We start from the raw sequence: 144,179 nt of genomic DNA on the forward strand, positions 1-144,179 counted from the left end.
TATTTTTTGTTACAAATTTCAAATGGCGAATGGAATGCTTTGACTCCAGCGGGTCTATTCTATACACAAGGCTGCTTTCGGCCTTTGTGGCAGCTAAATAGGGTAGGAAAGTATCGAATTATTAACACTTATTGTAACAATTACAATAAGTTGGCCGTCTGAACTGTCAAAACTGTCTATCTCGGTCTAAAATTTATCACAACCAAGAGAGGTGCTGTTAAAACATAGCACTTATTGTAACAATTATAACTAAATTATTGTAATTGTTACAATAAGTGTTAATAATTCGATACTTTCCTACCCTATTTAGCTGCCGTAGTGGACCGAAAGCAGCCTTGTGTATAGAATAGACCCGCTGATCATTACTAACACCATTCAATTATTCTATTCTCTTTGAGCTTGGTCATGTTACTTGTTCAACAAGTACATATGGCGGAGGAATACAAGATGCAAACGATATCCTCTGAGAATGTCCTAAAATGTGTAAAAGGAAACGCTGCTCAAGTCGGTTCAACTAGCTGTTGGGCCCATAGGATCGTCCGACCTGGTCGCCACAAAGGCAAATTTTGTTGCATTTAGAAAATTTGTGGCGTCATACCGCCAACATGAAGACCTCTTTACTTAATTAGAACAATTTTTAATATCGCCTCTACGTACTCGTGGATCGTGGACGTTTATAAATGAATATAAATATTATTACTAGTGATAAAAAGTATGTAATCATAAGCTTGTTATAATATGCCAGATATATAATAGTTTATACTACCCTATACTAAATATTACAAGTCATACAATTTGTGATATTACTATAATAATAATTGTATTGTACAGAATAATCTAAAGTTCTAAAGATAAAGGTCACCATTTAATTGTCGCATGTCGCCAGCCAGTGACTGCGAACGGAAAACAGGTTAAGTTTATTAATCAAGCCTGTCCATCGGGTGACTTGTCGCACGCCACTGTACATTGTGAAATGCCTCCACCTACCTGTAGTTAGCGTGACTCTATAGTAAAATGCTTTTCATCCTAGAAACTAGCTTACGTGTTATAAATTAAGTCATATTCACACCTATTTGTATAAATATGAATTATTATAAAAAAAACTATATAACGTAGGTAGTTATAATTTATAAATACACACTGTATTATATTGGTTCGGAACCTTAATGGATATAGTAGAATATATTATAAATGCCACTGGGTCTAACATTTTAAGATGATTAATAAGTATGTTTTTACGGTGTGGAACCTGGCAGATAGACCAGAAAGGCGATAGCTAAGCTTAATATTTTTTACTGGAAGTTTTATAAAATACCTGAACATTTTTGTTTGATTTGTGTTAATTCTCAATTTAGATAACTGCTTCATTAACATAATTATTATTGATATTACGGAGTCAACAAATTGAGCTGCAGATATTATATTATACTTTTTTACTTAGAGCAAATAGCTAACATCCATTTCTCGTAATAAAATTCTTTGTTTTAAAACAACCTTCATTTTTTGAAGCCCATAATGATCCTCTTATCATCATACATATTGATATTATAATATAATTTAAAAGAAAAAAGCACCATGAAAGCAAACAAGTGCTTTTTATTAATTCCGAGGTCAGCATATAACGTATACTATGTACTCGCATTTTCTTATAGTACCATACCCTTACAAAGGTCAGCCATGATCAGGCCAATCTTTCCTTTATCACCTGTTATCCGAAATAGTCTGTTAGAGCTGCACTGCCAATCACAGATATTCTTAAACCATTGCTTAGTTTTCCATTGATCTCTTCTTGGATGCCAAGTGTGCAATACTGTACTTTCATCCTCTTATAATGTAGCCGAAGTAAAGTCTGTAGTTTTCTGGTTTTGATATTACACAGAACTTTTCAGTTTTTTATTATTCATTTAAAAATGTGTACAGTAATAAGAGGGTGTGTATATTTCTCTCATATATCTTGCCTCATTTCGAAAGCTTCAACTCTCCATGGCATCTCCTAGTGTTGTGTCTATACCTCTTATACATACCATACATAGAAAAGGATTCAGATAACAAATCAATAAACCATTCGTAGTCTTATATTTAGGTTACGATATACATTTCTAAAGAGGCTTCTCATAATTATAATATAATATGTACTCCATAATAAGAAAGGAGACATGCCAATAAATCTTCTTCAAATAAAAACTATTATCAACAGTAATTTATTATTGATACTCATATTCGATTTTCAAAAATAATTTATTATATTATTGTTTAAGGAGGGGCATGCTCAGCGTAGGTCAAAATGGAGCTTTTATTGCATTTTCAAAGCATGATCCTGGACATTCCTTAAACGTTCATCACACTTGAATTGTCAAAGACATAGCTTATAATTAGTATCTTTAGAATTATCTTCAAATGTGTTGATCTTGCCCATTTTTTGAATAATAAAATGTCAAATTCTTGTCAAATTTGGGATCACAAAGATTATCAATATAAAATTTTTTATCGTAAATATTTCACTATAATAATATCGACATAAATTATTAATTATTAAATATAATATATAAATTATAGCGAGAGGTTTAAAAGAATACTATTTTATGTAATAAAAATACTTTATGCAGTCATCAAATGTTTAAAATAAATATAAAGGATAATAAGACTTCAAAATTATATAAATAGATGTATCTACAACGTTTAAGGAATGTCCAGGATCACGCTTTGAAAATGCAATAAAAGCTCCATTTTGAACTACGCTGAGCATGTCCGCCCTTAATAATTTTCATTTATATAATAATAATTGTTGTTTTTACTATTGTGAATGACTCTTTGCAATCAGAAAAAACATGACATAGTTTGATAAAAGGCAAACAAAAGCTCAGCTTTAAATTAATATTCTTTATAAGCGCTTTTTATCAACTTGTGTACAAACAACACGTAAATAAACGTTTTAGCTAGTTTTTTTCTTTGATTATAATAGTAATAACTAATTAATTACTGATATTATAATGCGATTCATATTGCACAGTGTGATGGATTATTTTACTTATTCTATAGATTTAATTACATAAATGGTGTTTTTTTAAGCCTGAAAGAACTTGTAATTGTAAAAAATATCACAATAATAAAAATTTTAATCAATTTTATCTGAAAGATTAAATGGAAATAACATTTGAAAATGATTTCGAGAATATAGCCACTGCGGCTGTTCTAAACGAAGCGCATTCTGGGTGTCCAATTTGATGCCACTTTATAACTTTAATAACATTTTTTGTATAATTTCTTAGATATAGTGGACTATTTTACATACAGCCATAATACATAATATGTACTCCTCAATTTATTTAGGTTTATGGTACCTACACACGTGCAATGATTCACTGGAACCAATAGTGTGTAAGTTAAACTATCGCGATAATAACTGTTTACACCCAAAAGTATTGATTGTCTCGCCAATCTCATTCTTTAAGCGAAAGCGAGACGCGTTGTTGTCACTGTATGGTGCCATTTGACAGGTTGTGAAAAATTAGTAAACGTCAATATGCTCTGCGCGGTGTAGTTTGTATTTTCTCCGGTAGTTTGAACACTACCGTCCTACTATCGCGTGAAAATTCAGAAGCCGCTAAACTTTTTTGATCCATGCATGCAATTATGCGACATGCATGATAATACGTGTTTTATTCTATGGTTATAATATCCATAACATGTTTATGAGACTTAGAAACTTTTGGCAATAACCTAAAAATACCCTTTAATTTATTTTAATCTTATAACTACAATATATTAGTAGGTAAAACATTTAAAAAATATATATTTTATACAATTTACTAATATAATGCGAAAATAAATATATGCGTGTGAAACATGGACCCTAAGTAAAAGAGAGATCCAGAAACTTAGAGTAGCACAACGTGGTATGGAGAAGTGCATGCTGGGCATAACACGAAAGGACAAAAAGAGGAATGAGTGGATAAGGAAACAGGCAAGGGTTTGCAATGTAATAGAGTTTATAAAAACCTCAAATGGAGATGGGTTGGACACATAGCTCCAAGAAGAGACAATTGTTGGACAAATCTAGTCATCCAGTGGTATCTAAGTAATACAAAACGTCCGCAAGGTAGACCTAGAGGCCACTGGATCGATGAAATGATAAAGTTCTGTGGAAGTACGTGGCAACGCAATGCACAGGACCGAGAGAAGTAGAAGCAGCTTGAAGAGGCCTTCATCCAGCAACGGATAGATTCAGGCTGATGATGATGATGATGATGACTAATATAATATGACGCATTGTTCATATTGGTGAAAACACTTCACACTAAACACTGACAGTATGCAAGCTTTTTGGTTGCATTGTTTATTTTATTGTCGTAAAAATATTATACAAAATTACAATGTGACTCTACACGATAAATGTTACTCTTGTTGTACAAACATTCCAGTGAAACACTATGAGACATGCAAAGTAATCATCTACATAAGTAGTTACCTCTGGAAAATACTAAGCAGACACATTTACATGCAAGTTGATATAAAAAACAAAACAAAACAAAAACTTGTCATTTAAATTAAGTTACCAAAACAAAGTTTTAGTACAATAATTCTATCTGAAAAACAAATAGTGGTGGTTCCACAAAAATATTTCAAGAGATTTGATTTTTACTAAATTGAGCATACTAGCGTGTGTTTTAAAACTGTTTCTACGTTTAAGATTATCTTTTTTATGATATAAAGTAGATGGTAAAGGCGAAGGGTGGTGGTAGGCTGTTAAGATTCGACATAAATAGTGCACACCAAACATTCTCAGTCTCAGGTATTTCTTTTCATTAAGTACAATAAATTTACAGATGGTGTTGGCTAGTTTTTAAAAATCAATTAAACAGGATAGGAGCAACGAGGAGGTAAGGAAACGCACCAAACAGCCTCTCATTACGCTAAGAGTGAAGAGGTGAAGTTGGACCTGGCTCAGAAACATTCTGTGGATGCCAGAAGAGAACCGCAACCTGGCTTGCCTGTTCTTCAAGCCAACCGGATTTTGGCGTCCTGGAAGGCCGCTAAATATTATCTATAGAGTGTATACGGCAGAGCTACGGAATGTTGTGTTGACCTGGAACGAAGCAAGAAGATTGGCGAGGGACAGGGATTCTTGGAGGCGCCGCGTGGTGTCCTTATACTTCAACTAAGGGCCGGACATGGCCAAAGAAGAAGAAGAAGTTGGGCGATTCGATAAAATAGTACACACGTTTTCATTCACACTTATTTTCGTTGAATTAAGTATACACATTACACAATATGCTATTAGTTAGTTATTGTAAAATTCATTAACTCTCCCTTCTCCAAACCAAAGTAGATAAAAATATGAATATACCTATATATATATATATATAGATATGAAATCTATGTATCCAAGACAAGAGGCACTATGGCCATAGGGATGCCCTATTACAGGGTTGGCGAACCTATTCACGTACGCGTGCCAAAATTTCCCAAATATTATATTTTGACTGTCTGACGTGCCGAGCAGTTTTTCATGGCGAAAAAATAAAACATTATTTTAAAACTTCTATTTAAAAGTTTGAAAATTACAATTGAGTTCTTGAGATTCTTATTCTTTGAAAAAAATCCACGTTCAAAGAGATCGTGGAAGTATTTTAACCACGCTTCCTTCATATATTCTAATTTTCTTCTTCCATTTTTATCGATTTTGTTTGAGGCAAAATAACAATCAGTTGTTTGTATTTCAATGATTCCCGATAAATTCAGGCTTGTTGATTGAATATTTGTATTGTTAACAGCCTAATTCAGGAATGGCGAATCTATGGCACGCGAATGTTTTATTTTGAAAAGAAAAACTTACCTATTAAAAAAATAAACAAAAGAGTTTTACAAATAAATATATAAGTAATATTATTTTTCCGAATAATATTTACCAATCGGTGCACAAACGGAAACGAATGCAATGCATAAATGAAAAAAAAAGCAGACAAATACTAAAAAATTCAAGAATAAGCATTACGTTTGTAAAATTAATGTAAATATATAATATTATAGGTCAGTCATTAGGCTTTGTGCATCTCACATAATATTGTTCCACTATAGTAACACTCGTGCCATAGGTTCGCCATCCCTGCCTTATTACCTGCTTTATAGACAAACTCATAGACAAAGAGTTTAGTGGGTGTACTTGATAGCAAAGAGCTAGAGACCGAGAAGGAGCTAGAGCAGGCCTTCATCCAACAGTATATTGAGCCTGGCAGATGAAGATGATTAATAATAACTTTATTTTCTATTCAAACTTTTTTCGATTCACTAATTACGTACAATATTTTGCAAATAATAACATGGGTTCTCCTTACTGAAAAGATTATAATGTAATCCACTAAAATGCATGCTTGAGTATCCTTTATCTATTCAATAGGAAATATAATGTGATAAACATCAAACTCCAGTTACTGCATTTCTTTGTGTCAGATAACTCCTGAAGAGATGAAAATTCTCGAGTATGATGATCGGATTTCAAATAAACCCCAACTAGTTACGCTGAAAATTGAGATGTTCTATTATGAAAGGAAAGGCTGTCACAATAAACGAACAAGCAGTGCCGTTAACTCAAAGAAAAAATAATATTATTTTTTAATATCTTGATAAAATACTGTTAAAAATTAAGTTTTGTACATTAATAATTTTAATTAATATTCAAGCCAGATTAACAGCTTAATTATTATGAATAAAAATATAAATTATGGGTTATTTAGCTAGGACTGCTGTCGTCTGAAATATTAAAATCTATCAGATCAGTAAGAAATCAGATAAGTAGCTAAATTGAACATGCTTTCTCTGTCTTTTGACATAATTTTTCTTGAAACACTTTTGTTTGTTAGCGCGAGGGATGGTTTCCAATCCTGGTGTCCAAATAAAATTGAATTTACATGCCCCTGCCAATTAACTACGTGGTCGCAGCCATGATTTATTCTGGATCGGAACCGTTTCCTCGTATCAAGCCTATCAGGCACCATTAGCGAGGAGTGCAAGATTAGTAAAAGCGCTACCTAAAGACATAGACGTTTTCAGTGATGTACTTTGCATTTTGTTTTTGAAACTTTATTTTTCTGTGTAAAATTGTATGTTTTTTATAATTATCCACAATGTTTTGCATTCTTAAATAAATAAATAATATTATGTTAGATCCATAAATTATAGTCGAATGTTCTATCTCTCGTTCATGATGAGAGCATCTATAAATAGTAATATGCTAAAATACTGCAGTCTGCAATTTAAAAGAGATATTTATTAAGCTTAGTATTTTTTTCGGCTACGAGACATAAATGAGAACTCTGTCATTATAGGCAGTGTTGACTAACTTGTGTGTCCCTGATAACTATCTTAGAAATAGATAGCATCGGTTGTTTATTCTCCCAAAGTGCAGAACCAACCTGCAACTGGTAATTCTAATTGGGAGGGTGATAAATATGTTCAACCAAATTGCTTCGGGTGTTGATATATTCCACTTGCATGAGGTGAGTTTAGGTGGACGCTAATTTATACATTCTTAAAATAGGGCCTCCTTAGCAAACTCGGTGTACTTCTATGAACTTCTATAGATGTATACTTGTATTGTCACTGCTTTTGTAAGTTTATATTGTGTTATCTTTTTATATTTTCATTTTTACCGCTTTTATATATTTTTTCTTAATTATTATAATATTTTTGTCTTGTTGTGAACGTCTTCAACTTATAATTTGTAATGTCGACAATACGCTAAAAATAAATAAATTGAAATATACTAATTTATTTAAAAAATTTAAATATATTTTGTACGTCTATAAAATGTTATTTCCAACAATCCGTGGGGGAAAAGCAATAAAGACGTTCACATATTTTTATACACTTATATACTGTTTTAATAGTATTTCTTTGTTTTTAAGTGTCATGTTGTGGACGTCTTAAATTAATAATTTGTAAAGTTCACTTGTATTTTGTAAAATTAATAAAATTTGATTTGATATTCGCGAAGTGACAAATTATGTTGCAAGTAGTATTATATTCAAATTTATGAATTCTTCAGATTCGATGTCATTTTTAGAACACAGCAAAAAAACACTACAAATAAAAAATAAAAACGCCACCGATACCAATTTTACATCGTATTCACAAATGTTGATATAAGATACCACGTGGTACTGCGCTAAATTCTATTGAATATAGCGATAGTCAAAGCGAGACAACATATTGTATATTCCAATATTTTTAATTCGGATCGATTATAGTAAATATGTATGCATAGAAAAACAATACCCAATTTTATATAATGGAAATATATAAATTACTCAATATGTCTCCCGATAAAAAATATGTGATGCGCCAATGGATATTAAGATTGAAAATGAGTGAAGAGAATCTGCGGAGAGAAAAATAACGATTGTTGTAAAAAGGATTTACCGTTTAGAGGATTTTCCTTTTATGGGAACCTACATGAAAGGACAATACATCATAGGCCTGAAGAAATATAAATGAGACCCAATTTGTAAAGATGTGAACATTACTTAAAATGAACAACAAAATTTCCGGGTACAGAAGTGGTTTTGGAAATAATAAATTATCTTAATGGTGTGAATATTTTTTATGTAATAAATGTTCTACATTATAAGTAATTTTTCATTTTTTACCATGCACGATCATAAGATCATATGGGTTATATAAACAGATTTTTTTTTACAAGAAATCGATTTTAGTCACTTTTAACATATATGGTCCATAATCTAAAAAATGTGAATATTCCAGAACCGGGATTCAAATCCGGGACACACGGCATTGTAATTTTGGCTATAAAATTGATAATAAGTATTGAATAAAATAGAGGAGAAAATGTGTGAATAAAAATATGAATTGGAGAAATTGCAAGTTAAAGGTAGAGCATGATTAGATTTCAGCGTAAATAGTAAAATCGGATAATTGAATTATTCAGGGCCATGAGATCGCGCTGACAATTGTATGTGATTAACAGAGAACTAGCATCTATAAAATATGAAAAAAAAGGAATTTAAATAGACTGAGAAAACTATGTATAAAAGAGACTTATAAGTGTGTGATAAAATTGAATTGATAAAAAGGGCGCCAAGTGCTGTCTAAGTGTGTACATAATTAAACACCATGCAAATAAAGAAAACACTAGATTTAGAGATAACAATAGTCGTTTATTATAGGAAAAAAAAACATTAAATTTATTTTGACAAGTATTACAATTGAAATTAAGGAGACTCGGTGATCTTTTTTATGCGAAGACATGCTATTCTACAAGAAACATTATAAATAAAAATAATAGGGTACTCATCTGCTCTGCATCCCTTCAAATTGTAGACACTGAATTTTAGAAATTAATGTTAATAAAAGTTCAATAAAAGTGAAAGAAAACTGATTTTTATGTGTGGCCGGCGTCCCGTACCAGCCGTTCACAAAAAGTAAGTTAAGTTGAAAGATCCATCCAGTTGAGAAGTCAGGGTAAAAGTGAACGAGATCGATAAAGGTGCAACCCTCCTGTCCGCCAAAGTACAAGTAGGTATCAGCAACGGCCGCGGGGTGGGGGTTTGTGTGAAAGAGAATCGATCTTGCTTCTTCTTCTATCGGTGAGAATTTACCTACTCTCAAATTACGTATAGGTACGTATCCACAACGTGACAGCATTTTAAGCCGACGCGATAACCGCACTGCCGTCAAGCGCTTTTAAAATTTGATAATATGGGAGTGCGAGGGTTGCACTAAGCAAGACAAGGTGATACAATAGAACATACTTCCTGAATCATAAATTGTATAATCAATAGTTACTAACAAAATAATATAATATGTGAGAATTTAGTGAATATTTAAAATAATAACCTAAATAAGTAGGTACATATTATTTTGATATTAAAAACTCGAAATGGAGTGTAGTACTGATAACAACGACACACTAAAATCGATGATATGTCAATGATCACTGACGGTATAAAATTGGGCAATGAGTTTAAATTATGTATTTTCCTAAACAGCTATAATACATGCCATAGAAATTATCTTATTAATAAATATTTTGGACGAAAATGCAGTCATAGACAGTGATATTATGCGCAATGGTTTTAGGCTTCGCCTTTCGAGCTTAACGCATTGCATACATTTCGGTAGACGGGGCTAAGGTCACGTGATATGATGGTCATAAAGAAGTTAATCTGAATTCCTAACAAAATAATCGTATAAATATAATTGTTGAAAACAGGTGGCGCTGTCGCATTTTTTTTCCTTTGATACAAATTCGAAATTCAATACTTAAAAATTTTGACGACAGGTGGGTCTGTTTATTTTTTAACTTATAAAATCTTTAGTTTATTTTTATAGAATGTAAGCTTTAAATAATCGTCTTCGCCACTGGTGTAGAAGAAGTTTGTAACACAACAAGAAAGAAAAAGAAAATAATATTTTCAATGGTTTCACATATCGCGTTTACTACGGAGTCTGTAGTATTTCGCCGTATCACAATTAACCCTGCTGTTGTATCGGAATCAATTGGCCCTATAGCATTAAGATCAAAGTAATGTCTGAATAAAACACTTACAAAATATATAATAAAACCCACCGGAATTGAAGAGAACGACAGATGAAATTATGTACCTTGGGTTAGCAAAATAGAATTAATACAACCTTATGTTTTAGAATTATGAATGATTCAATAGTAGGTTTAACAAGTTGGTGTTCATGAAATTATCCACAAATAATGCGTCATGTTTTAGTCTCAATGCCCTACGGCCATCTCTTTCCGATAAAATAGCTCAGAGTAAACTATGCTAACATCCACGATGGCCGCTTGGCTTAAGCGCCGGTCTATAGTATCGAGGGTCCCTGGTTCAAATCTTGGGTCTGGCAAGTACACATATTATTTTTCAATTTAAGTATGAGTCAGAGTATGGACAAGTGGCTGACATCAATTTTTCGTAAAAATAATAAAAATCTGTTACCACAACCCTCCACTCTATGGAAGCCCATAAATTATCCTATTAGGATCGGACATGGTCGTAAGAAGGAGAAGAAGAAACTATGCTACGGTAAAATTTAATACATAAACTTGACATGTAACCAGATACCTTATTGTTTAATTTAATTAAATATATATATACCTATTATATGAAGCGTTTTTGGATTACGTACTTTGAATATTTTAAATTAGATATTTTAAAAAAATAAACCAGATAATACTGCGATGCAAACGAATAAATTTATTCTCAAATAGATACCTAATAGCTAAGTAAATTGTGAAGCAACCCATATCGGTTTTCAATCGAAGCATATAAGGAAAGTTGCAAGCGTTGCTTGAAGACCGTCCAAATCCTTTGCAAAGCTATGCAAAGTAAAAACAGAAAAAGGCACACCAAAATAAACATTTTATTGCAAAGGGATGGGAGGGAACCCAATGCGACAAGCAATAAGAAAATCTTCGACAATCCCCGTCAATCGTGGCTCCCGGCTGGGTCATTGTTTTTTTAAAACACAAATAATTCTAGGAATATAAACAAACGAATTTTATTTATCTAGAATTTAAATTAGAGCATTATCAAACAAGAAGATTTTTGAACATACATATTTAAAAAAAAAACTATATTAGTATATATATATAATAACCAATAGAAAAAATCTTTTTGAAAAAAGTAAGACACCCCGCAGGAATCGAGCCTGCATCTCTCGGGTATCGCGCCCACACACATAGTCCACTATGCTAAAGCAGTCATACTTAATTGCGACAAATTTTAAGTATTGGCCTCTTAATACTCACTGAAGCGCTTTCTAAATTGAGCTACTATTGGCGATCGGCTTTTGTATTTTAAATCAAATGAGTTATTACTTTAATAATTACTAAGCGACCTCACGGATCACTCCAAGATTTTTTGTTGTATCTCACTTGAACTTGCTAATAGTTTTTAATTAATATTTAACATTCTAATCTTGTGAATTATTCGTTGAATAAATAAAATGGTTAATTATAATATGTTTGTTAATAAGATAGGTAGTATGTTATAATTGCACCTTTATTTCATTGTACTCACGGTGAGTGGAATATGTCGTGCTGGGATAATTAAGTTGTTTATCCGTTAGTTACTCTATGCTATTGACAACTCAATAATCCCGTCCCAATATATTCCACTCCAGGCGCGTACATAAAAGCTTTGGCATGTCCAACTTCAAGTAAGCTTTGATCTACCAACCAGTATAAAAACTAGCAGTCATCTGTCACACTCTACCATAGTCATTATTCAACTAGAACAATTATATTATTTTATTCGATGGAAAACACTGAAGTGTTTTTACTAATGACTATTTTCTAACTATACAAAGAGCCTTCTACGAGACGGTAAGGAGAGCTACACTTCAGTTTAAAACGCGGGAGTCACATCCTCTCTTTCTCTTACTACAATACTAATTAAATTATATGACTAGGTCAAGCGGACTTCCTTAAGGTTAATTTGAAAACGATTCTCTGGTTACTTATTTAAGAAATAAACATATGTATAATTAATTCTTATTCTCTTCAAAATATGCACGTACACACTTCTATATTTTTATAACCTAATTCCTACGGACTTATGGTGTGATCGATCAAAATTTATCCCACAATTAACCGGTCGATGGTGATCTATATATAAGGTATAGCATTATAATGTATTATATCCAGATTAATTATGTGCCCACCGTGAATAAGTAGGTAACTGCACGAGAAGCAACTTTTCAAAGGAACGATATCTAATAATCTGTTAATTTAAGTATACACACAAACGACATAGTTTTGTATTTTAGCTATTTTTTTAAAATAATTATTAACTTATTTAATTTAGAAGTTATGACTTCTGATAATCTGAAAACAAGACTAACCCTTTTATTCCCGATTGGTGTAGAATTTATATATTACACGCTGAAGTACCCAGGTTCGCACAGGGTCGCTTTGTGGATACATTTCTACAATCTTAGATATTTAAAAAATAATAATAAGTTATTATCTTTTTAATATTAAAATATCTGTGTAATACAATATGGCAATATGAAAATAATTCTAATAGAAATAAAGGTCAAACAAAAGAACACTAAATAAAATCGAATCCAAAATATGCAAACGTTATTAATAGTATTAATATGTAGTAAAAAATTCAAAATTGGATGGAACAAACAGACAACAAACTTTGTATTTTATATAATACTAGGTGTGTGCACAACAACTGACAAAAGTTTCATCGTAATCGGATTAATGGTATAGGAACGCATATGAATAGAAGTAAAAGATTGTTTTCTAATTCAGAAACCTTCGCGGGTGTGCATACAACAACTTACCAAAATTTCATCGCAATCGGATGAATGGTATAGGAACGCATACGGGACAGACATACAGACAGACAGACATTCATTTATATAGATAAGATATAGCCTATACTCTTTGCGCAAGTGCAAGCAATAAGTTGACAGATTACCAACGAAGAAGTTACCAAAATTTCATCGCAATCGGATGAATGGTATAGGAACGCATACGGGACAGACATACAGACAAACAGACATTCATTTATATATATAAGATATAGCCTATACTCTTTGCGCAAGTGCAAGCAATAAGTTGACAAAGTTTTATCGCAATCGGATGAACGGTATGGCAGCGCATAAAATACGAACAAACAAACAAACAAACAAATATTAATTTTTATATATTAGATATAGTATAATTATTAATCAAATTATTGATGAAGATAACTATACAATATTTTAACTTAACACAATATTTAAACAAAAAACAATATGAACTCGTTGAGTGCGCACACCGCGCCTGGCCAAAGGCCATTAGAGGTTATTAGCATGTTATCGAATTGGAGGAAATTAAGGGGTAATTATTAGCTGAGCAGTGAATGTACTAAAGCTATACCTCAGCTGAAGCATGGTCTAAAAAGATCGTGACTAGGCGATGCGCGGATTGCGGGTCGCGGGTGCAAATAACGCGAACCGAATGAAATATAATCTGTCATAAAAATTCAACACGCGTCCTTTTTATGTTATGTTTATTATTATATTCGTAATAATCATAGTATATTCATTGACATGTTTTCTTTTTGAAGTACATGGAACGTTTTTAAGTCATCTTTACACGATTTAAGAATATATTCATCCAACTCCATCACAAAAGAAGTTGACATGCGAACAGGTCGACTATCCCTCTCCGAATGGCAACGCGCCTCAACACGGCCGAAATTTCGTTCCACATAGTGTTGAAAATTATTTGCCGTTCACTTATGTACGCTCTTAATATTAATACTATCGATCAAAGGTACTTGATGGAATTTGAATTTAAATTTTAATGGATTTAAGTTGTGTGTATTTGTGTCGTCAGTGTGTATTTGCCTTTTGGTGAGAGCATATAGCGCCTGAAGATGCCGAAAGATGGCGAAACCCGGCTCGCAAAAAACGACTCAAATGGAATACTACAAAACTTAAATCCATTATAATTTAAATCAATTATTAGTCAAAGCCTGAACTTTAAGAGATATGGTATCAGTTTACCATAAAGATAAACAGGGCTGATCACACCCGCATACTTCATAGTTTCTATAGTAAAATAATGCATTAATATTGAGATGCAGAAACTATGTTATCTACTTATTAGTCGAGTGTACTTAAAACATAGAAGGTTACAACAAACTGCAGCCACTTGCGGTATCGTACAGTATATACTGCAAGTTACTGCAACTTACCGCGAGCTGTCAGTTATTTTGACAACCTGTACATGTATGAGGTGGGCTGAAGATTTCTTATATTTTTATTAGACAAAGTTTTTCAATGAAATGCACTAAAAGTAATAAATAAATGTATACAAAATATTCAAAACGGTATTCATTGAATGGGCACGATATTATGATATTATGGTACAGGTAGCTTAGAACAAAAACAATTTATTTAAACAACACAAAATCTAAAACGAAAAAATGACAGGTGAGCATGATCTCGTGTCACTTCGTAACGTTTTCAATTTTAAAAAGTTGTCAAAAATTTTCAACAGAGAAAGCTTTCAGGCTCTCTCTCTCCAATAAGAAGAAGAAGACGGAGGCCGTGAAGTGAGCAGCGAAATGTAAATCCGAGATGATTTCATCACACTGACAAGCCTGAGCTTTTGTGGAGGCTGGGGGGAGGAATACGAAGGGGCGGAACGAGAGATGGGCGGAAGAAATTACTGGCCTGATTGCCTCGCTCAAGATCTGGAGAAATAAATAGCATTCATCTCGTTCTGCCTACTTTTTATTACGAATGCCTCGCCGTGTATAAAATTCTTTGACTTGAGCGAAAATTCAAATATTTTCTTTGTAAAAGAAATAGTTAAAAAGCTGTTTAAAGTAAAATTCAATATAATAATGTTGTATTTCATAATAATATACAAATGTAAGATTATGTTAATAGGTTTCAAATATTAAAATGAAATAGCATGTTATCGAATTCGAATAATTAAGGTGTAATTAGTACCTCAGCAGTGAATGTATTTATTTATACTATCGACCGAATGTACTTGATGGAATTGGAATTTAAATTGTTATCGATTTAAGTTTTGTACTATTTCATTATGTGCTCTCACTAATGGAAATATGCATACTGACAACGAATACTGTTAATTCTTGCTACAGTATACAATAAATTAGAAAATATTTTTTATTATTATTTAATTATATGTAATGATATAAAACATAAAAACATTAAATATCAAAAATATTAATAAAAAACTTAGCCTGAAAGTATGTGTGTTTAACTAATATCATATTACGTTCTTCAGGCCTGAAGTTATTCTGGTTATGCGAGTATAATAATTATGAGTGTTTTTAAATTATGTTTGTTCAATAAAGAATTTTGCATTCTAATTCTTTTAAATATTATTTTTTTATTGATAAGTATAGTATGTTAAAGTGTAGTATTGTAAGGGTAAGGGTGAATTGGTTAGGGTGATTATGTTATTAGTTTTGTTATCTAAAATATAAAAATAAATTTTCATTAGAAAAGTTGTGTTATATTCTTATTTTAAAATTACATTTTACATAATATTTTAGCCCTTCATCTCTCACGTTAAACATTCTCTTCTAATCGTAGCACTATGGTATGACCATAATATTATAATATAAATTGAGACCTCTTTTCAATGTTCATGTAATGCTTGAAAATTTAAAAAAAAATTGAATTAAACATCGACATCTACACAAAAAACTGAGATTGCGTCTACATAGGAATGACTCACGAAACTTTAAAAGTAATATAATTGAACACATAAATACCTGAAATGCACAAATAGTAACAATCTGTAAGAATTATTGAACCACACACCTTACCGAAAATTTTATTTGTAGATAAACATAAAGTAAGCTTCAAATTTATAATTATGTTTTTGTCATGTATTTGGAGATATAGATATAGAGAGACACCGAGACTTGGAATTTGGTTCATAGATGATACTGCAATGACCAAACATGTATATTATAAATTTTGGGAGTGATCCGATACTTACTTCAAGCATGGGGGTTTCAAAATAATTTTCATTTAAAAATAACCTTTTTGATAATGATTCTAATGATTTAAAACCTGTCTTAATAAATAGACTTCTCGTAAAAAATTTCTAGGCGACTCGGGGTTGAAGCCTCGTAATGTCAGGTTGGACCACCAGAGAACTCCTAGGGGCAAAACCCTACTAATATAATTTAAATTTAAGTATGAAATAATGGTCGTTGAACTTTATAAAATCAACGAAATACGGATTATATTGTATATACCAAGTGATTATTTTCGTTCGTAGTTCGTAGTATAGTTCGTAGCTTTTTACGATTTCTCTGTTCTATAATATCGAATGTAGAAAGGAAAAAGAATGTTATCCAGACAAATCAAATTTTACAGGAGGCACAAAAACGTTTTCGTTATAGTTTTCGGTCAAAGTTAAAATACAAAATAGACATAACCTTGAAATGCATGATAATCAATAATTTAGTTTTTATATTCCTTATTGAGTTAGTTAAAGAAAAACCAACAACAATGATGGTTAAGTCGGTTTTTCCCACTACACTTTCTTATTTTTTTTTTTAATAAATGCCAGCTAAATTTAGATAATAGAACGGTATTTGCAGCTTACATCCTTTGGACTCTGAACACAACATGTATTTATATATTGTATAAAACCTATTTTGAAAAAACTGAGGGTTACGTCCTTTTCCCTTTCTACATTCGATATGTATATAGTAACTTATACACCTTAATTTTATTTACTAAAATACCGCAACTCCTGTTGACGATCCTTGTTTGTTTACAAGTGCGACAACCACGAACGTAGTTTTCTCTACCTGAGTGGGAGTCACATCAGTTTGTGCAAGGATCGCTAGGCTATGTATAAATTGAAACGTATTACATACACTGATAGCAAGCGCCCGACCGGAAAAATGGAGTAGATTCCTTTGGATACGCGCAAGGGATTTGTTTGTAGATGGAAACACTTTCAGATATTTTTCCAAGAGACGATGTAAAGTAAATGCAATATTTGTACTGCATATAATATAGATACACTATAATGTAAAATATTTGATAATTTTAACAATACTTTAATCAAAACGATTCGAGATCTAAAAACAGTGAACTAGTTGGCATATCTGGGATTGGTCATTAGTGGAAAAGGCGGATGTGAATCAGAAATAAGAAGGCGAATTTGACGTCTATACGTCTTTATTGAAAAAAATGTAGTGACATATCTTACCACTATAAGAAAGTTTTTGATGTTCCCATATGGTAAAAACCGTTTCCAGGGGACACCAGCGTAGAGGCTCTTTACACACCCCTCTTTATGAAAGCTTTATGACGACAACCAAACCTCTGACTGGCCTACCCGGAGAAGATGATTGTCTGTATGTGAGGCAAATCTAGCCTCTGAGAGTCTCGAAGATTAAGTAAAGACCTAAACAGACTGAGAACCATGGTAGGGCGCACCCGAGACAACATGGTGAATTGGGGGTTTTCCGATGACCAAACCTGCGAATGCAGTGAAATACAAAGTATGGAACACCTATTTTTATGCAAGGATTGCCCAATTAGCTGCAATTTCAACGAGATCTGACAAGCCGAGGAAAATCGTCTTGCTTCGCCAACTTCTGGAGTGATACATTGTAGCTATTGAAAACCCAACACGACGAAGAAGAAGACTATAAAGAAGGATCAATAAACTTCAATTGCTATAAAAATTATGCTCATGTGAACATTAATGTACTCCATATTTGTGTACAGTGTCGAGTCGTGGAGCCTAAGGTTAGAGGCATCAATAATTATTGATCCCATTAAAATGTTGGATTGACACCAAATATTTTATATTTATTGAACAGAGCACAGGATGAATCAGTTAATAACCCAAAAACTCCAGATAAAGGAATGGCTATCGACAATAATATATCTGCAGCTATTTTTTGATATTTCATTCTGACAAGTCCAGATACGCTAGAGATACGGGTGTTTTTTTACAAGTGTTTTTTGAAGAAGCTTACCTGGGGTAACCTTAGAAAGAATCACCAGGTTACGGAAGTTGCTCTTAGTCGCTCAGATGACCGTAGCTCAGGACACTCATGATTTTCATCCATGAGGGAATGACTGAAAAGGGAGAGAATCTAAACAAAACATTCGTATATTTCACTGAATGCAGGTGGAATTTAAATTAAATAAAAGGTGTATACCTTCTATTCCATTTGAATATTTTTTAACGGCTTAGGTTTTACATTTACTCCACTTATGGTAAATAGACAATTTGACATCAATAGCGAAGGGTGGAGGTGGGCTGTTAAGATCCGTCATAAAAGTGCGCATTAAATTTTGTTAGTCATACGTATTTGTTTTTATTGAATACCACAGATTAGAAATGGTGTTGATAAGTTTTTAAAATAAATTTTATTAATTCCTTCCTAAGCCAAGCCATAATTGTATTGGTATACTTTGGGCGATACGACATAATTGTGCTAACCTTTTCATGCATACTTATTTGTTTTCGTTGGATGAAGAATACATTATTGCAGATATTGTTGGTTTTTTTCTTAAATTCATCAAGCCCTGCCTAAACCCAACTATAATAACTAAAAATATTATTCTATCTATAAAATTTCCTAAGTTATGTATGATTTAATTGCATAATTTTAAATATTTTATAGATAGACGAGTATTTTTTGACTAAATTTTAAAAACTAGTCAACACCATCTGTAAATTGTAGTCTTATTTCAATGAAAACAAGTACGTATGACTGACGAAATATAGTGTGCACTATTTATGGCGGATCTTAACAGCCTACCTCCACCCTTCGCCCCTGATTTAAAATAATGTATTTAGTAATTTTCCAGAAAATTACAAGGATCCATGTTGATATATCAAACATTAAGAAAAATAAAGTTTTTAATAAAATACAGAGACTTATTGACAATTTAATTTTAACGAATTACTAATAAAGCTGCTTGAATTCAATTAATTTTAAATGTTACAATTATTATAAATAGTTTACCATTAAGAGAGTTAAATTATCAAATGTGCAATATTAATCAATGATTAATACCATTATACAAAATCCATATCCAGTCCAATGATAGATTATCAATTACAGCTAGCAGATAATCCACATGTGTAAATTCAGTAAGCGAACAAACTGGAGCATATTCAATTTTAGCAGCAATATGGCGAAGTTTGCATAGCTCCATAAATTTTAATACCACCTCCTCATACGTGCAATCTCAGCTGGAATCGATTGCCTTCAGAACAAGCATACTTCGAATTAATTTTTTTACTAGTTTTTTTATTGTTTTAATTATTTTTTAAGCTTTAAAATACGTATTTTTAACATCTTCGTACTGTCTTCATATAATCCGGAATAAACTAGATTTTTTGCTTTTTTATGAAGATGAATAATTATGTAGATTTAGTTACAATAAAAAATAACTATTGTATAAAAGTATCATGAATTATAACTACTATATTATTATGTAGGTACCTTATTAGGTTATATTTATATTTTTATGACATATTTTTTTTAAATCTTGTCTAATTAACGTGGCGTCCTCTTTAACAGAAAATGCATAATCCTCAGTAATATAGCAAGTTAAAAAAAATCAAGAGGAATTTTAAATACGTCTTTCACCTTCTGGATGAGTACTATAAATAAACTAACTAACACTACTCAGCGCTCGAAATGGAAAAGTTTACGAACCGGAGCGCTCAAAAGTTTTCTAAAGATATTTACATAGTTATCAAATTTTATGCATATTTCATAAAAATAAGTGTGTTTGATTTTCTATTATCTATCTAGCTCAGACGGTAAAATTATTTTCTCCATGAGACGGAGCGATCATTTTATACCGATTTCGTGAAAATAGGAACGGCGCTCCTGTGCGCTCCGGTCCATTTCGAACCCTGACACTACTACTGACCCAACAGTTTTAACTATTTTAATATCTTAAAGATTCACATTTTTGAATTTAAATCAACGTGATAACATTACAAAATTGATGTAAATACGGAATCGATAGCTATAATGGTAAAAGCACTTATTTGAGATGTGAAAGATGTGCGTACGAATCCTGTTTAGTCAAACGTGTTTACTAAAAAAATAAGAGAAATATGATATGCTTTGTTAAGGACAGATAATCCAGTAGTAAGTTTAGGGACGTGGAGACCCAAGGAACTGACTGATTTTGAAGCCCTTACGATAAAAACATAAATGACATCCTTTAACAAATGTTATTATGTTTGAGGATTATAGTGATAAAATTAATGGTATATTTTTATACTTATTATGTTTATATTAAGGGCCCTTTTGATATTAGTTGTAGCGATTTTGGATAATATTTTATACATAATTGGTAAGAACCAATCTTTATAAATCTTTAAATTTTTAGTATAATCTCATAAAATTATAATCGTATGTATTTATAACATATACACATGCTCACATAAAATTATAATTCTTGTATTATTAATTATTATATTGTGGCTTTCGTCACTGTTTTAACGCGTCTTCTTATGAAAGTTGCGTGAAAAGTCTTGCTATACAGGTTTGTTTTTATCATCCCCCAGCGTGCCCTTGGCTAAAAAGCCTTGATATTTTAACCGTGTATTCTCTTCGCTTTCAACTGCGCTTATAACAAGTCAGATCCGCAAAGATCATTCCCGGGGGTCAGCTAATATTAGTACTAGACTCATATTTTCTGAAACTGTTCATATAATAAAGATTTTTCCATTTATTTCTTTGTCTTATTTTTCATGTCGAAGGCTGTAAGGAATTGCACTGAGCTCTAACAAAGTCTGAAAAAAACTAACCATAAGCACGAGTGAGAGAATATTTTTCAATTGTATAATATCCGCAATATGCGTTAGAACAAGACATCAGACATATAAATTCACGAGTTTAATTATTGTTTAATATTGACATATTATACATTAGAAATAAACTGAGTTTTAATGAAGTTTGATTTATTACCCATGTGTTGGCAATTCATTTTATTTTTTCACATACATTAATAAAAATGAGAAAGATTGGAAAACACAATGCTTCGCCATTTTAACAAAGTGATTCCACCATGTTTTTTAATGTATTTGTTATTTTTTTTATTTTAATTGAACTTGTATTTGTTATCTTTTCATAAATAAATACAACTGTTTTACTTTCACATTATTATTTATACATATTACAATATTATTTACTCCATTAAATCTATGTATTTCCAAGATTGAACGTACACACTATTAACAATAAATGTCCTAAATAGTATAGACTATACTAAAATTATTTTTGACCGATTTTATCACCGTTATTTGTATATATAGAAATTTTATATTAACTATTGAAAAAAATGCCAATCCCGGAATCGTCAAATCGTAATCCTGAAATCCCGGGATCAAGATTTTGGCTCGGGATTGGATTCACTAGTCACTACTGATCTGATATACGTATATTCAAGGTCATGTCTTAGTATAGAGAGTATTTAATTACACACAGATGTATGATATAAAACATGTTGATTTATACCATTAAGATTTTAATATTGGTACAATATGAACCCAAAGACATGACAGAGTACCTATGTGGTAAGTCTGAGTCAAAGCAACCGTAGGGCTATTGAAGTTTCAAAATTTGTCGTGTTCTGTGGTTTGTCCACCGTCAACATAGAAAATAATTCGTCCCGATTTACCACAATAATTGTAATATGTTTAAAATATGGCGTGTACCATCTATATATCTTTCTTAACATCAAATTAATTGTAAAATCTTAGAAATTATAATATTTTGTACCTTCAAACGAAATATGCGTCATATTGAATTAATTTAATACCAATTAGTTTTAGAATAAAAATCACACCCAAAATATTCAAACGAGCTTTCAGTGTTTATTAAAATATAGGAAACATAGATTGAGAGTCACACTCCTATCTATAAAACAACGCGTTCAGAGGCTTTTGGCTTAGTGAAAGCTGACTGTAGTAACCGTATGGCTGGGGAATAATATAAGTGAAAGTTTCAATTACTCGGAGCATACGATCCACCATTGCTAGAATTGTATAAATCTAAGTTTGTTTTTGCTAAAAATTCTACTACTAAATTATGCTTTTAATGCGGGTAGAGTGGCAGTACCTACTTCATTAGGCATCGGTATATTTATGTGTAGGGTAGAATGAGGTTAATTGGACCGAGTAAGTTAACTTACATTAAAAATAAAGCTTCAACTTTACAGAAAAAAATATTTTTGATTTTAAATATTTGATAGGGTTTTCATATCGCTAAAATCGCTAGTTATTACTTCATCAAATATCAAAAGTGTTGATTGAAGTATTTTTTGTTCATCTTACTTACTTCATGTTTATGTGTTTATTTAACAAGTTTTGATGATATTTAAGAATATTTTTTGGACTTTATATTATATCAGTCAGCTGTAATTTTTAAAATATTTATTCATTTATTACCTATCAAAAAACGTTGTTAACTGAACATTTTCAAGACTATGTTACTGGACCTAGCCAGGTATATAGATATGTTCACTGATTAATTTTAGCATTAACAAATACATACTTATTAAATATATTTTTTTTTAATATTAGATCATCATACTACCACAATTTAGAACTCGCACCACGGCATTCAAGTCAAAACAAACATAAAACACTTAACGGTATCTGTCTTACAGCATTAATTTAAACTAATAATAAGTCATATTTTAACAGTTAATATTAAGTAAAAATTTACTAAAAGTAATAAGGCATAAGGTAAAAGTAATATCAGTTGACCATGGGTAGTTAATCTGTTATACTTTTATTTTTCGACCATGACCGATCCTAATAGGATCATATGGGCCTACACAGGGTAGAAGTTTGTATTAAAAGATTTTGCTTTTTACGAGAAATGGATGTCAGCCACTTGCTCAACCTATTAGGTCTATACCCTGACTCACACACAAATTGAAAAACAATATGTGTACTTGCCAGACCCAGGATTCAAACCTGAGACTCATGGCGAGATAGTCAAACGCTTAAGCCGCGCGGCCACCGTGGATGTCATATACTTAACTTAAGCTATACTTAACCGGGCACATTTTCCAGTTTTCACTATTTAAGATTTAACTATAACTTCTAAGATATGTGTTAATTTTATCAAATATAGGTAAATAAGTTTACAAAAAAAAATCAGCAATAAACAATTGTAAATTGAATTAAATAAATAAAACCAAAAAGCGAGCCCAGTTAACCTCACTCTACCCTACTTAGTTACTTCATATTGTCAACCTGACAAGGTCACGGTTACATGTAAATTTTACATTAACGCCGTGAACTTTTATACTGGTAACATATGGCAGATGCTTTGTGGAGCATTTAACCGAAACGTAATTGTGTGCAAACTTGTATTTTTTTTAGATACATGGTTTATTATCTTGGGATTTAGTGATGTTCTAATTTAATAAAAAAAAGAAAATTTGACAATAAGTTTATAACAGATGTTTTATAATAATTGAAGTAAAGTATTAATGAATAGAAACCTACTTACTACCTGGATACTTTTAGATCATTTTAGATCGTCACCTGCAGCGGCGAATAGGTAAGGTGACGTATGAGTAAAGGTGTGCGCCGCTACATCTTACTGTTGTCAATCGCGTATGCAACATACACGTTTACGCACTCTACAATTCCGTGCACAATGAATGAAAAATCAATATAAAATGAGGTTGTATACACACCGTACTTTACACTCATCATACTAACCTCAGTAGATTGCTTTAAAATACAAATATTGTTCACACGCTGCCATATCTTAGAAAAATCTTTATGATAATCTTTTAAAAATATATTTTAAAAAAGATTTTATTTTTTCACATAAACTTGCGGCCAGCCGGGTATTGCCATACAAATACCTCCCGTCATTTAAAGAGTTAATCCGCAGTATTTAAATATCTTAACGGCCCAAATGCGCCACGTAGGTCAAAATGGATTTTATGGTATTTTCAGAGCATATGCCTGGACATTCCTTAAACGTTGTAGATAATCTATCTATATAATTTTGAAGCCTTATTATCCTTTATATTTATTTTAAACATTATATTGATGACTGCATAAAGTTTTTTTATTACATAAAATAGTATTCTTTAAACCTCTCGATCTAATGTTTTAGAATATAGTCATATTTCAGTACGTCCATGTGAAGTGGTGTTAAGATTTTTACATTTATTAATTTTTAAACGCATTTATAAAACCATTAGTATAATTTATGTCGACATTATTATAGTAAAATATTTACGATAAAAATTATATTGAAAATCTCTGTGATCCCAAATTTGACAAGAATTAGGCATTTTATTATTCAAAAAATGGGCAAAATTAACACATTTCAAGATAATTCTAAGGATACTAATTATAAGTTATTTATTTAGGTTTATTAATTTTTAAACGCATTTACAAAACCATTAGTAAAATTAATGTTAACATTATATAGTGAAATATTTATGATCAAAAATATATTTATATTCTCTGTGATCCAAAATGTGACAAGAATTAGGCATTTAATTATTCAAAAAATATCCATTTTGACCTACGTGGCGCATGTGGGCCCTTAATGGTAACTGACCACAGCTGAACTTAGTACTTATAGGTTGTAGTAGGTAGAAGTTTTTTTATTAGATAAGGGGCGCTAAAACACCTTGTTATGCCTCTGTTTATACCCATATAATACACGTAGCTCCTTTCTTGGTATCGTGTGATATACTTTATACCCATAATATAATGTACGTAGCTCCTTTCTTGGTATCGTGTGATATACTTTGAATACGTAGACTTGTTTATCTGGCGTGACTTTAGAATATCGTTAAGGATTGAAGGGATTGTTGACAGGGCTTAATATGTTTATTTCGGAGCGCTTTTCGACTGTATTGAACATGATCGTTTGCCGTCTAATGGATGTTTGTCTAAATTAGTAATCAATACACATGCTCACTGTTTAATTTCCACAAACAAAGAATAGTGGAATCTACTTTTTCAAGAACAAACGTACCGTAATCCTAGGCAATTCGTGGCATTAGTATTCCGCCAAATTCCTTTTTATTGAACTTTCGTCTGTAAACTGCTGACGAAAGCATGATAATGGTACGCTATTCGCATATTTTCTCGATACTCAAATGGTTTGTGCCCGAAAAGTGACTTAACATTTTAAACCATTTAAGAGAATATTCTTATTCTTCTAAATTAAAATTAAAAATTGTTTACATTTATTATTATGGTGAAGCGGTAGCCAAAAGTTGGTAAGTCGACATTATTGATATTTTGAATTATGTATTCAAATAAATATATATATGATTAGTGAAGTAGTGATATTATAGCTAAAAGTTTGTAACAGTTGATTAAATATCAATACGTGGTCAGGAAAAAGTTTGTAAGTCGACAATTACCAATATCTTTAGATTCATTTATTGAACCTTTAACGAATATAAATGTAGGTACAGCAAAAGGTTTGTAAGATCAATTACGGTATTCTTATATGAAATTCGGTGTGAAAATATACCTAGCATTCTGATTCAAAAAATGTTTTGCCAAAAGTTTGTAACTATACTTACAAAGGGTTTTTATATTATACATGGTATATTTTCGTAATGAATTTCGCCATTTCTGAAAGATATAAATTACTAGTGCTATTATAATGGATACATTGAATAAATATGATATGGGTGATCTAACTTTAACTAAAAGAAGGCCACAGCGATATGACATTCGATAATATTCAACATTGATTCCAATTGGAATGCACAGTATAATAAAATCTTGTCAGCCAAATGTTGGTAAGTATGACTGTTTCTTAATAAATAACCTATTATCTATAATTCATAGATAATCTGGACTATTTAGCATACTGCTAAGGTTGATTTTGTAAAAGATGCTAAATTTTAAAATGGCCATAGCCGTGACATGTTTTTGAAACTTCAAACTTTTGGTACTAAGCCTTATAATAAACATCACCAATTACAATTTTAAAGCATTCACAACATGGTCTTAACAATATTTAAATATAAATACAGTGTATATGTAATACGAGTAAAATAAACAAAAAAGTATGTAGAAGCTAAAAAAATAATGAAAAACGTCCAACTATACTCACTCTCACGTAAGTGGAATATATCAATATCCAAAGCGATACATTTGAACACAGGCATTGACCTCACAATAATTGGCATTACCAATGGCGGGTTAGTTATGTACCTTGGGAGAATCAACAACTAAGTAGGTACTTACCATATTAGTTTAATTCAATCACTATGGACTAATATTTCATGCATAATTATTAAAAAAATAATATCTTATTCTAGTAAATTTGGAATCCGCATGGAGTTCAAACCTGTATTTTGAAAGCAACAAATGTCGAATGTAGATCTACCATGAAAAAGGTACTGAAGTTGCTCCGAATAGCCGGAAATTGTGATTATTATCAGATACATGATAGGTATGACTTGATACTTTACGAGAATTACTAGAATTTTATATAAATATACTTAAGTAAACTACCAATATTTCTGTCTTTTTCCAATATTCCGCTGGTTTTATTTCATATTTTTATTTAGACACTGATTTGATCTCAATAATATACGGCCATATATTTCAAATACAATAGCCATGGTAAATTTTAATACTACTAACTACATGCGTAAACATTTCTGGCCACGCTATATACTAATATTATGTTGTTTATCATATTAGATATCTTTATTTTATGTATATTTTAAAAATCTCAGTTTATTACTTTGGGAACAAATTGGCAGGGAACATCTTTTGTAAGGGCAACGCAGGGCTAACTCCTTAAACAAGGCTGCGACTCGGGGCGCACAAAACAGCCTCATGACTTGAATTCACAATCGCCTTTCTCATTAAACGAACATCCATTTAGACCAAACTGTTTCTCCTTTGCCTGAGAGATTCATTACCTAACCATGGCGAAATAACACAGCTTTTTACACCATGAAAGACTGACTTTTACACGTCTCTTTAATGGTGTTATTAAATATATAAAATGATATATTTTTTTAAAATATAGAAATAAGAATAGGTAATTGTTTCTTTCTCGTCACTTAGTGACGGCTACGAATGTACTTTGGGGCTAAATTGCAGTACATTCCCCCATCCTGAGTCTTATCACTCGTATCGGTTCACCAAAGTCTTGTACATGAGGCGGCTCTGGTGGTGCAGTGCGTAAGGCGCTGGCTTACCACCCGAGAGCTCTGGGTTCGATCCCGGTGAGGACACAATATTTATTTGTTTTTCTCAAAGCCTGGAAGTTTATGATTGTTAAAAAGTATTAACAACCATCTTGTACGAAAAAGCAATGACATGGTTATTAATAATTAAAAAAAAGTCTTGTACATTGAGCCAATTGGTATATTTCCTTTCATAAGATTCAAGTGCACACTTAATAGGGCTGTTCAGGGATCCGGACCACCCCACTCTAGGAAGAAAAAATAAATAACAACATATTTAAATTAATCGAATATTACCTGGCATGTTAAAATATTTTTTACTAACGGTGTTTTTTATTAATTTTAGCATATTATAACCGAAGATAGACTTATAGCCCGAAACAGCTTTCAACATAAATAAATAACTTAGCTAATATCGTAGAATTAACAAAACTAATTTAAAACCCGTATTCAATCAAGTAAACGCCAATTCAAATATTAACATTTTTACTTTTAATATTGCAATACAGCATGCTTAAAACATGGGAAACTGCGGTGCGGATGACACAAGTAAACCATGCGCACATGAAACTTGTCGATACGGCAAGTTGCAAAAAGACGTAGGCGAGCATCTCACCAGTGTTTATAACTGCAGATTAGGAATCGACGCGTGGAGTGTCTGGGCACAGGTAAACAAACCGGAAATGGGTGAAGCAACGGTAACGGAAAGCCAGTGCCCAATTTTTTTTTCGATTGATCTCATTGCAAGATCATGGTTCTAGAACGATATAAATGTCGAGGCTTTTTTATTTTTTTTAAATTTATTTATTAAGGAAACAAACAGTTTCATATTGATTACAAAAATTTTAAATATAATAATGAAAAGTTATTGCAACCAGTAAAGTTTCCATGTATACATTATAATAGTTAAGCCTAACAAGATAGAGAGTAAGAATAACATAAATATAAAGAAATTACATAAGAAAATTACATGAGAAAAATGAGAAAGAATAATAAATAATTAAATTATATACAAAAAAAAGTAACATAAAAAATATATATATATCTTTTTATACAAAATTTTGGAGATAGCGCGTTTAAATGAAACAGGTGAATTATTAAAAGGATCAACGGTGGAAAAATACATATTATTATAATATAAACAAGAGCGCCGAATAAAAGAGTTTTGTGCATAATTAGAACCGCTACGACTGATATGGTACAAAGTTTGATTTAGCGTAAATCTTGATGGACAATGGAAACCCACCCTTTCGAGTAGGTTTGGCGAGTCAACAAAACCATTGATAATATAAAAAAGAAAATATTGATCAGATATAGAACGTCGACTTTCTAAAGATGGTACCATAAAAGTTGCAGTGGTCGAAATAGAATTAGATAAATCATAAAAGTAAGCTTAAAAATTGACGTGCTTACGAAGTCGCTGTTGTACCGCTTCGAGACGATTTATATACCTATGTAACGTACTGTGAATTCCACACGACAGAAGCAAACTCAACTATGGATCTAATTTCTAATATAACAATCTTTTTACTTGTATTAAACTACAATACTGGAATGTGATAGAGTGAAGTAACAATTAAATAACTTAATTAAATTTCGATGCAAAAATATTGCATGTATAAAATTTACAGTGCAAACATTCTTTGTTTACTACAAAATAAAAATTCTTTAAAAAGCTTACTATTATCCGAGAAAGCAACTCCTTTGAGACAAGATGGAATCTGCTATGAAGAAAATTTCAAAATTTAATGTGACAAGAAATATTCTCCGAGCATAAACTGAGTTTTTTATTCAAAATCGTTCTCATTTATGAATAATGTGGAAATTCTTTTAGCGCGGAAAAAACTTGTGACGTTTTATTAGCATATTTTTTTGCAATGGAGGTTTTACTTAATAATGTGGAGATAATATTAATATTATGCCTTATTAACATTTTTAAAATTTAATATAAAGTATTTTTGTAAGTTTTTGATAAAAAAATCTGTAAAAATTTAGGATGTTTTTTATTCAGAGAGATAGAAGTTTAAAATTTATTGTAGTACTTCGAATTCTTATAATCAGTGACATCATTAAGCTGACTTAAAATGTCGCCTCCCTTCATTTTTAACCGCACATTTTAAGAAAAGTTGATAGGTCATCTCTCTACCTATTTTATTAAGTACATATTTATTTCCTGCAAAAAAAAAATACATACACGTCATCATCCACTGATGATAAGAACATGTTCACGAAACTTACTTTCAAACATCGGGATCTCTAGTACATGAAGGTCTGAGAAACTGACAGGTTTAGAGACCCCCTTCTATTGTTGTTGTCTGTTAAATAAACCGCCATTAGGTATAACAAAAAAAAGTAGGTTATGTTGCTAGGGTTCTTTATGCTTCTTAGAAACACGTCACTGCTCTTAAAGGTTATAATATTCATAGCCTATTCGTTCTTACATTAAAATTTGTTCTAATACTGTGCCGCCCCTAAGCATCGCATGGTCTGTCTACCCCCACGAGACGTCATAGCCTATAATAAAACAATGAATATAATAAATTTATCTAATCGAATGAACATTTGGTTTAGAATCATGGTAGATACTTACATTGTATTAGCACCTTGATTCAAAAATCACAAAAGCTGGTAGCCAATATTAAATAAATATAAGAAGGTCTTCAGTTGTATAATTATTTATTAATTTCGTCATAATTAGAAAGGGTGCAGATGGTTAAATTGATAAATCATATTCGCTGGAATCTGAGTGATGCAGGTTTGCTTCCTGTCCAGCAGTAGTTATATGTATATATATTCCAAATTATGCATGTTCACTAAATAATGTTGCATCCTGACGTCGGCTAGGAGTTAAGGTTGATTCTTATTATTAGTAACTTCACTCACAAACCTTGATGTGAATTTGTGGAATATTTTTTCACACATTTAATTAAATTTTTATAATAATATAATTTCCAAAGCAAGACTGAAAAATCTGTCGTGGCATGAGAAAAAAGTATTCTAACGAATTATTAAGTATATTATAATATCGTCCATTTGACGTCAGTAGATTTAATAGCCGTGGAGTCCAATAATTAAATTAATTACAAAATTGAAGTTTTTAACTGTTCAATTTAAGTCATTTTCGTGACCCAGGTTTCGCCTTTCGGCATCTTCAGGCACTATGCGCAATTACCAATGGCAAAATTTTACACAAAGAAAGAATGTAAAACTCTGATTATTTAAGTAAAGGGACAGGTATAAAAACAAATTTTATTGGTTACCATTGTAAAAACCCATAGTAAACACTATTAAGCATTAATGCATTATGAGAGTGAGTTTAAATAAAACACAATCAACAACTCTCGGTTGATATTATTATTTTTTTAACCTAAGTGATATCAACATTACCTACTCAAATACAATAATTATTTTCAATTTCGAAAATAATAATTATTGTCAAAAAAAAGTTAAGGTTCACTATCGATCGTTTAGTTGACAAAATAGCATGTCACTTAACCCTTCTTGACACTATTAGTCTTATTGTAACCTTCGTCTTTTATTTGCCTGTAGGCATACTTGAGCTTTCTTAAAAATGAGGCGATAATCACCTCACCTTACTGCCGTCGCCTGTTGACAATGAGCAAATATGTGTAGTCATTTTGCGCTAATGGTGCACAATAATAGAGTGAACTATCGTCAGCTTTTGCGGATGTGAACTTAAACGGGGTCAAACAAGAGGCAAACCTGGCAGCTTTCTCTCACTAGCCATTATGGGGTTAAGCATTTCCTTTGTGGTGCGAAATGTTGCCACTTAGTGAAATACTTAGCAGTTTAGTTAGATGCGATGTAAATGTGGTGCTCTAAATCTAACGAACTTGTTACTTTACGAGTGAACTTGCCGAATTTCGTGTTGCTAAGGTAATAAATAAATGTAATTAAGAATATCCGCTTAAATAGCATATGGTATCTACCTATATATTTCAATGACGAACGCTCTATACTAGGCGATAATTTAAAGCCTACAATCTTAAGAAAAAATATTTTTAATTGCCTATTATTGTATTTAAAAATTAAAATTTCATTATTTTATAATATACAAAAATGTCATAATTTTTCAATGATATCTCTCTGTAGGTACGTATTTTTTTTAGAATTATTAATAACCATGTCCTTGTTTTTTTCCGTACATGGTGGATGTAAGTAATTTTGAACAATCACAAACACCCAGGCTTTGAGGAAACACACATAAATATTGTGTCCTGACCGGGAATCGAACCCAGAACTCTCGGGCGGAAGGCAAGCGCACTGCACCACGAGAGCCGCCTTGTAGGTATGTATTATCAATTGACTGCCGGCTTACTTTACTAGAAGGGCCCGTAGTTATTGGTACTAATATGTTTGTAGCTATTAAAATTACGTAGCTAACAAAATACAACAAAGGCTTCGAATAATTGATACATTTCACGCAAACAACACATACATAATATTCTGATTTTATAATATGTTTTGTAAAAAACACACACATAATGTCAAATCTAGTGTCATATAATCACGTGACCTGAGGCTGTAGGTATTTAAGTATTAAGAGCCCTTCAGCCCGCATAACAGTGTAAAAATATACATTATTTCTGGTGCGCCAGGTCGATACCAAACAGTCTCGCGGTCTAAACGCCTGACTGCCATGACAGTATAATTTTCAAGCCCGAAATTGAATCGCGGTTGGGTTTTAGAACGGTAGGTCATTTCTTCATGTAATATCTATTATAAAAAGGTAAAATGTAATATTCTTTGTTGAATTTGAATTTAACTACAGTAAATGTACTACATAGTGATTCATTTTTAATTACTCCTGGATATATAATAATAAGAATATTTAAAAGAATGCAAAAAGCAATAATATTTTTGGTACAAGTCGGTTATGGGGAAGCCAGGCGGGAACCGCGCTAATTATCATAGCCCATTTTGGCAAAATTCATGAATTCAAGAATGAAAACCTAACCTAACCTAACCTAACTTAACCTAACCTAAAATAACCCAACCTAAAAAATAGTCCAGTAGGTATATCGGCTATTTTCAAAATGTGTTTGCCGCTGGCTTCCCCATAACCGACTTGTGCCAATTTTTTTCTATGTCATATAATAATACAAACAGGATATTATCACGCTAAATTTTAGACCTATTTTACTTTGAGAAACGTATAATTTTCATTTCAAACTTTCCAAGTAAAAATGATAAGAAAAAACCACAGTAGAGAAATGACCTAAAACTTCAGTAGGGCGCTCTGGCCCGAAAAACCTTAAATAGATCTGAAATTAATGATTTGGGGAATAACAAATTAGCAGAGTGCGGGGCAAGTTACGAGCACCATAAAGCGGTGACTTGGCTAAATGTTTAACATCTGTAAAGTTGCGAAAGTGCCGTTTATCATCCCCCTACAGGTCCCGTCCAATACAACCCGCGGCGGGCTCAACTTCTTCGGCAGAGGTTACAACTTGGCGTGTCACCGAGCTGCTGGGCTCGTGGTCGGGTGACATCGCCTCATTTATGCTAAATATACTAACACTAAACATGACAATGACGTGCGACGAAAATCTCGATTTAGTAATCCCAAAATTCCAGGAAATGAAGAACTTCTAAATATATATTCCTTAAAAAATCGATCTGATCTAACAGAGTGGGAACAGGAAGGTAACTTGTCAAGTACGTAGTCATATTTTTAATTATTAACTATTTTTTTTATATTCACATCTTGAAGCAACGTTTGATGTAAAGTACAAAAGCCGATAGCCAACGTAGCTCAATTTTGAAAATCGCTTCACAGAGTATTATAAGAGCCATTAGTTAAAATTTGTTGCAATTAGGTATGGCACCTTTAGTATTGTGATCAATGTGCACGGGCCCGAAACCCAAGAGATGCAGGTTCGATTCCTGCGGGGTGTTTTACTTTTTTCAAAAAAAAAATTTATATTGGTTATAATACATTGTTTCAGAAGTGTTTTCAAAATTATGTTCGTTCAATACGTAGTCATATAATTGAGAAAGTTTGTAACTATGGATTTGTTAACGTATGGTTAGGGAAAAGTTTGTAAGTCGACACTAAGTGATACACTGACAACAAGTCTTGTTCACTTTAAAATGTTTAGCTAATATCACTTTTTTATCACGTTTTTTTATATTATAATATATGCTATTTATCATTGTAAATGATAAATAGCATATATTATAATATAAAAATTGTAATCATTGTAAATGATAAAATTGGGTCACTATGCTTCACAAGCATAGTGACCCAAGTCCATTCTGGTTACTTTTGAGTAAGCTAGAATCAACTTCAAACATAATATTTGAGTATTTATTATTCTGTCAGGGTATGATTTTCCTTACATAATAACTTAAATGGACTCAAAATAACACTTCAGAATAAAATTGCAATCATACCCTTACAGAATTAGAAACACTCAAATATTATGTTTGAAGTTGAACCTAGCTTACTCAAAAATAAACAGAATGGACTTGGTTCACTATGCTTGTGAAACACTCATATGATCCTACCCTTATTTTGATATACTCCACTTTTACTTACAATGTATTTGACGCCGCATCCAGAGTCATGTGATGGATTGTTTGGTTCGTTAAATGCAGTTTTTCACCATAAAGACTTGTAGGCGCCGCAAGGTGAAAGTCAGTAATCATGACTAGTCATAAATTAGTGGTGGTCAGGAAAGCGGTTATTTCTGTTAGTTATCTAGTATTTATAAAAAGCAAATATTATAATGTCTGCCCTTCTTGAAGGCACATCTCATGTCCTGGCAGACTTTCATTGTTGCATCATAAAATAGATCACCCGTTTTAAGACAAGATACAACAATACAATACGCAAACCACATCTTCTGGGAATGTCGTAAAATGTGTACGAATAGGGAAGCACTGCTCAAGTCAGTTGAGTCTATCGGGCTGTCTTGATTTTACTTGCATTAAAAAAATTATATGGTAAGGAATGCAAGCAACAGACTGTAGCGCAATGTGCAAATGCTACGAGATTGCAGCGACGAGAAAATTGAATAATCTTCAGTCAGCGCATTATTAAATTATTGCATACGTCAATAAATAGCTGATGCAAGTTACAGGATATGCATTATTCTGCCGTTCCTCCTATATTAAATTTCTTAACCGTTACAATATTATATAATATCTATTGTCACTACCCTAAAGTGGTGACAGCCGATCCTAAAAAATACTCGCACGTTTAGTGTACGCCACTGTAAAACAGTCTTGGAATGGGTAACTAAACACAATACTGTTTGTTGGCTTTTATACACAATGCTAACTGAGTGTCACTGTTTTGTTGTATATGTGGCAAATATTTACCCGACATCACGTCATAGGTACTGGATTTATAGCAGTTCTAGTGACTTATATTATATACATAGCAAAGTATTATTACACAACAATTTCTTCAATACAATTGCAAAATATATTATATCGTAATTCAAATAGTCATGAAAAGAATATATCCGGATAGGACAGGATATGCCTGTCAAAAGAAGGTGGATTGTGATAAGTAACTGAAAAAAAATACTTGGATAGCTATATTTATGGGACTGGTATATTAATTTTGATTGTAGTAATCACGAACAGACGGTTTACGTGGTTGGGACATGTGTTCCGGATGCCGCCAGAGAGTGTGACAATTCATACCCTTGTGGCACAACGTCAAGAGTCCCGTCGCCGTGGCTGATCCTCCATCACCCTGGAGGTGCTACAAAAGTGATCTAAGTGCTGCAGGTCTGGCATGGAGGGAGGCCCGAGAGTTGGTGATGAATCGAAAAAAGTAACGCGAACCTGTCTAACTTGTAAACTTTGCGTAATGTTCTAATGCTGGAGTATAACAGGGTGAGAGGATACAGTATAATATCTATGTGTGTGTGTGTGTGAATTTTAAAGTTAATAGATAGCGCCAGATGATCATGTTTTTATATTTTGACAATTGAAATGTCTTTATGTTATTTAAATTTATTTTTCTTAAAGTGGGATTTTAATTAACTACTAGTATAAAGTCTTTGTCACAGTTATTCGCAGTATTATTTTTTATTAACTGTCCTACAGCCTAGTGTGGGCCCTCGACGTCTCCAAAATTGCTCTTGGCTATAATTTATTCCTTGCCTTAGAATGCCAGTTGCCTCAGAGTCTGAAAATCCTTTTCTATTTCTTCCATTCACTGAAGTCGTGGTCTCCTAGAACGTCGTAATTCCTCTGGCTTTGCCAACGTTAGTGCGTTTCTTCCCCTTCTTCAAATTTCATAAATCTCATTGCAAATACTGTACAGTTTGTGAATAAACTGATGCCGCCATACTTTGTTTTCACAGATAATTCACAAGATGTTTTTGAAAAGCCTGCCACAATCAGTTTCTGACATTCTGTGGAGCACAGGATCCATGTCTCGGCCCCATATGACAGCATCGGTCTCGCGAGAGTTTTGTACAGTTATATCTACACAAACACACTCCCCGAACACTCTGCAGTCGATGTCTTTAATAAATGATATAAGTAACTACGATGGTTGGTAAATATAGAAAATAAATTAGTGAAGAAATCAAATGTCAGTATAATTAACACTATCAAACGCTTTCATGGTTGGCTAAAGCAAACTTTTTCAATAAAAACAATTATCCAGGAAAACAAAGTTCATGTCTGCAATGTAAATCTTACTCAATAAAAATAACTAATAATCATTAATAGAAAGTTATTTAAATAGGAATTGATTTATCTCTTGTATTTGAGTATTTTTTGCGACCTGGATTTTGAATTTTAACATTTCTAGGCACCAAGGACACTGCATTAAATGCGTTAAAATTATTTGAATTTAAATTCTAATTTTATCTAATTATAAACATACTCTCAGTAGATAGTATAAGTAAGTACTTTGTTGAATTGGATTTAAAAAAATACACAATAATAATATCATAACTACTTAGGTATAAAAAAAACAGATGTTGTATTGTTGGTAGCTAAATATTCGATTTTTAAAAAAGAGGGACGCAAGTTACTGAATAGAAAGTATAAGAGTTAAATACCTGTACTCCAAATAACACTAGACTGACTCGCCTTCCCCACAGTGATCGAAAATTCCGGGGAACCCCATATTACTCATACTTGCAATCTTATTAAACATATTAATTTTATATTAGTATTTTCACGGAAAATATAAAAAGAATATCCAAGCACGCGTGCCCATCTGTTTGTTGATGACTGATTTAAAAAAAATATATATATAATAATAAATAATAATACTATTACTACAATTTAAAAAAATAATATTTTATTATGAAACTTTTATATCATGCCGGATATTCTAATTTCGAATATTTTGATGAAATACAATATTCAATTAAATTTTCAAATACCTACAGAAGACTTTAAAAGTTATTACTGATATTACTGGGGCGTACAGTGGGCAAGTTTACTATTATTATTCGTATTTAATTTACATATAAATTTGATTTGAGTTATTATTTTTTATAATAATATTCCACTTTAATATTAAAATTATTAACAAATAGCCCTCACATTTAGTTTGCTTATATAGAAACCAGTGCTAGACACTTAGTATTTATATTAGTTAGTACATTGTATGTACAACAATTATTAAGGCTTGTGATTTCTCGAGGATTCTCAATTTTTCAAGATTTCTTGACAAGTTCAAGAATAACGGATATACCTACATAATTTTTTGAGAATTTTTATGCGTATTTTTTTATCAAGCGAATATTTAAATCTTTAAATTGGTTATCTTTACAAAATACTCGATGACAGATTTTAAAAATAAACGCAGTATTGCTATCATTATGTGTGTTCAACCAGTGTATGCTTCCCGTGATCACATATGCGTGTGAAACATAGACCCTAAGTAAAAGAGAGCTCCAGAAACTTAGAGTAGCACAACGTGGTATGGAGAGGTGCATCCTGGGCATAACGCGAACGGACAAAAAGAGGAATGAGTGGATAGGGAAGCAGACAAGGTTTTGCGATGTAATATGTAAATGTAAGTTTATTAAAAGCCTTAAATGGAGATGGGCTGGACACATAGCTCGAAAAAGAGACAATCGTTGGACAAATCTTGTCATCCAGTGGTATCCAAGAAGTACAAAACGTCCGAAATTTAGACCACGAGGCCGCCGGATTGATGAAATGATAAAGTTCTGCGGAAGTACGTGGCAATGCAATTCACAGGACCGAGAAAAGTGGAAGCAGCTTGAAATCTAGCCATCCAGTGGTATCCAAGAAGTACAAAACGTCCGCAAGGTAGACCTATAGGCCGCTGGATCGATGAAATGATAAAGTTCTGCGAAAGTACGTGGCAACGCAATGCAAAAGACCGAGAGAAGTGGAAGCAGCTTGAAGAGGCCTTCATCCAGCAGTGGATAGATTCAGTCTGATGGATATGATGATGTGTGTAGAAAATGATCCAAAAACGGACATAAGTTGTGACAACGTTTATTAGGATATATTTTTAATTATTATCTCCTGTATCTATAATATATTAAGCTGTACTGCATGGTTGTATATTATTACATTATTTTAATGCATTATATGTAAATTGTACGATAACATATGTACCCATTACAGATGGCGGAAAAGCATTAACAGCGAATAATATTTTCTTTTATCTAGCATTTCTCCGAGCGGTAATTTGTACGACTTTTAAAAACACGAAACATTTTATTTGAGATGAAACGTTTTCTTGTAGACACTAGACAGTGATCTTTCAAAATGTTCAAACACGACTGAATACATATAACATTTATAAATATTTGATTCTTCATTATAAAAAAACTAATTGGGTTGAATTGGTTCGTTTATTTATTGTATTTTGCTTTTATTAAATTCTTCTGTTACTGAAAAAACTAGGAGGCTAAGTTTTGAATAATTATTACTAATTTCCCAATAAATAAGCACGAAAAATATCATATTGCCTATCAAGTAAGTAATTTTTATGTAATCGATAATTTGTTGATCAAAAAAATATAGAGTAAAGTAAACAATTCACTCTGATAAATAACCAGTGATTATAGAAGTGTAGGAGGAGGTGGCCCCAACCGTTCTTAGAGTGGAAAATAATCATTGTGGCTCATAATATCTAGGGACCTCGTAGACATCTCACTTACTAGAACCAGCTCTGGTCGCCAATGTTAGCAAAATACATAACGCACTTCAGTTGCATGACTATCAGTCGATTTCGTCGTAATTAAGCAGGGTGCAGATGACTAATAATCAATTCGTATACTTTTTCACACACCATTTCAATTCAACCAGTTTAATAATAATAATATTTTTTAACTAAGTACCGTTCAGGTGAGTGCCTGAGACAGCGAATAAGTAGCGACATCCAAAGAAGTAATGCAGTCGATGTTTGAGGTAGACTATTATACGTTTTATAACTTTGCACTTTTTACTACGCCTCTTTCCTTGATTACCTTGTAAAAAATTAGATCAAATAATATTCTTCTTCTTCTTTCGACCATATCCGATCCTAATAAGATCATATGAGCCTCTACGGAGTCGAAATTTGAATTAACAGATTTTTTTACGAGAAATGGATGTCAGCCACTTGCTCGACCTATTAGGTGCATACACAAATTAAAAAACAATATGGTATACTTGCCAGACCCAGGATTCGAACCTTGGACCCACGACGTTATAGGCCGACGCTTAAGTCGCGCGGTCATCGTGGGTGTTTATAACATATGTCTACTTATATCGTTTAAATTCAAAATCCATCAAGTACCTTCGGTCGATAGTATGAATATTATATCGTTTAATTTTACACATTTCGTCACTTATTTTGTTTTACTCTGTTATTATTATGTATTGTTATTGTTTCTCTATATAAAGTATTAATTTTCCATATAATTCTCAATGTAATAATATAAGATGTTACTGTCTGCTTACAACAATGAAATGTTTTTATGATTAAATAAAAAAAAATACACATATAAACTCATTTATTAAAAAATGCAACGTGTTCTAATTATGATTAGTATTTAATACTAATCAATACTTATTAAACAACGTTTTTTTATCGATCAGGACCGGTTTCGTTCGTTTTAGTAGAATATATTAAATATATAAAAATATATTTAAATTATCATATTATGTAAATCATCTTGAGATATCCAACCGATTCTGTCTTTGGCCTCATTATTAAATGCTAAACAAGCAACTCCGGCCAGAAACGGTGAGTAGAGCATTCGTTTCTCTTGTATTTCTGCTTACTCATCCAGCCCTGTTCAGTACAACTGATGGAGAACTTTCCTTAGACAGCGCGCGTAAGAATTTGCTTAATTGGGGTAAACTTAATACGAAGTAACATTTGTCATTTAGAGATTAAACGGAAGACGCCGCAGCTTTTGGGTGACGCTGGTGAATTTGACACATGGTAGTTGTGCTTTTTGTTGCATTAGATGTTGCTATTAATTAAGCTTTGGGTAGTAGGTATTCTATATCAAAGATACAGTGATAAATTAAAACGGACATTATGTAATAAATTACTTCGAATGCATTCAAAAGTCATAAGTTCAACTTGTATTCTTGCTTTTAGGGTTCAAGCGAATAATATCTAATTTCGTAATAATAATAATATGTCGCTTTTAATTAACATAATAATTATTATCAGCAAACAACAATACATAATAATTTTTTTTTTCAAATTTAAAATTTTATTTACTTTTTTTAATATGATGAACATTAAAAATTATTAATTTAAGACATTCACAACATGACATTTAGAAATAAAGAAATATTATTAAAACAGTATTATATAAATAATGCTAATAAACAGTAAAAAAGTGTAAATACAAAAAATATATAAATTTAAATTAGACATAAGAAAGTACAGCAATTATCATCAGCGTCGTCATCCGCCGGGGTCGATCCACTGCAGGATGAAGGCCTCCTCAAGCTCCCTCTACTCTTCTCGGTCCGTAGTTCTTCGCTGCCACGTACATCCACCGAACTTTATAGTAGTCCATTCGCCGAGATGTCCAGCCCATTGCCATCGTATCTGCTTAACAACACCTATATAGGCGCGCACACAGAAAAATGGTATGTGGAATCCATTTTGAAAAAATTACCTATTATTGCTTTTTGACGAAACGGAAGGGGGCGTGGTAAGAAAAATAGCAGGTACCACTGGTTTTCACATTTACTCTGCCTACATACTAGTTATAGCTTCTCGTCGCTTTAATCACATAATAGCACACTTCCAGATACATTCCCCATACCCAGATACGCCGCACTTTAAATCTAGCGATAAACACCTGGGCTGCAGTTATAACTAAGGGTATAACATACGATTTATTAATTGTGAGCTGTCGCATCCACAAGTGGTTATCGAATGAGCGTGGCTAAGCGGTCATAATTATTATGATCGTTATTATCTGTTTGTGTCGTCCGCGCTGTTTTGTCTTTTAGCCGGTTCTCACAATATCTTAACTCGCTTCGTCTGTTGCACAGCCATAAACCAAACCTTCCAATAATGACGATTCGGTGTTGCATATGAAGACCGCGCAGATCTACCTAGCGACAGTCGCACGTAACCTTCGAAACGTATATTTAACGATATTTGGATGCGGCGATCGGAAACCGGTATAGAAATGGCAAATTATTAGGTGTTTGTATGCGTCCTGACGTTTTCGACGCGGATCCCGAGAAGCATGCAACTTGTTGATTGCAACAGCAGATCGCATTCGACCAATCTGCGGAGCTGCATTTGGCTACGTGTGGTTTGTGAATAACGATGACGTCACATCGAATTATTCGACAAGTTGCAGGCGAGATGAGTTTTGATGTGAGAGTCGGCTTAGACATGCCGCATCATCAGTCATAAGGTCCCGACGAAGTAATATTCTGATGATATCTTCAAGATACGCATACAGCCATGTCTCGAAGGCCTCCAGTAGGATATTCTTATTTTCTATTTTTTTTACCGTACAGGCGTTGACTCTGTATTATAATATAGTACCTCATCACTCTCCATCGAGTGCCCAGAGCTCTATTTAGATTGCATATGACATTTTTTAAATTTCTCGAATATTGATTTCAATTTCATGGTCTGGTGTCCAGTTGTCATGTCGACGGCAACTAATATATGTTATATACCACAACACAACTACAACCTCTTTATATGGCTGCATTTAATGAGCAGGCGGACAACTTCGACTTTTTGTTTATTGACAACTCTAAAAACATTTTTTTTGATATTCATACTATGTCTTATTAATGGCTTTAATTAGTGTGCGTCCACACACGGGCCCGATTAGCCACGCCGACTTGATATCGACCATGGCCAACTTTGAGGCATTTGAAAAATTTGCTGCGTCATATGGAGGATGGAATAATTCCGATCCCTCTTTAGATTCATCACTTCCAACTCCCGACTACTCTGTTTCGGCAGAGTTTCAGTACACGGGTACAGAGTAGGACACTTCATCCCATTAGAGATAAATGACGGCAGAGCAAGTCAAGATTCTTTTTTTTCTAAAACTCTTTCTTCAAGCACTGATGTGCATGGTTGCTACATCAGTCCCATTCAGCATCGCTTCGGGGCAAGGAAGTGTGGCACTAAAATCTTTTCATTCTGACACGTTTATAGTGTCAGACACGTTCACACTCAAGAAAAAGGACCGCTTATTGGAACGCCGTTGGCTTATTTCTATACACTTCAACTTATATTACTAAATTACATAATGGTTTCTCGTTGTTATTATTTTTAAAGTACCTTCCAACTGTCAATCTGACGTTTAATCGTTTGTTTACGTAAGGAACTGCAAATGGCCGACAATAATAAATTCGCTGCCTAGGCAATGTAACAATTCTAAACTATAATATTATACATATATATATATATATTGCAGTATCATACTGTGGCGTAAAGGTAGTGCGTTCGACTGATAACCGAACAATCGGTGGTTCGAATTCAATCGAGTGCGTTTTTTTTCGTGTGAAAAATAAATTATGTGTTACATGTCACACACCAAAAATACACCCTGATCTGATTTCCCAAACGCGCCAAAAGAAGTAACTTCAATAAATTTAAATACGAGGAGCAAAAAAATATTAACCCGGTTTGGCTTCATTTAATCCCTTAATTAAGACGCTCTTGATGTGAAAAGGGTTCAAAAGAACAAAACACTAACCCAATGAAGACCGATTTTAATACATTCAACTAAGCTCAAGGCAACAAAGGAAGAGTAAAATTTGACGTCTTATTCAATGTTATAAGATTTTGTCATTTTAAAGCGCTTAAGTTCTCATCATTCTTATAAACAAAAGGAAGCCAAGGTCTTGCGTCTGAATAATACATCAAAAGACAAGAAATGAATGCAATATTATGATTTTGAGCTCATTTACAAGTATCAACTATGTAGTCGTCGTTACTTATAAATAATATGGCCATTGACGTACCGAATAGATTGGTATGTGAGGTACATAATATTATAATAATATAAAATATCAATACCGGTTTTTCGATATTACATAGTGAATACCGGTATTAGTTAAAAAGATGCTCATGTTTCTCCCGGTTCCATGCAATGACATTAATATGGACAAAGCATCTGAAAAAAAAATGACACTCACTTTTTTGTCGGGTCTGCCGAATGGCATAATCTGTTCTAACGCCGTTACAATAAAGGTAATATTGCAATAAATTCCCGATGCTTTTTGTCAGGTCTGCCGAATGGTTCGGTTCGAACATTTTCTCTCAAATGAACATTGACACTAGAAACACTATTCTAACGCCGTTACAATAAAGGTCATATTGCTATAAATTCCCTATGCGTGATATCGCATAATGGAAATTGCGTGACGTCTACCTATACATGTGCGAATGTCGCTTTGCGCGAATTTACTTGCTAGTTACTGTATTGAGTGCGTTGTCCATTAATAATGTCATTGGTTCCATGAATGAACAGAACATGAATATTAACAGAACGCTGACAAAACAAAACGTCATGCAGAAACAGCCAGTGGAATCATTTTTGTCATATCTATTTGTTAATTACATACTTACGTTTATAAAAGAAATACATATAAATATTAAATATATTTTTTTATCATCATGTTCTATTTTGTGCGGTTACCGTTTCTTTCATGGAACCAGAATTATTTACAAAACCAAATTCGAAAACTTTCTTTTGCTGAAACACAAATACCTACACACAAATATTCCGCTCAAAACCAAATTCTAGAGTTTTTCCATTCAAAATAAATCGATATGTAGGTACATAGTGAATTTTTTGTTATTATTTCACTTTTATTTGGTTGAATAAGTCATTTGTGATATAGTATAGTTACTTTATCTGCTTTCTTCATACCGAAAATACCGGTATGTCGTTATCGATAAATAGCAGGTTCGTCCCGGTTTTTTGGAATACCGGTATTGCAATCTCTAGCTTAAACTATGACTAAATCATAAAAAAAATACATGAAATCAAAAGAAGAAGAATTGCAAAATATATTTTTAAAAGTTTGGTCGAGTGGGTTTGAACTTTTTCACTTTCTGGATGAGTGTTTTAGCTTTTAAGCTATTGATCCATCTAGGATGTATGCTAATTATCTCTAATAAATAAGTTTTAGCTGAGGTTATCAGTTTTGATTGGCAAAATTTGAAATGCTTCTGTAAAATTTTGTTATTAGAAATAATTTGTATAAAATCATAGACCGATCGATAACCTTAAAGCTAAAATACTCACCCAAAAGTGAAATATATGAGTTCGAGTTTACGATAGTTACGATTTTTTAAAATATATATTGTATATTTTTAATGGTAAAATATAACTTAATAAATTCTCTATATTTTAATGGGTATGGCATGTTGTCTTAAAGGGGTTTTTTTTAAGTACGTCACTGTATATAGGCACTTGGTATTCCTAAGCTTAGACTTACGTGCTCTTGCAGTCGGTGAAAGACAACATAGGCCACCTGAAACATTCATGGGGAGTAAAGTTCCTTATGAAAGGGGGATTTAGTCGAGTACTGAGTATAAGCAATACTTGAGTAGGTACGTCAAATTCTAATACAGGAAAATTTTGAGACAAGGAACCACGAGTGTTTTCTGTTAATACAATTTTTCGTTTTGATTGCATTAATTTGGTTTAAAAACACTATTCATAATATAAATATTAGAAACAGACAAAACTTTAAAATTTTAGTGTTTCAGCCGTTACATAATTTTCATTGATTATTGTTCAAAAGATGGAAAAGGAAATTTAATGATAAAATTCAAAATAAAACAATCGTTCTAATTTATTTCGGGTTTATACTATTCCATTTGAGTATTTTTTTGCATTCCGGGTTTCGCTTTTTGGCATCTTCGGATACTATAAGTACTCACCAATGGTGCCCGGCTAAGTAAAAAGATAGTGTTTTTCGTTTAAGTGATATTGTTGTAGGAGAACCTAAGTTTTGAAGATACACTGTCTTTTTACTTAGCAGGACAGAATGCAAAATACACACTGACAAGTTAATAATTATTCTTGTTTACATAGCAATTTTAGACAATAAAAGAAGCTAAAAATCTTATTATCTAAGTAAATGGTTTGGTAGAAAAACGAATTGTGGTGTATATGTAGAAACTCGCAGTAAATACTTTGTATATCTACTGTTAAGTATTAACACACTTTAAAAACATGCTGTATGTAAGCACGTTAAAATACCATTAATCATACAACCTAACTAGGTAACGATTTGGGAATTTAAATAAGAAATAACTGTATTTATTTTCAGTATGTATTTGCTATTAATGAATCTGCATAGTGCCTGAAGATGCCGAAAGACGAAACCTGGGTCGCAAAAATTACTCACATGGAATAATACAAACCTCAAATCAATTATAATTTAAATTTAAATTCAATCAAGTACCCTTGGTCGATAGTATTACTTTTTAAAACAATATAATTAAACATATTCCAAATAATAAATATATTTTTTTCTCTTTCTTTTCACCATGTCCGATCTTAAAAGTGTCATAATATGGATTACCTACCACAGAGTGAAGGTTTGTAATAACAGATTTTTGTTTTTATGAGAAATAGATGTTAGCCACTTGCTCAAACTATTACGTCTATAATCTGACTCCAAACACAAATTAAAAAACAATTTATGTGTATTTTCCAAACCCAGGACTCAAACCTGGGACCCACGTTATCATAAATCGGCGTTTAAGTTTCTTGGTCATTGTGTGCGTTTATAAATATAATATATTATTAATATAAATGAAAAATAATTTCATATGTTTTTACAAAATTTATTGTTATTTTGAACACCTTACCAATTGACGGGTTAAAGAAGTTATTATGTTGGTATTTCACAACCCTAAAGAAAACTAGATAGGTACGGAAAATAAGGCGTTGGATACCCTGACCACAATTGCCCCTAAAGTATTGGCTACTCATATTGTATTCCAGCAGCGTAGTCAAATGGGACCTCCCCAGTCCCAAATGTGCGTATATTTGATTTTTTATTTATCGTTTCCTTTCTATTTTCATGCAAAGATTTGAATTGGCCTTACCATACAGTTTGCAGTAAAAATACAACGGAACTTTGATATCATGATAACGGTGTTATCACGTTGGGTTGCACAAAAATATTATTCGTCTTATAACTGCTATGAACTATTTTCTTAGATTGTGACTGTTTTTAAATCAAAATGAATTATACATTCCAATATTTTTTAGATTTATGTCTTATACGCTATAAAGTTTCATTTATATAACGTAAATTAAGTAATATGTATTCAGTATTAAATATACAGATGATTTATTAATATTTGATTGTTTATTATGTAAAAAAAAATCAAAAATAAAATAAACTCTCAGAACATAGCTATTAGAAAGTAATAAAATATTTATTTTATTTATCGAATAAGACAAGATTTGAGAATGTAACATACTATATACTGAACATACATAATTTGAAATCATCTCATGCTTATACCTCCTAGAAAAACACTCGACTGGCATTAAACCTGTAACCGATAGATTCACACGAGTGTGTTTTACAATTAAGCTACGGACATCCTACTTAATAACGATGATTTTAACTAGTAGTTTTCACATGAAATGCTTATCAAATTGCGTTATAATGTTGGCAATCGGTGTTTGTATATTAAATTAAGGTAAGTATCAATTAATTCATTAATTATTATTACTAACCGACATCACGGATCACTCCATTATTTAGTTTTTATAACGTTTATAGACTCGCTAATAATTTAGTAAACTATTTATTTTTTTCAACGAATACTACACAAGATTTTAAGAATGTAACATTCTATAATATTATATTGAACAAACATCTCATGCATATTATACCCCGTCGGTCATCGTATTTTTTTCAAAAAAGATTTTTTCTAGTGGGTATATAGGTAATATATGCATGAGATATTTTCAAATTATGTATGTTAAATTATTAGAAAGTAGTCAGAGCTCTCACACGGAATGTGAATGATGTGAGTCTGAGTGAGTCCTGTTTGGTTTTTTTTTTTTTAACAATGATGGTTTTTCAAATTGGGTTAAAATAATTAAAACGATATTACTAAAAGCTGGTACTATAACAATGCGAGCATATTATTATGTATTGGATAAATGGAATAATTTTGAAATCATAGATCGCTGGCTTGAAAGCCGCGTCTAGTAAATTTGCGTGTAATTTTATTTGGAGGTATATTGTCATAGTATCGACCCAACAGTAAATGGTTAATTTCCATTTCTTAAAAAAACTCTTCACTTGGCAGCTAAGATCTAAAAATGTTCAATAATTAATGTAATAGGCATCTTAACCGATTATTTTTAATTTCGATGTAAATATTTGAAGCGTCTACTAATTTCACTAATAGTGCTAGCATTTTAATACTAATAAACATTTCATCTTTATTATTGATCATTATTTTCATAATAAGACAGTTTGTATGAAATATTCTTTAATAGTCATGAGAGTGGTAACGTATTCATTTTGTATATCGAAGAGTCCTGGTTTAAATCCAGGGTCTGGCAAAAGTCACATATTATTTGAATCCAGAGTATGGACCTAATAGGTTGCGCAAGTGGCCAACATTCATTTGTCATATCAAAATGCATATTTAAGCGTCAATCTGAAGCAAAAGATCTTGGCATAATTTTTGACTCTTGATTATCTTTTCATCGCTTCTGCAACTCTACATGTAAATGAAGGTCTAGGATTCATCATACGACAAACGAAACCATTCAAGAATCCAAATGTCATGCGTACACTACGTCTCGGAAGTGCGTAGAATTTTTGAATATGGAATCCTAATGAAGTTTCCTACAAGCTTATTTTAAAACGCGTCGAAAAAAGATTTTAACAATGTATCTATTTTAACAGATATAACTCTTTTTTTATTTAATACTTGTGAACTTATATTTTATTTTACGAAAACCGTCACTTTACTCTTGCTTTCACTCTGAGCCAGATGAATCTATTTGGAATTTTCTCACGTTTTGCTGCAACCGGATGCCCTTTCTATGAAAAATGTGAATTTTCTTATTGTTCAATATAAATCTCCAAGTTTTCTTTTTAATCCATTCTTTTTTTTTGCACCATCGATCAGTCTAGGTTTTTTTTTGGAATTTATCCATATAATGGAAGGGTTTTTGTATATATAATATTATTTTGCGTACAACCATCTGTACTAATAATATAGGTACCTACCTAATTAATATTTTGTTAGGATTTAGAACTATCCATAAAACTTAAGCAGGAACCCTTAGAGGTATTTGGTACAGTGGCGGGTTGATGGAGGCACTGACTGATTTTGAGGCCTCTCACGATACACAGTAAAATAAAAACTATATTTCAACGTATTTACTTAATTATAACAAATTAGATAATATCTCTTGGCTATCGAAGTATGACAGTGATGACATATTATTATAATAACGACTAGTGGTTTATTTATTTTTTACTAGCTGAAGTACCCGGCTTCGCACAGGGACGCTTCGTGGTTATATTTATCTTAGATATTTAAAAAATAATAAGAGGTAATTATTTTTTTAATTTTAAAATATCTGTGCAATACAATATGGCAATATGAAAATAATTCTAATAGGAGTAAAGGTCAAACAAAAGAATACTAATTTAAAATCGAATCCAAAATATGAAAACGTTATTAATGTTGAACATATATAATTTAGAAAAACACTTTCTGAGATAGTATATTATAACCAATAGAAAAATTCTTTTTTGAAAAAAGTAAGCCACCCGGCCGGGAATCGAACCCTGCATCTCCCGGGTATACGCATCCATCGCATTTAAACAATCTGCTACGGCGTGACATACTAATTGCGACAAATTTTAACTATCGGTTAATTTTAATACCTACTTATCAGCGTTCTTCCAAATCAAGCTACTTTGGCAATCGATTTTTGTTTCTTAAATCAAAGTAGATAACTATTTACTATTACTTCGATTACTAACCGACGCCGACGTCGTGGAATATCTCCAATATTTTTTAAATGTAACTACTTGCACTTGCTAATAATTTATAGTTAACTATATCTTTTATTCAACGAATATACAGACAGACAGATAGACAAACATTCAGACAGACATTCATTTTTATATATAAGATATAGCCTATATTCTTTGCGCAAGTGCAAGCAATAAGTTAATAAAGTTTTATCGCAATCAGATGAACGGTATGGCAGCGCATAAAATACGAACAAACAAACAAACCAACAAACAAACAAATATTGACTTTTATATATTAGATATACAAGTACGTATCTTATCTGTTTTGAGTGATTATGTTATATGCCTTTTTGATGTCAGTTGCAGGGATTCTTGCTTTGGGTAATACCTATTTATACTAAATTTGTGAGAAATACATATATTCTTAAAGTTTTCAGTATGTATACTTTAATATTTGTATGGCTGGTTTTTAGTGTTTTATATGTCAGTAAAACTAACTGGAGATAGAGATCGTATAGAGATTCTTGAAAAATTATAATTATGCACATAACGGAACGCAGTTATCGAGGCGTATCTTCCCCTACCTGTCTGACAGAATTTGACAGACCAAACAATTTACACCTAATATTTACCATTAGGAAAATACTATGTGACAATGGTAATAAACTATTTCGCTTTGTTTTTTTTTTCAAAATTTATAAAATATTCAAATATCATACTTTTGCGTTGGGACTTCACAGACGTAGTTCAACGCAAAAAGAAATAAATTTCAATGCAAATGTATTCTTTAAAAAAAGAATTGGTTATAAATTATTAAAACCTTTCTTACGGATTACTACTAGGGGCTTAAAATACCCCTAGATTGAATGTTTAAAACCCTTTTAAGCTTTCCTATAATGGATGATAATTATTTTATAACGTTTCCCAGCCATTAATGCAAAAACAAACTTTTCACTTATTTTGTAGGTAACCTGAAAGGTCTTATTTAATTCCCTTTAACTGATTTTATTATGTTGCGTTTCCAATATAAGGGTCCTTCATTACTATTTTTAATGCTAAGGTTTGTTACCGCTAATTGAAATTAAAAATACATCATTTTGAAAAACTTAAGATTTTAAATTATTATTTATGTTTAAGAAATTCTTCTTTAACCATGTCCGCCCTTAGTTGGAGCGTATGGATACTACATGGCGTATACGAATCCCAGTCGAGGTTAAGCCAGAATATTATAACTCTGCCCTATACAACCTGTAGATAATATTTAACGATTTTCCAGGACGTTGGGATCCGTTTGGCTAGAAGAATAGGCAAAGAAGGTTGTTATTCTCTTCAGGCATCCGCAGCACGTAGCTAAGCCAGGTCCAACGTTGTTTCTTCGTTCTCCTATTTCTTCATTATTCCTGAAGTATCCATTGCAAATATCTGTTCTCAAAGCTCATTATGATTGCTCTAAACTTTAAAGTCTAAGCCATCGTAAAATACCAAGACTCGCTAAGACTGTACTTGGTAAAAACCAAATGCCAGTTATTTGACACATACGTTCTGACGGTACTGCTTTACAACAAGTCATGTTTCAAAAACATTTCACTAAAATTAATGTAACATAAGTTTACTCTTTTTTTCTTGGTCGTTCCTTCATGGCTCTCGATCCTCTGCTTTTCTCAGACCAGAGTGAATGCTGCCATCAGCCAGCTCCTTTACTCGGTCGCTCCAACGCGCTGACACTTTCCTCTTCTTCGTCTTCCCTGGAGGCTTCCCAAAGCCACCAGTCTCTTCAGATTATACGGTACACGCCAAACAATATGTCAAAAAGATGCAGAATACGTTTCAGACATATTATTGTCTCTGGATGATCAAGATAAATGTTTCAGCTGTGTTCTGTCCAATGTGACTTGTACAATATGATACAAAATAAAACATATTTTTCTTATGTAACCTTTAAATATGATTGTATTTCGATTGTTTTTAGCATGGAACATGCTTTTGTCTTGACCTTCCGGGCGAATTCGTTACGAAAAATTGCACAGGGGTAACGAAAAATAAAGTCACAAAAGTATCGCGGCCGCGAGAAACTTTACAGTTCAGTCGGCCGCAAACGGCGCTTCGGGAATGACGTGTAAACCCGCGCCTCGCAATTTATTTTATTTTCTTTCGAATTTAGACAACCAGCATTCAAAGAATCAGTAGGCAAAGCATGTTCCATGTTTAATAATTTTAGCCGTCAGGGTTAAAGTAACCATTTTTGTAATTATTTTTATAACTACATTTTTTACACAGTCTGTACAATAATTATCTAAAACCTGTTTCCTCTTTATAACACTCTAAGTTTCGTTGTCAATAAAAGTATTTTCAACCTACAAATTTGTTAGAAAAAATATACGTTTCGTGCAATATAATTAATTGCTATAGCATTTTGTCCGAAACACGCGTTAGCTAATGTTTACTCAGTTATCTTGCAAGAGACACGTGTACACTCCGCTTTGAGCTCGCCTTTGCAGTAAGCATGGGGAAACTTTCAAAGAGATTACTGCAAATGGATTCACGTGCCATAGATTGTGATCACGATATAGAGTATTTTGTCATTCTCAAATAAAATCTCCTCTCAGATGGTTTACAGCGATACAACATTGCTTGACGGAAAATAATAGTCGCACAGGATATTGCCACTTTGCTGGGGTATATTTTACTCTTGCTTGATATGATCGCAATCTGAAATGAGAGTGTGCGGCTTTGTTCGGAGTAGATTAATCATTGTAAATGTTGAAAATATAGCAAAAAGATTGCAATGGCATTCCAGAAAGTGTTTATTTTAATGATAAATTAATATCTCATCTAAAAATCATGTCATCTGACGATCCTCCTAGTCGAAATCGTAAGACACCGGCTTCTAATTCAGAGCCATTCCAGCAAGGTCACAATCACAGAACAGATAATAAATAGAATACCGATAGGCTATATTCAATACGCCGCATGTTGAAGCAGGCTTTTGAATGTGTGAGTGTCCTACGAAAATGAAGCACGCATTATGCACGTGCAAAAGTGTGTGTAATACACCAACATTAAATGAGCGTAAATGCATAAACCGAGAGCAGTTTTCAGTATTCGACATAAAACGGATTCTTGACACGTGTGTAAGTTTAACCCAGATTCTTCCTTACTCAAGTCGGTTGCCTGCTATCGCCTTACCCGTTATGTATTTCAGTTCCCATTATTTCTGAGTTCCCTGTTTACAATACATTCTAATAATTATATTAAAGTTTAGAAATTTCCCTACTACGGCCACACTGCTGTAATAAAATTATTAGGTATCATGACCCGTTGTAGTGACGAAAAAGAAAAAATAAAAGCAAAGACCTAAAGTTTCACAATGTTTGATAATATAATTATACTGCTAGAAAAATACCAGGTGGAGGTGCCACCTGTCAACATTATTTTCGATGCGCTCAATAATACTATTTCTTGTTATCTCATAAGCAAACCAAAATATAGTAACACTATCCATAGCTAAAAAACGCGTCAAATTGAGTACTTATATAGATTGGTAGATATATATTCGATCTGAGTTTAATTGGTATTTTTTTTTAATTTTTTATATCTATTACTTATAAAAAATACGATATAGTGAATAGGGTGAGAAGCGTGTGTGCAAAATGCATAATATACGTGACTAGTGATTAATTGCAGTGCGCATGAGTGGGATGCAACGTGGGTGTTTTATTTATGCGATCGCGCAACAAAGACGCAAGCTGCTAATTTACTTACATTAGAGAGAGACATTTTATCGTTAGACAGGCAGAGTGTATGTGTGTGTTGTGCTCTGTTGCGCTGCCGTTACAGACGGACAGATAGATAAATCAAGACATATACATTGTAATTATTAAACTCAATTACATGTACAAATCTAATATTACCTATATAATATACCTAGTACCTACAAATTTATTATTAAAGTTTTAGAATTAAAGTCGATTAAGTATTTAATTTATTGCAGATATTAATATTTCATTCCGAAAATCACAGCCAACGTTGCAATTTTGGAAGTGAGCAAAAATGCAGCGATCTGCGAAGCGCATCGTTTCCTACTTGCATTCAACGGACATGTTAATGAATGAATGCACGGGAGTTTCGTGATGCTGTTCAATTTATAAATCATGGGATATTTTTGGTACGGCAAAATACGGTTCTAACTTTGAAACGTGAACACCAACAATTTTAAAAAGAATATTTTATTACATCATAACATTAAATCTATACCGCAAAGTTAGTGTATTTCAATTATTCTTAGATTTAATAGGTATATAGGTAGGTACATAAATTATAATATATTTTTTTCAGAGTCTATCCAACACAGACATGAAATTCCCAAAACTTAAACTGAAAATCTTAAGTTACGTTTTTTGATGTACGCTACACTCTCATTAATAAAACAATATTTCATATTTTTCTACCTCTAAAAGATATAGTAAATCAAGTAAATTACAACAGTTAAATGTATATATCTCAATAAAATAAATCAGCAACTATTTTTAAAATTTATGTTTGATTCAATGCGAGGAACCATCGAGTTTGTTATTAGCGATTCCTCGTAAAAAAACACATCATTAATAATAAGGGGTGCAGTAATCAGAGAGTGGTAACCCATCTTGGCTTCTGATTTCCTTCAACAACTATCTCAACCAGTACATTGCAAAACTGACCATTTATAATTGTTACCTAAATCATATGACAGTCATGCTAGGTCGATCAAATCCAATGAATTGAGATTTCTGATTTGTGATCGAGAAAACACAATACTTAATTAAAGAACTATTCTGCCCTTGATGTTAGTATTTACGACTGTATGATTTTAAAAATCTTGGGGTTTCTATGATGATTACATTCTTAATATGAATGATTATCGGTTTATACATATTTGATAAATTAGAATTTAGATGAATAATAAATAGGTATGTAATTTATATTCGGCAGATTTGGACTTCAGACACACTAGCTCTGAGTTACAGAATGGAATATGAAAAATAAATGAATGGACATGACGTAATGTTTAACTAAAAAGATACGCAGTAAAATAACGATATTAATTTAATTAAATTCTTCAAAATTTTTGATCTATAGTTATTTCGGTTGTCAGTGGCAGCTGGAAAGCTTAGCGAATAATGTATATATTATTATTTACTCGGTCATGCCATATGGATACCACACGGCGCGTCCAAGAATCCTAGTCGCTCGCTAGTCATCCCGTGTCATTCCAAGTCATACCAGCATCCCGTAGCTCCGCTGCATACACTCTGTAGATAGCCTTTTGAGATAACGGAATCCGCAGCACATGGCCGAGTCAGTTCCAACGTCGGCTCTTCACTCTCAACCTGATGCGACGCTACTTGGCTCGTTCTCTTATCATCCCATAGCAAATAATATAAAGCAACCGTTTTTTATTACTTGAATATAAATATGTACTGTTTTTGATAATACCGATATAAAAGGTAATAATATTATTATACCTTTGACACTATTAATTCGTATGAATATTTAAAATTTATTTAATATTCAAATTTATATTTCAATAAAAAATTAATCCCCTCACACGTCACCCCATGTTCGTTGAATAGCAAATAATAGTAAAGTGCAATGATGGTTCTGACTAGGAATCACGCCCGAGCAATTACAATTGTAACTTTCCAATGCAAGTGACAACTGAGTTTTTTTATGAAAACAAAGAATACGCGAAAAGTGTCATGAAATATCACGGAAAGACTTTAAAACGAGGCGGTTTAAAGAAGTTTTAAATAATTCAGTTGAGAATTCTTGAAGCATGATATTCGTATTTTTTATATACATTTTACAGTCATTTTAGCGAAAAGTAATACTTGTTTATAGGTAATGAATTAAAAATATTCATATACAATGACTGCAATTTCTTGGTTATAGTGAAATATTCTATAACATGACAATGGTTTGAGTATACAGTTTAAATATAGATAAACCAATAGTTAATACTGTTTACCAGGTAAATAATTTAGATACAACCTTAAAAACTGCATTGAAAAAATCAATTATGGCAAAAATTAGGTACCAAACAATAATTATTAATAATTGATATTTATTTTTTTACCATATTCATATGGGCCTACACTGAGTGGATGTTGTATTAAAAGATTTTTGCTTTTACGAGAAATTGATCAAGAAATTGATTGTTAGCCAATTGCACAAGTTATTAGGTCCATACTCCCACATCAACCAAAATACACATGTGAATTAACCAGACTCGGGATTCAAACCCGATATTGTAAACCTTTGTTTATGGTAACCACAGTGATTGTGAGCATTTACCTTGACATTTCATTTAATTTATTTGAATTATTAACTTCCGAAACTTATTTGGTGGTATAAAAAATACTATTTATTTTTGTGTTTATTTAAATTACGTGAAATCTTTCGCAATCATAGAAACACATCTAATATCTCAATCTTTTAAAAAACCATATAGCAACCCAGTAGCTGGATCTTGTGTGAGGATGATAGGGACGGGACTCCTTTATTATGGGATTTGAATAGAGGGAAATTTTTCGTATCTAAAAGAGTAAAAGAAAAAATATATAGTGGTGAAAATTTGATAACTCTGGGCAGAATTGAATTCATTATTATTAACACAGATACATTAGGAGCCTTCGAGTTAACGAGGCAGAGATAGTCCGATTATCTAGAAGTTCGTCACTTCCGATCATTGAAATCGATAGGGCACAGTATTATTATGTACTTTGATATTATACGGTATTTATTTATTAATAGGTATTGATAATACGTTATCTATTAAGATGACATTATCCTACCGCCTATAGTAAACTAAACTAAAATGATTATTGTTAGTTACCGATCACTTGGCCATGGTGCTGGAATTTTTTTGGCAGCTCACTTGATTGGAGGTCTATTTTGTAATATTATTTAAAATAATGTTCTAAACGTTATAATAACGAAGGCGCTTTTGTCATTTTTTGGTCGGTTTGCATCGGTAAAGCATTTCAAAGTCACTTAGTTTTTCTTTATTATTATTTAAGTTGAAGTGATTTATTTAGACAAGGGATGCTAGACAACTTACTAATCGATTGTAATTATGAGATTGCAGAATAAACTATAATTTTATTCTTTAGGAATTTTCAATCTAATTTTGAATATGTTTAGTTTTTAATGGAGAATTAACGCAATATTTTATAATATTATTACTATCGACCAATGTTACTTGATGGAATTTGAATTTAAATTCTAATAGATTTAAGTTTTCTACTATTCAATTAATGGATGTCGTATTTTTTTATTAATATATATCTATAAAATATCTTCACAAATACACCCATCATATTATTATCATGTCGTTATTTTAGATTGTGTGAGAAATTGTATCTGTAAAAAACTGAAGATTAAACAAAATTCAACTCTTGCTCAATTTTCATTGATTTTTAACCCATATGATTGTCTTAGAATTTTTTTTCAGTTATGTACTCATTTCTTTTTACTAGTTACAAAAAACTAGTTATTTTTAATATTTATATAATAACTAGTTTTAGAAGTTTTAAACCGTGCTTTTATTACTTTCTAGTGAAACGTTCGTAATTTTAACTAGTGTATTTGAGTGGCTCTTACCCCAGCAATCAAGAAACGAAAAATCTGCATAATTGGATTTCAATTTCTATGAAGGTTTTCACTATTCCCCTAATTCCACACCTAACGACTAAAACGGTGGAGCTAATGATGCCTTTAGAAATTTCTCACAGTGAATGGATGTTATAGTTGAGTCATCAAACTTAAGAAAAATCATCCCTTCTCCATTTAGCAGACATTCACGTACGCTAACAAATACGTGATTATTGCGATGAGTTAAAAATACATTTTAACAGCATTTTATTATATTTTTGAATAATTTGGTCCAAAGTGAAATCTCTAAAGTAAATAAAGTAACTATTAACAACATATATTAAAACCATTTGATAACATAATAATAATATGTAATCATTCTCTCGCCCACGATGGTCGAGCGGTTACGCGTCAGGCGTATAATAATGTCGTGGGACACGGATTTGATTCCCGGGTCTGGAAAATTCACATATTATTTTTCGATGTGTGTTTGGACCCAGTTTATGAATCTAATATTATTTGCTGAGCAGGTGACTAACATTCATTTACTTACATCCTCTGCAGAGGATTGTAGAGCCAATTTAAAAAAAAATCATTATCTCTCAATTAAATTATATTTTCATCATCAGTCGAGGTCAATTCATTGCTAGATGAAGACCTCTCTTAGCTACACATACTCTTTTTATTCCATAGTACTTCGCTTCAATACATCCACCAAACTTTATGAGTTCGTCCACCTATCGGGTTTTAATGCGTTCCTGTGGTCGTTGAGTGTCCCTTGGGTACCACTCGCCGAGCGACAAGTCCAGCCCATTATTTTTATTATGTTTTATTCTATACACAATATCTATAAGATATATAAGAATGTTAGATGATGATTATTTAAAACACAGTGTTTTAAAAAAACTTTAAAAACATATCGACTAGAAAAATTCCCCGAAAAAAATGACCGAGTGCGGGATTCAAACTCTCATCTTTTAATGTGTCTTACTGTCCTTGCACTTGCTAATAATAAACTGTTTTTTTTTTCAATTCAAGGAATAATTCACAAGATTAAAGAATATAACATTCTTTATTAAATGCGTATTATTCAATACTCACGACCGCAGATCAGTCATATGTCAGGTTTAATAATGTCGTGGGTCTCGGGTTCACTACCTTGATCTGAAAAATTCACAATATATACTGTTTTTAATTGTATAATAATTGGATACAGAGTATGGACCTAATAGGTTGAGCAACTGACTAACATGCATTTCTTGATCTTTTTAGATCTGTTATGAATAAAAAATAATAATATATATTTAGAAACAGCCATTTGAAAAAAATTGGAAAAAATATGATATAGGATGGGATTCGAACCCGCATCCATCAAATTCCAGCCAATTCCTGAAAAAATATAAAACAATCAATTTTACTACACATCAATATCCTCTTTTACATCAATATCCTAAAAATATTGTATTATATTATTATACCACTATGATAAAAAGTTATTTATAAATGTAAAAAAAAATACTTGTAAGTAATTAGACCAATTCCAATTTCATTTTAGTTGTGTATAGTTACAACGTAGATTCTACAGTAAGTCATACTTATTATGTCAATTTAATCTCCCCCTTTTAATACGCATACGAGCGAAAATATTACTTTTGATGACAGCAATTTTGAGTTCATTCAAACTTTAATAACAGTGAATTTTGATTTTAAGACATAATTATAATATTACACACTAGATGGGGTATTACTTTATGTAGCTAACTTCAGATATAAAGTAAAATGTATAATATAAATTTACTCTAGTAATTTTTACATAGAAATTATGTTATTATTAGTAAAAAAATAATAAAATGGTCTCTAGAAAATATTAGAATGAAAAAATAGATAAAAAATGGCTGTGTAGCCATCATCGGATCTGTGTGATTCAGATCTCAATTATAATAATATTAATTATTAATTATTCATTTTCAAGTAGAATCAACCGGTATCCAATTATCGCAAACTCGATGAAATAACAGACCTTGATTATCATATTATTTATTAATATTCATTTTCAAGTAGAATTATTATCTAGTATCTAATTATCGCAAGCTCAACGAAATAACTACCTCAATTATAATATTATTTCTTAATATTCATTTCAGCGACAGCCAAAAAAATGTCCAATTATCGCATACTCAATAAAATAGCTGATCTAAAATTTATTAAATAGTCAATTCAACATATTATTCAATATTGCGTCCGTCAATAAATAGCGAATCATAATTTGATTGGAAGATACACTCATAATTTCCCGAACTGAGCATATCTCACCGCGTTGGTACTATGCACTATTTACTGTTATACTTGTATTTTGTATCCTTGTATTCCATTATCCATAAAAATAGCTCTCGATAGCACTCGAGCAATCTACAGCTAGTTTTTTATCCCTACATCTTCACCCCTAAATGACTCGCACACCCAAACTAACATAATATTATAACACATTTTTGAGCATGTGAATAGTATCTTCAAACATAACCTCCCATTGTATAAATGTGTACGAATTACCAAAATATAGAAGCAAGATCCATCTAAATTAAGTACTCCATGGCAGCCGCTAAATGCAGCAGTAGATAAAATAAAATTATCTCCACATTTGATAAACCATATATACGTATTATTACAGTGACTAGTTATGGTACATATCGTATTGATTTTGTAGTAATTTGGGAGTGAATTGTTATCTGCAGTCACTTCTCGTCGGCTCCGAATTCAATTTGATGTCGCGCAAAGATAAAATATACATGTCCTGCGATTTTTTTCATCACAAGCTGGTTTACAATCAATAGTCAAGTTTGAGTACAATGTTCTCTACAAAAAGGCAAGGTTTTTTCATTTTAAATGGATTAACTTTTCAATCCATTGTTAGGAAACTAAAAGATTTGTATAGATAGTAAATACACACCGGCAATGCTTTTTTCTTACCTAAATGGTGAGAGTAATGCTTCTATTGAAGGCTACAATTAATAACATTTAACTAATTTATCTTTAATTTTAAATATATCCTACATGCTTATCTAAATTCATTTAAAATATGTAAATATAAATAAAAATATACTGTCATAAATAGTTCAATCAATTAATGTATATATATTCATTTTTTAACCATGTTTGATCCGAAGAAGATCACATGGACCTGTACAAAGTGTATGTTTTAACAGATTTTTAATTTTACTAGAAATGGATGACAGTTAGATACTTGCTCAAAGTAATGAGTCTATACTCTGTGTCTAAATAAATACTCATTAAATAAAAACAACATGTGAATTATAGGCAAACTGGGGATTTGAACGAGAGATTACCGCTAGAGAGAACGTTACCCGCTCGGCCATCCTCGGCAAAAAAATATTCATCATTAGCCAGATCTAGTCGCTGCTACATACTCGTATATCTAACGAATTTTATAAATTCGTTAATTTTACAAGTTATATTGCATTGCTGTAGTAGTTTAATGCCCCTTGGATATTAATTTTTTTCCAGCGGTTGTCCACTTGATGAACGACCCGTCTAGTTTATTGCCATTTAATCTTTTTGGTGACGTCTATCATAATATCGCGTATCCTTGTCTGCGTATTTATCCATTGGTTTTTTATGTGCTATTATCGCGCTATGCCTATCATGCACCTTTCCATGCACGTTGCGCTACTTGTAATATTTTGGTTCCTCTTTCATTACCAATTCACGTTTCACATACACACGTGAGCACTGGTAGCAGACATTCGTTGAACGCTTTACGCTTAAAACACAATGGTTACTTTTGAAGATACAATTGTGGCGCCCAAAAGCACTTCTTGCCAATTTACTTCTGCGAGCAATCTTTCATTCATTACGAGTCATTATTTTATAGATATATTTAGGTTATTTTGTTGTTTTATTAAGTGTTATCGAACAGTATAGAAAGATTTTTTAATAGTTTCACTGGCCTTCCATCCAAGATTCCTCTGGGTTCGATTCCCGGTGAAGACACAATTATGTGTACCTGATTTTCTCAAAGCCTGGGTGTTGTGTATATGATTGTTCAAAATTACTTACAACCACCTTGTATGAAAAAGTAATGACATGGTTATCAATAATTAAATTTGGTTATTAATAGTTCATATATTTAATGATTTCTTTTAATAAAAAAAAATAATTCTTCTTGATAATGAAGATTTGTGTATCGAGCTATTAGACGATTATTATACCATGCCTTTGAAAGAAGGTATTCAATAATTTATTTTATGAATACGAACCAAATAAACTGTTCAGTTAGTACATAAAATCATTGGTTCACGCTATGGACACGCTAGCTACGGTTCTACGGTGCTACGGCTCTACAGTGCTACAGCGTAGAAATGTGCTGATCAAATCCGTAGTACGTGAGTGAGCCATTACCTTATTGCAGAGGCATTCAGAGCAATTTTTGTTTAAGCATATATAGTGCTACGGTTCATAATAGAGTATTGGCAACAGGGTCGCCTTTGTTATATGAATAAAATGCTGTATTATCATATATTTTGAAAGGTACATTTAAAAAAGACTCAAGAAATTAAAGAGGGAGTCATATAACATAACTATATTATTGTTGGTAGTCTTTCAACATATACACTAAAGTAATTATATAAATAGATTACTTATTATTAAATAGAAGTGGCTTTTGATTTACAATACATCTTTTGGATTTAGATTAACTTAATATTTTATTAAGTTATATTAAGTAGTTTATTTAATTAACGGCCCACATGCGCCACATAGGTAAAAATGGAGATTTTATGGTATTTTCAGAGCATAAGCCTGGACATTCCTTAAACGTTATAGATAATCTATCTATATAATTTTGAAGCCTTATTATTCTTTATATTTATTTTAAACATTTTATGTCAGCATAAAGTATTTTTATTACATAAAATAGTATTATTTTAAACCTCTCGATCTAATGTTTTAGAATATAGTCGTATTTCTGTACATCTATGTGCTGTAGTGTTTTTTTAAATTCTTAAACGAATTTATAATACCATTAGTAAAATTGTTGTTAACATTATATTGTGGAATGGGCGAATCAAAAAATGGGCACGATTAACATATTTGAAGACAATTCTAAATACTACCATATTCTTACGTCACACACCGTTTATTTATGTGAAAGACAATTAACTTCGATTATTTTTCATGTCCTGTATTTGGTATCTATTACACTGGTTTTTCATCAAATGGCTCCACATTTAATTCTTGGTGAGGTCATAATATATTTATGTAATTTACTCAAAGTGTGAGTGTTTGTATACCACTTAGTATTAAGTATAATATATTTTTATAATCTGACAAGTTTCGTTCATATAGAAAATTACTTTTTATTATAAAATTAATGAGACTATGTATTAATCGAATATAAATGCATAGTCATAAGATAAATAAAACAATATAATAAATATTTTGATTCTTGTTGAACAATACGCGATTGTATATACATTTTATTAACAGTATGTGATACAGTTGAGTAAAAGGAATTGAATATTTTTTTCAAAAAAATATTGTAGAATCCCGAATTTGTGTTGACCTAACCTGATAGTTGCAGTCACGTCCGACTAAGATAATCTGACTGGGCAGTCTAGGGCGAAATCATACAGCCGGAAAATTGCACCTTTTGTATAAGAAAGTCGAGGAAAATGCCGGTTTACTTGGACACATATGGACAAATTGACTATTCTAGTATTATTGGAAAGATATTATTTTAATAAAAATAATTCAGAAAATCGATAATAATATAATTGCTTTTAATAAACTATTTTTTTTTATTATTTAACTAATAAGAGACAAGATTTCAGAATGTAACAATATATATTGAATATATATTGTTGAACATGTACCTAACCGATTTTTTTTTAAACGGTACATGTTCAAACACGCACGTTACCCTACTTCATTTATCGTTTGTCAATTTATGGCTATGGCCATATGTTGTAGCTTAACCACTGGGAAATGCCAATAGAGATGGCGTATTTCAAAAGAATACTTCCTCATTCTTAGACGAATAATTATTAAATATAATTTTTCATCGTAAATATGTCATTATATAATTTTAACATTAATTTTACTAATGATTTTGTAAATGCGTTTAAAAATTAATAAACCTCAAAATATTAACACCACTGCACATGGATGTACTGAAATATGACTATATTCTAAACATTAGAGCGAGAGATTTAAAAGAATACTATTTAGAGTAATAAAATAGTTTATGCAGTCATCAAATGTTTAAAATAAATATAAAAGATGATAAGGCTTCAAAATTATATAAATATATTATCTACAACGTTTAAGGAATATCCATGGTTATGCTCTGAAAATACCATAAAAGCTCCATTTTGACCTACGCTGAGCATGTGGGCCCTTAAATGGACGACTGAAAAGATTGAATAGTGAGCATGTCTATCCCTGGCTATAGCGTCGCGAAAGAAGAAGATAATATTATTGAAAAAAAATATAATGAAAAAATAATAATCACTCTAAATAGTGAACTAAATAATATAATGTTGGTAATTTTTACGTTGTTTAAAGTTTTTAATAAAGAGAATAAATACACAGTTGTATAACTGAGTAGTGGCGAGTGAATACATTAACCTGTCTATGCGGCTTACTGTAATCATAATGGATGATGACATTCTGTGTATTTAGATTGATGAATGTACAGTGTACACCAATCCCGTAAATTACAGTAAATTAAAACAAATTAATCAAAATTTACATAAAAAAATCTGTTTTCAAGCTTACCTATTTCACGTAAATTTTTGTATAAATGTACCATATTAAATAATTGTCTTTTTAATTTGTATCTGGATAATATTCCACGCAGACAATTCATTGTATGTATGTGCACGTCTCACTACAAAATGTAGATATATCGGTACTCTATTTTATTGGTGTATCTACCAGTTTAACCTCAAGTAAATGGTTTTCAGTAGTGAGAAGAATTCTTATGATCGTTTTGTATTAAAACAAACACAAATTAGTATTCTATGATTTGACTGCATTTGCAAGATGGCGGTTTATCTTGACGTCTTTCATTAAAACTTTACAACTTAGTTTCACTACAAATACTATGAAATAATACATTTTGTAATGAATGTTGAATGTTTCAGAATGTTGATTTCTAAGATTTGAAAAAAAATTACGCATCATAATCGCATTCCTACATATTGTTCAGGCGAAGCTCTCAAACATACCCTAGGATAAATTTAATGCTACTCCGAAAAAATAAGCCTAGAAAAGTTACATTTTTAATGGAATGCCTGTTCGAGTTTCCAAGAATGGCAGATGACAGATAACTAACATGTGTCTATGTGTATCTCAAACAATGTCAGAAATCGAAGAGTTTGTTGTCTATTTTTGCCACAAAGAACGAGCGTCTTGGTAAAAATGCGGCAATTTCAAATAAATCAAACCGGCTTTGATTTGGTCAATCGGTTACTACTACAATAATACATCAATTTACACGCATCGTCGATTTATTATTACGATGTTTACAGTATGTGTGTTTGTTATATCCAATTCTAATACTCACAAAGTATTTTTTTAGATTTCATATACTTAGTTTCATTCAATGATAAAAATTATATATTATATTGTTGTAACTGTAACTTACTTGAACTTGTTAATAATTTGAAATAACTATTTTTTTCAAGAATTTAAGATTTAAGAATTCAACATTCTACTCTTCGCTTCCGCTATACTATACCCCTTATACCGCTTCAGCTATACGCATCAGAGAGTATTAGGAGCCATTGGTTAAAATGTGTTGCAATTAAGTATGATGCCTATAGCATAGTGGTATATGCGCATGGGCGCGAAACCCGAAAGATGTAGGTTCGATTTTTGCTGGTTGTCGTATTTTTTTCAAAAAAGATTTTTTCTATTGGTATTAATAATATATTATTTTCTCAGAAGTGTTTTTTTATTTATGTATATATAATGTTATATCTTCGCTTTGGTGTTTTATTATTTTTCGTGGAGATTTAATTAGAGTCAATGCTGCGAAATTATTTCAAGAAACTAATTGTTTTAGGTATTTTCACAAAAAAAATGTTGATTTAATTTGAACCTTGAGACAGCTTAGTAAAAAAAAACACGGTTTCACTTAAGAAAGCTTTAGCCTTAAGGTATAAAATCTGCTATTTTAAAGGAAAACATTTATTTAAAGTGGGTCTTGTATTAAATTAACAAAAGAAAAATAAATATTGACTCATCCCCGAAAGACTTTTGAGATAACTTCCAAACACTCAGAGAAAGGAACAATAGCTCTCACGAATTAATTGAACGTAAAGACAATAGTCTGCTAAACTTGTTTCGTAGTGGAAACTTACTGACAATTTTCATTCACTTCAGACGTATTAAGTTACAACCGAGAATACATTCGCTGTAATTATCACCACTTAAACTCTGAACATACATATTGTTATTTGCCATATGTAAATCCAATAATTATACTTTACAAAATTAACATCTGTAAAATGAATTATGTTAGAAGTTATCGCATGCCATTTTAGTTTTTTCGATAATGGCATTGAATTTTTAGTAGCAATATTTTTATTTCTCTAAAACGATAAATTATCGGTATTTTAAGTTTTAAATAAATATACAACAATTAACCAGTAAATAAAGTACATTCGATTAAGATCAAATCGAGCTTAAATATTTGGACATTAACTAAATAAGATTTCATATAAATAAAAAGGATTTCAAGTTATACACATTAATATTTTTATAAAAATCGATGTTTTTTACAATATATATAAAAAATATTAAATCTATGAATTAGTCTAAAATTTAAACAGTAAAAAATTTAAAACTTAATAAACTAAATTTTAAAAATAAATATAATCATACAAATAATGTAATATTAACGTAACATATGTACCAAATATGTGACAAATTCATATATTTTTTTGCAATAATTGTAAGTTAATCTTTGACTTTTATCTTTTCAGATACAATTTTATTAATTAATACAGTTGAAATTGTAAATTATCAAAAAAAATTCTCAAATTGCAAGCTTCGTATTTTTCCGCTAGGTTCTATGTTGGCATATAGGATCCCCTTAACACAACAAAAACAAATAGGTATAACTGAAAAGTGTGCACTATTTTGTCAGATCGCCCGTAGCATTCCTAAACTATTATGGTTTGGTTTGGTTTAGGCAAAGTTTAATTGAATTTTAATAACTAACCAGCACCATCTGCAAATTGTATTCTTACTTACCGTAATGAAATCAAGTATGACTGACAAAGTTTAGTATGCACTATATTAAATTTATATCGTATCTTAACAGCCTAGCTTCACTGCTCAAAACTTGAAATATTTTATATTATGCCGCCCTTATTCAACGAATGATTTGCCTACCCTCACGAGGCGTCACTATAAACCATGGTCTCAGGCAAGGCGATTCCTTTGCTTCATTTTATTTTATACACTGGCAAAATCTAAATCAGCATTAAAAGAGGCATTTATTATTATAGAAATTGTTGTCAAAGAAATAGAGTATTGTAGTAGTGGTGTACTGTAGTTTCTGGTATCCCTCAGGGCTCAAACTTAGGGCCGTTGCTGTTCACGATTTTTATAAATGACAAAGCATTGGTAATACAAAATGCTATATTTTTGTTGTTTGCTGATGACTTGAAACTCTTCATGGAAGTTGTCACCTTGGACGATTATTGTCGTCAACTCCAACTTGATATAGATAATATATTATATTGGAGCAGGCGTAACAAACTGGACTTCAATATTGATAAATGCAATGTTTTATCGTTTACAAAAGCCCAACGAGTATTTTTTTTTGTTATTTTAAGGTTTTAAGGTTTTAGGATTACGTTTGACAGTAAACTGACGTTTAGTGGTCATAGAGATACCATTTATAAAAAGGCGCTAAAAATGTTGGGCTTTGTCTTGCGTACTTCCCGGGTCTTTTCGGATGTTACGGTACTAAAAATTCTCTACAACTCCTTAGTTAGAAGCAGACTTGAGAGTGGGTCTATCGTTTGGGCCCCGCATCAGTTGAACTACGGCTTTATGGTGGAGAGAGTCCAAAAGAAATTTCTGAGACGTCTTTACTTTCGGCTGTTTGGATATTATCCGTGGCTCTATCCGACTGATTTTCTCTTGGGTATGCTTACATACTGTGGCTTAAAATTAAGAAGGGATCTTTATTTAGCTACATATTTTTTCAGACTTATACGCGGCGTAAATTGTGAACTCTGCCATTCTTGGTGGTGTTGGCTTGTGTGTTTCTGATAATTACCTTAGGAATCGAGGGCATCCGTTGTTTGTTCTCCCAAGGTGCAAGACTAATCTCCCATTATTGATACCAAATGGGAGGGCAATAACCATGTTTAATGAAATCTCTTCAGATATTGATATATTCCACTTACGTGAGAGTGAATTTAGGTGAACGTTGTTTTATAAGTTTTTAAATTAGGGTCTATCGATAGTTCACTCTGTGTGCTTCCATCTACTTCTATTTTTGTTACTTTATTTTATTTCTTTTCTTATTTTGTTTCTTATTTTATTACTTACTAGCTGAAGTACCCGGCTTCGCACGGGGTCGCTTCGTGGTTATATTTATCTTAGATATTTGAAAAATAATAAGAGGTTATTATTTCTTTAATATTAAAATATCTGTGTAATACAATATGGCAATATGAAAATAATTATAATAGGAGTAAAGGTCAAACATAAGTACACTAAATTAAAATCGAATCCAAAATATGAAAACGTTATTAATGTTATAAATATGTAATAAAAAAAAAATCAAAATTGGATGGAACAAACAAACAACAAACTTTGTATGTTATATAATAATAATTTAGAAACCGCACACAACTGACAAAAGTTTCATCGCAATCGGATGAATGGTATAGGAACGCATACGAATAGTAGAAGAAGATGATTTTCTAATTCAGAAACCTTCGTGGGCATACGCATGACAACTCACCAAAGTTTCATTGCAATCGGATTAATGGTATAGGAACGCATACGAATAGAAGAATAGAAGAAGATGGTTGTACTAATTCAAAAACCTTCGCGGGCTTGCGCACAACTGGTCAAAATTTCATCACAATCGGATGAATGGCATAAGAACGCATACAAATAGAAGAAGAAAAAGATGATTGTAGTAATTCAGAAACCTTTGCGGGCAAGGGCACAACAACTCACCAAAGTTTCATTGCAATCGGATGAATGGTATAGGAACGCATACGAATAGAAGAAGAAGAAGATGGTTGTACTAATTCAGAACTCTTTGCGGGCGTGCTCACAACAACTGGTCAAAATTTCATCGCAATCGGATGAATGGTATAAGAACGCATACAAATAGAAGAAGATAGAATAGAAGAAAAAGAAAATAGTTGTAACAATTCAGAGACCTTTGCGGCGTGAGCACAACAGTTGATCAAAATTTCATTGCAATCGGATGAATGGTATAGGAACGCATACGAATAGAAGATAGAATAGAAGAAGAAGATGGTTGTACCAATTCAGAAACCTTCGCGGGTGTTGGCACAATTACTGACGAAAAATTTGTTGCAATCGGATGAATGGAATAGAAACGCATACGAATAGAAGAATATAGAATAGAAGAAGAAGAAGAAGAAGAAGAAGATAGTTGTACTAATTCAAAAACCATTGCGGGTGTTACCACAACAACTGACGAAGGTTTCATCGCAATCGGATAAATGGTATAGGGACCATACGAATAAAAGAAGATAGAATGAAGAAGAAGAAGAAGAAGAAGATGGTTGTACTAATTCAGAAACCTTTGCGGGTGTAGGCACAATTACTAACGAAAATTTTATTGCAATCGGATGAATGAAATAGGAACGCATACGAATAGAAGAATATAGAATAGAAGAAGAAGAAGATGGTTGTACTAATTAAAAAACCATTGCGGGTGTTACCACAACAACTGATGAAGGTTTCATTGCAATCGGATGAATGGTATAGGGACCATACGAATAAAAGAAGATAGAATGAAGAAGAAAAGATGGTTGTACTAATTCAGAAACCTTCGCGGGTGTAGGCACAATTACTAACGAAAATTTTATTGCAATCGGATGAATGGAATTGGAACGCATACGAATAGAAGAATATAGAATAGAAGAAGAAGAAGATGGTTGTACTAATTAAAAAAACCATTGCGGGTGTTACCACAACAACTGATGAAGGTTTAATTGCAATCGGATGAATGGTATAGGGACCATACGAATAAAAGAAGATAGAATGAAGAAGAAGAAGAAGATAGTTGTACTAATTCAGAAACCTTTGCGGGTATTGGCATAATTACTGACGAAAATTTTATTGCAATCGGATGAATGGAATAGGAACGCATACGAATAGAAGAATATAGAATAGAAGAAGAAGAAGAAGAAGAAGATGGTTGTACTAATTCAAAAACCATTGCGGGTGTTACCACAACAACTGATGAAGGTTTCATCGCAATTGGATGAATGGTATAGGGACCATACGAATAAAAGAAGATAGAATGAAGAAGAAGAAGAAGATGATGATTTTTCTAATTCAGAAACCTTTATGGGTGTGCGTACAACCACTTACCAAAATTTCATTGCAATCGGATGAATGGTATAGGAACCATACGAATAAAAGAAAATATAATGAAGAAGAAGAAGAAGATGATGATTTTTCTAATTCAGAAACCTTTATGGGTATGCATACAACCACTTACCAAAATTTCATTGCAATCGGATGAATGGTATAGGAACGCATACGGGACAGACAGACAGACATTCATTTTTATATATTAGTATAGCCTATACTCTTCCCGCAAGTGCAAGCAATAAGTTTACAAAGTTTTATCGCAATCGGATGAACGGTATGGCCGCGCATTAAATACGAACAAACAAACACACAAATATTAATTTTTATATATTAGATTGTATTATTAAGTCACATCTCTCCGTATTTTGATTTTAAAAACTGTTAACACTTATTTTATGTCATGTTGTAAACGCTTTGAATTTGTAATTTGTTATGTTCATCATATGTAAAATAAATAAATTTGATTTGATTTGATTTGAATTTGATGATGACGGTGATATGATTAAAAATTTTCTTTAATAAAAAAGGAAAAACGCAAATAAAATATAGACAGCAAAGTAGATACCTACATACATAGTGCACGTTTTAAATTGCCAGAGGCGTGCAGAACTCAATGTTCGGTGCAGAGTTTTGCAGTTTCATCAGGCACATCACGAGCCACCCATTGTAATGCTCTGATTAAACTCAAATGAATGGAAAACCATTCTCAGTGCTTTTTCACTTATTTTCAAGATTTTTTCCATCACATTGTCTGCTCGCACAGCGAAAATCTATGCAATGAGGCATTCGCAATTTTATTCTGAATAGAATATACCGATTTAAATTTTGACTATTTTATACATCCATATTTAAATCCTAATATACGAGTATTATTGTACTTTTTCATGTATTATTATTATAATACCAGTAACATCATCAGCTGGAGTCGATATACTGCTGGATGAAGGCCTCCCATAGCTCCTTTACTCTTCTCGGTTCTTAGTTCTGTGCTGCCACTATATCCACCGAACGAGTTCGTCTATCCAGCGGGCTTTAGAGCAGCGATTTCCAAACTGGGAGGCGCGAAAAGTTTAACACATGTAGCCACAGGTTTGCAGTATTTTATAAAACGGCCGTTAATTATAAACTACATAAAAAACAGTCCTATAAAAGGTTGTTTGCAAACTTATCTGAAAATATGGAGACTTATTTTATAAAACCTCACTTCTATAATACTATTGTAAAGCGCGCTGGCTATCTCATGAAAAAATTAAATAAAAAGGTCAAATCATATTGTTGAAATTTGAGGCAAATTTGCTTAGGAACGATAATTTTGTTGTTAAACTTGTCTATTTGGTTGAAATTTAAAAAAAAAATGAGTGAATAAATCAATGCAGGGACTATTAATGCATTCACTAATTTAAATAGACAAAATGAAGGCATTCATAAGAAATTGGAGCTTTGGAAATCAAAATTACAAAAAAAATAAATTCGCCATGTTTCCACTTTTAAATGATTTCTGCGCCAGATAATATTGAAGCAAACAAAAATCTATTTACTCAGTTCTTGGTTAGGTTAGGTTTGTATTATTTAATAAAATAAAGGGGGGGAGGCGCCAAGATTAGATTTTTAGAAAAAGGAGGCGTAATAACCTTAAGTTTGGAAACCACTGCTTTAGAGCGTTTAGTGCCCCTTGGGTAGGTACCACTGTATGACGGCAATTGTCCAGCTTTTGTCCATTCGCCGAGCGACATGTCCAGTTCATCTGCTTCGCGACCTCTATCACATCGCGTATTCTTATCTGCTTCCTTATCCATTGGTTTATTTTTAAATATTTACGCGTTATGATTGAAAATGAATTTTAACGCTCAATTCAATAAAATTCAATGAAACCATCAATAAAGCATTAAAATTACTAGGTTTTATCCTTCGGATCTCTAAACCATTCAGATCACCTGATGTTCTGAAGGTTCTTTACTTCTCTTATGTTAGATCCTTAGTTGAGCCTCTGTCGTATGGAATCTACAGTACGTTACTTATATAAATCGGCTCGAAGCGGTGCAAAAGCGATTTCGCAAGCACGTTAATTTTAAAGTCTACTGTTATGATTTATCTAATTCTACTTCGACCGCTGCAACTTTTATGGTACTATCTTTGGAAAGTCGATGTTCTATATCTGATCAATATTTTCTTTTTAAAATTATCAATGGTTTTGTTGACTCGCCAAACCTACTCGAAAGGGTGGGTTTCCATTGTACATCAAGATTTACACGAAACCAAACTTTGTACCATATCAGTCGTAGCGATTCTAATTATGCACAAAACTCCTATATTCGGCGCTCTTGTTTAAATTATAATATGTATTTCTCCACCGTTGACCCTTTTAATAATTCACCTGTTTCATTTAAACATGCTATCCCAAAAATTTTGTATAAATAGATATATAATGTATTTACTTATACATATTTATTAATTCTTTTATTTTTTATGTTACTTTTTTTATTTTTCTTTCTTATCTTTTGTATATTATTTAATTATTCATTATTCTTCCTCATTTTTCTCATTTTTCTCATGTAATCTTCTTATGTAATTTCTTTATATTTATGTTATTTTACTCTCTATCTTGTTAGGCTTAACTATATTATAATGTATATATGGAAACTTTGCTGGTTGCATTAACTTTTTATTATTATATTATAAATTTCTGTAATCAATATGGAACTATTTGTTTTCCTTAAGAAATAAAATAAAATAAAATAAATAAAAATAGTCAACATGCACCTTTCCATGCCACACTACGGTACTACTTGAATTACTCTTACATGCCGAGACCATATTTTACATGCATAGTGTTGGTAGCACACATTGGTTGAACACTTTACGTTTAAGATACAATAAGAGGTCACTTTAGAAGATACTAATCAGGCGCACAAAATGTACTCCATGCTAGTTTGGTTCTGCGAGCAATCTCGATATAATTGTCGTCAATTATTGACATCTGTTGTCCAAGATATAATACTATAACATAACTATATATTAATATAACTAAAGGGTGTTTTTTTTAGAGGTATAGAACTTTGAAATGGAATAAAACAAAGATGACTTTTTATCTTGACATGAAATTTACTTTATTCGAAAGATGCTCTTTTGGCATTATAATTTAAATATGACTTCTGGCATATGACCGCCACGGCTGGCTCGGACGTAGTCTAATCTGGAGGTCCAATTATCGATGACTTTTTCCAACATTTGTGGCCGTATATTGGCAATAACGCGGCGAATGTTGTCCTCCAAGTGGTCAATCGTTTCGGGCTTATCGGCGTAGACTAGCGACTTCACATATCTCCACAGAAAATAGTCAAGCGGCGTTAAATCGCACGATCTTGGAGGCCAATTCACGGGTCCGAAACGTGAAACTATGCGGTTACCAAACGTTTCCTTCAATAAATCAATTGTGGCACGAGCTGTGTGACATGTTGCGCCGTCTTGTTCAAACCACAGCTTCTGCACATCATGGTTGTTTAATTGATGAACGAAAAAGTCAGTAATCATGGCTCTATAGCAGTCACCATTGACTGTAACGTTCTGACCAGCATCGTTTTTAAAGAAGTACGGACCAATTATTCCACCAGCCCATAAAGCACACCAAACAGTAAATTTTTCTGGATGTACCGGTGTTTCAACATACACTTAAGGATTATCATCACTCCAAATACGGCAGTTTTGTTTATTGACGTATCCATTCAACCAAAAGTGAGCTTTATCGCTAAACAAAATTCGCTTATGAAAATCGGGATCAACGGCAATCTTGTTTTAAAATAAATTTTCACAATTTGGAAGCGTTGTTCAGGCGTCAGTCTATTCATGTTGAAATGCCAAGCCACACTAAACATAAATCACTTAACAGCTGACAAAATGGCCGCCAGTGCTGCCAGCTTAAAGTTCTATACCTCTAAAAAAACACCCAGTATATATACTGTAAATATTATTTAATATAATATTGTCACATATTATTAATCATCTCCAGTGCGAGATGAAGGCCTCCCCATAGATCTCTACACTCTTCTTGGTCCTTAGTTCTTTGCTGTGGTAGCGCGGAGTTGTTCCATTTATGATATTGGAAATTTGGCAACTGCAGTTGGCTGTTTTGTGTGAAGTACAATATAATATCTAAGAACAATAACGCATTTATTTATAGGTTTTTCCGACCATGTCCGATCCTAATAGGATCATATGGGCCTCCACAAAGTAGAGGTTTGTATTAACAGATTTTGTTTTTACGAGAAATGGATGTCAGCCACTTGCTCAACCTATTAGGTCCATACCCTGATTCACACACAAATTGAAAAACAATATGTCTACTTGCCTGACCCAGGATTCGAAACTGGGACCCACAGCGTTGCGCGGCCACCGTATGTGTTGTCACCGTCGTGCTGATTTATAGGTTTAGGAATTTGAAAATTTTTGTGAGCATAGAAAAAATGCTTAAAACAAAATGCCATCAAAATCTCATCTTTGGTAATAATTAGTGCAGTTAGCTGGTTTGCAGATTTAGATAAAAATACTTTTTTTAATATATTGAATATTTTTTAAAGTGTTTATAATAACACTAGAATTATTATTTCAGTAGACTGGAAAGAATACTGGAGTAATTCGACAAACATAACATTGCAATGCCCTAACCTTTTCGCAGCGTATAACGATGTTATCAGAAAAAAATAAGCTCGGCCCGCAGACGATCCTAAGCGGCGATTGTTTCGCTAACGACATCTGCAAATGAATCCCACTGCGGACAACCAACGGCACTTTACTTAATTATAATTAACACAATGTTTTTGGCAACAAACCCAGTGCTACGCGGCTCAGACACAGGGTCATCAACAGTATAAGAAAAAATACTTCCAACCCAAATGAAGTAACCAAAGAAGCTTTTTAAAAATTAAATTTACTAATTTTTTTATTATTAATTAAATAGGTACAAAGCAAGAAGCTTCTTTCTATTTTTGAAATTCTAAATAGCCACTCTTTGAATAATTGCTCAAATCAAACAAATTGATTTTATTATTTTTAATTTAAACAATGCTCAAAGTAGTTTAGTACATACACTATCAATATAATAAAATAAAATTTAAAATGTACCCACCAAAAACCCCTAAATACTGTGTCATTATTTGTATGCACATATCACACCTCTATAACAACACCGCCACAATCCCAAATGTCATGTTCTGAGTAAATCACATTTTAAGTTTTCAACTTAATTAAAAATTAAATAATTAACAAGGTAAAAAGAACTTTTTATATACAAGGTTTTTAAATTCTGTTGAAACATATAAACTTGACTTGACTAGCTTAAACGATCAAAAAAATTTGTACTTGACATGTCATATTGATTTCCATAGTAACGCACGTATATATTAGTAATTTAGTTGCCCACTAGCAACCAATAATGGTGTCGAAATAACTTCTCATACAAAACAGAATTAACTGAAAGTGAATTCAATTCTACTTAAAGATGGCTAAAAGTATTTTAAAAAAATGCATTGGCATCGTGTTCTGATATATTCTAAAAGTTTGGAATGTATAGCTAGTCGGGAAGTTAGTTAAAAATCGATTGAAAGATTTGTACCGGACAAAGAACCACCGGACAAATAAGAATACGAGCTAAGAAAAACGTTGTAAAATTAACTGAACTAAACCACGTTGATAGTGGATACAATATTAAGCTTTTTGAATATAATGATTTTAGATTTGCAAAATAGTATGGCAGTGTTGTTCTAGATATTATTTAAATGTTTTAGGGTGCAGTACAATAATTCGTATAACTTACACATGGTACTCACTTGTTAAAGGCAGTCTTACATGATCATAAATACTGTCCAGCCGGTTGATTTGGCATTCACAGCTAAAAAGCGGCATTTTTAGGTATGTGGTGATGTTGTTCTGGAGTGCGATACATCAATGTATAAGTGATGACGATAAACCCTTTGCATTTGACTTCCTCAATTTTCTTCAATGAATAACGTTTCTCGTCAAAATATGTTAGTATAAGAAGCTGTAAGTTCGTCGAATTTGTCGATATAATTTTATTTCAATTCACAAAATACATGTGCTTTATACTGCCTCACATAGCGTTGGTGCGACATTTTTAGTAGAAAAAAAAAACATTTTCTTGTGAGTTGTAACAAATTTCACTCCACTCGGGCCTTAGGTAGAACTTAAATTTAGATTCCTTTTCCCGTAAGTCAAGTCGATCACCAATCAATCCAAGTCCGAGGCTATTTATGGTAGGTTACATAGCAATGGTTTTTTCGAGACAATATACCTGCACCGGTTTAAAATAACATCTGATGGAAAGTGCCCATGCGACGACAGAAGTGACCAGGACGTCCTACATTTACTCCTAGATTGTCAAATCTTTAGCAAGGAGCCGCTCAACCTGAACTTTTTATTACAGGTGACAAATGCGGACATTCGAGACCTTCCGGGGAGCATGGCAAACGAGGCCGGAAAAGGTGCACTTTTTAATTTCTGTATTGATGTAATAAAAATAATAAAAATAATAAATGGTGACATGTAATGATTATTCATGCCTTTCAGATCCAGTGACTGCAGTCATATAAGATAGGATAAGTATATGCTCAGAATATCAGTCCTATGCGACATTTATTTTACCATGGGAAAAATACGGCTACAAATCGCAGTCCTCAGTTCCCAATGAATATGACAAAATATTCATCAGAATCATCAACGCCTTGCGCTACAAAGAATTTTCGAGGGTTTTTGCAAGGCGTTTTCATAGACCATGGCCGAATTCAAATTAGCAATACCCGATGCAGGTAGAAGAATAGTTTTAAATAAGGCATATTATCTCAGCCGGCACAATTTTCATTTGACTAGCATTAAGTAGAGTAGTTTGCGTGCTAAAGTCCTTAAAGAAACCTCGATAGTAAATGCGAGGTATCCATAAAGGCATCTAGAAAAATAAATATTCTTAAATTATTAATTGTTGACCTTGAAAATGCACGTGGATTTTTAATTAGGTGTTAGTAAAATACCAAGGTATTAAAGTAATAATATGTCACTTACAAGATAATTAATATATCGAAGTGGCAACCCTATTATAGTCTACCAGTGTGATTGTTTTTATCGTATCTGTGTTAACAAAGACCTAATGGTATTATATTATTTATTTTTGCTTTACATTTTTGTTGCACAATCGTAATTATTATTACTGTTGCTTTTAGGGTAAATGTAATTATGTAATTGCGTGGCATCTTTTAAATAACAGTATTTTTTTATTTTAAAAGTATTTTGTAGTACTTATGTTATTATTTACCTATGTTATATTATTGTATTACACGTATATTATAACCAATTTTTAAGTTTTAAATTCGTGGTTATACGTCTGAAATTTTAATGCTGACAATCGTTCAAGATTCCAGACGCATAGTACGTTTGTCAAATAGTATGTGTATTTTTCAGACCCCGGATTCGAAACCTGAGATCCACGAACCAGTCAATCATCCAGAGACTCTATATTAACGGCCCACGTGCTCGTCGTAGGTCAAAATTGAGTTTTTATTGTATTTTAAAACCATGATCCTGGACACTCCTTAAACGTTGTAGATAATCTATTTATATAATTTTGAAGCCTTATTATCCTTCATAGTTATTTTAAACATTTGATGACTGCATAAAGTATTTTTGTTACATAAAATAGTATTCTTTTAAACCTCTCGCTCTAATGTCTTAGAATATAGTCATATTTCGGTACATAACTGTGCAGTGGTGTTAAGATTTTTTATGTTTAGTAATTTTTAAACGCATTTATGAAACCATTAGTATAACTTATTACGAGATAATTTTTGTAAAATATTCACGATAAAAAATTATATTGATAATCTCTGTGATCCCAAATATGACAAGAATTAGGCATTTTATTATTCAAAAAATCGGCAAGATTAACACATTTGAAGATAATTCTAAAGATATTTATTATAAGCTATGTCTTTGACCATTCAAGTGTGATAAACATCTTATGAATAATGATTGCTTTATAATAATTATTGACCTAAGAATAAGGTAGTGTTTTTTTGAAATACGCCATTTCTTTTGTCATTCCCCAGTGGTTAAGCTACAACATATGGCCGTAGCCATAAATTGACAAACTATAATTAAAATAGGGAGTAAAATTATGTTAACTATGTTTAACTATAACATAGTTAACATAATTATGTTTAATCTCAATGTAATCAAAAAACTAATACAAATCATTCATAATTCGGAAACATTCTCATAATTATTATGCGTATAAAAAAAAGTTAATATGTGCACATGATGACTGTATTAATTGGATGCTTCTAACCGAAAAGCTTTAGTTTCCGAATGTTGAAAGCTAATTGAAACTTTGAAATATTACAATAAAAACTTTTTATTTAATTGATGGGTGTGATTTAGGTATTTAATAATAAATGAAGTATGAAAGAGATCAGAAATTACGTTGGAATTAAATTTTCTGGCATTTCTCATTTCAATTATCTGGTATTCCTTGTATGGCATCAGTATATGAGTCATTCGTGTAGCTCTTGAAAAGTTTAATTTAGCACAAGAAAGGGGAAAGGTTTCAATCATGCAGACGAGCGCGTGTGCATAATGCTCAGACAAATATAGTAAAAGAGGAACCGCGGTAGGTAACGACCCCCAGGCCGTAGTTCTACTCCTATTTCCACAAACAGGTTTCAAGTGGAATCGAGTTAAACGCCAAAGGGCAAAACACTCCGATCGCTCTGAAGATCTATTTGGGAAATCAAATGAAAACAACACTTAAATGCGTAGTTTTCGGAAAATTACAAACAGATTTGTACCTTCATTAAATTTAATAAACACTTAATTATATTATGATTGTGTACCCGACTTACGTAAAAGCATTTGCATGTTTTCTGTTATATCCTTGATTTAATTCAATCAAATTAGTGAGCATAAATTCGATACTTATACAATTAATAATTAATATATCAATTATTGCTCAGTCGCAAAGTTTGTCAACATGTTTACGTAATTTTTGAAACCGAAGTCGTGATATTATTACTTTGAATACATTCTTCAACTGTTAAATGAATGCATTATTATTTACCTACGATACCTACGATATTCAAGAGAGTGCAATCTTGTAGAAAGGCAGTCTGAAAATAATTGTTTGATAAATTATCAAAAGGAAAGTAGTTTTTTTTTAGTAATTATAAGATTTCACTAATATAATTATATTCATCCAAACTAGTGCGGATGGTGCCATACCCAATCTTAGGCCAAAAATTTGGATGTGCAGTAAAGGACTCAAGTGTGTTTTGACTGAATTTACATTACTTTAAGTTAAAAGCACCCATATGACAGAAGGGCACGAAGAACAGGCAACAATAAATAGTAAAATATAAATCAAATGCTTATATAAACTCCCAAACGATCTAAGTGAAGAGATCTTTACGTTTGCAGTATAACGCCATAATTTTTATTAAGGGAATTAAATTGGCCTTTGTGGCGACCAAGTTGAATGGCTTGATAAGCCTAACAGCTGATTTGACCAACTTGAGCAGTTCTTCCTATTTGGTACACATTGCAAGATATTCCCAGAGGATTTGGTTTATTTTCTGTTCTTCTCCGCCACATGGACATGATAGTCGGCGGGTAACAACCATAAACTCATAGAGCTTTCTAAAAAAGCTATAAACTTTCGAACGGTGGCAGTGAGGTGAGGTGACGGTAAGGATTTATTGGATTGATGACGAGGTTTTAAGATTAACCAATAAAACTAAAAACTATCACCCAAAGTAAAAGAAAGTGCATGTTTCTGCCATAATAATTTAAGGATTAAATTGACCAATTACTTTTTTCGCATTTTTACCCAAGTTCGTCTATTTCCAAATCTAAAATATCAGCGACATTATTGTGTTTTTCACGTGATTCGAAACTATTATATGTAAAATAATGGATTTAAAACTCTGTATTTATACATGCAATAGCGGAAATATAATAATTTTTATTTGGGAATAGTTATGACACCCGCTTCATAATTTTTTTTTTTTAAAGACGCCATCGATCTCACACTTTCTTTAATATTCTGCATAGGCAGTTTCCGTATAGAAAAAAACATCGATATAGTAGATACAATATAATTATACAATACGAAAGATCTGTATGATAATATCCTTGTATATAGTATATAAATGCATATCTCTTCTATCATATTAAAAAATTTAAGAACTATGAGCTAAGTATTATGTATTTTACCTATACTTATTTAAATCAATGCTTCACTGTACAAAATTTAATTAAATTGAAAAATTCTCCGCCGTATATGTATATGGACCGATCAGGGATGGCACCAATTGGAGGAGAAGATATAATGCTGAGCTCTACGGGCTGTACGAAGATTGCAGCGCAGTTCAATCAATTAAGATTGGGAGACTGCGATGGCTAGGTCATGTGCACCGTATGAATGACAATGAACCGGCAAAGAGAGTGATGTCCAGCAACCCAATAAGACGTAGAAGAAAAGGTAGGCCAAAGATTCGCTGGTTGGATGGAGCTGCCAGTGACTGCCGTATTCTGGGAGTACCAAATTGGAAAGTGGCCACACTGGATAGGGACAGGTGGAGGGAGCTGTTGGAGGAGGCCAGGACCCACACCGGGTTGTCATGCCCCTGATGATAATGATGACTTTAATATCTACATAAACACATACTTTCTTGTTATATTTGTTGTTATTTGTGATTAAGTCTTTTTTATAATTTGTATTTATTATGTATTATGGTGCATTGGCCAATCGCTGTAATGCCATAATACTCTTTTTTGAATAAATAAAATAAAAATAAAATAGAAAATAAACGGTTTTTTACTACCCGATTGTATTGAACCATTTTTTCGTATAACTCAATAATCGTAATCTATTTTATAGGCTAGCGAACTTTCTCGTTTCATCACACACGGATTTAATACACTTTAAATCAAATTTTAAGCAACCCCAAAAAAATCATCAAAAAGTCTGCCAGCATCGAGGAACATAATCGGTAATACTTTGCCGCGGGGGTTGGCACACTAGGGGTATGTTCATCCTTACCCCTACGCTATAAACAAAAAACCAGGGATGAAATTTAATTACTGAAGCAACTGCTACGACAGGCAATATCGCTTTTTGTATGCTAGTTAAATAATTTTCACTTCAACACGTGGCGATGAAACCATCTACGGAGAAAGTGGTGAACTTTCACTGAAATTTCGTACACACTTCAGCTATAAAAATGTGTAAATGAGTGCCAACTTTTGAAACGAAGCTGCTCTCTAGTGTATCATTATGAAAGCTAATTATAATTAACCTCGACTACTTGTACGCATACAAACTAGCTAGTAACTTGGTTATCTTTTTTAAATAAACCTAAGCTACTTTTTTGTCACTGCGAAAGTCATTTCATAAAATTTATTTTTATTAACATACATTTCAATATAGACACTACAAGCCAGTGGCGAGGAGTTGAGGTAGGCTGTTAAGATTCAACATAGTTAGTGCACAATAAACTCTCTCAGTCATACTTATTATTTGTTTTCATTGAACTGATAATACAATTTGCAGATGGTGCTAGTTTCTTTAAAAAAAAATCATTTAAACCCTGCCTCAACCGAGTCATACTTATTTGTTGTCATTGAATTACAAATATATTTATTACAAATGATGTTAGATACTTTTTTTTTTAATTTTAATTGAATTTTGAAAACTAACCAGCACCATCTGCAAATTGTATTCTTAGTTTGATGAAAACAAATAAGTATGACTGACAAAGCTTAGTGTGAACTATTTATGTCGAATCTGAACAGCCTACTTCCACCCCTCGCAATTGGAATAAAGCTATATTATTCCGCACATCAGTTGACGTAGTTATGGCACTTTTTCAAATATTTTTTTTTGTCAACAAATGCATAATTTCTTAACTTTTCATCTAATTTAACATTATATAATAAAATATATTTCGTAATTTTTTCCACGAAATTTATACTTGGCTCGTAATTTATCTCGTATTAACATTTTGAGATCATGATTTATATATATATATATATATATATATTAATAATAGTGTTATATTATTATCGTAATATCCAATCATTCATATTTTTATTGGTTATTACATGGTTATTAATTTTTTAAGAGATAAAAATAAGGTACCATAATGGTTATTATACGTCTTTACTCGGCTTTACTATTTAGGCTAAAGTGGCAAAGATACCCCAAATTCAACATCTTCGATCTTCACACAACACCTTCGCTCTTAATAAAAATAGGTTAAATATAGTGTAACTGTGCTTTATTTTTTTCTAAAAGTATGAAGCAAGTTTGCACCCTTGTCGATATATAACTTGTAAGTTTCATATTATATTAAATGATTCTAATACGTCTATGTATATAATACACATCTAATCTTTAGAAGTGTTCTGAAATTAAAATATGTATTTTATAGTTATTCTCGTGATAGTAATAAAAAATAATCGTCATTATCCATTTATATAAAAATAAAAATGGTACATAACCATAAAATATAACATTTAAACCAATTTTTCATTAATTTAAAACTTTTTTTATGACATAATAACATGTTTTTAATGATTCCGCAACCTGCATTATTTACTTCATTCAATGGATTGAACATATCATTAAATGCCGAGTAACTGTATCATTAAACTGTTATAGTCCCTTCGTCCGACATGATTGTTGACTGTAACTCTACTAGTAATAACAGAATGCACTACCTGATTTGAATTGAAGCTTAATATGCATATTGCATGCAACCACCAGCTGATAAATCGATAAAGATACTCACCTATGCATTCAATGCAGCCAGACTGTTAAAAAATATATCGGGTGCATAATATGCACCTACCTGAATGGTTTAATATAGTAAATTCAGTGTAGTATAATATTAACATAACCGCTTATAAACGGCATATCCGGAAGACTGTACGTATGCAGTTGGCTGTATTACAGCTGTTCACCATGATATATTATGGTAACATAAAATGTATAAATAAAACATTTAAAAATACATCAATAAAGAAAAACTTCCGGTATACAAGAGAAAGACAGGAGAATGTTGGTAGGTAAGTAAAATATAAATGTAATCATATCGTAACTACATTATTTGCATTACATTCTGAATGAATCAAAAATAGGTTAGGTTAGGTTAGGTTAGATTACTAATTAATATTTGATAATAATGACAACGTCATGTATTACCAGATATTTGATTCAAATTGTTGTTCTTATTGCATACATAATAATAATAAAATTGGAAAATATCTATCTACAATGCTCTACGAACAACGCGTCATTTTTTTATATTAATGCTATACGACCATCTCTTTCTGCTACGATAACTCACTATGAACTGTGATACGGTGAAATGTAATACTTTCAATATAAATGTAACTCATAAATGGAGCATAATATTATTATGAGCCTCCACAGAGTTAACATTTTTTTTAGAAACTTTTATTAAATACTATTGACTTGTTCCACTGAATCAAACACCATTGAAAAAATCGAAAAAAAATTTCCTCACAGCCTTGATTGATCTGGAGATCTACTGCTATCCGCGACAGCTCCTTCGTCAACTAGGCCAGCGTGAATTTTTGAATTTAATTATCTCGAAAAGTAAATCGTCGACAGTCATTTAATATATATAGCTAGAAACTACTCATGAGGTGTCTTTTAGAGGTTTCAGATCGATGTTTTTATTCATTTGCAATAATTTTTGACAAATTGTGTATGAGATTTTCATGTTCTATACTTCGAGTGCCTCTAAATTTTAATAAAAATCAATTTTCACTTAATAATCACCTAAGTAGCGGATATTATTAAATGTCTGAATTTATAGAAAAAATGCGAAAAATCTATTGACAATTTAAATAGAGATGTGATCTAAATACCTCTCCTCCAGTTTCCGAAGAAGGTGGGAGAAAATCGAGTCATGGTATCTCTTTGCTGGAAAGATAGGCACAGTTCGGCTTTTAATGTAGTAAGTGGGTCTCAGGCTCAAATCCTTGTTCTGGAAAATACACATACGTATTTTTTTCGAGATTCGGGTTTCTGTAATGGCAACCTACGGTATTTAACAGTAGTAAGTAATACCTTAATTTATTCAGAGATAGTATTAAAAGGTACAAAATAAACACATCAAGCTAAAGAGTTCACAACAAATATTTAATAATTAAATAAATAGGCCTCGCATATCTGAAAGGACAAAGATGGGTCATAATGATAAAGAGAGAAAGAACGTCATTGCGTAGTTGTCCCTCATAATTAAACACGATAAGAAAAATCGTTTTTGGTCAGTTTTCAAGTGGGTAAAACATAAATCATCGATATCACACTGATCTCTTTGTCTGTTGATTATAAGGTTCAATTCAAGTTTAATAAATTAAAAAAGAGATTTTTTTTAATTTTGATCGCAAATTTCACGAAAAAATTAGTCATATTAAAAAATGAGATAATATTAGTTATTAGCGTTATACAGATTATAATAGACCCTTTCTCTTCATTTAAATGTTTTTTAATGAAATTTAATTCTGCAAAAAACACAACCATCATTTTAAAAAGATCCAATAGAAAGCAGTTCTTGGAAAAGAGATTTCCGCGCGTTTATGAAACGACGTAATATTTACTCAGGATTCTTTTTAAATACAGTCCGCGAGGCAATTGAAGCGAATGGACTTATTTTATTTGTTATTTTGAATCCTCTTGGGGTTTTTTTTAATTACTGACGTACGTTGTTTACTTCATTAGGGAATTTCCTTTTATTTACTTGCCATTCATCATGTAAACCCCGCCGAGTGTAAATTGTACAAGTCAGAAGCATTCAATATTGAAATGTATATAACTGAAGTTGTCATAACAATATTCCGATAACAACGATCGATTTTTAAAAATATATTCAAAACAACAAATAAATTTCGTATTGGAATAAAATATTGGAAAAAACACGGGGAAAATACTCTTAATAATCAATGTATACACATTGACCCAGCGGTGATTTCCTTTGATGCAAATGAAGCAAATGTTTCATCAGAAAATTTAAAAGGGGGCCTCGAAACATTTCAAACAATTAATAATATATGCGCATTTCTCACAATTTTTAAATAACCACTTAAAAAAAAAGACCATGTCCGATGCTGATAGGATCATATGGGCCTCCACAGAGTGGAGATTTGTATTGACAGATTTTGTTTTTTCGAGAAATGGATGTCAGCCACTTGCTCAACCTATAAGGTCCATACCCTGACACACACAAATTGAAAAACAATATGTGTACCTACTTGCCAGACCCAGGATTCGAACCTAGGACCCACGGCTTTATAGTCTAACGCTTATGCCGCGCGACCACCGTGGGCGTGACCACTTTAACAGATACGTTTTTTATTTTGTATCTGGGGGACCTCAAACTCAGTGCTTTTGGCCCTAAGTTCCTAAAACCACCACAGAATCGACCTTATTAAACCAAAAAGGCGAAATGTAAGGCCTGTTGCCTTTGGGAAATCCGTTAAAACCCATGAATAATGGGTGGTCCCATCCGGGGAATCCAATATTTGCTATAAAATTCTGATGCGGAATACTTAAAGGAATAAACAGCGTGGACGACACAAACAGATATTAACAATCTTAATCATTATGACCGCTAGGCTACGCGCATTCGATAACCACATATGAACACGACACGTCGCTATATCTCATAGGTGACTTATCTGCTGACCAGGCGGTTATAGCTAGACTCAAAGTGCGGAGAGGGTATGGAAAATGTATCTGGAAAAGTATGGTGGTCCATGGTTCAAGCGGCGGAAAGTCAGTGACCCCTGCTAGATTTTACTAGTTCCGCCCATCCAGCCACCTTAAAAATCCGACAACCGAAAAAAATAATTAATATTATAGGTAGATATTTTTTTCGAAATGGACCCTTCATCATTTTTCTGTGTACGCGCTTACTTTTACATATACATTTAATGGTATACATATTTTTATAAAACTGATTGTACTCTTTTTGTAACACATAATATCTATATGTACCTACTCGTATATATTATTAATAACAACGCAATTATAATTGTAACAAATCTAATTCTACTTATGTAAATTTTTCATAATCTTCGAAAAAAATATGTTTAAAACTTATTAAATAATTTATGTCTAAATTCCACAAGTTGGACAGCTGTGCTATAAAATGGAAATATAAAACATCTCACTGATAGATAAATAATAATTTCCTGTGGTATTTAGACGAGCATACGTGGGGCTTTATATTAAAGCAACGTTAAATCCCATTTAATTTTGCCTGTGATACTTACGTATAACATATAATATTTCCGGTGAATATAATAATAAGTAGATATTTTATATTTTGATTATTATTTGAATGTGTATTTGTAACCATAATAAGTACACCCAATATTCGAAGAGAATAGTTGACAACGAACTTTTATTTTTGGTTAGGGCAATTATGGCGGCCCTAATACAAAATAAATGTCTTGCCCACCTGACATCATTATCCATGGCAGACTATTAACTAATAGGCAATCATTATGTAATCGTGTGTTTGTAAACACCTATAACCTGTAAAACATTAAGGCGTCTTTTACGTGCACTGGTTTTGTACGTCAAGTGCTGCGCACAGGGTGACTCAATAAACAGTAACGCGCAAAAGTGGTAGTTCGAATGAGAATGACAACCAGACCACGGAGCCAGCCTCATCATCATAAAAGGTCAGTGCATGGCATACTTGATATAACCCTCTCCCAGCATCCGAATCATTCCGTCTAATACAGTCATATAATACAGACATAAATAAATTGTACGTATTAGATACATGTCGCCTTACCATAGTTCATCGTGAGATGCTTTACTGGAAAGAGATAGCATTGAGTTAAAAAAATAACGTCATATTTGTAGACCATTGCAGACAGTAATGTTTAAATTTTATTAAATTCAATAATAGCATTGTTTTGATATTTATCGGAATCATATATCTATTAATAGTGCTATCATTCATATAATATACCTATTTGATAGGTACTACTTGATACTTATGAGTAAATACCAGAATTTGATGAAAATTTATTATATGATTTGATTGTATTTCCAATTCAGTTACCTACATATTACTTTCTTTTTTCCCCCTGTGTTGTATACAGTCATTAATTGTATCTCAATACTATACGGCCATTTCTTTCCATTGAACATCTCACGGAGAAATTGTCATACGGCCAACTGCATAAGTACAAAATTCCGTATATGTTGTGTGTGTGGATCATGAACATATTAAGCAATACATTTGTGCTCAAAGATTTGTTGCGTAGATTTTATTTCAATTGCATAATTTTGGGAACATTTTTTTTAAATGCCTCAACAATCCTGCGTGGATCTGCGCCGTGTCACGGAAGGGTTTCTTAACAGATTTAAGTTTTTCGAGAAACGGATTTTAGCCACTTATCGAACGTATTTGGTCCATGTTCCAAATGTACATTGAATTAAACACATGTGAAATTTCTAGACTTCTAGAATTAAAATACGAGACCCATGACTTTTTAAGTCGACACGCTGTCGCAAAAGCCCTAGTTTTCTAAAATCAAAATGGTGAAAGCCCGTAGCTTTCATGTGCCTCAAAACCCTTTGAACTAGTATAACAATATAGGCTCTCAGTTACAGATTTTAATTCAAAAACAATAAATACTGTAACTTCTCCTTATCATAGTAATCGAACTGTGGACCTTCCGCATACCAGAGTGGTAAGTATGCAAATATACTAGTAGTTAATACTATACAGTTTTATTATATGTAGATATAATATGATGTAAAATTACTAATTATTAGACGTATACTCTAAAAACAAATCTATTTTTGAAACTTCAATCTGTAATCTTTCCAGAATACTTCAAACAGTATTACTTGACACAGGCAATGACCTTAATAAATATTCAAAAGGATGTTTTTTGAGGGTTGGAAATGCATATAGTAGCACAAGTCAAGGAGGGACGTTCTGGCCACACTGCTGTGACGAATAACTCTCCAGGGATGACTTAGAAGGGAAGTTTCACTGCTGAAATCATATACGTCAGATCTTCCTTGCCAAGATTTGACGGTCACGATACGAGCACTTAGACAAAACGTTTTATTGTTATTACTATTATGGGTTGCCACTGAATATCAACATCATTTACGTGCCATATGATAATCGTTAGACAAATTAAGCTAAAAAAATTTAGGACTGAAATTTTGATATAATACTAATGTAGGTATCTAATTATATTCATAATACCTAGTGTCTAAACTGTATTTACTAGAGTTTCTTTACCTTTTGAGCCGAGTTGCAGATTACAGTAATTATTTAGCGACCCAAGAGAAAAACAGCGTCCAGAAGTCGAGAGATATTACAACGTTTTTATTAGCTCGTATTCTTATTTGTCCGGTACAAATCTTGCAATCGATTTTTAACTAACTTCCTGACTAGCTAGACATTTGAAACTTTTGGAATATTTCAGAACACGGTGCCAATGCATTTTTTAATACTTTTAGCCATCTTTAAGTAGAATTGAATTCATTTTCAGTTAATTTTGTTTTGTATGAAAAGTTATTTCGGAAGAAATCCGTAATCTAATCCACTATTATTGGTTGCTAGGGGTCTAGGGTCCTAGAAACTTAATTAATAATATATACGTGCGTCACTATGGAAATCAAAATGACATTATTATATTATTTCTATCTAGTACATTTTTTTTAATCGTTTAAGCTAGCAAGTCAGGACGGTGTATATGATTCAACAGAAAATTTAAGAAACGTTGTATATAAAAGTTCTTTTTATCGTGTAATTATTTTAGTTTTATTTTTCACATGAGTAATTTTCCGTGAATAAAATCTTAAATATTATGATCAATTTTTGGAGAAAATTAAAATCGAATCAATTTCGTTCCAGATCCAATAATTATTTTGTTGTCCACATTTTCTCTATTATTTCACCCTGTCACGACCCAGCATTTGGGCATAGGGCAAGGACAAGTTCGCGCCACTTCCCTCGATCCATCTCCAACTCTTTCGCCTCCCGCCATTCCAGACCTGCAGCGCTTAGATCGCTTTTATAGTACAGTTGCAGGGTAAAGGAGGGCCGGCCACGATGACGGAACTCTTGAGGCTGTACCACCAGGACGAGGGATTTTGGTAAAATTCATGAATTCAAAAATGAAAACCTAACCCAACCTCACAAAGAATTCAGTTTATCGGCTATTTTCAAAATTTGTTTGCTGCTGGGCTCCTGTAAAGTGTAAACCGACAAAAATCGTGTTTTATTTAGACATGAATTTTATGTCAGTACCTTACGACGTTTAACTCCAGGTGAGGTCACTATATAATTTATTATTTAAGTAATTTTCTCAAGGTCTCGGTGCTTGTGATTATGTCACTTCTAACTACACCACCATTTCATTATACTACTATCATTGGGCATCATAGCCTATTGTAGTGTGAAAAATAATACAATATAATTATTATTATGTATTTATGTATATACTTAAGTAAACGTTTTTTTTATAAATACGATAAACCAAAAAATATATTAATCATAGATAAATTTAAGCTACTCCCAGTTATAAGATCACCCGAAGTCGGTTCAAGCTTAATTCCCAATATAAATAATGTAGGCGGCTCTCGTGGTGCAGTGCGTAAGGTGTTGCCTTTCCACCCGAGATTTCTGGGTTCGAATCCCGGTGAACATACAATATTTATGTGTTTTTCTCAAAGCCTGGGTGTTTGTGAGTGTTCAAAATTACTAACAACCACCTTGTACGAAAAAGCAAGGACATGGTTATTAATATAGATAATGTCACTATTTTTGAGGCTATTCCAAATAATTGTGTATTTTTATTCTGAAATCACAATAACATTTTACATGACAACAAGTTCATAATATGATTCCTTCTATGTACAGACCAAACACTTTGTAAACAATATTTTATGTCGGTAGGTACTACATATTACACAACAGTCGTTATGCCAGAGATATTTAGATTTAGGGGTTGAATTATCTTGGCACCCTCATTCATTACTCATTCATCATGTTATATGACATATACACGCGCCACTTGACTGATAATAATAAGAATAGTGTATCAAAGATGTTTGATCAATTTGAAATGTTGGAGTATTTGAAATAAAGCTACTATACAGAATAAATATAATATTTAATCAATAACTATGCTGGTATGTAAACAAAATTAAAATAACAAAAAAAATATTATTGATGTTGGTACCTACCAACCAGTGTCGTGATGTGTCTATTGAGATTGTGCATGTTTTTAAAAATAATAAGCCTATATTGAAATTACAAGTAATATTTTGCGATACATAATATATATACTTACATTATTTGCCTCGTCGGATATTCAAAAAATCGTATACAATTTTTATATTGCCTTACCGATGACAAATTTTCAAAACAAATTTAATGCTTGGACGTAGTTGATTTATTCACTATATCGTCGATGTAAACCATTGCTTTTATAGCTGGTTTATCATAAAATCTACTATTTTTTTTTATTTTGATTAGGCACATAATATTATATTATAAAACGGGGCTAATCGTTTTTGTTGACTTTATTATTTTACTTACGTATTGTCTAATTTTATTACGATTCACATATTACATATATTTTGAACTGTTGTCTTATAATATATCGACATAAAAGTAATTAGTTTTATGTTAATTTTTAAAATTCTTTATTATAGGACCTACTGTATAATATGCCTTTTTCTACAGATGTATCAATAATTATTTACTATAATCTTTTAGTCGATGAAGAGACTAAGTATAATATTAATATGTTTTATGCGCCGTGACAATGTATAAGAGCAGGCGGCTCTCATGGTGCAGTGCGTAAGGCGCTTTCCTTCCACCCGAGAGTTCTGGGTGCAATTCTCGGTGAGGATACAATATTTATGTGTTTTTCTCAAAGCCTGGGTGTTTGTGATTGTTCAAAATTACTAACAATCACCTTGTACGAAAAAGCAAGGAAATGGTTATTAATAATTCTAAAAATAATGTATAACAGCGCAATTTTAGACGTGGCATATTTCTGAAATTAATAAATTGATTACAAAATTGGTCCAATTCAAATTAAAAATATTTGGGAGTAAATAAACATAAATCAAAGTGAATGGGTTAAAAATTATCAAAGTGGCAAATAAATTAGAGTGACATCCAAGATATTTAAAAGTGATAATTATATTTATGTATCTCAGCCAAAAATCAGTTGATAGTATACCAATACAATAAAATTGCATTTATTTCATATACGTTCTACCAACTACTACAGCGATACCTCAATTTTATGCAGACTGTATAAAATTACATAAACCATGTTACTGTTAAATTTACATAAAACTTTAAAGCTCATGTAACTTCCAGTTAGCAAATTGCTATGTATAAAAATAATACTCACGAAACAGAACGAAGCACCTGAAAAGCAACCAGTCTGGTAAAGTACCGTTGTTTATTTTTAATTTCCCCGATGGAGTGTGGTAAAACAGCTCTGTTTTTCCACTGCACTACGTTTTTTGTAGCTTTTACATTTTGGTTAATGTACTCATATAACTTATATGTATTTTACAGTTACTAATCTAGATAGTATTTTAAAATTAATATAGTAAAGTAGTCGCGAAGTGTAACTTTTTGAAGTAGGTAGGCAACGAAGATCCAAAACATAGTGCATATTTACTTGTCAGTCAAAATATACGGCACTTAATAAGATATGAGTATTAAATATTCTCATAATCCAGTGAGTAGGGCGCTGGCCTTTTGTCTGGGGACTCCGGTTTTGTTTTGCGGTAAGGTCACTATATATTTATGTGATTGTAACTACACTACTATCATTAGGTATCATTTTAGTGCTAAAAATTATATATATATATATATTAGAGAGACTGGTGGTTTTGAGTAGCCTCCAGGGAAGACGAGTCAGAAGAAGAGCATCGGCGTGAAAGAAATTACTGAGGGCAGCGTTCACTCTGCTGACAGAAGCAGAGTAACGTGATGGGTGATAGAAGGTTTTAATTGCTAAACCGATGACCGCACTTCAGGGTGAGTAAAATCATTACCCATGAGGGAATGACCAAGAAGAGAGATTTGATTTTTAATTAATATAAAATAATAACTATTTGCAACTGATTTATTCAAAGTTTTTTTTATTACTTAAAATAAATAATTACAAGAACATTTTATATACGTTTTTAAATGTTCTGTTGAATCATATAAACTAAGCTTGACTAGCTTAAACGACCAAATGTCATTTTGACATTTCATATTGATTTCCATAGTAACGCACGTATATACTAATAATTTAGTTGCTATGACCCCAGACCCCTAGCAAACAATAATGGTGTCAAAATAACTTTTCATTCAAAACAGAATTAACTGAAAATAAATTTATTTAATTATACTTAAAGATGTCTAAAAGTATTAAAAGAATGCATTGGCATCGTGTTCTGATATATTCTAAATGTTTCAAATGTCTAACTAGTCCGGAAGTTAGTTAAAAATCGATTGCAAGATTTGTACTAAATAAACAACCAATGAGTGGACAAGGAAGCAGACAAGGGTTTGCGATGTAATAGAGTTTATTAAAAGCCTTAAATGGAGATGGGCTGGACACATATCTCGAAGAAGAGACAATCGTTGGACAAATCTAGTCATCCAGTAGTATTCAAGACGTACAAAACGTCCGCAAGGTAGACCTAGAGGCCGCTGGATCGATGAAATGATAAAGTTCTGCGGAAGTACGTGGCTACGCAATGCACAGGATCGAGAGAAGTGGAAGCAGCTTGAAGAGGCCTTCATCCAGCAATGGATAGATTCAGGCTGATGATGATGATGAAACAACCACTGGACAAACAAGAATACGACCTAATAAAAACGTTGTAAAAAGGATTATATTTATTTATTTTATATATGATATGGCAAAGTGAACAAACACTTATTTCTCATAAGTAAGCAATACAAATAAATATTTCGGGTTAAAGGAATTTTATTTTTGTGCGTGAAAAAAAATTATTCTTGATAAAACTGAGTGATAAAAATTCCCATAAAGGTTGATGACTTTGTTTATAATTCATTGTCACTTCCAGCTTTTTTTCTCGACTTATTCGTTACGGCTCGTTAAACCGCGAAGTTATCCGGACGACCGAGAGCAAACCTCCAGCGACTTTAACGATTCGTGATAAACTTTTCTTTGATTGGCGTTATTTTATACAGCAATAAAAGTCGCCCGGACCATTTCCTGCCCAAAAGTTTCTCTTTAAAAGCTTTCATCCTGGGGTACACCCTTTTGTATTCAATATATTTGGGAACCTATAACTTAAGTGATATAATTTTCGTATTTCATTTTTATAATTAAACACATTAGAAAACTCAAAACCAAATAGAATGTAGGTATCTAATATAAACAAATTAAAAAAAATATCAAGGTTATGTTTATTATTGTTTATGAGTAATGAAATGTTAATGCGCTTAATGAATTTATAAAAAAATTAGGTATTTAAAGAACTTATTTGCATACGGATTTTTACCAAATAGTTCAAATTACTATCACTAGTTATTATTCCTGCCTTGTGAGTACGCTTTGTATACCGGTATAATACAGAAAGGTATAAAACGTACATAAATTAGATTTCAGGTACCTTCAGTCAATAGTATTATTTTTTTTACATACTAATTTACTATTTATATCTAAGAAAGCTTGGTAAAACATACTGAAAGATTGCAAAAATATATTATTCTTAAGTAAAAATATATCGATATATATATATTTAGCCACTCACATTTTCAGATGGGATTAACGCTATGTGTAGATAGGTACTTATACACCAAAAGCCTTTATTTTGATGTCACTTTCCATTATTATAATCCGCCTTGATTATAAGCTGCTAAAGATTAACAGGTTAAATGCCATCATGACAGCTCGTAAAAGACTGCGATGTCTTCGCTAATCAAAGCCTTATGGTGAGCCTATTGATGCTCGGAGAGAGGGTCTACTCATAAAAACGCGGAAGGGTGACGGCAAGCTTTTGAAAGCTTCGTGAAAGCTCCACTGGTGAGGAAAAGACGGCGATGTGTTTAAGACGTTTCAGTAATTTGATGTCTCAATTTTTGATGGATCCTTGGTTCTGGCATGCTTTCGTTGAGATGAGATATTTTAACGACAGTATTCCGGACACGTAAATTTTATGGGTAGTATTTTAACTAATTTTCTTATAAATCTAAGTGAAAAATCAAATTTTTATATTTCAAATTTATACTAGAAATATAATTTTACTCTCATAACACTAAATTAACTAGTTTGTAGACATATCGATTGTTTTGATTTTAATATTTACTGTGTACTATTAATTATAACTAAAGAAAAAATCTTACCAAAACGACTAAAATATGTCTTTGAGACTTAGGCAGTGAAGGGAAGAGTAAGGCAAAGGTTAGATGATTTTTAAATTTTACGCTGTAGGCGGATGCTGGGAGTCTCATGGATGAACAATTAATGTACCAAAGACTCCATAATCATCGAACTTCAGATTCAAAACAGACTCGCTGGATTCTTCAGTTTTTCGGTCATTTGCTCACAGGATAAATGACAACCTGGAAATATTGAATCATGTAGAAAATTGTAGAGGGTAAGAAAAAGTTCCCTTCAGATGAATATACTAAATTAATGGCGTTACAGGTTTCACTTTGATATGGCTTTGAATGTGGCTGAATTCCGAGTGGGATTGAGCAAAGCCTAGGAGAAAGTAATCACGTCATTTAAAAGTTTATTTTAATCAGGTTAATTATTTTATAATAAATGCATTAACTAGTAAAATAAGTAGACATATTTAAAGGCTACAATATTTTAAGTGAAAACTATGAACTATATCACATTATGTTTTCAAAGTGTAGAGATAAATTATTTAGAACAGTGCTGCATCACATTCAAATTTCTAAATATTTCCGGATACGATCCCTGCTTATGGACGAAGTTAGGAAAGCCTGATTGAACATAATATAATAACTAGGTCAACTTAATGATGATGATGAGAAATAAATGTGTGTATCCATGTAATAAATTTGATCATTTAAAATTAGTTTTTATTAGTACCTATTCAACAATAATTAAAAGTTTTTAACACCGAACATGGAAAATTCGCGTTAAAATTGCATTAATACCCGTACACGCTTTAAATAATTATTACTTAAACTAATGGCCGTGTATTTAGTGAGTCATTAGTTATTACTCGTGCATTAAAAATTCATATGTGAAATTGCGCATTAGTCGTGATTTAAAATGTAAATAGCTGAAATTAGTGCGAAGCTTACACATTATACGTACAACTAACTACCTCACAAAAATTAATTGATTACCAGTGTTTAATTTATTTTTATAGCTAAACATTATTAATTTGACTTTATTTATTATATTATTTAGTGATATGTTTAATTAACTAACTTTATTAGGTTTATAACACTTTTACAAAATTACAATGTTTATGAGTAATTGCCTTTTAATAGGTTTGCTAAATGTATTATTAGTATTAGGTAGTAGTGGCTATTCCGGACAGACAAGTAAATTTTATGGGTAGTATTTTAACTAATTTTCTTACATATCTAAGTGAACAATCTCCCACGAACAAACTCCCACGGTGGCCACGCGGCTTAAGCGTTGGACTATAACGCCGTGAGTCCCAGGTTCGAATCCTGAGTCTGGCAAGTACACATATTGTTTTTCAATTTGTGTGTGTCAGGGTATAGACCTAATAGGTTGAGCAAGTGGCTGACATCCATTTCTCGTAAAAAACAAAATCTGACAATACAAACCTCTACTCTGTGGAGGCCCATATGATCCTATTAAGATCGGACATGGTCGAAAGAAAAAGAAAAAAAGAATCTAATTGGTGAGAGTCGATAGACCCTGATAATGCCAAAAGGCGAAACCTGCACCGTGAAAAAATAAATTACCATTTCCGATCCTAAAAAGTTGGAGTATTAATAGTTTTTTTTTAAATGGATGTTAGCAATTCTCTCAGCCTACTATGTCCATACTTTGACTCCAAATACAAAACAATATGTGTATTTTCCAGTCCCAGGATTTGAGCTTGGGACCCTCGACACTATAAGTCGACGCGTTAGCCACTCGGCTATCGTGGGCGTACCTAATGTTTAAAAAATCTAACCAAATAAAAATATTAGTACAAAACTTGAATCAATTATAATTAATTATCATTATATTATTATAATATAGGTATATTAAGTTTTCAGATATTATAATAATATATTTGCATTCTAATTCAAAATGCATAATCCTAAAATTCACTCATTTTATAAAAGATTAAAAATAATATCTCATTTGCATACAATCTACGTTTACATGACAATTTATTTTCTAATATCAAAAAGTGTAAGCATTTTTTTTAATGTTGTCTTATCTACCCGCAGGTGCAGATGGTGTATTTAATTTACCAGAACACCTTCGGCACCCTCAGAACTATTAAAATATATTTTTTCTGTCGACTAATAAATGATAAATTTTCATTCAGTTTTTTGCTGAGCATAGATTTAATAATTACACATCGATTATTATTATATTACTATTCCATTTGTATTAATATTATGTAGTTCTCTTCTTCTTGGTCGTGCACTCATGGCTGAGGATCGTGACCACATTTAAATTTCGCCATCCTTTGAGCGACCAAGACTTTCCATCCTTCTCGATCTTCCGCTTCTCTCAGGGCAGAATGGATGGTGCCCCCAGTCAGCTCATTCACTTGGTCGCTCCATCGCGCAGACGCTCTTCCTCTGCTTCGTCTTCCCTGGAGGCTACCCAAAACTACCAGTCTCTCCAGGTTGTCCGGTCCGTCCAATATGTCCAAAAAACTGCAGAATTATTCTCATACATATCGTCGAGAGCCGTTCCTTTATCTTCAGTCTCTGGATGATTGACTGGTTAGGCCTGTGCTCCTTCCAAGAAATGCGAAGCATTCGGCGCCAATACCACATCTCAAAGGCATCAATTGCCTTCCGTTCTTTTGCCTTCAGGGTCCACGACTCGACTCCGTATAGAAATATTGAGAACACTAATGTTTGCACAAGCATCATTTTTGTGGCAATTCCCCGATCCTTCCATATAGTTGTAAGGCGTGTCGTCGCATTTTTTTTGCAATCTGTGTGCATTTTCTTATTTCCGCTTCGCATCCGCCCTTTCCACTGATGGTCGATCCAAGATATACAAACTCGTCGACTGTTTCGAGGTTTTGGAGTGTATTTGGTGTTGGTAGAAGGTTGGCCCGATCAACAACCATTAATTTGGTCTTATTCCTATTAATATGTAGTTATATTCTCTTAATTTTTCTGTGGTATGACGGAGATATGGACGCTAAACTAAGAGATGTCGTGGTGAGTTGAGGCTTTCGAAATGTGGTTGTGCCTATACACCCACATCTGATTGACCGGGTGACAAAATGTTGAAATTATCAACTTAATATGAAAACTAACATACCTACCTCGGCCATAATATGAGAGGATAAAGTACAACATTTTCTTAAAAGAAAAAGATCAACTGTAATTATAGTAGAGGATGACTTGGATTTCGACAGAGGATTTCGTGGTACAAGTGCAGCTCCACTGAACTGTTCCGGGTAGCAGATGGTAAGTCGAAGATCGCCTTGATGATGATTGACCTCTGTTAGGGGATAACACGATAAGAAGATGTAATATTAAAACGAAAATTAAATACAACACCAATTTTATTTTTCACTACGTGCTAAATAGAAAATTGCACATCATACCACATTTGCTTCCATATGAAGTAGTTACAAGCAGATAGCATTTACTATTTATATACTAAATTAATATTCCTTAATAGACGAACGACACGTTCAACTGCAAAAAAAGATCCCCATCAATGGCACTCAGCTCGAACAAGTGAAAAACTACATCTATCTGGGACAACAAATGTCTATAGATGGATGTATATTGGTGAAATTGTTCGCAGAGTAAAGCTAGGCAGGAGTGCTTTTGGCCGCCTGAATAATGTCTTTAAACGTGACCTCCCACTGTGCCTAAAGCTTAAAGTGTTCAACCAGTGTGTGTTTCCCGTACTCACATATGCGTGTGAAACATGGACCCTAAGTAAAAGAGAGATCCAGAAACTTAGAGTAGCACAACGTGGTATGGAGAGGTACATGCTGGGCATAACGCGAGAGCACAAAAAGAGGAATGAGTGGATAAGGGATCAGACAAGGGTTTCCGATGTAATAGAGTTTTCTAAAAACCTCAAATGGAAATGGGCTGGATACAAATTTCGAAGAAGGGACAATCGTTGAATAAATTCAGTCATCCAGAGGTATCCAAGAGGTACATAACTTCCGCAAGATAGACCTAGAGGCCGCTGGATCGATGAAATGATAAAGTTCTGTGGAAGTTCGTGGCAACGCAATTCACAGGACCGAGAGAAGTGGAAGCAGCTTGAAGAGGCCTTCATCCAGTAGTGGATAGATTCAGACTGATGATGATGATGATGAAACAACCACCGGCCTAACATGAATACGCCCTAATAAAAACGTTGTAAAAAGGATTGTATTTATTTATATTATATTTGATATGGCAAAGTGAACAAACACTTATTTCTCATTAGTAAGCAATACAAATAAATATTTCGGGTAAAGGAATTTTATTTTTGTGCGTTAAAAAATTTCATTTGATAAAACTGAGTGATAGCACAGGACCGAGAGAAGTAGAATTAGCTTAGAGAGGCCTTCATCCAGCAGTGAATAGATTCAGGATGATGATGATGAATAAGTAAAATTGCTTGGTCAAAATTATGATATAAATTTTATATCAATGATAAGTAAATGTTTTGAGTTATTGGTAAATCATAATTGATCTGATGTGAAACATGAAGCAGATAACTGAACAATGCGATCGTATTATAATAAACGACTTGCTTCGGATTACCGATATTTTCTTGGGAATCGTTATTTACTTATTTTTCCCAAAAGGTAAGTGACGTCATAGGGAGTATGAGTGACGTAAGTAGGCAGGCAACTGACGTAAGTCTTGCTTGTCATATTTCAGATCCACCATTAGCAGAAAGAGCAGTGTAGCGTGAAAAAGGTACCTACCCAATTTGTTAAAGATTTTCGTCTCGAATTTTCAAAATATACATTTATTCTACGACAAAAAAATTCGATACGCTTCATGAGTTTTAATTAATATTTTATTTTAATGTATTTGAAGTAAATCAATATAATAATGAACCTACTAATAAATATTAGCAAGTTCAAGTATGTTATAACTATAATTTAGAGAGATCCTAAAGTCGGTTAGCAAATAAAACTAAGTAACTACCTTATAATCCACGTGCACGTAGTGAGTTCTGCATTCAATCAAATTGGAGTCGCGTGGAGGTTAAGGCAAAGTAGGAACCGATTATTGTCTTTTCTTCAACGCGTGCGCTTTACCTGTCCTCCGGTATGTCTGTGAGATAATATAATGGCATCTTACCGTGCTCCAAAGGTCTCCAGTTATGAGCTTTGACAATCGATCTTTTTGCCAAATCTTAGTAGTACATTGATACGACCGCATTACAAACACTTGGGTTTGTGAATTGATAAGTCAGTTCTTTGTGATTGAAGTAGTCACGAAGAGGCGCTTCGTGTGACTGGGATATGTGTTCCGGATACCGAAAGAAAGTGCACACTCCGTACACTTGTAGAACAGCCTCGAAGATATCGCCATCGTGTCCCACTATCCCATGCTCTGCAGCAGTGCTACAAAAGCCATCTACGCGCTGCACGTTTCACATGGTGGGATATGTTATAAACGGTGTGACCTTGTGCTTACCTTATGCGTATAAGCGTGAAGCAAGTTACTAATTTGATCGCAAGTTTCTTTTTGTAGCTACTCAAATGTACACAATGATGTGTATAAGTACTCTTATTAAAGATTAAAAATTAAGAATTTTGAGTATCTTTGGAAGCTAAGTCGGAACAACACAGACATTGATGCCTCTAAACCAATTCACCCTGCACCAGACCTGCTCTAAATTGGGCGCATCACGAGGCTCTTCGTTTAGTTGTGAAGCATCAAACAGGAATATCTTACCCAGATCACAAACACTCAAGTATAATTTGACTGAGTTGACATGAGTATAAGTTAATAGTGTCCATGCGCGAGAGGGGCGTTGAACAAGCATAAATTAAATAATAAATAAATAAAACGGAAACTAATATAAAACTACAAATTTTTTAATAACAATTAATTATTGTATTGGCCTTTCTGACGATCATTTAGGGCGGCTTGGTAGGCCCAACATATGGTCAAACTAACTTGAACAATTTTCACTTTTGGTATACATTTCCAGAGTATGTGGTTTACATCCTAGAGGCGGCAGGTTATATGAAAGTATGGTGAAGCAGGCTAGTATGGCGAAAAAGTATGGTGGGGCGGGCTGGTAATCAATTTGTGGCAATATTTGAACGTTAATATTATATTATATGGATACGTTATAGTGACCAAAGTAAATCCTCTGTGATGCCCTGATTTTTTTTTATCGCGTCGCTATTTCTCGTAAGTTGTCGGCTATTGTTGGCCTGCTTCATTCAGCTGTATGAGAAAGCCGATTTCTTGCCCCACTTTTAATTTAATACCTCTATGTTTACATCTTATTGTACTCTCAGTCAGATGGCCATTTTCATAGAGAAAAAGTCCAAGCTCATAGAACTTGCCAGCGAAACCACCATGTCTGGTGTAGTAGTCAAGGCTCAGTGCAATTTTCTCCAATCTTTATTATGAATTAAGAAGAAACAAATAAGTATTCTAAAATAACCTCATCTTAGTGAAGGAGTCATACCAGGTTTGGACTATCTGTATACTTTGTAGAAAAGTATAAAAACGTCATTAGTACATTTAACACATGACGCCGGAATAAAAACAGCGGACGCCACATGTATCTTGATTACTATTAGAAAGTCGATTGGCCTTCTATTGGTAGAATATGAGACACCTCAGATAACGCTAATTATATTTTATCTGCATGAGTCATTTCAATTCCAATTTATTTATTTTTAACATATTGTGGACATTAAAAATTATAAATTTAACACGTACACAACATGACATTTAGAAACAAAGAAATATAAAACAGTATTACATAAAAAAAGAGATAGATCAATATAGAGATAGATAGTATGTTATTAAACAGTAGAAATATGTACATACAAAAAATATAAATTAGATAGGTACAAGGAAGTACACCGGATGAGTTAAGCAGACCCTATTTTAAGAATTTATAAAACAACGTCCACCTATACTCACCCTCACGTAGGTGGAACATATCAACATCTGAAGTAATTTCGTTGAACATGGTTATCGCCCTCCTCAGGTTGGTTCTGCACCTTGGGAGAATAAACAAATGATGTCCTCTATTTCTAAGATAGTTATCAGGGACACACAGGTCAACACTGCCCAGAATGGTAGAGTTCTCATTTATACCTCGTATACGTCGAAAAAAATACGTAGCTAAATAAAGATTTCTTCTAAATTCCAGACTGCAGTATGTAAGCATGCCTAAGAGAAAGTCAGTTGGATAAAGCTACGGATAGTATCCATACAACCTCAAGTAAAGGAGTATCAATAATTTCTTATGAACCCTCTCCACCATAAAGCCATACTTCAACTGATGCGGTGCCCAAACAATAGACCCACTCTCAAGTCTGCTTCGAACTAAAGAATTAAATAAAAGTTTTAATACCGTAACATCCGAAAAGACCCGGGAAGTACGCATGACTAAGCCCAACATTTTAAGCGCTTTGTTACAAATGGTAACTATATGGCTAATAAATGTCAGTTTACTCTCAAACGTAATTCCAAGATTCCTTACAGATGATATTCGTGACAGAACTCTGCCATGCATCGAGTATTGAAAAAACAAAACTTTTGAGGCTCTGGTAAATGACAAAAGATTGCATTTATCAATATTGAATTCTGTGTTTGTTACGCCTGCCCCAATCTAATATATTATCTTTATCAAGTTGGAGCTGACGACAATCGTTCAAGGTGACAACTTCCAAAAAGAGTTTCAAGTCATCAGCGAACAACAAAAACATAGCATTTTTATTACCAATGCTATGTCATTTATAAAAATCGTGAACAGCAACGGCCCTAAGTTTGAGCCCTGAGGGACACCAGAAAATGTGTAAAAGGTCATAGACGGATAGGAAGATTAATTCTACTTTAAACAACCTTTTTCTAGTACCTATGTTCCTGAAGTTTTTCAAATTTTATACTTTAAAAATATGAAAAATTTGTGTATTATTAAAATAAAACAATATTATATTAAGTAGTATTTATTCCCGACAGTTTAATATTAACTAACATCGGTTTTGTCTGCTTCAATAGAGTATTATTGTCAACTCGTGAAAAATATGTGTAATATTATGTATTTTGTATGACGTGTTGAAAATGCCACATTTTTTTAGAATTATTAATAACCATGTCCTTGCTTTTTTGTACAAGGTGGTTGTTAGTCATTTTAAACAATCCCAAACACCCGGGATTTGAAAAAAAACACATAAATATTGTGTCCTCACCGGAAATCGAACCCAGAACTCTCGGGTAGAAAGCCAGCGCGTTGCGCACTGCACCACGAGTGCCCCCGAAAATGCAACATTGAAACCGACAAAACCGTTTCATATACTTATGTAGAATAAGTTTTAAAAAATATTGTGTTTTATTTTAAATAATAAATGATATTAGAATGTTTTAAAATATTTTTATAGGAATGAGTTTCCTAATAATGAGAAGATAATTATAATATTATATCAAACATGATTAAATTTTAATAATCATGATGAAGCTACTCGGTAAGTAATTGGTACTTAATTTAATTTTCATATATTAAGATTATCTTTAATAATAATTTAATTTAAAATGTCTATGCGTTATAATATGTATATGGTTAAGCTTAACCTCTTTTGTAAGTTGAGTTAGATTTTATTCATATTATCCGTTCTGCAATGGTGAAGCTTATGTACCTAACCAAATATCTAGAAACAAAAAACAGACATATAATTTTCATTGTTCGAGCCATATCTACGAATTCAGAGTGACAGGTTTAAGAGATTCCTCTCTTTTATTCTGTCAGGAATTTTATACGTCTAAAAAATAATTTGGGGTACGTACCAAAGGGGCGGGAAATTGTATAAGCGTCACCTGTCAGGGTTGGATTACTCTGTAGGGAGTGAGAGAAACAAAAGATTTCACCTTAATTGGGTTAATGCGAATTTAAGATTTCGAAATTTTAATATATCTGGCAGATTTTTAGTGAGCATAATCCGGCGTTGTGATATTTACACCCTCTTAGAGAAATAACTTAAAGTTAAAATGTAATCGACTTTGTATATTGGTGCATACATACATATTTTACACATTTTATGGTGTTCAATTGGTCGGGCAATAATTTTATTCTGTTTAAACAAATCTATTCGATATTGATAATTTATATTCTACATACGCGTCGATAAGGTTGAGCTGATTATGTAGAAGTTATTTTATAAAATATGGCCTTAGATAATTCAGCATACTCTTTATAAATACTCTTCTATACTACCTACTTATATTTGTTTTTGAGTTTAAGTTAGGATCTACTTTGGGTTGATGATGACTATTTTGAAACAACGATTAAAATATATCTCAGTAATATTTTTTTTTGTCGTGGATGTGGTTTCTTTAATATGGACGGACTTTAATCATGGCCAGTGATTTAGTCGAAGAAATAAATTTTACACATTGGTCGAATCAATATTATATATACTCTGACTTCTATCTTTGTATATTCATTGCCAGTCAATGTTTAACAATGTTAGTAAAACTTTTCGTCATTATATATTGTAAATCTAGTATATCATATTATTCTAATAATAAAAAAATACACTAGTTTTATCAAATATGTGCCACTACAATGGCGAGAAGTGAAGGTAAGCTGCTGAGATCCGGCATAAATAGTGCACACTAAATTTTGTCAGTCATACTTTTTTTTCTTTATTGAACTAAGAATACAAAGTGCAGGTGGAGCTGATTAATTTTAAAATTCGATGGCTGAGCGGCTGAAACGTCGACTTATAATGTTGTGGGTCCTAGATTCGAATCCTTAGTCTGGAAAATACATATATTGTTTTTCAATTTGTGCTTGGAGTCAGAGTATGGGCTAAATAGGTTGAGCAAGTGGCTAAAAAAACAAAAATCTGTTAATAAAAACCTCCACTCTGTGGAGACCCATAATATGATCCTATTAGGATCGGACATGGTCTTATATACATATATATATATATATATATTATTTTTTTGATCTTATCTTTTATAATGTCGTAATTATTGCTGATCGATTCAATCAGTAAAGATTTCTATCGGAATATTTGTTTAACTTTTTTAACATAAAAGTTTTTGGTCAACAACTCCACACAAAAAAGTTTTTCGAAACACTTTGTTTTTGTTGATATTTTTCTTCTTTAAGAAGAGAAATAAACATTACTTATACCATGGGCTAATTAGTGCATTTAATGTACAAAAAAGACGTCAACCTTATTTATTATATAATAATTATATACGCAATCATCAGTCATTGAGAAAAGTAACAGTCAAAGTTTAAGACTAATTTGCTAATTGATGATTGTAGGAGCTTTTGAGTCCGTCAGTTGTTTACATAAGCCTGTGGTTACGTTGTTTTTCCAGCGTTCAGAAACTTTTGAGAAAATACGAAACTTGAAAAGTGAAAAGCGAAGAAAATTAAACTTAAAATTATGTAAGTTTCCTTTTACTTTATAACGATTCTGTATTACCAACTGTTATTTTTTAATTCATTTTAAGTTTAAAATATCTAACATAAAGCGTACATACTGTAATACTATTTTTTGGAGTATCACGACTGTGGGGTGGGCAAATCCAATAACCACAACTTACAGAAAAGAGATTTTTATTTGATTTTGACGATTACATTTTAATTTTGTAGAATAATTGAAATTAAATAGCGGAAGCGCATTTTACGTTGGCGCAGTATGAAAGCAGATTTTGGTTTGAATTCTCGGTTTTCGACAGGTACATGCAGATAAAATGTTTGTTACAACAATTACCTACTCAGATCTCTATTAGCAAATTCTAATATTATTACATGTTAAATAGAAAAAAGCTCTTAACATCATGTTAAGAATTAATTAGAATATCGATATCGTTTTTTGTTTCATTTTACAATTAAAATAATAGTAGGTACTCGACTAAAGTTTGATAAAGTTTGATAAATAATAATAAATATATAATCTAATATATGATATGCAAGCATTAGCAGTCGGATTATTCCTCAGTAACTACAATCTCCACAGAAACTTTCAAAAGCTCTCCGTATATTCCTATTACATGCATTCCATTATATTATTATTTGACCAGTTGGTTTGCGCTGGCATGCTCTGAATATCGCTTTGATGTCACTAATATCGGTGGAGAGCAAATCAAACAAATCTTCAAACTTGTGATTCAGAGTGATTGGATTTGATGCAGTATCAATAAAGGCTAACTAAATTGCAAAAGCTTTCACGTTTACCAAAATTATTTTTGTACATTCAGTTTCTATTATAAAAAATTTTGGGTATTGTAGAATAGTACGTAATAGTATATAATATAATACGAAAGAAAAAATAAATTCAAATCAACCAAATTGATAAATATTTTCCGGACGTTTCCAGAGGTCTCATCTTACTATATTATACATTTATTTTATCTGTCGTTTTCTCGTGACTCATATTATAATATCAAAGATAAAAAAATATTATTTTTAGATAAACTAATTAGAATTATAACACACAATTATTGTCCATTTTACCATTTTTATTACCACTCTCACAAGACCCGAAAGACCTCCAAAGTAGAATGCAAGAACTCGCGGTTGTCAGTCAAACGGTCGGTCTAAAGATAAATGTCTCAAAGACAAAAGTGATGAGGAACTGTTTTTCGGACCCTGCGATTATCTGTATTTCTGGCACCCAACTCGAGCAAGTCAGCAGCTACGTCTATCTCGGACAGCAGGTGTCCGTAGACGGAAGCATGCACGATGAAATTGCTCGAAGAACAAAGCTGGGATGGAGTGCTTTCGGACGTCTGAATATTATCTTCAAGAGTGACCTACCATTATGTCTTAAGCGTAAGGTGTTCAACCAATGTGTGCTACCCGTGCTCACGTATGGCTGCGAGACGTGGACCCTCAACACGAGAGATGTCCAAAGGCTAAGAGTCACACAGCGAGGCATGGAGAGGTGCATGTTGGGCATCACGCGAAAGGACCGTAAAAGGAACGAATGGGTTAGGAAGCAGACAAGAGTACGCGATGTAATAGACGTTGCCAAACAGCTGAAATGGAGATGGGCGGGACACATTGCTCGCCGAAAGGACGGCCGCTGGACAAATGCCGTCATCCAGTGGTACCCAAGGGGTACGAAACGGCCACAGGGTCGCCCTAAAAGCCGCTGGATTGACGAACTGGTAAAGTTCAGTGGAAATACGTGGCAGCGAACGACACAGGACCGAGAGAGTTGGAGAAAGCTTGGGGAGGCCTTCATCCAGCAGTGGATTGACCCCGGCTGATGATGATTATAATATTATTGTAAATATTAAATTAGGTACAATACTTTTATCTTAAAATGAATTTTAATGTGTAGATTGTAGTTTCAATAGAAATTGAATTTAATATTAATAACATAAATCATATATTTTGCAATGGTTGTCAGCGTATAAAAAAACATTGTTTTGTCAGAAGAAAACTCTTATTTCTGTTGGATCAGGTTTCTTGGCTGATTTATCTCTACCTGAGTAAGCTTTCCAAAATATTATACAGTTTCCTTTTTGCTAATCTTCTTCGAATCTTTTTTTACCTTTTGATGTTCCAAAATAATAAACTAAGCAACATTATTTCCTTTGACAGCTTAAGTAGGTTCGTATTTCAGCATATTATTACAAAATAATGACAGAAGGTTTTCTTTTTTCGAAATAGTATTTTAGTTTTTTTTTTTTTTAACTATTTTGCAGAATATAATTTTTAATAAGTAGATATTTATATCAACGACAACTTGCTCATTAGGCTCCTAGAGCCCTGTCCTATAATATATACCTATGTTTCGGTATATATATCTATTTTTCTGTTATGTTCCTATTTTCCACAAAATCAGAATTATTTGAATTATAATATAGATATTATTTGACACTCAATTACTTATTGTAGTTTTATTGATTCTTTTAAAAATTATGCCATAGCTTTTACAAACAATACTGTTAAAATAAACTGGTTGCGCTTTTTGGAGTGGACTGTAATTTGAAGCTGATGGTGGATTGCGGATCTAAAGGGGAGGTTTAAATAGGATGCCAGACACTGACTTTTTATGTTGAGAGGGGTGGCGCGCGCTGGAGTAGGTTCGGTTTCCACGCACTCACGCACTGGTAAACAGACGGTTCAAAATGTCAACAGTTTCACTTTGGTTTTGGGATGAATGATGATGACAAGTTTAGGATGATAGAGGCGACGTTCGCTCAAACCGTATCAGATTTGGTGCAACGAAGGTTGACCAGATGCGTTTTGGATGAGTCACTATGTGGCTAACGCGTCAGTCGTATCGTATCAGATAGAGTGCAATAGAGTCTAAGCTTTAATAAGCCTAGATGCGTCGGCTGTCTAGAAGTAACAAACTGTAACTTAATCACGGCCGACTCATGAGCCGTGACTGCTGGTCGCTTGGTCTCGTGACAATATCTGGGGATGTAGGTAGGAAGGTAGGTGGAAAAAGCGGCCATAATTGGACCATTCATAAACTTTTAATTAAACTCTGAGTTCGGTTCCAGTAAACAACGATTGGGATTTGAATCCGAGGACATTAATACCATCAAATTTATAATTCAAGCCTCGCTAACAGGGTTTATTTATGATTCAGAAAAAACCAAAATACTTTTATAGTTATGACGATTATATTGTAACAGTTATTTAAAATCAAAGACTAAGTTTCAATCGTGTTTTATTGTCACCAACTAAATATTCTAAATTACTGCTAGTACACCATATTCGACCATATAAGCATCGTATAGTATACACTATAGACTAAAATACACTACATGAAGTGGTGGTTATATTAACATGTTTATTTGAGAAATAGGCGTTAGTTATTTTCTCAGCTTATTAAATTCATACTAATTGGTCCAAACAAGATGTGGATTTTCCAGACCTGGGACTCAAACCCGTGACCTACGACATTATAAGCTAATATATAGCGCCAGTTAATTAGAATCTATACCGTATGTATGGGTTCTAATTAACGTCCCCTCTAATGTGAGCTTTGAAAAATATTACCGCAAAAATGTCTCCAACCTCAACACACAGAAGCTTTGTAGAAATTAATTAATGCAATACCATTTGATTCAAATTTTATATAAATAGACAAAACAATAACTGTCATGTTGATAAAATTGATTGAATCTAATGAAACCCTACGGGATAAAGAACCAATCGAATAAATAATATTATGCAGTAAATTTTAATACATAAAAAAATATTACTTACTAGCGACATAATAATTTGACAAGTTCATTTATCTACCCAAAATATGATGAATATTTTTTAAGTAAGTAACGTAAAGTTTACTGATCAGATTAATTTGATCCGTACGTACAATATAAAATGAGAGAGGACGTTGGTTCCGGACCCGGTTCCAAAATATTTACGGGGTTCTCAGGATTTTGGGGTATGGTTCCGGTTCTGTTTCCAGTTCTGATATAAAGTACTGTCAACTGAGCTATATAAGCCATCACATCTGTATGTTTACGATGTAATTAATATACATAATAAATTTATTTGTTTTGTCCATAAATCATTGCAAGTTATAAACAAAAACAAAAGTTGATATCAAACATTGAAACACACCATAAAGTTTTCTTTATTCGGTATACACAAAACTGATTTTTATAATATTGTTTCCGCGGGAAAGCGTTCCTTCGTTTTCATCACAACTTTATACAAAAGCTTATTGTATGGATGCCCGTCGCCAGTGGTGCCTTAATATTTAACAACCGGTTCCGGGAATAAAAAAAACTTTATTAAAATATGACCAAGTAATGTAAATTTAAGTATACCATAGATAGATACATCATATTGTAAAAAGAATATTGCCACCAAAGAATTCCGAATTTAGTTTGACTGGTTTGATGCATGTTGCTATATTAAAGTTTGTTGTTTAATATGTTTTAAGATTGATTACTCATTTAAAAATATATTTTGGCTGCTTACACAAAATTGACGACAAAATATCTTTTCATAGCTCAATTTTATATTCAAATGTCAGCTTTGATACGACAATTAAATAGGTATATGAGATGCATTAAATATCAAATCGAAGTCCAATTTAATTGTACATAATATGTAGATCTTATAGATTAAATTATTCTTCTTTATAATTGTTCTTTAAAATAATATTTAAGGCTATACTTCAGTTGAGGCATGGTCTAAAAAAATCGTGGCTAGGAGATGCGCGGATTGTGCAAATGACGCGTGCCGAACGAAATATAATTTGTCATAAAAATTCAACATGCGTCCATTTAATGTTATGTTTATTGTTATAATACTAATAATAATAGTATATTCATTAACATGTTTTCTTTTTTAAGTCCATACGCAAAGTTTTTTAGTCATCTTTATACGATTTAAGGATATTTTCATCCAACAAGATGACAAAACAAATCGACATGCGGACACCTCGACCGTCTCTGTCCGACTGGCAACGCGGCCGAAATGACGTCCCACATACTGTTGAAAATTATTTGCCGTTTCACTTATGTACGGTCTCTAAGAACTACATACTCGATCTAGTTTCATTATAAATTAAAATTCATATTATGATTGTTTATAATATTTATATAAAAAATAATCTATTTACGTGAATATATTTAATTAAATGCAATTAAGCCGTGTTTATGTAATCTCAAGTGCCTAATGTTATTTAAAAATACCTCTGTTTAATATATCATTTGTTCAGTAAAGGCGACTGTTTGTTATGAAGTTAAGCTATTGTAGCCAAGTGTGGATATTTTTCTTGCCATAACTGCTATCTAGGTGAACAAAGGCACTTGTTATACTTATTAAATTTCAGTATCTAAATTTGTTGGTACCGAAACATTATTTCGACTTGTACGTTGGCTATGCTCAGATTTCTTTTTATGTTATATCAGCTATTAGATAGACATTTCTGGCATAAAAAAGAACCGTATTCTTAAGTTTTCTCTGATACCTACGTAGGCAAAAATGGCAAAAAAATCCGGCATAGGCACTTGAAGCATTAGACCCCATATTTATACAAAATAAACACCCACGATCGCTGCGCGGTTTAAGCATCGGCCTATAACGTCGTGGGTTCCAGGTTTGAATCCTGGGTCTGGCAAGTACACATATTGTTTTTTTCAATTTGTGTATGAGTCAGAGTATGGACCTAATAGATTGAGCAAGTGGCTGACATCCATTTCTCGTAAAAACAAAAATCTGTTAATCCAAACCTCCACCCTGTGGAGGCCCATATGATCTTATTAGGATAGGTTATGGTCGGATGAAAACTAATTAATAATATTATAATAATTGGTTTGAGTTTTGTACTATTTCATTTAAGTTATTTATTGCGACCCGGGTTTAACCTTTTGGCATCTTCAGGCACTATGCGCACTCAATAATGAAAAATATGCACCTTTACTTAGATAATAAGGGTGTTACCTTATTTTATTGTATTAACTTGCTATGTAAACAAGAATTAACTATATTCATTGTCAGTGTGTATTTGCCATTGGTGAGTACGCACATTGTCTGAAAATGCCGAAAAGCAAAACCCAGGTCGCAAAAAATGTCTCAAATGGAATTGTACAAAATTCAAATCAAATAAAATTTAAATTGAAATTCCATTTATTTATTAATAAAATTGGACATGGATTTATTTTTTGGATAATTATTTAATAGATTACTAATTTTGGTTATCATGTGGTTCTCAAAATCAATCGGTGTATCGGGCCTCTAAGTCATTAAAATACGTCACTGTATGTATGCAGTACCTACTAACAACTGGTTCGTTATTTTGGTGAAATTTTACATGGTATATGTCGACTGAATGACAACACTGCCTGTTGCTAAAATTGTAGCATTTTGCTCACAATAAATCAACGCCCGGAGCAAAAACCCTGCAGTCACGGACCCTTGTCACGAGATATTTTGCCGTGCGACCAAGTTAAGCAATGGAAAAAACGGGTTAACAAAAGAAAAGCCTGACCATCGTATATCATGCTATGAAAAAGCTTAACAGAATATTTCTGCATACACCACAACGGATAAATATTTGCGCAAACAATGGCGGTTTTTAAGGAAGGTGTCAAATTATGACTGTAATTTTTTGAAACAATCATTACGTCATATTCATTGATAAAAGTATAATATAAACTATATTCACGCTTTGACAATGCGGGGAAGAATGTATGTACTGTGACAATGAACTTAATGTCAGCACCAAACCACACCCTTCTTCTTCAGCCATATCCACCCCTTAGTTGGAGCATATGGATACCACGATGCGTCTCCAAGAATCTTTGTCGCTCGCCAGTCTTCTTGCATTTTTCCATTCAAATCAGCATCCCGTAGATTCGCCGTACACACTATATGGATACTATTTAGCGGCTTTCTGGGACGCCGAAATCCAATTGGCTTGAAGAGCAGACAAGACAGGTTGAAGTTCTCTTCTAGCATCCGCAGCACACCCACTCCACAAAATACCCGAGCTTAATCAGGCGTATCACAGGACAAGCATCAGTGACTGGGAATATCTCAGTAGCAGTTACCCAAGATTATGGTCACCATGCACTCATGAATGTGTGTTTTACTGAATTTATATGATATTCAGTTAAAAGTGCACACGTGAAAAAGGAGCACAATATATAAGTAAAATTTAAAATGTTGTAAATAACAAATGCTAATACAGCTGGCCTCATTCACCCTGCAGCGATGCTACAAAAGTGATCTACGCGCTGCAAGTCTGCCATGGCCCGGAGGCACGAGAGCTGGCGATGGACCGAAGGAAATGGCGCGAACTTATACTTGTCCTATGCTCCAATGCTGGGGTGTGACAGGGAGATATATTGTGTAAAGTAATACAAACTGCCCAATAATCTAAGTAACGATACAAGTTGACAGTACGATGCTGCAAGTTTTATAAATGCACCTTTGTGGGAACCAGGCGGTCCGATTGGTGCTGGGCAGCTGGTTGAACCGACTTTAGCAACTTTTTCATTCCCGTACACATTTTATAATATACCTACCATCTAAAAGTCGATAGTTTTTCGGCCAAAAATAAACATGTAGTAGATTTTATTGTTATTATTTCACTCTTATTGTGTGTTTCGGTCAATTAATATAGGTACAAAACTTTTAGTTTCTCTGTTTTTTTTAACCAATAACACCGGTTTTTTAGAATATTAAAACCGGTTTTCGGAATCGATGAGGTAGATACCGTTTTTGCAATTCCTAGCTGTGAACACTTTGAATTTTTAATTCTTCATGTCATTATTTGTTAAATCAAACTAAAATTCTAATTACATCAAGTACCTTCGGTCGATAGTATGAATTTAAGAAAGTGAAGTGTCATACACAAAATTCAAACAAATATCTACAGTATGAATGTTAGAATGTGTATCACTTTGACAAAATAAAAAAAGGTTCTTTTGCAATATACTTGAAATAAAAAAATAATATAAATTTATCACACTGATTAAATGACGGACATATAAAAAATACACAATATTTACGCGTCAATTTTACGATGCAATTGCGAAAACTCACAAAATGTCCATGAAGCAACAGCTGCATCCAACATATAACGAACATAAAATAACGTTATGAATATTGTGACCACAATCACAGATTCTTAATTTGCCCCCCTCCTTTGGAAACATAATAATATAATATCCCCAAACGTAGATCCACGTGCAGAAACTAAATTACTGTAGCAATTTTTTCGGTAGTTCAAAGCACGTGCTGTTGGTTCTGCCCATAAATTATTTGTACGCGGCAGTCGTCCCCTTTTTTCAGACCAATAACCCCCATCTCCCCCTCGGACTCGCCCCACGTTTACCTGTGACTTCCCTATTGCTCTCAATTACTACCCCCACACCATCCCCCTAAGCAAATGTCTAAAAATTACGATACAGGTTCTCATTACTGATCGTAAAAAACAACAATATTTTTTTTGTTTTGGTTTCCTGTTCGAACCCCATCGGCCTATGACGTTTTTATTGAATTTACATATAACTTTACCTGTAAATAAAGTTTGCTTGGTAATGTTTTGGTTTAACATACTCTTTTATTTCAACTTAAGCAGATGCCACTTAAGGAATTCGGGAGCCCTACTCGTAGTACCAATTAGTGACCCCATAGAAAAAATACATAAATGTAAATATTTAACAAAATTTAACTGCATAAAAATTATGTTAGTTTCTTAAATCGACCCAACAAAATAGACTGCTGGGTGAAGTCTTTCCATGCTCATTGCACCCTTCTTGATCCGTAGTTCTTCGCTGCTATACACATCATGGTATCATAATATTATCAATTCTCTCAATCATTTGCCTCAACAAAATTACCCGTAATAAAATTGCTCTAATATCGATTGATTTGATTCTATCTATTCTATCACAGATAAGTCAAGTCAAATCCTTCATTAACAAGCTTTGCTCTGTGTTAATAGTTTAAACAACCTCAGTTTATTTCTTTTTTTTTAAGATTTGGAAAATATTTCAGTATCATTAAATATATTTTTAAATTTTCTTACACTTTGTCTTTTGAATATCAATCGAGATTATCTAAAAACAGCAAAAGTAGTATATTATACTTGACCATATTTATATTGACAGATGATACTAATGATACAGCAACGAATTATTTTATTGATTGCTTACATTCGCTAAAATAAATGTTTCTATATTATTAAAAAAACAGTTACATGTTTTTAAATTTGTTGCCAATGACTTGACTATTTTTACAACGTTTTTGTTAGCTCGTATTCTTATTTGTCCAGTGGTTGTTTATTCAGTACAAATCTTGCAATCAATTTTTTACTAGCTTGCCGACTAGCTAGACATTTGAAACTTTCAGAATATATTATCAGAACACGATGCCAATGCATTCTTTTAATACTTTTAGCCATCTTTAAGTAGAATAGAATTTATTTTCAGTTAATTCTGTTTTGTATGAAAAGTTATTTCGGAAGAAATCCGTAATCCAATCCATAATTATTGGTTGCTAAGTGGGTGGTCCTAGCAACTAAAGTATTAATATATATGTGCGTTACTATGGAAATCAAAATGACATTTCAGTATTCTATATTTGCTTGTTTGTTTGTTTGTTTTTTATTTACTTCATATGAAGTACAAGTTTGAGCATATTGACCATAATAATTCAACAGAAAATTTAAAAACGTTGTATATAAAAAGCTCTTTTTATCTTGTAATTTTGCTTATGAATTTCGGTCCTTTGTCATTGTTCACGTATGTAGAGTGCCGGTAAATCTGCCCCTGGATTAAAACACTTAAGTATTTTATTTTTACAGCTTCTCTGTCTGTTCAATTTCTTCATGGATTCTTCTATAAATAGACAAATCTTGAGTAAAATAAGTCATTTTTAATGTTTTATTATAATATGCTGTTATTATTAGAAAATATTTTTATTTTATTTACGATTTGTGATACCGTTAGCTTGGAGGAAATGAGCCAGACTTAGAGGCTTAGTTGTTTGATTAAGCAATTTTTCATTGTAATTTAATGATTAATATGTGAATAGACTTCTTAGTTGGATGAAACCCTTATGAGAAAAAAACCAAGTTAAAACGACTCCAACTTTGTAATACGAATCTACTTATTTTTCAGGAAGAACTAAAATTGCATGACATGGTTCACAGTTGATTTGCATGTCTACCCTTTGTTGCGAGAGAACTCGTTTAAATTTCGAAGAAAATATAATTTCAGATGCAAAACGCCCTGAAAAAATGCATAACTTTACATAGTGCTGTCAGCGAACATGCCTCTTGATGAAATTTGAAGATTAAGAAACAAGTAAAGCGATACACTTGACTGTGAATGTGCTTGCTTTAAATGAAATTCTACAAAGAAGCTTGCACTATAAAGTATGTAAGAAAATGCCTCATTTCTAAAGTATTTATATTTACTTTTTTATTTTTAAATGCGCTTTTTATATTTCATAACATTTTAAAATTAAATTCATGTATGTAATAAGTAAGTAATAGTTAAGTAATATGTAAATAATGTATGTAATAAGTGTAAATGTAATAATTTAATGAATTACTGAAATCCTTAAAATATTATATTCTATTATATAATCTGTTGACTGTAAATTGTCATGTGAACTATTAATAAATAAATTAAACATATTTTTTGTGAAATATCAAATAATATATTTTTATGAACCAGAACTATATCTGACTCCGACGATTAAAATTTTAAATAATAGTACTGGATAATAGTATATTTTGTAGGTATACCGATAGTAGTAGACAAGGGTTACTTTGGAACTAGATAAGCTATGGGGATTATAGTGCATAGATAGGTATTTGTTAGTCATATTAGCGAGATTTAATAAAATAATAATAAAATGGCATTAAGTACTACTGATGAATGCAAATTTCACACACAAAATAAACTTAAAATTATATTACAGATATAATAAAAGATTATGTTAGTTAGTTTTTAGTTAAATTTAAATTATATCCTGAACAAAAAACCTTAAGAGGTAAAAATATCAAAACTAAAATAATAACGGCTTAGATAAAATATTTTTGAATTCTGTGAAACTATTACAATATGTCATTATTCGCGTATCGGAGTCTCTACTGACATACATAATTTGATATAAGATTTATTTTTTAGTAAAGTAGGCTTTATATAATCATTTAATAAAAGTCTTCGCAATTGACCGTAGTTTAATACTATAGGTACTTTAATTTACCATTAACAATATTATGTCACCAAAATAAGCTATATCAGGTATTCGATTTGGACAGGGTTCCTGAAGTTAATAAAAGAACACATTTTCCTCACCTTGTATACGGTAGGTTTCCGATAATCAAGCCTGCAAGTACATACTTACAGCAAAATTTAAAATACAGACCAATTTTTTCATGCAAGGTTTCTACAGAAAATTTCAATTTTCGGAAGGTTCTAAAAGCTGATTAAAATGGTTTTGACTTTGCTAAACTTTGAAATGATACTCTGTATCCTTTAACGATAATTATGATGTTTATAAGTTAAATGTACAATAATTCTAAATATAATTTTATTTCTTTAGAAAAGCTTTACAGTAAGCTTTATATTCAAATAAGTGCCATATAATATAACGTAGATCGTAAATCCATTAACAGTTTGGTTGCAATTAATTGCAGTAATGGGTAGGGTGGTTTGATAGTCATGCTAAGCTTGTTGTACGTTTTTGAATAATCCCATGTCTCGCGGATATATAACATGGGATTAAGAGGGGTGGCATAGTTTTATTTTCAAATATTGGGGAAACAATTTCCATCTAAATAAAATAATAAGTAATCATTTTGAAGCATTTTTTTGGATTCACTTATATGCTATTTAGGTACATGGGTAAATGAGAAATGGGACCAGTCTCAGGAAATAAAAACTAGAATTGAGATCGCAAGGAGCGCCTTTCTCAAAATGAGACGCCTCCTTAGCAATCGAGATCTTAACCTAGGTCTGAGACTGCGTATGGTACGTTGTTATGTGCTCTCAATTCTTTTCTATGGTATGGAAGTATGGACGCTAAACCAAGAGATGTCACGGAGACTTGAAGCTTTCGAGATGTGGCTGTATAGACGCATCCTCAAAATTCCTTGGACTGACCGGGTGACAAATGTTGAAGTTCTCAATCGAATGGGGAAGGACCGAGAAGTTGTACGTAGTATCAAAACCAGGAAACTACAATACCTCGGCCACATTATGAGAGGACAAAAATACAGCATTCCCCAACTTGTCATTCAAGGAAAGATCAATGGGAAGCATAGCGGAGGACGGCGCCGCATTTCGTGGCTTAAGAACCTCCGTGATTGGTACGAGTGCAGCTCCACCAAACTGTTCCGGGTAGCAGACGACAAATATAAGATCGCCTTGATGGTGGCCGACCTCCGCTAGTGGATGGCACAATAAGAAGAAGAATATGCTATTATTCTTATAACGTAGAAACAATACTTAAATAATGATATATTTATATTAATTACATTTCCTTTATTCAAAAGAATAATACACGAAATAATATAAGAATAGAGCACTTATATTGAACATACGTGAAAATGAATACTACCGGTTGAGTTTGTTTGGTGGAATTTATAATAAAACCTTTCTACTTAGTATTCGTTTTAAGTATTTTTTGCGATCCTGATTTCGCCTTTCGGTAATTTCAGGAACAATGTGCACTCAAAAATGGAAAATGTACACTGACACAGAATACAATTAGTGTTCGTTTATTTAACAAATTGATACAATAAAACAAAGTATAAAACCTTGTTTAGTTAAGGTGGACGTTGTTTTATAAATTCTCAAAACAGGGTCGACGAAGCTCATTCGGAGTACTTCATAACTAAATAATAAATTTTGTATTTACTCTTCAATGTGTATACAATTTTTATAATACTTATTTTACAATATTGTTTTCTGATTTTACAATATCGTTTTGAATTTGTAATATATTTAAAGTTCACTAAGCATATTATCTAAGTTAATTTGAAATTTAAAATAAGGCGTGATCAATATGGACCATCATACAGATAAAAAATATTGTCATGCAGTTTTGTTAATTTCTTTCAAAAAGTATTTGAGTATTCAGGAATAAGAAAATGGTGCCTTTTCTTTTTTTTACTTGTATATAATATATAATAAATCATTGAATTGAATTGTCATGTTTTACAATTTTCATTCCCATGTTATGCCTACCAACCAACTGATAGTAGGTAACTGTGTGGCACTGTGCCAAAAGTGTGATTGAAAAAAGCTTGCACGAATATGGAAGCTTTTATGATTAAATTATAAAAAAATATCACCGCATGATTTTTTTTTTACTGTTATTGAATATTCGCATAAAATAATATTATACTATTTCGTCTCCCATCGCAAAAATTTAGTTGTATTTTATTAAACTATAAAAATATCTCTCAAAAAAGTATCATATTATTATACCTATAATAATATTATATCTTCACTTTTCTTTACTATCGACAACATTTACTTTTCGTATATGATATATTATTATCAATAGTATTTAAAAAAATATATAATATACATAAATACAACAACATATTTTACAGTAAATTAAAGAATAATATTTTTATTGTAAGTATTGTATCCATTAAATTAAATTATTACTTTGGACGCTGAAGACGCACTTGGCGCGTAATGACCAGGCGGCCGATCGATGTAATTAACGTGCATTTTAAAGGTGGTAATTAAAAAATCATTATATAGTCAGCAGTGAATGAGTTACTTGATGTCTTTGTATGATGTTTCTGCTACGTATTAGTACCAATACTATTGGCCCACTAAAAGTAGATAAGTACATGTCCGTCTAACCGGAAATCAATTTATAATACATTCCTATATATTAAACGACAGATATGTTGGCAAAGTATATTGTTTTTGTAGAATATAAAATTAACAAGTTATTTTAAATTTTGTAATATTCCATTTGAGTCGTTCTTTGCGATCCGGGTTTCGCCGGCGAATACGAATACAATTGATTCTAACTTATGTATTAATATAATATATGATATATAATATATGATATATATTATAGTATGTGTCCCGCCCATCTCCATTTCAGCTGTTTGGCAACGTCTATTACATCGCGTACTCTTGTCTGCTTCCTAACCCATTCGTTCCTCTTACGGTCCTTTCGCGTGATGCCCAACATGCACCTCTCCATGCCTCGCTGTGTGACTCTTAGCCTTTGGACATCTCTCGTGTTGAGGGTCCACGTCTCGCAGCCATACGTGAGCACGGGTAGCACACATTGGTTGAACACCTTACGCTTAAGACATAATGGTAGGTCACTCTTGAAGATAATATTCAGACGTCCGAAAGCACTCCATCCGAGCTTTGTTCTTCGAGCAATTTCATCGTGCATGCTTCCTTCTATGGACACCTGCTGTCCGAGATAGACGTAGCTGCTGACTTGCTCGAGTTGGGTGCCAGAAATACAGATAATCGCAGGGTCCGAAATACAGTTCCTCATCACTTTTGTCTTTGAGACATTTATCTTTAGACCGACCGTTTGACTGACATCCGCGAGTTCTTGCATTCTACTTTGGAGGTCTTTCGGGTCTTGTGAGAGTATAACAATATCATCTGCAAAGCGCGGGTGTGTGAGGTGCTCCCCATTAATTGGAACACCTTTTTCCTCCCAATCAAGTTTCCTAAATAAGTCCTCAAGAGTAGCGGTGAATAGTTTAGGTGAAATGGTATCACCTTGCCGGACACCTTTGTTAATGGGGAATTTACACGACCGTTTGTGGAGTTTCACGCATGCTGTGGCATCACTGTATATATATATATATACATATATGTATATATATGTTTATGTAGCGTCTGGAAATTCCTTGGTTGCTAAGGGCGTCTATAATTGAGAATTTTTTGATGGAATCAAACGCCTTTTCATAGTCTATAAAACCAAGATATAATGGCAGTTTGTATTTCTGGTAGCGGTCTATGATTTCCCTGACGACCTGTATATGATCCATAGTACTGTAGCCTCTTCTGAAACCGGATTGTTCTCTTGGTTGGTTCTCGTCTAGAACTGTTTCGAGGCGGTTTGAGAGTATTTTCGTGAAAACCTTATACAGAATTGGCAGTAGACTAATTGGTCGATAGTTTTTCAGATCTTCAGTGTCTCCTTTCTTATGGAGAATAATAATGGAGGCATTTTTCCATGACTCTGGGATGTTCTCTTCGTGCAGACAAGACGTGAACAGACGTGCGAGCACTTCGCTCACCGTCCTCCCGGCCCGTTTGAGAACATCGATAGTCAGCCCATCTTCTCCCGGGGCTTTCCCACTCTTCATTCACATTATAGCATATTCCACTTCTGTGGTAGTAACCTCGGGAAGAGGATCTCTATATTCTCCGTTCACCGGAAGATCTGAGTTGATGTCAGTGTCATCTTTGTATAGAGCGCTGTAAAACTCTACAACAGTGTCCAGTAGATGATCCCAGTTACGCACGATACTTCCATCTTGCGCTTTTAGTGTCGTGATCTGCCGTCTCCCTATTGATAGATGCTGCTTGTTCTTATGTAAGCTCCTTCCTGACGCAACAATTGATTCAACAAGGTTCATATTGAACTTACGAAGATCTTCTCGTATGTTTTTACGTAGAGTTTTGCACAGCGTGGAGTACTCGAGATCATTTGCAACTTGTTGTTTGCTTTTCGTACTCCTACGCAGCTTCATAAGATTCAACGTTTCCTTTGAAAGTTTGCTTACTCGTTCGACCACAGCAGCAACTGTCTCTTCCGAAGATTCTATAATGATTTTTGTTACTGCATTGGTGTTTTGTAGGGAGATGGGGTCATTTTCAGCCTGGAAAGCCGCTAGCCTGTTCTCCAGCTCTTGTTGGAATTCGACTCTGCTTCTCAAGCCTCTGCGGACTCTGGGCTTCTGCATCAGTTTGGATCTCTCACGTTTGATGTTAAATCGTACTTTACACCTTACCGTGGTCGCTGCCAGTATTAAATTTGTTAATGACTGTGCAGTCTAGAAAAATATCCTTCTTGTTGGTGAGGATGTAGTCGATTTCGCTGGTTCGTTTTGCTGGGCTTCGCCATGTCCATTTTCGAGAAGGCTTCTTTTTGAAGAATGAGTTCATGATGTAGAGATTGTGGTTTTCCGCAAACTCCACTAACATGTCTCCTCGGCCATCCCTGGTGCCATGTCCGAAGTGCCCGACCGCTACATCATCCTGGTGTTGAGATCCGATTCGTGCATTAAAGTCTCCCATGATGATAGTGAAGTGACATTTCCGTTTATTTTTCAACGTAATGATTTCTTCATATAGCTCCTCCACTTTTTCATCAGGTGAGTTTTGAGTGGGCGCATAAACTTGCAAAAGCAGAATCTGTTATCTTTTGCTGAGCTGAAGTGTTAAATTTGCTACTCTATCTGAGGAGAAATCAAATTCAACTATGCGATCTTTCCAGAGTCTGTGGATTAAAAATCTGACACCGCTTGTGCGTCCGGTCTTAGTCCCATTATAACAGAGTACATGTCCGCTGTGGAGATTGACGATATCGTCTCCTTGTCGTCTTACCTTGCTGAGCCCGACAACATCCCAATGGATTTTTTCGAGTTCTTCTTCGAGCTCTAGAAGTTTGGCGTTGCTGGATAATGTTCTCGCGTTATAGGTGGCAATGGTCATCGGTAGGCAGCCGTTACCGTCTTTCCGGGGATTCTTAGCACCCTCTGCCTTCCCTTGCTGATTGCTGCCGTGATCAGTGTCAGGTTGGCCTCCGAAGAATGAGGGCCGAGATTTTTGTTTATGTTTCATGGGGGTATTTGGACATAACACACCACGCTGTCCAAACGGGTTGGTGTGTGGTTTTCTGTCTGGGTTTTCCTTCCCGTAGCCAAGAAATAGAGATGGGCGGGACACATTGCTCGCCGAAAGGACGGCCGCTGGACAAATGCCGTCATCCAGTGGTACCCAAGGGGTACGAAACGGCCACAGGGTCGCCCTAAAAGCCGCTGGATTGACGAACTGGTAAAGTTCGGCGGAAATACGTGGCAGCAAACGACACAGGACCGAGAGAGTTGGAGAAAGCTTGGGGAGGCCTTCATCCAGCAGTGGATTGACCCCGGCTGATGATGATGATATTATAGTAGGTAAGTAGGTAAAAACTTTATCACCTACCTATTAAGTCAACCAATAAAAGTATGAATATATAATATTATAATATAAAGTATGAAAATATGAAGTGTTTGTAAGAAACCCCTATCGCTAATAATACAGTCAATAGGCATAGGTATACATCGTCAAATCCTAATATTAAATAATTAATTATTAATCAATAAATACTACATTTAAGAGGTCTAAAATCATCAATACTAGAAATTTAATAAAGTTAACTATAATAATAATTAGTCTTTAAAAAGTTATATTAGACAAAATTCTTACATGCTTTTTTTATAACGAATCCACAAATAAGCACACATACATACCCAAATACACACAATATAATAATATAATATGAAGCGCCTAGTTTCAAATCCCCCTAAAATGGTTTTTGAAAATTTTGAGTTAGATATGTATTTTGATGGATATTTTTGTTACCTATATCAAAACCCGCTAAAATGTTGGGTGTGCTTTTCAAAAACCCCTAAAATGGATAAGCCAAAATACTCTTTAGAATGTACGAATTAAAAAATAAATACATAAAGTTCAGATATTTAACAGATATGAGTTTTTCTCATATTTCTCAAAACTACCTCAAATCGTTTTTCTTGTAGCTGCAGAATAATAAGCGATCAGATATCTATTGTTTATAAAAATATCAAGTTACTTTGCAGTAAAATATTCCCAAGCCATTTCCAGTAAACAACTCAAGCTAGACCAGCAAGTCGATTAGGCGAAATAAGAGACGGTGTATTATTACATCATCACGGTGTATGATCGGAATAAACATTTCTCATATTATTTGCTTACAATTGTATTAACAAATAATATTTCTTTTCGCTACTCAATTTAAAACGCTGATTCTATATTTAGTTTAATATGATTATGTAACAGAATTTAATGTTAATGTACTAACTTTTATTGTATAAATAACGAAGAACAATTTATCTCAATGTCACTCAAATCAACTACGTAGCTCGTAACTATCATTGTATAATACGCTGCTAATAAATCTTACCCTGCTACATTGAAGACTTCGTCATTATCATCATCCTCTACCTACGCATCGAACACCACACAGAGTGACACCAACAGTGGTGACCCCAACAGTACAATGTACAAACAGGACACCAACATTCTCATGTATCTCATAACTAACTTAAATCATTTCAGTATATGTATTTTTGAAGTTATACTTCTTTATGCGCGTTTGGAAAATCAGATCAGAGTGTATTTTTGGCGTGTGACATGTAACACATAATTGATTTTTTCACATTAAAATAAACGCACTCGATTGGATTCGTTCGGTTATCAGCCGAATGCACTACCATTACGCCATAGTATGATACTCCAATCGTGACGATTATAGAGTATAATATTATAGTTTAGAATTGTTCCGTTGCCTAGGCAGTGAATTTATTATTGTCGGCCATTTGCAATTTCTTACGTAAACAAACTATTAAACGCCATAGTGGCAGTTGTTACTTAAAAATAAAAACAACGATAAATAATTATATAATTTAGTAATACCTATAAGTTAAAGTGTATAGAAATAAACCAACGGCGTTCCAATAAGCGGTCATTTTTCTTGATTGTGTAATTTAACGAGATAATTAAGAGCTAGTCGAAGAATCTAGGTTATCACAAGTTTGGTTTTTGTTTTGTTACGCCAAAGAAGTATAACTTCTAACCCGCTTACATAAGTACACACACCGATTTTTTTTATTATAAATCAATTATTGTATGTAAATAATCACATTATGATGAGTATTTCGTCTCGTACTAAATACTAGGCTATTTGTTAATACATTAATTAGTTGATTTTCGCTAAGTGCATTAGCAATCTGTGCGAAACACAACGTTCAAAAAAAATAATTAGAACAATAAAGCCCATTCAAACATTAAACAAACATTGTTCACATATGTTCGAATGAAAATGGCCAAATGAACAGGAGATATTTATTGTCCAAGTACAGGCGGCGACAGTAATGCACATTATAACAGGTTGTTTCGAACAACCCGATGGAAACTTTTGCAATGAATCATTATTTTTTTGCAAATATAAAATCTGCACGAAACAAATGATTTGCGCGATCGCTTCCTGTGCTGTACTGTAATAACTTAATAAACGTATGATTATAAATTCTTACATTACCAATTCGATAATATCATGTCTTAATAATAGTTATTTATTTATTTATTAAAAAAAAAGACACATTGAGAACATAACAAATTATTAATTTAAGACGTTCACAACATGACATTAAGAATAAAAAGTACAAGTAAATCAACTAGAGAAAAAACAAAATAAAGAAAAAAACAAAGAAAAAAATAATTTTATAGAATAAAATAAAAAAACAATAATAGGTAATTAAAAAAAATACAAATTAAACAGTAAAATAAAGTTTTAAAAACAGAATACATAATGCATCGCTAAAAATGTTTACATCTCTAGGGAGTGCGGTGACCAGCCGCACAGTCCTTATTATTCTATTGGTGCCTAGTGAGCCTGAGATGAGGAAACAGCTTTCACCTAAAACAGGTCATGGCTGCGACCACTCATGTAATTAACGGTTGCATAAAAATTCAAATTTTTCAGAAAATCGTGATTGGAAACTATACCACGTGAGAGCAGGGAAAAATGCTTTAGAAGCAGAAGTGACCTACGAGCTTCAAGGGAATGAAAGGCGAGCATGCCTTGAAGAAAGTTAGTCGGAAAATACTCGTTTGAGAAACTGTCAAAAGGAAAATAATTATATACATTAAAATAAAGATGTCGAAGAATTTTTTTTAACATGCTCTAAAACAAGCTTATAGGAAACCTCATAATATGGACTACAGATAATGGACCCATACTCAAAAATACTCCGTAATAACGACACATAGAATGAACGCAAATTTCTAATACCTACACAGTTTTAGGTATTGAAATGGAATACAAACATACTTCTAAACAAATACACGAGAATTTAAGAATTTATTGATTACTGGTGTAAGTATTTTGTTAAATATTTTAACTCAGAGGCTTCATAAATACGATCAGCTAGTTCGACGGCTTGGTTAGCAAAAAAAAAATCAATGGAATATTGGAAAATTAAACGACATTAATTAATACAATTGCAACGGTTTTGAAATAAACTTATTTTTGATAATTCATTCTACTTTAATTAAGTCATTTAAGTTGACAGCTGCCCTCGGAATAGTCCAATATAATTGAAGTTGAAGATTTGGATAACTTGTACACAATGAGGGTATATAATATTATGTCAATATCTCTTTCTCATCTCTTCTCATTCACGACAGTGACGTAGACATCATTTATTTAATTATTAATATTATATACTTAGACGTATATTTTTAATAATTTGTATTCTTTAAATTTATTTTCAATTATATTTGTATTATTATTTATTCCATATAAATATATAGAGGCATACATCCACACGCATAAACATGTAAGTACATATACACCTACATACACAAACGTACATATCCATAGGTACACACATATTGTGTTTAATTATGTTGCATGGATCATTCCTGATATCTAAATAATGTATTCAATATACCTATGTCAATAATTATTACTTATACTAAATTTATTGCAGTATGAAATTATTTTCAATATCTTGACATTTTTCTGAAAAAAACTACATAAGTACTCAAATAATTAATAGTGTGAAATCTATAGACAAGTCAATCTATAGCTATTTAGCTTTGGTCATAGCATATATCAAGATTCTTTGCACTGACTGCCTGAATCCTAGGAAGAATAAATTCATCGTTACGAAAAAATGAAATCGTACATATTGTCACCATCGGAATTGATCTCCTTAAAACTATTTTGTAGTATTTCTGTATATAAACAATAAATCTGTTTATATAAAATTAATATACCTACATTATATTTTAATTTTAATACGGCCGTAACAAACCATTATTAACTTATACTGAGTATCTATTTTGACATATTTTTGATTGAACTGTTTGTATAATTTATAATAACTCTCAGTAGAAAACGACTGTATTTTAAATATTATAATTACCACACCTTCATATTCTATATTATATAAATGTCTTCAACAAATATTTACAGTTCTTTCCACACAGTATTTTAATAATTGGAAATGCTTGTAACTATCAGAGAAAACACGTTGTGATTTTAAAATACCTTTCAATATAATGGTTTTAATTTTAAGTACGTTGTTACTTTAAAGTATGGATTATTTATAAAGGTGAGAGGTGTGACGTAAACCTGTAGAATAAAACCACCCTGTTCAATCCATATGTATGAAAATCACTACAATCACGCAGTGTTCTATCGGTGTTACCCTTTTTACTGACGCATTAAAATTTAACAGCCCCCTTTTCACACTCGCATTGTGTATTGGGATAAATGCCGTGTAATCCTACGCGAGAATCAGCATTTTTTTACATTGGGAATTAACGCGATTTCTAAATGCGGAATCTGCCAAAAGAGGGATTTCGTGTAATTTTGAGAGACGGGTTTTATTAAGGATGAATATTGAGGTATTCGGATGTATGACCATTTTTATTATATTCTTATAGGAAATCTACTTGCAACAGTGTGAATAAAGCTGGATAAAGCTATTATTCGGGGTAAATAATTGCGATCCAGCAATACCGGTCGAATATAATATTATTATATAGATAGATGACCAGGTCATTTTTTTCAAAAAAATATTTACCCTTTTTTTCTCTTTTTTTCTCCACCACCGGCCACGTTTCTACACCCCTTAGGCATTCGTACATCATGGGGTAAAAAACGTTATGAGCCGTTCAAATTTGTACTGAGAATGTCCAAGAAGCAACTTCCCAAGACCTCGGTTGATGTGTATTAGAGTAATTCCTATGTTAATTTAATATATTACAGTCAATTCTCGCTCGCCGGAAAAAGCTGCAATCTTTTTGAAAGCTTAGAATTTTTTCCTTGTAGATATAAAGTCTCAATGGTCGACATGTCTAACTTAAGATCGGAACGACTTGAGAAGCTCTTCCCTTTCGACCGACATAATGGGGACACTTCCGAGGACGTGGTCTACATCCTGTAATTCGCCACATAAGCAAGTCAGATATTCTAATAGACCAAGCTGACAGAGCTTGGAGGTAAAACCACCGGGTCCGGTTAAGAACTGAGAAGTCTAATGCTCTGGAGTCAATCTGGTTATCTCCATGCGCCACATGCATAATAACTAAGCATTTTTAATTCAAATATTTTATTCAATACCTACAGCTGTTATTGAACGTACCTAGTGGTTCCAAGCGCTGAGTAATTCATGATAGATTTTGGGTTTAACTCACGATATTTAACCTTTGCGCAGAGGCGTGCCAATTGAAGGGCTTGAAACACCCGGGCGGCGGGATGCAGTGGGCGGCAAAAGTGACAAAAAAACATAATATTATATGTTATTCAATCACATAAACTGTATCTTATGGGGAAATAAATAAAATACATAATATGTTCGTCGCCCACTATCAAAGGGTGGCACTTACCACGGGATGGCAAATCGAAGGGTTAGAGTGAATTACAAAAATATTACATATATTTTAATTCAGTACTTTAAAATATCTGATTTTATGACTTACACATCTCAGGTTTATACAAAATACCGAAAAGCATTCTTTCAAAGTCTCAATAGGATGGGTCAATATCACATCATAGTAAACATTGTTTCTGTAAAGATATAATTTTGTGTACGATAAAGGATTCCAGAAAACAAATGAGTTGTAAAAGTACACTTTTCAAAAAAATTATAAATTTTGCTTCCGTACTTCATAGATATAATAAATAATATCGATCACTTTAAGTCTCTTCGCGTTATATTACAGAATGTTATATATTATTATAACTGTTAAAATATGGTGATTTTTGTTTTAATATTATCAATATTCACATGACAATAAAAAAAATGACAATGAAGCGATCGATTAATGTGCCTGAAGTAAAACTGCCACTGATTGTCCAAAAACTGTATTATCATCATAAATAACTAATAAAAGTACAAGTTTTAAGAGTGTGCCATTTATTTTGGGTGCTTTAACACTGTCTGGGCCTTGACCTCTTCCAACATCCATCTCTGTCTAACGCCGTTTCCTTGCAATATGTGACGCCCGAGATCTCAATATCTTACCATCTTTCACTTTTTTCTATGTTGACCATATTTTTGATTGTCAGTTTATTTGTCATGCGTGACTCATGCATCCTGTGTCCAAGGCTCAGTCATCTAAGGCGGCCTAATTTGATTAACTATACGATGCGCAAACTCCTGTAACTGACTTTTCGTCTACACTGCAACTATGTGTCCATGCAAACCATAACCTCTGGGAATATCTAAGAATGTACTCCGAGTGGGAAGAGATGCTTGAGTCGGTCTAACCAACTGTTGGGCCAATTAGGCCGTATGACCTGGTCAAAAACAAAGCCCAATTATATTGTATTTAAAAAATTGCGGCGCCTTATTGCGGACGTGAAGATCTCTTACATAATTTTGTTTGTCCGTATTGTTTTAGCTTTACTTTTGTATCTTATATCCTATTACTCGTATAATTACTTTCATTTATTTCTGTTAAGTCACATAGTACTTTTTTTTTTATTAAATTGCGCTTTTCAGTAAACTCAGTCAAAGCTCATTTGAGAGCGCGGCGATCTCAGTTTTGGGCATCTGCTCCTGAGGCATTCCTAAAAACTGCTAATGCTTCACAACCAAACGTAGAGCCTCGTGATATGCTTGATTAAGACCGAGTGAGATGCAGGGCAGGTTGATTTGGAGGGGTCTATGTTTGTGTTGATAGACAAAGTTATAGATAGTTCAAAGACACAACACAGCACGCTTCGTGCACGCAATGAGAACCCTAGAACTATCACAAGATCAGTCTAACTCGAATAAAACCATATTATTGGATATGTCCTCCTTGCTACTAATATTCTTCCAACATATTTTTTGTAATAGGTGTATTTCTGAGGTATTTCAAATTATGTAAAAACAAGGAAAGATTTTTATACTTTTTTCTGGTAGACGATCGCTTGAGAAATAGGCTTCGCCTCATGCCGCCTATAATAAATCATAACGAAAACCAATATCGGATACACTCTTACCACTTCGTCGTTCATACTTGTGCCAAACAGCCCTTTACAAATTTATCACCTTATGGCGCGGGTGGTTATACTGGGGTGGGGGTGGAATAATGGCGCTGGTGACAAAAGGGCGGCAAAAAATAACACACATCAATTATTGCCGCGTAGCAGCTGAAAATACTGCGTTTGATCAATTACCAGTTACAATGATTTAAAGTGATTTAAAGAGACGTTTCGATAATTGGTTAATATTGTTAGAATCAATAATCAGGTATTTTTAATTATAGGAAACAATATTTAATATTATTTCAACAAAATTGCCTGATGTATAGAATGTTTAATCAACTTTTTTTTTTTATTCAACGAATATTTCCCAAGATTTAAGAATGTAACATTAAAATGTAACATTTTAAAAACACTTCCGCGAAACTATATTATAACCAATAGAAAAAATCTTTTTGAAATCGATCGCCAAATAAATAGTTCAATTTGGGAAGCGCTTTAGTGAGTATTAAAAGGCCAATAGTTAAATTTGTCGTAATTAAGTATAACTCGTTAAACATAATGGACTCAGTGCGTAGGCACGATCATGGCCCCCACATCCTGAACCGGGCCTCCATGCTAGGATCTTTGCGGGCCCCCCTAACTATCTCTAAGGATAAAGGCAGTTTGGTGCTCTACAGTAACATTTTCCAAATGGTGTACGCAGTAAAATTAATGTGTATATTTAGTGTTTTTTTATTGTATATTTTAATACATCCATTTGAATTAAGGAGTTGTCGAGTGTCGATACACAATTAAATTTTTTACCGTACAACCTTATAATTTTATGTAATAACATTATTTAAGGAAAATAACGCCGAAGGCGACTTTTTTTACTATTAAAGCAAATTTGTGCTGTGTGTTTATCTCACTTATCTGGTCGAGTGGCCTCGCCGGGCCCCACCTGAGCCCGGCCACCAGGCTAGAGCCCTGTCAGACCCCCCTTGTGGGGCCATGGGCACGATACCCGAGAGATGCAGGTTCGATTCCTGCGGGGTATCTTACCTTTTTCAAAAAGATTTTTTCTATTGGTTATAATATACTTTCTCAGAAGTGTTTTCAAAATTATGTATATTCAATATATAACGTTGATGTTAAGTAAAATTAACTAAAAAAATCCCTATGCATTTTTAAAGCTCACAACATATTTATACTTTTACCTACATTTTATTAAAGTCATACTGGCTGGAGTATAATAATTGATAAATGGTTTGGCGCAACCTTTATTAATTATTTATTATGGTATTGATAAAAATATTTTATAACATCATAGAAGTAATTATACCAACCATTTATAAGTATGCCAATGACACTTTCTGCTGTCAATCACATCACAATTTCTTATAAATTAGCTATAAATTTTGAAAAACATTTGGCTTTATAAAAAAACAAACATTATACCTACCATCATTCTAGTTTTATTATATAATAATTATCTGGTATAATCTAAGTTAAATGTGTAATTTTTTCATCGTGTAAATAAAAGTGAGCGCAAATCTTTCCATGTTTTTTTTCATTAATTTTTACTATGTTCGAAATTTAAAAAAAATAGACTGTAATTCATTTGAAACGGGAATGAAATATAACAAATGTTATAATTGTGTTAATTATGGAAGTGCATTCAATGTCGAAAACAATGCAAAATATAACTGTAGGTATTTAAATTCTAATTATGTGATTTAACTTTTTACTTCATTTTAGTATTTGTATACCCGGACCTCACTTTTCAGCATCATCAAATACGGTTACGTGTAAATTGTACGTATTACGTTTCGCCGTAGTACAGTTCAACGTGAGCTGTCTTACCAAAAATAAATGGCGATCAAGGGTGCATTCTGTGAGGACCTAATGTCGGTTGTTCAAAGCATGCGTGATACATACCTGTGCTCTTGTACGTCTATGAGACATGACATCATAGCAGGCTCCAAAGATTTCGATTTTTTAGCTTTGTGAATCAATATCTCCGCTAAATCTTAGGGGTATATTGGTACGACCACATATTAAACAAACAAAAATCGTGAGCGGATCCGTAAATTTTTGGAGATTGAAGAAGTCACGAAGACTTTACGTGACACGTATTCCGAATGGCGTCGGTTAGTGCGACACTCTGTATTCTTGTGGCACATGCTCAAGGATTTAGCAACCGTGACAACTTTCCATCACCCTCAAGCGGTGCTTCAATGGCGATCTACGCGATGGACGTGCTGTTATATGCTTGCACAGTTACATAATGCTGGGCGTGTCAGGGTGAAGTAAGTAAGCAAGTAAGTTCTTACCCATTGTTGGTACCTTGATTCAAACCACAAAAACCGATTTCCAACATTATCACAATTGGTTAGGCTCTTCAAGATATTATATATTATGCTATTAATTAATTTCGTTGTAATTAGATAGTATGAACGCGCTAAAATTGATAAAGTACGTTCTAACAGGGTGACGTATTTTTTCAAATATTTTTTTGTAATATTTATGTAGTTTTATATATCTGCGCATCTATTCTATACACAAGATTGCTATCAGCCGCTATCGGTGGCTATCGAGGGTAGTTTTCATATTTTTGTATCGATAATTTTTACAAAAAGTTAGTTGTAATTATTGTTACAATAAATGCTATGTTTTAACAGCACCTTTCTTGGCTGTGATAACTTTTAGAGCGAGATAGACAGTTTTGACTGCTTAGACGGCTAACTTATTGTAACAATTATAATACTTTAATACAAAAATATAACAAATTACCCTCGGTAACTGCCGATATAAGCCGATATAAGCCAATAGCAGTCTTTTGTATAAAATAGATAACTTTACATTAATTTATTTATTCTGGAACTGAGAATACACAATAATAATATTAATACTGAGGAATAAACTCAAAGTTTATTGTTAATTTTAAGGGCAAGCAGCTTTTCAAGTATGGGTGTAATATATGTCAATACAAATGTTTATTTTGGGTAATACCCGAGTAAGTTCACTGTTCTTATTCTAGACCGTCATCTTTTCCAGGTATTTTTATTTTCATTTTGATCTGAAAAGAACCTAGCGCTGATATTTTCTGTGTATTTTAAAGTAGGAAATGTGTGGTTTACTAGTTAGAGAGAAAAGCTCTCATCTTGGAAAAACTCGACGGTTCTTTGAATAGACGGCAAATATCCTCCCGGGCGTAAGAATTGCGCACATAAAAGAACGATGTACATATTGCGATTTTCTTTGTCTCTGAAAAATTTTGCGAAATCACTGTTGTGTTGTGTTAAGATACTGCAGAAAAATTAGGGTCACATTTTTTTTGCAATCTGAGTCAAACAATAAAAATACACCCACTGCTGATTTTCAGCATGATTGTTGATATTATTTTCGAATTTTCCTTTTTCATTGCTAATGATTGTCTATATATATCTTCTTCTTCTTCTTCGGTGGTGTTCAAATTTTGAGCATTGGCCTCCTCCAGCATCTTTCTCTATCCACGTATATCCAAACCTACAAACCTCCCGTTTTGAACGCCCAATATCTTGAAAACCTATTCAAAAATTATCTCTTTATTTTATACAAATTCGACCAGTCGTCTGGTCTTTTGAATGTCAGATTACTTGCTATACATAACGCGTCCATTTAGTGTACATGGCCTACCCATCTAAGACAGTCCAATTAGATGCACCGTACCAGTGACGTCCCGCAGGGGTAGGCAGATTGAGCGTCGCTTGGGGGCGGCACTTACTCGAAGGGCGGCAAATAGAGGAGAATCATTGTTTATATATAGAAATAGCTACCTAAACTTAGTAATAATGGAAATATATTTTTATTTAAAAAATCAGCTCACTGGTTGGAGACAAAATGTAATAATTATTACTATAAAAATTTTAAAAGGACCTTTTTGACGGGTTTGCGATGTCCTGTTTACTTACGTTGTCTTTGGACGTTACGTCCTTAGTAAACAGCAATGACACGTGTAAATTTGCAAATAATATTAATTGAATTGTAGGTTATACTAACATTAGGTAGGTCATACGTACATTAATTTAAAATTTATCCAAATACGTTTGCCAGTTACTCGTTTTGGTGTATTTTTAAGTGTAGATTCGCTATATTGTCTATTGAAATGGCATTTATATAAGATTTATTAGTAGTATTGTCAGTAATGTATCCATACAACACATTTCTTAGATATTGGAGTCATGAAAGGATGATAAAAAGTACTGTAAGTATAAAAAAAGTGGCGGCATTTTGGCACTGCTTAGGGGCGGCATTTTGTCTAGGGACGTCACTGCACCGTACGATAATATGCGGGGTCCTATAAAAAGCATACAGTTTGCCATTAATTCTATACCGCGAAGCACGCTTCACTTAAACGAGCCCAGCACCAATTTATTATTGATTTTGAGTAAGTTTTAATATATTTTTTATTTAATTTCTATAAAATCTTACAGTCCATGTAATAACATCGAATTAAGCTTATGAATTGTCATTGTACCACTATTTTAACTAGTCAGTTAATGTTTTCAATATAATAGAAATATGAAATCAACAAATGTTAATTAACTGAGGTGTTTTCATGTTATGTATGTTCAATATGTGGAATGTTACATACCTGCTCAAAATTTTATAGAAAAATATTTTTCATTTTAATGATATTTCTCATACAATTATTGAACATAAATCAAAAATAACAATCTTAATAATTTGTAGATTTCATATTCTGTAGGTATATACAATATCCAGTGAATATGTAATATCACCACGTTAACTTTTTATTTGAAAGACTATTTTTTTGAATAATGTCACTTTATGATTAATGGTAGGTATCAGGAATCTTTTTCAGCATATTTAAATTTATGAATGAAAGCGCATAAAAACTGCTTAATCATTTTAAAATACTTATTACTGCACTTTTATACCATGGCGTCGGTACATGAGCACCGACTAGACGAGCCACCATCTGCGATATTCGCCGAGTCATCATTACAGCATAACCAGATTATTTCATTAAAGTCTCATTAATCACAAGGCGCCTATGATCTAATTTTACTATCTCCCGTCACTCTAGTCGGCGAGGATTCTAAACCTTTTTTTAATTGCATGACATCACAATTTAATGTGAAAAGATTTTCGAGCTAATATATTTGTTAGTATGAACGGAGCTATTTATCAGGAGGTCCTGACAAAACCGCCCGGAAATTACCGCCGAGACATTTTCGCCTAGACATTGCCGCCAAAACAATTTAGAAAAAAGACAATTTTTATTATTACATAATATTATATTTTAGGTACACAATTAAAAAAACATACAATAAATAAAGATATAAAAAAATATTAATTATTTAAATTTATCGTAGTAGATTTTTGGGTTTCCACCGTGTGTCCTTCTTCCTTCTTTTCTTGATGTTTCGGGCTCATTGCAGAGGCCATTATCAAGAGATGATATTATCATCACATCATATCATCTCTTGATAATGGGCTCTCCAACGAGCCCGAAACGTCGAGGAAAGAAGGAAGAAGGACACACAGTGAAAACCCATTAATCTACTACGGTAAAAAACAACCGTGAAAGTCTCAAACATTATATATTTTAACTTAAATTCTAATATTGTGTGCTTACCTTCTTAAATATTCAAAATTAAAATACTACCATACAAAGACATTAACTAAGTGTTTAAAACTGATGATTTTAAGTTATTAGTCTACTAAAAACTGCAACGAATTAAATCTCAAATTACACTGATTATCGTAAGTATGTAAATTTCTATCGAAACGTAATTGTTCGAACAACCAAAAAAGCACTTGTTTTATATTATATTTTATATTGTTTTCGGGCGGTTTTGTCAAGATGGATTTGTCCGGGCGGTATTGACGAGCACTGGTACGGGCGTAACGGGCGTATTTGGTTTGGCGGCAATGTCTGGGCGGTATAGTATGGGCGACAATGTCCGGGCGCTTTTGTAGGGGTGCCATTTGCAAGGGTTTGTCGACACATGGATCCAATTGGCCACGCAGACTTGATATCAACCCTGGCCCACAATGAGGCATATTATGAAAAATTTGATGCTGGGTATGGAATGCAGATTAATCGGGTTGGTCCCAATTCCTTCTCAGAATAATCATCGCATTCAAACCTTGATATTCAGTATGGGGATACAGAAAACACGTCTTAAAGTCACCGAAACTAGCGGAGTCAGTCTTCTTTTCTTTTCTCTCAAAATTATTGTTTCTTTAAGGGCGGACGTGCTCAACGTGGGTGAAAATGGAACTTTTTTTCTATTTTCAAAGCATGATCCTGGACATACCTTAAATGTTGTAGATAATCTATTTATATAATTTTGAAGCTTTATTATCCTTTATATTTATTTTAAACATTTGATGACTGCATAAAGTATTTTTATTACATAAAATAGTATTCTTTTAAACCTCTCGCTCTAATGTTTTAGAATATAGTCATATTTCAGTACGTACATAAATGTGCAGTGGTGCTAAAATTTTTTCCATTTATTAATTTTTAAACGCATTTATAAAACCATCGGTATAATTTATGTCGACATTATTATAGTGAAATATTTACGATAAAAAATTATATTGATAATCTCTGTGATCCCAAATTTGACAAGAATTAGGCATTTTATTATTCAAAAAATGGGCAAGATTAACACATTTGAAGATAATTCTAAAGATCTTAATTATATGCTATGTCCTTGACCATTCAAGTGTGATAAACATCCTACGAATAATGATTGCTTTATAATAATTATTGACCTAAGAATAAGGTAGTATTTTTTTGAAATACGCTATTTCTTTTGGCATTCCCCAGTGGTTAAGCTACAACATACGGCCGTAGCCATAAAATGACAAACTATAATTGAAGTAGGGAGTAAAATGATGCTAACGCGCGTGTTTGAACATGTACCTAACCGAATTTTTTTTTTCACACGGTGCAATAATTCTTACATATTATATTATATTCTATCCTCAGCAAAAAACTGAATGAAAATTAATTATCATTTATTAATCAACAGAGAATAATAATTTACCATTTGATAATTAAAAAAAAATATTGCTATAGTGTAAATTTGAATTGTTATGTTAATAGTAGCAACTAGAAAAATATAAGATATTATAATTATAATAAATAGGTATTTGGAATTAATAATTAATTTGTTAATATATATTAAATGAGCCATTGATAATAATTTATTTTACATAATTCGACAGAGAAAATAGAGTTTAAAAGTCCTGAGAACACCAAAGTTGTTCTGTTGAACCAATAACACCATCACATGCCTGCAGGTAAATCCAAAAGGTTTTAAAATACAAAATATAAATTGACAAACAAAAATACCTTTTAAAAATGACACTTTTTGATATTGGAGAATAAATTGTCATCTCATTACGATATTTTTTTTTTCTTTTTTATATCTTGTATAAATTAATGAGTGGGTATTAGAATAAATCATTTTGATTTTGGAATGGTTGGGTACAAATAAATAAATCCAAATAAATACAAAATCCAAAAAGATGGACACATATTATGAATGGTCCACATTATTAATATACCAGTGCTGTTGATTTATTTTTAAAGTTAATTTTTATATTTTTTCGGCTTGCGTTATACGTAGCATTTTGTTATACATATGAAATAATTGAGTGATGTGACCCACTGGTTGAGAGTGACTGCATCAGCGTACCTATTCGCGAAACTCATGTTCAACACAAATAATAATCTCACAGAGTGTCGTTTCCATATTTACAACATGAAACGTTTTCAATTTAGTGATTACATAATCTTACCTTGTTCAACCCAAACACAAAGTACTAAGTACTAACTAGCAGAATACTGATTTCAACACAAGCATATTATTATTAATATGCCTACCGTGTCAGCATTCATTTTCGTTTACTTGCAACTTACGCTAAGTTGCTTAATGAGATGTAGTTCTAATATATCCACATTATAGATAGATTTGCTAAACCTTGCGTTTAAAACTTTAAACGTTGCTAAACCTATTTTTGTAATTGGCCAAATAGTAGATGGTTTAGGCTTTACTCGTCAAGAAGATAATATTTAAGTACGTGGCAGACTTACTTCAATAACAAGCAAAAAAACAATATATGAGAAATAATAATTATGAGTAGACTGACTGACCATAGAGGTATTAAATAATAATTACAAGATAAAAAGAACTTTTTATATACAAGGTTTTTATATTTTCTATTGAATCATATAAACTTGACTTGACTAGCTTAAACGATCAAAAAAAATTGTACGTGATAGAAATACTGAATAAATATAGAATACTGAAATGTCATTTTGACATTTCATATTGATTTCCATAGTAACGCAGAGCGTCGTTCCCTAGCAACCAATAATAGTGTTTTACTTTTAACGGACTTCCAAAATAACTTTTCATACAAAATAGAATTAACCGAAAATGAATTCAATTCTACTTAAAGATGGCTAAAAGTATTAAAAAAATATATTGGCATCGTGTTCTGATATATTATAAAAGTTTCAAATGTCTTGTTAGTCGGGAAGTTACTTAAAAATCGATTTCAAGATTTGTACTGGATAAACAACCACCGGACAAAATAAAAATAAGAATACGACCAAATAAAAACGTTGTGAAAAGAAGGGCAGTGAATCGGCTTTTTCATACAACTGAATGAAGCAGGCCAACAATTAATAGCCGACAACTTACGAGAAATAGCGAAGCGATAAAAAAAATGCAGGGCATCACGGAGGATTTACTTTGGTCAATATTTATACGTATTATTACGTTTAAATATATTACGTACCCATATAATTAATAATGTTAACGTTAATTTTGTCACAAATTGATTACCAGCCTGCCTCACCATACTTTCATAATTATAACCTGCCGCCTCTAGCTACTGACAGATACTATCAATTTGATAATATCCGCCTGGCAGTGGCGAATGGTGGAGGTAGGCTGTTACGATCAGCCATAAATAGTGTACACTAAACTTGTCAGTCATACGTATTTATTTTTATTGAAATAAGACTACAATTAACATATGGTGTTTAGTTTTTTTTTTAATTCAATTAAGCCATGTGAAACAAAGCCGTAATATATAATAGTCAAAAAATACTCGTCTCTCTATAGAATATCGAAAATTATGCAATTAAATTTGAATATTTTATAGATAGAATAATATTTTTTATCTATTATAGTTTGGTTTAGGCAAGGCTTAATGAATTCAAAAAAAATGAACCAACAATATGTGTATGGCGATGCGATATTTCGAAATATATCGATGCGAACGCGATTTATTTAATCAACATAGATAATTTGTAAAAATTTAGAGTAAAATATTTTTTAGTATGTTCTAATTAATTACGTTCAATAAAAAATGTTAAGATTTTTATATATTGTGAATTATTCATTAAATATAAAATATTTTGAAATATGGTATGTTATTTTTAATAACACGTAATTCCACCAAGAATTATTAACAGAACAAGTAATAAATTAATAGATAATATACCTACGTCAATGATAGCAAAATTTTATGTTAAACAGAAAACTACTATTCGAATACAAAATATAAATTTGAAAGTTTACATTTACACACAGGTAGGAATAGAGTAAAGACTGTTGTAGTAAAAAAGCTTCTCTGAAAGAAGCTTTCACAGATATTTTCGTTTAATATAAAATACTTAAATTTAAATTAATAACAGTGATATTATGCTCGTTCATATAATATTTTAAGTAGATTTCTCAGTAAGTGCTCATATTTTGATATCCTGGCATTGCATTCTGAATGGGTTACTCACAATATAGATGTTTCCTTTTTGTGTTGGCAGATTTCTCATAAATGGACGCATTCAAGTTTAAATGGGATTTTTAATATGCACACGTTCGGGATGAAAAGCAGAGTGCATTTAATGGAACTTTCTGAATTGAAGGTAGCTCTGGAATTAATTTCATATCATACTGCATACAACGATAAAATGGGAAAGCTGGGTAGATGATACATCGCCCTCATTACTTTTGCTGAAAGTTTCACCATGGAAAATCTTAACGGTAAAAGGGTTATTATTTTTTTAAAGTCTCACTTTATTTTTTAAACCTACTAATCTATTTGTGTGACAGACCCCTAAACTGGCGTATATTTATTACGATAATCATTATGTATAGGGCGGATTCCGTAATCAAAATTTATTTATTTAAAAATCAAGACAATAATTTCAGCGTGATATATAGGTTTTGAAGTAGTCTTTCATCACATAAGTCCCATTCTTGTTGATAATCGTTCCTTCTCAAATGATTTTGTATTATCTAACGGCTTAGTATGGTATACTCTGTCTTTCCGGAATTGGTCAGACCAGGCCAGATAATAAGAGATGAAATATAGGTTATAAATTGTTTGAAACTAATTTTTGCCCGTTCTAATATCCGATGAAGAGTTTAATTTTGTTGATGTCATTACATGAAAATATGTTTGAATAACGATACAGTATAATTAAATGTGCTAAGAAACGTCGGGACACATAAATGACATTCCCCTTTTTAGAAATGATGCCGAAACTACTTCCTAGCAGTCTCATAACTACGAGTTAGTTACCAAGTCAGTATTCCAAACAAGGAATCTCGATGCAATGTTGTTAAAAAGTGTAACCTTTTTGTTTATGTCGCTATTGATTTGATACCTTTACTAATAGATTATTTGAGGGTAATTTAATTACCTGATAGAAATTTAAAAGAAATATGGGTGTCGTTAATCTATTTTTTTAGATAATGGGACTGAAATATTGCATTAGTGCGTATTATCATGTTGTGTTTGTAGCAAGATACTGACTATAAGTCGGGATCTGAGCACCACAAACAAACGTTATATATTAAATAACACGTTAATTATATTTAATGGCCAACTGCTCCAAACGCGCCAGTCGCGGTGTAAGCACTAAATGAGTTTTAATAAATGCACACCACAGTCAATTTTTTTTAATTAAAAAAATTAAGAGGAAAAATCCTCAAAATTAAACTGAAATATGTAAGCACAGTTACCTACTTTATCATTCTTCGGCTAATGAACTGCCATATCACCTCAGTTAATAGACAGTTTTCTATCCTTGTAACTAGGGATTGCAAGGGCTATCGTCCCTAGGCGTCGCGACGTGTGGTTGCGCGCCCGAATGCCCCGACGACGCTGCCACCGAATTCCCGCCATTCCTCCGACGGCAGTTCGCGCCCAAATACCTGTGTTATTGCATAACTTAGCCACATCCGCCCGTCTGAGGATCTCCCGGGGATTCACCGCCCATGTGCATATCTGCGATGGGATTTCAAATTAGTGAGTGAGTTTTTATCGATCGATTCGAAGCTTTGCTCCGTTCATTGACACAATCTTACTCAACTAGGTAAAACACCTGGGAAATAAATAAATTTATTAGTTTTACACAATGAGTGCCAACATAGTTTCTAAAATTATATTCTAATTGATTGATGAGTGCGTGGGTAAATAATAAAAAATATTGGTTTACGATGCTTAAAAAATGTTATTATTTATTTATTTAAATTAAAACATTGAGTACATAATAAATTAGAATGCAAGACAATCACAATATGAATAATATATAACATATGAATTTAACCAGAACAATATCAGAACCGAATTAACACACGCGTTCTTGTAAACATCATAACTTTTGAATAAACTGTTTGTGTATATTTTCTAAACAATATTGTTTATCCATATCAATATTATATAACCCACGGTGGCCAAGCGGTTTAAGCGTAGGACTATCACGCCGTGGGTCTCAGGTTCGAATCCTGGGTCTGGCAAGTACACATATTGTATTTCAATTTGTGTGTGAGTCAGGGTATGGACCTATTAGGTTGAGCAAGTGGCTGACATCCATTTCTCGTAAAAAACAAAATCTGTTAATACAAACCTCTACTCTGTGGAGACCCATATGATCCTATTAGGATCGGACATGGTCGAAAAAAAAATATTTATCATTTTAGTGTGAAAATATTCATGATAAACTCGAGAAACATGTTGATTTCGTAAGTTTTCACAAATATTTATCGTTCTGTTCATATTTCATATTTTTTAAGGGATTTATTTTATTCCAAAAATAGTTGGCCTACAAGTAGTGTCCACCTAGTAAAAATTGGCCGGTAGTGACAAGGTTAATAGAAGCAACAATATACAGCGCATTATTGAAAATGTATATGTCTCTGGGAAACGCATTGATAAGTCTCAAAATCCTCGCTAATGGCTCCTGATAAGCCTGACACAAGGAAACACGGAGGTAATTGATGGTTGTATATAAATTCAATTTGTTCATGACGTCAGGATTTTGAAATCACCTTTCGCGAGAGCAGGCAAAAATGCCATAAGAACAGAAGTGATGTACGGATTATATAGAATATTAAGAGTATATTATCATAACGAATTATCAAGTAAATACAGTATGACATTTTGTGCTTCCATTTATAAAAAAAAAAAAAAAAAATTCACAAAACGTCAGAGTTGTTACATAACTTATGGAAAATACACGAACTTGATTATAATAATATGTGAAGTGTAATTATGTATGTTAAATATTCAAAGTATATAAAAATAAAGCGAAATTTTAAAAAAATCGATAGTCTTCTACCATGTGGTATTATTAAAAACAAGGTTCTATGCAGAGAGTCACTGTGCATTGATGAGCGCGTGTGGAACAGCGCACTTTGTTTGCCCGAGGAAGATCTCTTAACAATCGATGTATTATTGATTATATTTTATCATGATATGTCACATATTTCTTCATAATTCCAAAAGATGGAAGTGTGTACACAATACACATAGAATATTAATTAAATTCACGTACGGAGTATTACAGTCTTTGAACGCATAAATAAAATATACAACTTAGCTGTAATGTTTAGTATACCGCGACTACTATATTACCTCATGTAATGTATCGATTCTATAAATAATATAAAAATAATATAAAATTTATTGTTTATAATATAATATTAAGGTATGCTCAAAATAACTACCTATTGAGGAGTCCTCACCATTGATTCGGATAGTGAAAGTTGTGAGCTTAATTCCAGGATTCTTTCCAAAGTTTTTCAAAATTAATACTTGTATAATAATTTGTTTAATATAGTTATTATTATAATATACTAAATAATAATTAAAGTCATTATAAAATGATCGTTTTCTTTATCTTCATAAACCCAAAAATTTATATAATATGTTTCCCTTATATTTAGAGTAAATAAAGCGAACGATAAGGTTAAACGATTCTCTACCTACATGTAGACAAGATACGATCGTCAATAAGCCATTATGCCTGTAAATGTCCACGATTAGTCTTTACATTTATCATTAGTTACACAAATTTCAAATCAAATTTTAGAGTATTCTGTTATATAATAATAAGCTAATATTATACGTACCAGGTACGCCATAAAGCAAAATATAAAACGATTTAGTAGGTAATGCTTACTAAAACAATGAATGCCTTGTTGCAGGCTCTAAAGGGGATGTTTTATGTGCTGCCTTGGAAACAAATTTATTTGGTTCATCACGACAGCTTTTTTTATTAGTTTTCAGTGCTTTTTCATCTTAATGCGTACTAAATCACTGGTGTAAAATTAAAATAGCCATCGTAAATTATACAAAATTTATTTTGAAGAATTAACTATCCATTGTTAAAATTCATTTAAAATTAAACGATTAAAATGATCACGTAGAGGCACTTTACGTCACTGGTACGTATTCTTCAAATGCCTAATTCCGTAATTTTTACCACTTCTTATTAATTCAACTGGTGAGAACTACATAATGGTTTTAAAATAAAGTTGTAGCAATCATACAATACATTTTAATATCTATGTTTTGTTGCCAAAACAAAACAATAAAGCGATAATGAATGTCAGCATTTCCTCAATCATAACTACATCAGTAGGGTCTGTCATGACTTGTTAATTGCGACAACCATTATATCAAATCTTGTAATATATGTAAAGCATTTGTATAATTTGGAAGAACAATGCATTATCCCTTACTCAGTCATCGAGTCCGTCACGAGACGCACTACTATTGTCACGAGTCCTTCACTTGACATTGTCAACCGTAATGTCACCGAATCAAGTCTCTCAGTTCATTAATATAATCAATCTTTCGATCACATCGATCTGACCAATATATCCGTATCCGCGATTATATTCTCACGCTGTCATCCTTATTATTGTATTCCGTGTATTCTTGTATCGACCAATAAACCCTCTCCTCTCAACAACCAAGCAACCACGAACTTCTCTCCTCCACTTCATCTACCACGAACGTGGTGACCCCGACGTGGCAATGACGTAAAATGGCGAGTTTTATATTATTACACAATCCTAGGCACGCACACGGAAAAATGGTATGGAGGGGATTCATTTACAAAAAATATCAGTTATACTTTATTATTGATCTTTTAATGCGGTGGAGGTAATACTGACTTTTGCATTTACCCAGCGGACCCCCGCAGTTTACGGGCACATACCCCATACCCAGACACTCCGCATTTATTTTCAGTCTAGCGATGAACACCTATGCTGCAGCCATAACTACGGTTGCTCAACTACGTGTTATTAGAACCTGTCGCATCCACAACACAAGTGAATACAGAATGCGTTTGATCCAACGGTCAAGGTTATTAGGATATTTAGTATCATTTTGTGTCGTCTATTTTTTAGATATACAACGTGAGAATATTAAACGAAACTTTGAATGATACAAATAATTTTCCCAATACAACCACTGACACCTGACACAGGTCTTGCTTGCGGTAAGATACCGAGAAGAGTGATGGCAACTTTTCGAGAAAGTTTGACAGCCAGATCATTGGAGTCACGATCCTCAGCCAAGAGATCCTGACAAAGAACAAATATTCCATTCGCCTAAATTATTTGCGGGCCTATATTATATTCTACACAATGTAGTTGAAAGTATAAGGGGGTTGATTGGAGGGTCATTTTAACCTCGTTAATATTATTATATTCAGACGGTTGCATTTATGTGTGCTGTGATATTATATGGGTCTCTATTAAGGAAATATGCGTGGGTATTTATATCGTTTTATATAATTTTGTTGCTTAAAGTAGGCTTGAAAATAAATGTAAAAATGACGAAAGTCATGTTCAACTGCTTTGCGGACCAAAAAGAGATCTTCATCAATGGCATTCAGATCGCACAGGTGAAAAGCTACATCTATCTAGGACAATAAAGTGCCTATAGATGGATGTATATTTGATGAAATTATTCGCAGAGTAAAGCTAGGCTGAAGTGATTTTGGCCGCCTGAATAATGTCTTCAAAAGTGAACTTCCAATGTGCCTAAAGCGCAAAGTGTTCAACCAGTGTGTGCTTCCCGTAATCACATATGCGTGTGAAACATGGACCTTAAGTAAAAGAGAGATCCAGAAACTTAGAGTAGCACAACGTGGTATGGAGAGGTGCATGCTGGGCATAACGCGAAAGGACAAAAAAATGAAAGGATAAGGAAGCAGACAAGGGTTCTCGATGTGATAG

The 144,179-nt window shown here is 32.6% G+C and overlaps 2 protein-coding genes across 2 annotated transcripts; both read right to left on the reverse strand.

Moving 5' to 3' along the window:
* Window positions 1-119,698: 119,698 nt before the first annotated feature.
* Window positions 119,699-120,298, reverse strand: LOC147064289 (uncharacterized). Its single transcript, XM_085958688.1, has one exon. The coding sequence runs from the start codon at window positions 120,296-120,298 to the stop codon at window positions 119,699-119,701; it is 600 nt and encodes a 199-aa protein (XP_085814814.1).
* A 454-nt stretch (window positions 120,299-120,752) lies between these two features.
* On the reverse strand, window positions 120,753-121,178 carry LOC147064290 (protein CFDP2-like). The gene has a single exon (XM_085958689.1). The coding sequence runs from the start codon at window positions 121,176-121,178 to the stop codon at window positions 120,753-120,755; it is 426 nt and encodes a 141-aa protein (XP_085814815.1).
* Window positions 121,179-144,179: the final 23,001 nt, after the last annotated feature.

This window comes from Rhyacophila brunnea, unplaced genomic scaffold, assembly GCF_057557595.1.
Source record: "Rhyacophila brunnea isolate RB1 unplaced genomic scaffold, BYU_Rbru_1.0 scaffold_8, whole genome shotgun sequence".
NCBI classification, from domain to species: Eukaryota; Metazoa; Arthropoda; class Insecta; order Trichoptera; family Rhyacophilidae; genus Rhyacophila; species Rhyacophila brunnea.

Bases quoted from the DNA above. Each gene is read 5' to 3' on its own strand.
- LOC147064289 (XM_085958688.1), bottom strand. From the start codon at position 120,298: ATGCAGAAGCCCAGAGTCCGCAGAGGCTTGAGAAGCAGAGTCGAATTC.
- LOC147064290 (XM_085958689.1), bottom strand. From the start codon at position 121,178: ATGAAACATAAACAAAAATCTCGGCCCTCATTCTTCGGAGGCCAACCT.